We start from the raw sequence: 119,331 nt of genomic DNA on the forward strand, positions 1-119,331 counted from the left end.
AGCCTTCCCCCTTCCAATGCGAGATCGGGACCGGCAGGAGGAGGAGGAGGAGGATGGGGGAGGGTCCCATCCTCCTCCCGCCGGTCCCGATCTCCCATTGGAAGCAGTGGGGTGGGCGGGTCTCCTCGATTGCATCAGAGCTCGAGGAGGGTGCCCCGGTTCTTAAATATCCCGGAGCGAGGCGAGGGAGGGGCAGGGCAGAGGAGGCGTGGCCGGCCCGACGGCCGGGGAGTGGGGAAAAGGCGTGTGACGGTGACAGCTGGGCAGCGATCCCGGCGGCGCTCCTCCTTCCAACCTTCCCGCAGGCTGCCTCAGCCCTCTCAGCCCGCTCTTTTCACCCCCATTCCCGTTCCCGGCTCCCCACCCACCCCCGGACCGGACGGGGTCCCCCCCCACCGGCCCCACCCTCTCCAAGCCCCCCTTGCGAGCGCCCGCCGCTCCCTCTGGGAAAGCGATTCCCGCCCCCGACCCCAGCCCGCTCCTTCCCCAGCCGCCAATCGGTTCTCCCCATGGATTACAGGTTTCCTTCGGGAGAGGGAGGCGCAGCCTTCCTTTGCCCGGCGCCCGAGGAACTGCTCGGCCGGGCTGCGCGGCAGTGAGGCTCGCCGCCTGTCCGTTTTTCGTAGGACGGAGCCTTGCAAGCAGCTCTGGCGGGGAACAAAGCGGGGACTTCCCTCCTGCCCACCTCTCCCGCCGTGCCTTCCTCGGGCTCGACTCTTCCGCCATGGACGGTCTCTTAGAGCCCTTCCCCGGGGGCGCCTCCAGCTTCCTGGACTTGGGCGATTTGAATGAAGCGGATTTTCTGAACAATGTGGTAAGTGGAAGCGGGAGGCGGGAGGGGGGGCAGAGAGAGAGAGAGGGGGGGCAAGGTTTGTAAGGCAGCCCCTCCGAGGGTTTTTTTTGGGGGGAAGGGGTGGATCTGCTCCTGGCCAAGGCAAGAAGAAGGCAAGGGCTCCTTCCCTGCATTGGCAGAAGGAAGCCAGCCAGGTGTGCGCCGAGGATGCGCTTGGATCTCTCGCCAGCTACCTCGTGTTAAAAAAAAATAAAAATAAAAATCAGGCTCTGCCGGTTGCCACTGACTGGTTTTTTAATGGCAGGGCCGGCTCAGTAACACGTGTTGCATATCGGTATCCATCCAGACGGGCGAGCGTTTTTCCGCTGGAAATTCTGCCGCTCGGCCACTGCATTCTTGGCTAGCAGCCAAGGCGGAAAGCTGCGGGCTGATTTATGTAGATCCGCATAATTTGCTCAGCATCGGATACCTAGCAGCCAGATGTGGGAGAGTGTTGTACTGACAAGCACTGGGTTTATTTAACCTGGCATGAAAATCTATCTGTTCTGCAAGGGCTTGAATGATTTATATGGCTCTCCCCTCGATCCCGTCATCTCCAAGAGTGCATTATAGGCACCAAGGTGGACGATGGGCAGGTGGGAACATAGGTTGTGGCTGTGAGCTGGAATTGATGACATATTTGCCTTGCAACCTCAAGGCAAAACCTTAGGGGAAATTGGTGGGATTCACGTGTAGATTAGTATTCATTGAAAAGTAACTCTTTCCTTCCCCATCCCTCCCCCCAATAGTTAAATAAGATATTCCGTGTCTTTGGGGGGGGGGTGGTTGTAAGTATTTGAACAAGCGTTCTTCAAATCTTAAAACTCATACTAGAATTTACCGGTATGGGCTTATCATGTAAATGTCATTTTTTATTGGCCAGCGTAATGCAAAAGATCTATTTAGATCCATTTTTACTAAGGCAGTTTCACAGCAGCAGCATTGATAAAGGGTTAATCTTTCACTCTACATATTTGTCTAGTCCCTTCTTGAGTTATTTGTACAACTCTTAATTTTCAGCATATTTAAGACAACTCTACTGTTAGAAGCATGAGAAAAATTACAACATTAATTACCAATTGATATTTTTGTTCATAATTGCTAATCATTGCTGACTCTAGAATAGTGGATGAAGTCGGATTATAAGGTGATGTTTTCATCTGAAATGAGTTAACCTTTACATATTTTCTAGTTTCATCCTATTGTCTGTAGTTTATACAAGTTCTCTAGAAGTATAGAGCGGTCCTATATGTTTAAGAAGAAGGGAGGAAAGAAAAAAAATTACTTATCCCCCACAATAGGAATACATAAGGACTAGAAAGAGGAGAGACTAGAAATAGATCCATGATTAAACAAAAAGGAATAACTCAGCTGACTCTTTTAGAAGATGCCAATATAATTCAGTCTACTAAACTACTAACGTGCTTTGATGGGTTACTTCACTGCCTGTGTTTTAAATTGTCAAAAGCACTATTTGTGGAGACTCATCTGAATCTACCTCTTTCTTATAAAATATGTCTTTTGGAAATAGGTGAAAGGTGTATTTGAAATTAAAAAGAGTATTTGTTTTAATAACTGGGTTATTTATATAAATGGAAATACTAAAGAAACAACAACCTCAAATGCCACTCGCCATATATATACTCTACACACTCAGTAATTAATAATCATCTATTTTCCTTAATAAATTGTGTGAACCCAGAAACTTGGTTAACTATGCATAAGCTTAATATGAGAATATAGCCGTAGTATAAAGACTTGGGAAATCAATATATTTCTGTGCTTCTTTATTTCTATGCATTGCCAATTTCAGTGAAAAGCTTCAGAATAATTTATAGCACACAAATTAAAAAAACAAAAAACCTGTGGTCTAAAGAGCACCAACCATCTGTTCCTAAGGTGATTTTAGGACAGAATTTCTTGCATTACATACAATTTCTTTAGAATGTTTGTAATTTTGTGGGCTGAGATTTCATTTAGACAGAAAGAATCCATGCCCCCTCCCTAGCATTTCAGACCACATTTGATTATTCTTATGAAGCATGTATTTAAGAGCAAACTCTCTTAAAATATACTGCTTTGCTGCAATTTAATATTGACTGGAACTTTAAACTATTCTGTGCTTTTTATATTCTCCCCCAAAACATTTTTTCCTCCTAGAATGGAGTCTTCGGTACGTCTCATTCTTTTTCAGCTATAGGAATTAAGGCCATTATATCAAGGCTGCAAAATCCATATGACCAATGCATGGCAGTAGAGAGATGCAGAATGCACTACTTCTTTGTTGCCATCTGTGAATGTATGGATTTTTGCAGCACTGGTGTTAGAGTAGAATTCCAAATTTTACTTTAAGGGAAAGCAAAGTACTTTACTCTCATTCTTGTTCTTTTATCAGGTGTCATGAATATGCTACATTCTTAAAAAGTGAAAGAATCAATGGAAACATCATAGTACAATGACTTTAGCTATGACCTATATAAAAAGGTGTTGTATTCAATTTGTAATTGTACTTGCATAACTGTACTGTACATGTTTAACTTTACGGTGGTTTGTTTAATTTTATGAGTTTCCATGATATGCAAAACCAAAAAGCAATGTCATGAGAACATTGTATAAAGTACTAGGCTAAAATATGGGTATCTAGTTTATGGGTGAGTGTGCCATGCAAACACAGCACTTGGCAGCTTCGGTTGGAGAAAGGTCCTGAGCAAAAGTGATGTAATATACTTGTTATTATTGAGAATTATTATTACTCAGAGTAGATAATGATGAGTTGATTGGACAATTTGTTTAACTTTATTACTATGCATTAAAATGCACTACTGCTTTGTTTTCAATTTAAGAGATATACTGTACTTTTTACGGCATTTTTATAGAAGAAAACCTAGTAATTTAATAAAGGTTTTCCTCTCTCTTATGGAGTGTTGTATTGGCAACCATTTAAATTTCTTTACCAGTGACTATATTGGTAATTAATGTAATAAATCATCTTACTTTGGCTAATGTTTGCTAACATATCATAATTACATCAGTATGCAGAACCTTTAGAGAATTGAGGGAAATAACGGTTTTCTAGTCAGCCAATATGTTCACAACAAATGTTATTTATGTTATTTATAAATGCAGTTTTAAACCCTTCTTAGACAACTCATATTGTTGGCTGTTTTGTAAGGAACTTCCGTAGGCATGCCATTCTAATCAAATAATCTGTTCATGTAAACATAGTGAAAGTGTGTTTGTGGAGGGGTGTGTGTGTTTGCTATTTCCTCCTTTCTTTTAGGAATTGCTGAAAGGATAAGATGGAAGCAATCAATTATAGGCAATACTCAGTATTACCTTTACCTATTGTCTGCAATCTGAATGGGAAGCAAGGAAATAACACAATTTGTCAAGAGTGAAGCGTTATGAGCCACAGAAGAGGTCTTGTAAATTACTTTGCAGTGATCGTTCTTGAAGAATTTAGGTCTGTGATGGCGAACCTATGGCACGCATGCCACAGGTAGCATGCAGAACCATTTGTGCGGGCACACAAGCCCCGGGCAAACTTACCTCACTGCGCATGTGTGTGCTGATTTTTGTCTCATTTGAGGACTTTTTCGGCCTCCCAGAGACTTGAGGGAAACCTCTGCAACCTTTGTAGGCCGAAAAACAGGCCCGTTTCATCACTTCCTGTATTTCCGGAAATACCAGAAGTAACAAAACGGGCCCATTTTTCGGCCTACAAAGGCTGCAGAGGCTTCCCTTGAGCCTCTGGGAGGCCAAAAAAGGCCCGAAAATTAGCTGGGAGGCACATGCATGCGCAGTGCAGGTAAGGAGGCAATGGGGGGGTGAGAGATCATGTGCGCATGCGCAGGGGGTATGGGGGGACCGCACGCATTGACTTCTGGGTGCTGGCATGTGAACGTGAGCGCACATGCAATTTTCAGCACAGAACCCCAAAAGGTTAGCCACCACTGTTTTAGGTTATTCAAAATGACTTTAATGCAGCAATAGCCAAAAAAGCTATTCGCTATCACACACAAAAAAAGACATTTAACTTGTATTTTAGGTACCATTCTTTCATCCAGAGACAGCTTTAAAAAAATTCTAAAAACAATTTCTGCTTTCCTTCATTCAAAAGCCAACAGAGTTGATCCCAAGCCTTTACAAGTGATACATCTATGCAATAGTAGAAAATATAGGAGTCTGAAGTTTAATCATATATTTAGAAGCCTATTGGGCATAAATGTCTATATAGGCTACAGTAGCAGCTTGCTAGGGTGTGATAGAATTAGATTCACCAAACTTACAACTGTCAAATCAGTGCTTCCTATATATAGTTGCCCTGAAAATTAAGTGTTACTAGGTCCACTTCATCAATGAAGAATTAAAACTAAACTAAGTTAACCTATTTTACTTGAAAGCATTATTTTAGACTAGAGATTTGGGGCGGTGGTTCCTGGACTAGTGATTTGTTTTCAAAACCTTGGAGTAGCAGGGAAAGTGATTTCCTGCAATTAAATGCTGATCAGATGTAATTTTCCTTGAGGAAAACTGGAGAAATTCTGAAAAGAGTAACACAACAGTTGGAGAATATTTTGATTCATAAGACCAGGATTAAGAATAGATTTGGAATAATTTAAAAGAGGTTTAACTCTTCCCATCACCACTTAAATTGTTTGGATATATATTTTGCATGTGCAAAACAGCATCATCTGTAACCTAGATTAGACAAAATTGCTGGCATTTCAGATATTACTGAACTACGATTTCCATCATCCTTAGGAAACATATCCTGTAGACAGTGCTTAAAAGCTTGTTAACATATGGAATGTCCCAGAATGTTTGCTTTGCCTTAGATCAGTGGTTCTCAACCTGTGGCCTGTGGATTGGGGGGGGGGGGCATGATGTCATCACAGGAGGGTCACAAAGGCATAAATAAATTTTATGATTTAAATCTTGAGTTAAGTCTTGGTAGTCCATGGCTACAAAAAGTATTTAAAGGGTGTCCCTGATGAAGAAAAGGTTGAGAACCACTGCCTTAAAATATTCAGCCAGCAAACCCAGTTTTTATAGAATGCAAATATACTGAAGAAAATCTGTCATTTACCCTGACCTTAACCCTAGCCTGAACTTGCTTAGAGGCAAAGACTGCTAACGGATTTTTAAAAAGTGACAGGTGTATTGAATGGGATATTCTCACAAAAGGCAGGTTGGGTAGGCTATGTGGCTTGAATCCTGAGTATTTTGTGGCAGGGCATGTTTTTTTTTACTATTACACAGTTGCAGGTTTTTAAAAATATCATGTTTCTAATCAATCACATGATCCTGAACTTCGGGGAATCTGCAGTCAGTTTCCATACTTGAAGAGTCCATGGGTAAAATTAGCCTTCCTTGATATTTACTTATAGATTGCAGTGAACTGTTCAAAAATATTTTTGCACTTTTTCTACAGTCAACATTAGATTTTGGCGCCATTGCTTAATTTTGCCAAAAGGGCTCCATTCATACATTGTTTTTCTTAATGTTATAACTTAGATGGTCCCTCTTAGATGTTACCGTCACCTTAAACCGTTTTTGGTTGTTCATCTTCTTGGTTCTCTGCCACTGACAATCAGAGACTCACTCAACTTTTCTGTTTCTGAATGTTGAAACTCCACAATAGTCTTTCTGTGGTCTACCAATACTGTGAATGGCAGGATGTTCCTGTTGACCTGACCGTTCTAAGAAATTTGGGAAAGATTCCGACAATTCCAGATATAGATGAAAAGAAACCCCAACCAATAATAACAGGCAACTTTACACATAAAATATTTTTCTAAATAACAAAAGCAATCTAGGGCTGTTGGGACTGTTAAATCAGGTCACCTTGGAGCTTGGCTTGAGTAACAGGCATTTCAGATTAGATCCAACTACACATTTGACTCTGGCATAACACAACCTAGAGACTGGGAAATCAATTTTACCTCAGTGCCAATCTTTTGATCTGGGAAATATTTTGTACAACAGTGTGATTCTTGCAGACTACTTCATGGTTATATGCTTGAAAATAATTCTGTAATTCCATATTGAAAAGAGGTTCGTCATGGATGGTTGAGGAATTCTGGGAGTTGATCTCTTGGTAACCAAGGCTGGGAAATGATGACTTCGGTAGGCAGTTGGGTAGAGCGCCTGCCCGGGGCAGGAACCCAAATCAAACTTTCTCAAAGAACTGGCTGCCCAGCTTCTGCCTCCGTCCACCACCTTTCTGCATAATTGGAATACTCTTATTGTTAGGAAGGTTTTTCCTAATATTCTATCTGGCTTTGCTTTCCTGTGACTTAAAGCCATTATGTCCTGCAGTCTGGAATATGCTGGAAATTAGTTGTTGACTTTCAATACCGCATCCTTTCAAATATTTGAGAAGTCCTATCATAGTCCCTTTTGGAGGACCAATTTAGGGACAGATTATCATATTGAAAAACCTACCTATAGATAGTCCTTGACTTACAATCATTCATTCAGTGACCTGTTCAGATGCACTGAATGAAGGAATGTATGATCAGTCTCCAAAGTTATGGCTGTTCCAGCACCCATGTGATTATGGGATCAAAATTTGGGCATTTATGACTGCAAAGATGTTTCTACTTCCCCACTCATCTATGCTCTTTTGGCCCTGCTGTGCTCTATGGTCACTGCCATCCCAGCTGGTCTTTGCCATCATCTTGTTTCCACTGCTGACCAAGCATGTCCATATTAGCCCTTCACAATATTACTTTACAAGCAACATTAGTTCCTAGCCGCACAGCACAAGGCATTCTTCCCCAGTTTTCTTCCCCAGTGGTTTTCTCGAGATAATTGGGGAAGATGGCCTCATGTGGCCAGTAGCTGCCTTGCAAAGGACCAGGCTAGGCACACCTTGTTAATGGCAAGAGCAGTAAGATGGCGAAGGTAATATGAGGTGACCGAGTTTAGGATGAGGACAAAAGCAGATGGGACTGAGCTGTGGCTTCCCGGGGCAGCAAGAAGTCACTTTGCATCACACTGCTGAACTGATCTTGGGCTGCACTTCACTCTGTGCTGTGGTTCAGGAGCTTCTTACAGCTCAGAGCTGCAGTATGTTTTCAGCTTTCCTGCACTCACAGTATTCATGCGAACACCTCGTACCCAATTTCCTTGGTCCCTCTAAGCTTGTTCCACACTGCATTATTTTCCCCCCAAATGCTTTGGGTCTCCTTCGTCTTCCTGGAGACCCCTGCTCTCTTTACATGGGACTCCTTCTGTTTCTCGCTTAACGACCCACGTCTGGAGTTACAATAGTGACAAGGACGGCCAGGTTTTCTGTCACTAAGTGATGCGATCACATGATGTTGCACTTTACGGCTGCATTGCTCAGTGACAGAAATTCTGATCCAATTGTGGTCATAAGTTGAGGACTATCTTGGTATTTAACAGTCAACAGATAATCAACCCTCTAGCTGTCATTCTGAAAGCCACAGTCCTTCAAAAGTCATTGCTTCAATTCTTCAATAGTCATTTATGTCCCCATTATCTCCAGATTAGATCACTGTAATGGATTCTACTTGAATATACCGTTAAAAATGACTTGGAAACAGCATTAGATGCCAAATGCAGCAACCCGTGTTCCTATACTTGTAAACCAGCCCTAATTACTCTGATCATGGAAGTGTGCTATCTAGGAATGGACATAATACTGGAGGTGGGATCTGACCCATTAGCAATTCTGTTTTATGGCAGATCAGCATCATGAGTGCATATTGAGGTACAGTAGGGGTTCTGACCCCAATCTTGTTCCAAGGAAACAAACACAAAACAGAGGTAACAGCAAAACCTTTTAATGATTCTTTATGAATTCCGTTCCTTCAGTTAAAAGGCTGTTTCAAACTAATTGTCTCTGATAAGAATGGGCCTTGTCCAGGATGTGCAAGGCTGCCAAAAACACTAGATAAAGTTACTAAGAAATATTTCAAACACAAAGGGTCTCCAAACACCAACCAAGATATTCCGAACGTCCACCAGGCTTCAGGGCAAAAACTTCTTTGCTTCCTGCAAAGAACTCTGGCTTCTCAGCTGGCTTTTATCTCTTAAGGGAGGGGCCATTACCTTGCAGCCTTACTCCCAAGTCACCCATGCTGCTGCAGCTCTTTCCTTCAAGCAGCCCTGCGTGCACGCGCACTGGGCACAGGCTCCTCGGGGACCTCTTCATCACTGCTGCCAGCCTCCACAATCTCCAAAGGCAGCATTCCACTCCCTGATGGTCCTGGCCCCATCCCTGCACCACACACAGGTCCCTCATCTGAGTCCTCGCTCTCCGAGACCTCAGCCATCTGCACCTGCTGTTGACAAACCACAACAGTAGGTGTGATGAAAGGTGAGGCAGCCGACATTAGGAGGATCCAAAGGTCACGATAAATAGCTGAAGATTTAAGTTAAGCTTGACATCCAATGGCTACAAAGACAATCTTGCATCTTTCTTAGCAACCATTGGGATTTGGAAGTGATTTTTCTACTTCTTCTTCCAGGATGTTTTTCGAGTTTCTAATCCAGGCTAGAGGGTGTTCCATCTGGTCTTCCATTCAAACAGATCTGTCCACAAGACCGCAAACTACTATAATATAAAGCATTAGAAATACATGGCATGCAAAGAAAATTAAACATTGTTAGAATGAAAGGACTGTATGCCATTGTGCTCCGTTCATTGCTGTGAGGAAAAGTATGTTACCTTCAGCTTCCGACCATCCAGTTAGACATGTTAAGCTAAGAGTAGACATTTCCCAGACGTCTGTCATGTCTTCGAAATGAAGCAAAACTAGAGTTCAAAGGCTTGTGTCTGACTTGATTGTGTGTTGAAAAACGGAGATGTTGCTTCTAAAATCCATTGCAGCCACTCTTCTCTCTAACAAGGAATTTGGCCCATGGCATTTAGAAACATAGTTTTCCAGGGGAGTGGCATTGAGACAAGTAGACTCATTTTTGCTTTAAAGCAAGAAACCAGCAATAGCCACCTAACAAAATAGATGGCATTGGAGTAATGCACAAAGCAGTTATTTCAGTCACCAAGAATAGGCCAGAGTACCCAGCAAGATTAGCAGGAAAAGGGGGTTGATGCTCAAGCACGCCTTATAGACGGATCCATTCTCTACTTATGTTGGAAGTTGGATACAGAGGAACAATACTTGTACAATTTTATATCATTATGATCCCCTAGTGGTCTCAAAACTTTGCCATCCATTTTTGTAGAACCTGGTATCAACCAGTGAAGCTAAATGAAGGGCAATGTGGGAAGGCCCATGTAAGATTCTACACAGAGCACATTTACATTATGAAATGTACTGGTACCTACCAGCCTAAAGCACCCAGTCATACACTGGTACCTTCTGGATATTTGTTCTACAACTCCTTGTCTGTGCTTTCTGAGACTTATGTTAGCAGAAAAGCACCAGATAGCCTAATCCTAATCTAATGAGGACCCATTGCTGGGGGCAATGTGCTGACTCTGTAAATCGCTTAGAAGGCTGTGAACCACTGTAAAGCAGTATGTAAGTTCAAGCGCTATTGCTAAGTGCTAAAGGGTTTTCTGCAGATTGAAGCAGACTTTAGTTGAACCCAGGGCTTAGCTAAATTATTATTAAATTATTAATTAATATTAAGCTTAACCTGCCTGAAGATTGCATTGGTCTTTCTTATCGAATTCCTGTTTGTATTATACAAATCTGTGCAAGTTCTGATTCAACAGAGAGCTTCAAATAAATACTTCTGGTTCTATTCTATGAACAGTGGTGGCACAGTATTAAAAGGTAACTCTGCATTCCCACTGCCAGTTCGATCCCGAGTGGTTCAAGGTTGACTCAATCTTTCATCCTTCCAAGGTTGGTAAAATGAAGACCCAGATTGTTGGGAGCAATATGCTGACTCTGTAAACCGATCAGAAGGCTGTAAAGCACTATGAAGAAGCATATAAGTCTTAAGTGCTATTGCTGTTGCTCGTCTATGTTAGGATTGAACAAGGCTTCATTCCACTGTAGAAATACCTGTTTCTAAGGCTGTCCATATGCGGGCAAGAAATTACAAACGAAGATCAAATTAATCTGATATACTACTGTAAAACATTATTTATTTGAAGGTGAGTTTTTTTTAAAAAGGCTTCAGATACTGGGAGGAGCTTTTGCAGAGACATACTAAAAGAAGATCAAAGAAAATGGCTTAAAAGTCCTCAGTAATGTCACCTGAAAGATAAAAGCAAGATAAACATGACCCTTCTCTGTAGTCATTAAATGACCATTTAGCATTTAATTTGCACAGCAGAATACACTTGGCTTTGTAAACTTTTGAACATTCCTTCAAAGAGATGGCAAATACCATTTTTTTGCAAAGACGCCAAACTTACTTAATTAAAAAAAGCCTTATGCATTTAATTCCACTTGAACATTCCCTCTCTTCTTCCAGGCTGGAACTAAAAAAAATAGCCAGGCACTCTGAGTAATTTCCATTTTTCCTGGATTCCGTGGCACAGAGGGACTTCAGCTTTCCCATCTGTTCTAAGAGGTAGAGAGATGTCTTCCGTGCTTATGTCAACCCAGCTCTCTAGCCTGCATAGAAAATACCCTAGTTTATCCTTTAATAAAGTCACCTTTTGAGTTATGGCTAGTTACTATACTGCAGCTTGGTTAGTCCAGTCTCAAGTGAAAACACAGAAAATATTTTCAAAGAAGTTAATTAATTAGGGCCTAACTTTGAGGGTTTCCTTTAGAGTGGTGAGATGGGAGGCAAACACGCTTAATAAATAAATAAATAAAGTGCACAATATGAATAGGACTGATCCATGCAATGGCTGGGATTATGGATCACAGTAGGCCAAGTTGTATTTCAAGTTGGGTTTACTGAAGAAGCCATTTCAGGCTAGTTCAGTCATAATGCTTTGTCGTAAAATAAGATTTACAAATCACAGCGGCCAGGCCACACATTATGTCAAGGCAAGTCCAGCCAAATGCTATTATAGCTCAGCATGATGCATGAACCTAGTCATCATGCTGGGTAAAACATGATTTACAATTTAACAAAATCTGCAAACTTAAACATAGCAGTGGAAGTCTTCCTTCTTTTCTCTTGTATCCTCATTTTTTTAAAAAAATAATTATGTTTATTACTCAGAAGAATCTTGAAAGAAATAATTGCATTTCGCATCTTTTTCAACTTTACTAATCTTATAATAAATTAATTATCTTAGATCACTCTTTTCAAGTGTGTTCTTCTGTCCCTCTCAGACACAAAACATCAGGACTGCATTTGAAGTTCCAATTAAACAGAGGAAAATACTCAGCTAATGGTTAGCACTTGCTAAATGTTACGTAAGAGTCAACAGAATTCACAGTGGGTTGAATTTAGTACATTTGTGACTCTGTATGGATTCTAGACTGATCTTCCTTTTGACCTTGCCTCCAGGTTCTGCCACTTCTTCACCTACAGCCCCAGATATATACAGAAATGTTTCAGATGCTTTGATTTCTGTCTGCATAGGTTTAAATTTTCCCACACATAGAGGTCTAAGTACACTCATCAAGTGAAAAGCATCCCTGTTATGTCCACAATATCTACAGCTCACCTGTACTCCAAGAGGTACTCAATTCAATGTATATAATACATTGGGGTGGGATCCGACAGGGTTAACTACCGGTTCGGTGATTTACAATGTGCTTCCCTGCATGTTGCGCGCATGTGTAAATCTTCGTCAGTTTGCTGCCTGGACAGCTGAGCAGCGCTGCATGAAGGGAAGCAGCATTTGAAAAGCACTTTTGTCCTGCTTTTTCAACCGTAGCTGTGCCTCACATGCAGCTGAGGTTGAAAAAGCAGGAAATAAAGATCAGGTAAGAGCCTGGGTGGGTGAGTGGGCCAAAACAGCTGCAGACATAGGACTGGTTCTATGTCTGCTGCTTTTCAGAGCTACCAGTTCTACAGAGCCAGACAGAACCAGTAGAATCCCACCTCTGCCCTTCATACTGCAATTCCCCTCCCCAAAGCAAGCTGTCAGTCTAGGATAACTTGTCCAATGAACATTCATAGCTGAGGATAAAATTGGATATGCCCCCCCCCCCCAGTCAAATATTTTAACTCGATAGGTAGCATTCTCCTTGCATCATTATTAAAACAACAAAATTAACATTGATATTTAAACTTGTATATGGTCCAATAATGAGGAGTAAAATGCTTTTCTGAAATTTTAGCAGGTTAACTCATGGCAGATCAGAAATAGCTTTTGCTACAAAGCCTGGCTTTGGGGTGTATATCTGCCAGATCAATGCTTTGTTTAAAGTTACAGTCTGACCCTAACAGCGGTGTCCAGAGTGGACAAATGGGGGACAATGACAAAACATGCATGATAATATTACTCCACATATGCCAATCTTTATATATTTACATCAGATGAATATATAATAGATATATAATTTTATTTATGCCATAATATTAAAATGCCACAGAGCCATACTTGCATCTTATTTTTTATATATCTATTTTATATATCTATTTATTCTGTGGCATTTTAGCAGTAATATTGTGCCAGTGTTGCCACTAGAGTTTGCTTCAGATGCCAGTCCCTGTGTAAGTGTCTCAGCTCCACCGTTTTGTTAAAATGATTCCCCAAAGGAAGCATAAGCAAGAGGCAAATGAAGCTATGAGGGAGCAACTGGAGAAGAAAGAGTGTCAACAGCTGGACATGCATGTAATACACTCTTGAATCATTTGGGTGTATTGGCATTGTTTCAGCTGGACAGGCTCGTAGGTTTATCCATAATGATGTAATCTCTGTCATCCAACTTGGAATCCTTCTCTTCTTGCTTACTCTTAATGTCTAAGGGAAATGAATGTATGATTTCTTGCTGATACAGTTGATTATTACTTGACTGCTCCACAGTAACTGCGTGTTACATGTTTGCTCAGAGGAAGGATTCTGAGGCTCCAGGAATATTATGGAACAGTTGGGCATGACTCTGGTAGGCCTCAGGCCAGCTCACAGTAGTTCTTAATAAATTGAGTTATGCATCCATATAGTTCCTGATGGAAGATTATATGATCTTGCCATATCCATATGGCAGAGAAGATATATCTTCTCGGTTCTTTGCATTTCATTGGCAAACTGGCTTTTAGTTCTTGTCTTGCTCCTATTACTTCCTAGACTCATCCAAATCCCTGTCAACCTGAAGCAGAAGGGAAAAAAATTCAATCAGCAAACCAGGATGAACATCAAGAAACAAAAACCATACTTGGTATGGAATTACCCTTTTCCATTTTACAAATCAGAAGGGCAACATGTGAGATTAGCCAATTGGATCTTGTTAACCTAGAATTCATGGTTGGATCTAAAGTTTGGAAAGTCGTCTTTGAAAGCTTCTGGCTAAAAAGCACTTGGGCTGAAAATGAGCCAAGGAGGTTGAGTCATTGCTTCAGTTGATATTAATAGAGGTAAATACACATCCTTCCCCCCTCTGTAGCTGAATGGAAGAGAAAAAGAGATAGCAGAATCTTGACATGTCAGAAATAGTAGCAATAATAAAAGTAAATTTCCTTTAAAAATAATCTCTGAGATGTTCAGAATAGAATATGATGGGCGGGGGGTGGGGCAGAGATAGAAGTGATAATAAAATCAAGAACCAACCCCATTAGCTGCTGCTTGAAAAGACTTTCCCATCTGGGTCTAGATCAGGGGTGTCCAACCTTGGCAACTTCAAGACTTGTGGACTTCAACTCCCAGAATTCCTCAGCCAGCTTTGCTTTGCTGGCTGAGGAATTCTGGGAGTTGAAGTCCACAAGTCTTAAAGTTGCCAAGGTTGGACATCCCTGGTCTAGATGAAAGCAACAGCTCTTGCTGTCCAACATTTAGCTTTCCAAAAATGTCATTTAAAATCTCCAGAAACTGATCCCAAGATGTACAATTAATTGGAGGGGAAAAAAAAAGATTTGTGTATATATCTTTGGAAGCAAGAGAAAGAAGGAAAAGCGGACATAAAAAAGAGCATGCTGGATGGCATTGGAAATTATTTATGCTCAAGGGAAGTAAAGCATTAATCTCGGGAGGATAAAAATCCGTCCACAGTTAAGTGCTATACAACAAAGCTTATTTTGAGTTGATTGGAGTCAAAATTAGATGAAGAACATCTCATACCATCTCATTTTTCTATGAGAATTCACTTATTTTAAGATTTAGTCTATTCAGACCAATTTTCTCAATGTAACTAGAAGACACCAAATTGAAGAAGACTGATCTCATATTACAACTACTATATTTCTCTAAGTCCAGTCCACTTTCAATAATGAAAGCCCACAGGAAAAGTCATGGGGAAAAGTAGACAGAAAAAAAACCTGTGTGTCTGCTTGAATTCTGAATGAAATCGTGTCACTATTAAATAAGCTAAAAATGCAAGTTGAAACAAAGTCAACATTTTTCTCACCCCTATTCTAGAGTTACTTCTCTTCAAGCTGAGGATAGATATATTTACCAGAAATGAAATGTGACAAGGATTTTTGCTGCTCCTTCCAATGTAGGAGGAGCCCAGGCCTCTGCTATCTTGTTATATCTTTGCAAATGTGGATATTGAGCAGTTCAATATGCTCTTTAATAAGATGTGTGATAAGGAATGGCTTATAAAGATAAAAAGAATGTTTGTATCACAAAACAGATTTGCATTGCATATGACTGCAGTATTTTTGGAATGCATAAAGTTAGCATTGTTGTCACAGCCATCGCTATTCTTTGAAACAGTTTCTGTGATTGCAGGTCCCTGGGTTTTATGTACATATGTATACATTTAGTATTTCTATTTATTGTTGAAATAAGCTGTTAAGGGAAAGCAGTTTCCCTTCTGCTAGCTAGGTAATTCCGAATCAGTAACTCAAACTAATTCCCAAACTAGTTACATTTTTCAATTTCCTTATTTCATGACATAGACCCTACTGATATAAACCATAACAATTGGACTTCCAAGTGGAAACATGGCAAAACAGGACATCTGCATAAAACAGCAGGGATGACTCAGAGACAGAGAATGACATCAGGGTGATATGCCTGAGCTAACAGAGCTCCTCTGGAACAAGGGAAGTCATGAGGTTGCCCACATGAGCTTCAAGGAAGCAGCTTCTTGCAAGGAAGCCCAGAAGGTCTGGAGTTACCCTGTCAGAGGTGGTATTCAGCAGGTTCTGACCAGTTCTGAAGAACTGGTAGCGGAAATTTTGAGTAGTTTGGAGAACCAGCAAAGACCACCTCTGACTGGAGATTTCAGTCTCCTTCCCCTGCCACACCCACAGAACCAGTAGTAAAAATATTTGAATCCCACAGAACTGATAGTAAAAAAAATGTGTACCCTGTGGGTGACCTATGAATAGAATGCCAGGAGCTATGGAAGAAAACACTATGTCCACAATCTCATGTGAAGCCTATTTAAAAGGCACTGAGTATGCCAAATCCACTTTCTAATGTACAGTTAAATGGAGCAAATTTAGAATATAGAGACTTTCAGAGTAGCAGAGCACTTACTGGCACCTGGATGATTGTACTTTTGATTCAGGAAAGATTAAAGGAAAAAAGGAAGGAACCAGTTAGAAAGATTTCAAAAAAAAAATTAAATGCAAAAGATTATTGGGATTTTGAATAAAGTTAAAACATGAACTAAAGGGACAGTTCAATTTGGAATAGTGCCTTATTTAAAGTATTTTTTTTTCAAATTAAAAGAGATAATATAGCTCCGTGGGAAAGAAAAATGTTTAAATTTGTTTGGGAAGTTGATTGGCTGACTGTGTTAAACAAAGAGATAAGTAGGAAGGAAGGAAAATGTGAAGATCTGGGAAGATCATGTGCTTACAGAAGTATGGAGTACTGAAAGGGGCTATGAAAGTGCTATGGACATGAAAAAGAAACCTCTCTTATTTATTTTTTAATGCCCAATTATGGATTACAAAATTAAAATAAGGACAAATGTTTATTATTAAAGGGACAAAAAGATATAAAAGGGAAGAGAGGACTGTTGGACCATTCTGGAAGAATATATTTGTTTATATTGGATACATTCATAGAAGAAGGTACTGTTTCATTGGTCAGCAAGATTATTATCTGTGTATAAAATGAAGGTAAATTGAAGTACCCACAATAGAAGATAAAATAACAAGTACTTTTGCAGAGCTTTTATGGACTTTTTGCTGAAAATAGAAATAGAGAAAGTGGTGGCTCTTAGATTGGATGATTGAAAAAGGTATTAAATAAGGGAGCCAATATAGTACAGTAGAGTATAACTTGTATTGTGACAGCAAATCACCACATACTATGCATCGTTTTTGTCATCATGTCTGGTTACAAATACCTGTAGGCTGTGTTTGCAACAACCCAACCATCATCTTTCCCAGGCAGCTGTGGCTGCCAGCACATGATACAAAATGACTCAATCAGTGATGTGCTTAAAGTTCTCCCAGATGCAGCAAAAGAGGCTGTCACTTTTCTTTTTTGTGTGGTTTTTCTTCTTCTTCTTCCTGGGGATAGAAAATTCATACTGGCAAGATCACACTTGGTTGCCACCATGGGCAGATTTCTCCCTCCTCTGCTTCTGTTACCTTTTTCTAAACCTTGTGTGGCTGCAGAGAGCAAGAATTGAGACAATGCCTGGAAAAATCCTGTTTTTATGAGCTTTCTGGAAGTTTATCTCTAGTACAGTTGTTGGAAGAAACTGCTAACCATCTGGTAAATATTTATATGGCATGAGACAGTTAAATTCCAAACAAGAATAGGTCTGTTTAGGGCTAAAACTAATCCCTTCTGGTTGACTGACTAGGTCAACAGAATTGTTCTAAATCTACAAAATTAGACAGTGAGGCAACCACTCTTGTTCCTGTTGAATCAAGAACAGCTGTCCTAAGCACTCTTTCCTAAGCACTCTTCCTCCACTGTTGCCATTTCATGTACAAGGTTCTTCTCGTGGTGGAGGCTGGTCTAGGGCTGTCAAGTCTCCCCTTGTCTGCTTTTCCCAGTGTGTATCACAAAGACCACTACTATGATAAACTCATGACTACTGTGAGCAGCTAGAGACGCACGTTATAGGTCTTGAAGGTTTTGTGTGGGTCCATGCATTGTTCCCTTCTGCTAAGAAACATGCAGATGCTACAATAAACAGTGGTGTGCCATGTAGCCTTCCGCATATAGCCAAAATTAACTCAATTTTTGTTAAATTTGTTTTTTTTTAAATAGTTTGATTCCGCTCCAAGCCTAATAGGCTCAGGACATCAAATGTTAAATCTGAAACAAATACAAAGCAAACTCAAACCATAAGTGAATGATACAATCATACAATGGGCAGTTGTATAATACATTAAGCAGGATCTATGGCTGACACCCCAACCATTTTGGATCAAAGACTCACTGAAACAAAACAGATTCTACTTGCTTAGTGAAACCTTCCCTCTTATACTCAGGATTCAGAATGGGGTGGGTGTAGTCTGAGTTTCCTTGCAATGTTCTTCCTTTATTTTTATTTTTTTCTTTTGCACCTGATGTTTCCCTAATGGTCCTTTTCCAAGATCATCCACACCAAGCTTTTAAATCACATCCAAAGGCATCTCACATGCATTATAGTACTCCAGTCATAGAGAGAATAGGATGCGAGTTACTGTCACCATTGCATCCTGGCCCAAGGAGATTTATAACTGGTACACCAGTCAAAATCTAGGCTCCGAACCAGAGCTCCCAGCAGCTGTTTAAGCAGGAGCCAAGAGCCCAGGAAGACTCCCAAAATGTCCGGTCCAGAGCTGTGGAATTTCAATGGCTCATTAAAAGTAATTTAGTATTAGAGGTCTAACTATTCTTTCTCTGTCCAAACTTCTGATTATCAGTGTAAGAACTTGGGGAAGTAGCCAAAGGTCAGAGTACTGTAGCATCGTAATCCTACAATACAGTATTCTCATATTGACTGAATGGTTAGTCAAACCCTTGACTTTATTTTGAGGTAGGTCTAAAAGCAAGATTTTAAATATTACTGAACTACTTAGAAAGCATTATTACCGGGTGAACAGATTCAATATGTGTAAAAATAATTAATTGCATGAAAAGTATGCATTTTTGTTCATCCTGAAAAGTATTTTTCTCCCAAGTTGTTTTATTGCATTATAAAATGCAAATAGTACATTATAGAATACAGATAATAATTGAGTAGGGGCACTTATTTAATAGAAAAGGGAAACTGCTGATTTAAATAAATTAAACCTTTGAAGAAAAAAGTTTATATCAATGTTGAATATGATTTTTTAAAGATGTTAATGAACATAAAGTTGATTAAGTTGTACAGTTAATGCTAGGCATGACATAGATTAAATACCTTTAAAACCCAACTAAGGGGCTATCTCATCAAATGAAGGAATTATTTAAAATTATTTCAAAATTTTATGCTAGCATCATTTAATTTCTTCAGAATGTTTGGATGCTATTTAACAAGCTCAAATGTAAGAGATACAAATGGTACAGTCAAATCCAAAAGTTTTTTTTGCTTCCTACCCTACAAGCTTTTAAGATTAGCATTTATTTTAGCAAGTTTTTCAGAAAGAAAAAAAAATACAAACATTCCCCCAAAACCAGACAAAAAAAAAGTGGGAAAATATCTACATCTGTCACATATTAATCAAATGTCAAATCCATTTCTAATTCTACCTAACGAGGAATTAAAAATAAACCTCTAAAATTATAAGATTGCATAAAAATTATGCCTTTACAGAATGTTCTTATTTTCAGAAACTGGAAAATTGGTAATATTCCTGATGTTAAGGATTGGATCCAAGAGGTGCAATTTATCTGTTTTTGAAGGAGAAACTTTTATATCCTAATCAAAAAATAATTCAATGTGTTCCCACCTCTAAAAGTAAAAAAAATAAGCTGAGACTGGGACAAAGGAAAAATAATCTTGATAAGCAAGTAAATTAAAACATTAAAATAAACAAACTGAAAGATATGCATACATTTATGAAAACAAGAAACTAGCCAGAGATGACTGGGTCTTTAAATGACAAAGTTAATAAAGGAATAGAAAAAAATGAAGAGAAGGCGAGCCATTTTTAAAAATATTTGTTTGAGTGTGTTTATTTGAATATCATATGTTTAGGTGTTTAAACAGAGCATCTTTGAACAGGAAATATATCCTGATTCTTCCTTCAAGAATGTGAAGCTAATAAATTGTTTGCTGCTTGGTTAGCTAAGCTTAGCATTATATATAATCATTCTGACTTCAGGCATCAGAAAAACCCAAAGAATTAAGACAGGATTTGATTTACTCTGTTCATGAATGGCTTCTTCTGGCCAGATGACAGCAATTAGCATATCGAGCTAAGCTTGGACATGCTCAGCTTGTTTGGTATTATGGCTTAAGGCCATCAGTACAGCCTGATCTTTATTTTCTACACAATTCATGTAATATTTTATTATGTCAGATTGAAGCTCTATTGGATGCTGCATTCTTCCCCATAATTTAAGAATATAATGAACTTCTTTGCATTCATTGATTCCTTTTGATCTAACCATCAAGTAGATAATGAAGTCACTACTTCCCGGATAAAATGGCAGAAAATTGGCTATTTAACTTATTGTTCAATATATATCAGGGTGGAAGAGAAGAAGCCACTTATGGACATCAAGCAATCGTGTGTCATAGATCAGCTTTGCTCTCTTCTTCAGTTTTAGACTAGTATCTTTCAAGCTTCATCTGGAGCTGTCAACATAGGGTTTACTCTTCTTTGAGACTCTCAAAGTAAAAATGTGAAGGATTGAACCCAAAGGGTTTTTGTAAAATTACCTTTGCTGTAGTTTTGCTTCTTATTAATGCACAGTATTCTAAGATCCATTTAAAATGTTGTTCCATAATCAAACCTATGATATAAGCTTATATTTTAGGTTTCTGGTCAATAAGCAACCAATTCAAAAGGCAATTAAGCCATGAAAATATAAAAGGCAAGCCAATGCAGAATACTTCCTAACTATATGCACAATTCTAGAGATTTATCTTCTTATGTAATATATAATGACCTCTATTACAGAGCCACTTCTAGGCCAAATTAGTGGTTGGAGCAATCGAGTGATTTAATGAATACATATCCGCCTGCAGAGTTTGTAGCACTCCCTATGAGCAGCTTAGATAATCACAGTGGACATGGGGGCAAAACTCAAAGCCTGAAGAATATCTTGTAGCACTGGGAGTTCTTTCAAAGCCACAGAAATGCTTTGAACCCTCTTTTTCCTTCAAGAGTTATGCTTGGAAACACCCCAGCTGGAGTATGGTATATATATCCAGTCTTGAGTATTCCATATTTATATCTTCAAGGAACGCATGGGGATAACCAAATCAGAACAATGTTTGTGAAACCAACCCTTTTGCCAAGAAGGTAGCAGGGGCAAAAGAGGGAGAAACTTTGGGGAAGGGGGAAAATAGACCCATAAGCCAGAATTCCGCATCCTGGGCCTACCTAATTCATTTGTTCTATGGATTCAATTGCTCTCACAGTGACAATAATGAATCAGAATTATAATGAATCATCGCTCCAGATTCTAAAATGAAGTTACTGCTAGCACCATCTGAGGAAGAATTATGGGAATTGAAGTCCACAAGTCTTAAAGTTGCCAAGTTTGGAGACCTCTGATGTAAGCATTTCTATCTTGAGAAGTCTGACCAGGTTATCCTAGGTAGTTCATTTTATTTGTTAAATTTACTGAGCCACAGAAGCAGCAGGTGAGAGTGCATCCCCGCTTGTGCAAGCAGTACTTGCGTGTGTGCTTAACCGCCACTCATGCAAATGGAGCTGTGCATGCGTGCTTGCCCACCATTCCTTCAAAACCATCCCCTTTACCCCCTTCTCCCCCCCACCCCCACCGACGGCTGGCAAAGCCAGAAAGATTGGGGAACTCTGCTGTAGAGATTGGTCAATTAGGCTGTGGGGGAGTGACTGTCCCTGTATCATCCAATGGGTTATTAGAAACATGTTAATTGAGACAGCGGAGAAGACAATGAAAGATTAGGAGAACAAGAAAGTCTACAGAGTTTACTAGGTGGTTATTGTAGGATAAGAACCTGCTAATTTATGCCAGCAAAAAGTACCATCTTTTCAGACTATAAATTTTTGTTAAAAGGCACAGACTTTCACGAGCCACAGCTGATGAAGTCTGCATCTGAAGTGAGCTTTAGCTGTAACCTGTACCTTCTAATAAAATTTGTCAGTGTTATCACTGTATCCATGTAACAATGATGAATTGCACCAAGGGAAATTGAGTTAAGGCTTGCAAAGAAATGTGTCTGCCACCTTCAGTGATGCCCTTCACTTTTTGGGGGGGGGGGTGGTATTGGTTTTTTTCCCTTCCTTTTGATTGTGACTTGGTTATTATGGCCACAAAATATTTGATATGATCTTTCTTGAGTATTTTTTTTTTATCATGAATTCTGACTTAAGTTTCCCATGTGAATATTCAACGTCTGCCACAGATTAAAGCTGAAAAATCCCAATGAGAGATTTTTCTGACCAAAGTTACATTACATGCAGAAATATGTGTAGATGACCAGGCTGAGCCTGTGGCTTCACTTGTACTCATTTGAGCAGACTTGGTTCCTGTTGTCTTGCACCTGACAATATGGGAAATAAGATCTTGACTAACTTGTCTTTAGCTTGGAAAGGTGCTTTGTTGAGAACCTATTGACAAACAGGGGAAGATAATACTGCCTCAAATGAATGATAGGGGAGGGCTTTTTGAGCAGAAAATGTAGATTATGTTTGTTTCCCTTTCCTTTAGGATTGTATTAACTTGAATGAGTTGACTTTTATGGGCAAGGCCTCTTGCTGAATTACTTTTGAAGGGTGCATTGCCCTCCCAGACTGTTCTTCAAACAAGCCCAGTCAATCCTATATTTAATGTGACTGTGTACAGATAGAATTACTTGGAAGTTTTGAGTGGGTTAGTGTCTGATCGAGTTAGAGATATTGTATAAACAAGGAAAATGCCTCTTGCCGAGCCAAGTCTCAAATCTTTGACTTAGGTCTAGGAGATAGAGCTGTTACTACATACAGACTACATTCACACACGGCACAAAGCCATAATATAATGTTTACTTCTGGTTTATCATGTTGCATGAAACCAATCATTCTGGTTTATAAATCATGTTTATAGCTTGGCAAATGAACTTTAATAAAACAAATGGCTTAGTGATTATGTGACTCCAACCATTTTAGTAAATGCTCACACGTCTCATTAAACTATAGTTTGCTTAAAAATCGTATAGATACAACATAAGTCCTTATGACCCAGTTTCATACAAAGCTTAGAAACAAGTATCCCATGCTTATCACGTTGTCCTCAATGGATAATACTATGATTCTACTTCCAGCAGAAAACAGTCTCCCTGAGACATTTTTGTAATATTTCTATTTACAGATAATCCTCAACTTACAACCACAAATTTATAGTGCTAATCAAGTTAAGTGGCTTATACCCTATTTCACCACCTTTTTTGCCACAGTTGTTAAGTGAATCATTGCAGTTGTTAAGTGAATCAAATGGTCAATACGCTAATCCCGTTTCCCCCATTAACTATGCCTACCAGAAACCAGCTGGGAAAGTTGCGACCACATGTTCCGTAGGATGCTGCAACCATCATAATTACATGCGGGTTGCCAAATGCCTAAATTTTGATCGCATGACTATGAGGATGATGCCTCAATGGCTGTAAATGTGAGTACCAGTCACAACTCACTTTTTTTCAGTGCCATTGTAACTTTGAATAGTTGTTAAACGAATGGGTTGTATGTCAAGGGCTACATTTATATATAGAACACAAGGCAAGCAATATAATTCTCCTACAAGGAAGAGGTAGATCCAGTAGCCCCCATCAGAATCCCAGAGAAAGATCTCAAGACCTCATCTTGTGTCCTTCTGGATCTTCCCAAAATAATCAGTCTCTTTAACACAGAAATTACAGATCAATTTCTTGATCTGCAATTTCTTCGGGCTTCCTCCTTTTCTCTCCCCATGCTTCTTTAGGCAAGGGAGTGGGAAATGTAAAATCTTCCCTTGGGGGCATGGATGATTATGATCTTTTACCTGTAATTTCCCAGAAAGAGCAGTGGGCCTGTCAGTCACAGCTTGTCCACTGAGCATTGGGAATATTAACCAGATTGGAAGAACTCTTCAGCACTCATCTCAAGACTCTTCATGATCTGTATATTGTGGTAGAACAGGAAAGCTAAGCTTTCAAGGGGGTGGGGGGGCAGTCCCTTCTAGGAGCATACAACTCAAAAGCAAAAGCCAGAGCATGGTAAATATTTGATAGAACCCCAAGAGGGAAATTTGAACTACATTCTTTAATGTCTCAATACACATTTATAAATTGCAAAACCTATTAAGAATGGACAAGGGTTTTTTAAAAAAATTTTCTCAAAGGAGCCAGAGGGAAGTAGAACATTATCACCATACACATACATTATCTAATTATAAAACTCCTTCAAAGAGGAAGGGCTTGAAATAAATTTACAGGGAATTCCCTGACAATCTGTACTGCAGATTAATAAATTATATTTAACAAAACCCAGCTGCCTTTTGAATGGAACTGCATTGCAAAAACAAGTTCTTGGTGTTAATCCATGACTAATCCAAGATGATTTGCAATTATTGCAATGGAAGAAAGTTGATAGGATAGCATAGAACCAGATAAATGTACGTACAATCTCTTTGGTGTCCAAAATAAACATTGCACAATACTCCATACCAAGTTCACACATTGTACAAAGCAACTTGAAGATGTGAGGACTTCAATTTCTAGAATTTCCCTGCTGGTTGGGGACAGTGGGAGTTGAAGTCCACCCATCTTAAGTTCCTAAGATTGAAAAACACTAATCTAGCGTATAATATTAAGTATTTAATATTATCTTGACTCATTTTATGAACCCAGTCATTATAACTGGTTAATATCTAAGCATATTGAACAAATCCCAGCCAATTGAGATTTATTCAGTTAGTTATGTTAATCCTCACCTCTCAAGCTGCCCACAGATATTAAATTGAAGTCTAAGCAGACCGTGTTGTTCAACTTGGACTAGTCACCACACTGGGTTTACAGAACACAGAATTTGTAAGCCAGGAGAAAGCCAAAATAACCACACTGGGCTTGGACTATAACAGAATTCAAAAAATGAATTTCATCTAAACTGAACTACACAGAAGAGATGATAGTTTGCGATCTTTCATTAATAGCACTGAACTCCATATTGCCAAATAAGATGTAATATCCAGAGGTTTCAGATCAGATATTCTGCAAAGGATAGCCCCTGAATAATACAAAATAGAAATTCAACACTCCGTAAGATCCTTATGTGCTTTGATGTCCATGTCTCTGGATATTTTACCACTATTAGGATGATCAGGATCCAGTTTTTAAAAGGCTGCTAGCTCCACCTTTTCATCTCTTTGCCTATCCAGATTACCAATGTCAGATTAGACATTTTTGTGACTTTTTGGTTCTTTTTGCTGATGTCACAAGTCATGCATTTATGCACAAAAGAGAAGTTCTTCTACAGTAGGCTGTGCCTTAACCTGGCTTTCTTTTGCACATGACTCAATGCATAAAATACTCCAAAATAGTTTTACTGACAATCAAAATCTTGGGGATTGGGCTAGCATTATTAACACTTAGAGAAAGAAGAGAGATTTATAGACTGTGACCTGGTTGCTTGATTCTATATAGTTTTCCTCCTGCAGTGCCAGCATGTATCATTCACTGGTGCTAACACTAAGCATTTATTTACTGATGGAGCAAGCCAGAAGGATATTTCTAACTTGGGAGTAAAAAAATTGGAATGCCGTTATGACAAGCCAGATTTACTACTATACTTGTTCTTCTAGTAGTGAACTGCTTATCAGCTAACTGATAAAATAGATAACTTTTCAGTTTAAGAAAGCTCGTGACCTTGAGGGGAAGTTTGAAAATATTCAGCAGAAAATTTCAACATCCTGATTAGCAGATTCATATTAATTGCGTGGCTTCATTCCCAGTAACTCTCACCCCCACTACATGACTCAGAGGATAGATTTACGGGCCTCAGGAGGCCAAGGCCCTCAAGTATGAAAATAAGCCGTTTTGGGGGCTGAAATGAAAACAATCACCAATCACACCTTGAGAGCCAGCATAATTTAATACTTAAAGGAGCTGGAAGAAGTGTGGAGAAAATAGGTTCAAGCCCAGTCCTCTGTATGAAATCTGATGGGTTATTTACAGTCCATCACTAACTTTCAATCCAATCATACCTCACAGAGTTGTTGGGAGGAAAGTACTATATGCAGCTTGAAGGAAAGGCAGAATATAAAGCAAGCAGTCAAACATATTTTTTTCAGTTGGTCCTCAAATGGAAATAAGGGCCAAATTTGGTGTGTGGAGAAGCTTGCAAAAAAAAAAAAAAGCCCTAATCAAGTGTGATAATGGGCTACAGGAAAAAAAAATCCAGGGGGGAAGGGAAATTCCTAAATCCTAAGACATTCCTATGGGAAAGGCCTGTTAGGAGCAATCAGCTGTTCTGTTCTTGAGATCCTGCCACATGACCAGAGTGGCACTGCTCAGAATTGGAGAAAAATTCCAGCCACTCCCATGCATCAAAATGGGGGAAGCAATTGGGCAAAGATTTCGAAAAAATTAATGGCTTTTTTGTTTTAAGTTCCTTTTTCTTTTCCTCATGGGTCATGTGGTTTGGAGTGGAACTATTTTTAACTGATTGTAAAGAATTTAAGCAGCTTTCACTACCTTGTTCAATTTATTTCCAATTCTGGGGCAACTTATTTGAAGTAGCTGAAAAATGCAATTCACCTTTGATTTTGCTGTGGTTTTGATAACTTTGTAGGTGGCCCATTGGTGAGAACTCTTGCCTCATTTTAACTTTTAAGGTTCAGTATCCTGTTTCTGCAACTTGTCTTTTCCTATATGCATTATTGTATTTAAAACTTCTCTCCTTCCCACCACTCTGTCCCAGCTACAGTAAATAACTTGCAATCATGATTCCAGCTTTGGGAAAAAGTGGCTGAAAAACAGATCACAGTGCAATGCTACTATATCACCTTTCCAGGGACTTTTAAATGCAAAGAAAAAAGAATTTTGGCCAAGAGACAAGTAAATTTTTGGAGGATTGTAATGCTTTCATTTTATTTCCTCCTCATATTTTTGCTCACCTCAAGATTGGCAACCTCAAGATTTTCTTGCAAAGCAGGAAATGCTAATGAATATATATCCTGCAAGATTTTCTTGCAAAGCACATGAACGTATATCTCCTGAAAAACATGAATGGGAGATGCTAGCAATTCATTTTTGGGTAGTGGAGTAGGGTGACTACCAGAAATCCAGGATATTCAGGTGGTGAAATCTTTCATTTTGCTGCTTTTTTCAGTTAACAGTATTGATGGTGATCCTTGTGTTTTTCTCTGGGTTATGAAGAATTGTAGATCAAGCTAAAGTGTTTTCTGAAGGAGTAGAGGCTGGAAACACCGGAGGTTTGAAAGTGGCTTTTTGTCTGTATTTTTCCAATTGTGATATGTTTTCCCCCTCCGTGCTACATGGAGTCAACTAACAACACTCCCACGCGGCAGGGCCTGTATTCTGTAGCACAAAGAGTGCATTTTCTCTCCAACTTCCAAATCGCACTCTGATTATAAGATTAAATCTAGGCAGCAAGAAGTAACTGCGGTAAAAGCAAACAGACCGAACAGGGAGAAAGCATTACGAAGCCACTTACAACTCTTGTGTCGGGGTTCTGCTTTCAGGAGCAACCACAGAGCGATTCAGATTATTTTTGTTATCTGCAGACCGATCTGCCTTCAAAGCAAACTGGCTGGGGTCCTTACCTCGGCCCCGTGAAACTCTGCATTTGCAAAGAGCCTGCTCCATTCTAACCCTGCACTCCTCTTGATCTGCGCACCAAAAAGCCTTCTCAGCTGGCAGCCCTTCCCATTGGCTCAGGGATTCTAGGAACTGTCCAATAAGCTGATAGATTTCTTATTGTTTCTTTAGAAAGTCTCTTTAGGGACTCGGTTAACCCTTTTCAGGCGTTTGGATTGGCCGGCTGCTAAGGGAGTTCACCTCTTCCTTTCTGTTTTCTCTGGTTCCCTCTGGCCTTTTGTCGCCTGCTTGGTGCTGTCTTTTTTTTACTCCTCTCCGGCCTGTTTCTTTTGGATCCTCAGAGCAATTTTCACCCTATACTGTCTAGACATAAATAAATTCAAAGCAGCTCCTCCGCTCAGTACACACACAAACGAGAATAAAACCTCTCCTAGGCCGCTTTTAAATGCTAACAAAAGTTCTTTTCTCCCACCCCCCTCCATCTTTTGAATGTGAAGTTCATGTTCCCCAATATCCTCCGAGCATAAGAAGTGTCTGTTCTCTATTCTTAGCCAAGATGGGGATTCTCAAATTTGCATTTCTGTTCCAGATTAATTTATGGTAGTCTATGTGCTTCCAGGCATGGCTTTTATTGAGGATTCAAGCAATTTCAGCTTCTACTTTTGTCAGCCAGTTCTGCTCTTTCTCTTACCAGCTTTGGAGACAATGAACTGTAAGCTGCTCAGGACAAGAGCTTGGATTTGCTTCTCTTTCCTTCCAAAAGGCCACAGACTCCAAATAAAAAATGAACATTTTATTAGAAAACAAAAGCTTGACTGAATAGAGTTTGGGATACATTTTAAGAATTATCTTCAGCCAGTAGGATCTGATAACCTATATGGGAATGGACTATTAAGAGCTTTTGATGGTCTGCTGTACAATACTTAACACCCCTGTATAGTCAGCCTTTTTTTTCTAATAAAATGGTCATTTATCACATTTTTTTGTAGATCACACACTCTGTTTTTGAGCTTTTATTATTTATATTTGACATGAGACACCTTAGGAAACATGCATTTGAAAGGCACACTGGGTATGCATTTTAAAAATATTTGTGGTGTATGCCTTTATTCAATAGGATGAACAAATTTTCTCAACAGTCTATCTGAATGACCCTTATGTCTCTGGTTATCAGAGAAACTCTAATAATCAAAGCTATTCGTACTTGTAATTTATCTCTAAGGTCTGTCACTCAATCTTTCAATGAAAAACTGATCACTTGGGCTTCATGGTACAAGCAATTCAGCATGTTTTCCAAGAGTATCTGGTTATTTTGGGATAGGGCTGATAAATCCCAAAATGTTGAAGTAAATCTATACCTCAGGTAGAATGTAGCATGAAGACAAAATTAAGAATGTCGCTACCTCAGATCTTGTGATTGAAATGCTCACTTTCCTAGGTTTTGCCCTCTGGGTTCAGATTGTATGGCCATCAAAGAAGAAGAAAAGGTAACTGAACAGGCAACTTGTGGATATTGACTTGTCATAACAAAAAGGCAAAGCATTTTTGGTGTCTTCCTCAGATAGAGTCCAGGCAAGTACCCAATTGTTCAAACTTCTCCTGGGAATATTGCAGCTCTCAGAATATTTCCTTTTTTGTTTTGTTTTGTTTTGTTTTGTGCCTATGATCCCCTCTGTACAATGGTGGTATTCAAACTTTTTATTGCTGGTTCTGTGGGCATGGCTTGGTGGGCGTGGCAGTGGAAGGATACTGTAAAATTTCTAGTCAGAGGTGGGATTTGCCAGTTGTCTGAACTATTCAAAATTTCCGCTACCGGTTCTCCAGTACTGGTCAGAACCTGCTGAATATCACCTCTGCCTCAGTAGCACATGTGGGATTCAGCATTAGATTTTGCATAACCCAAATCTGGTAAAGATCTTTTGCTGGGACATGATTTACAGTAAAACGAATGGTGAGCCCTCTTTGTGACTTTTGCAAAAGAATGAAGAATGTGACTAATTTACATATCATCTTCCACTGCTGGTTCTCAAAAACTTTTAACACATAGGAAAATAATATTTCTCAGTGCTGTCTGGGAAGTGTATTTCTTTTTCTCTATTGGTTTTGATTATGTAAAAATGCCCCCTTTCCCACTCATTGTTCTTGCTGCTGGCAGAAAAGTTGGAATGTTAGCCCAGAATCTTTAGACACTCAAGTATTCTAGAATTTAAGGAACTGGACAGGATTTTTTAAAATAACTATTCTCTTATACAACTTCCTTGAAAAAGTGATATGAAAGAAGACACTAAACTATTCCTATAGGGTTTCCTCTGGTAGATCTGCAGAGAAAGTATAACCGATATTATTGGATCCGTTTGATAAAACCCATATGCTTTGGGTTAATACTGAATCTAGGGCTTTATTTCTGGATAGCCACTAAAGAGTGAGAATAAGCTGCCTAAAATTCTACCTCTATGTTGCCATCAATTGGTCATCCAGCTTTTTTAAGTCCAGAAATGTGGGTCAGATAAAGTTGGAAGAGGATGTTTAGGCTGCTGAATCCAAATGTTGCTTCAGGTGGAAATCCAAATTAAAATATTCTAGATTGGCAGCTATCTAATCTCTGCTTAAACCAAATGAAGGGGGACTGACATCTGTCTAGGACTAGGTAACTGGTTCCACAGTCAAACAGCTTTGAACGTTTCTCCAGATATTCAGTTGGGATCTGTGTTTCTGTAATGGAAATTTATCAATACTGTATTTTGTAGTCCAAAATGAGAAAGAGCCAGTCTTCTTATATTTTTATGCTTATCTGGGTGTCAACCGCAGTATATAGTGAGAGACATACTCCAAGAGAGTGTGTAGATGACTACCACCAGAGACTTAGGTTTTGCAGAGGAAAGACTTAGCTGCAACAGATTAATTTGGCTAACACTTCCTAGAAAGAAACCTAGTATGTAATAAACTGAATATCCCCCATTTCTAGGCCAAAGTATTCATTTGGCTTATTTATTGCTTGTGAATTTAGCCTGTTACCATTTATTAGTCTGGTGTTTCTCATCCTCAGCAACTTTAAGATCTTTCCCCACCCCAGCATGCTGACTGGGAAATTTTGGGAGTTGAAGTTCACGCAGATTGAGAAACATTATATTAGTTGATCTAATATGTAGTTTATTATTGCTATTACATTTTTATCCAGCCCTTCCTCCAAGCAGCCCATATGCAAAAGTCTTTTCCTCATAACTCAGAGTAGGTTTTATGTTTAGTAAAAATAATTTGTGGGAAATTTGACATTGTTTATCCAGCCATATCTATAAATTACAGCTAAACTTGTGAATTGAATGGGGCTGGAGCTGCTGCCTAGATCTGATCATGGGTGCTCTGCCTTTTGAGTTCCTATATCTCATCACTAATTAAGAATATTAGGTAATCAACCTGCACTATTATTTCAATGGAAATTCAGTTTCATGAAAGTCTATGATGGTGAATTCATAGAGTATTGTGCCTGTCATATTTATCTCCTTGCAGGGAAGAACATAAATGACCATTACCTACATTATCCTTCTGCAGTATTGACCATTACTTTCACTCATACTCCATAGACTTAGCATAATAAGTGTTCGTTTTAGAATGCTTTGTAATGTGATTGCTATGTGGAACTTGAATTTATAAAAAGTATGAAAAAATGACTATGAATGTCTGATTGAGACCGTAAATTAGAAATGATGAGTAATCCACTGGAAAAATGAAGGGGGGAAATTCATCCCAAAGTATGTTAATACAGTTTTTGAAATGCAGTCCTTTTGGAAGTCAGATGTGATTATGTGTGTCCAGACATTTATGCATATAGAGCTTTGGCCCATAAGCCATTTGGCATGTATACCTAGGTGTTCCTTGAGCATATCTTTGTGTCCATCACTATACATATATACTAAAGATATACTGTGACCATCATTTGATGGAAAGCATGGAAAGGCAAATGGTTATTGATATATATATATTGATTAAGAAGAAAGTATGAAACAACTGGAAAAGAAAGAGTGAATACAGTATAGGGAGGAGGTTCTAGTAAGAACCGAGGTACATTAAACCTCATTGTCAGACCAAACTATGCTTAGCCATTCGTACATGATGCCTGTCTCTTATTAGCGTTGTCAGTTTAATGAGCACTAAAATTTACCATTGCATTTTTCTTTTAAAGCATGTAAAGAATGAGTGGAAGTTAGAGCTGTTTCTTTTGTTGTAGAGCAATGGAAACCTCAACTCCGAAGCTGGAGTATGGTGGGGGAAGGTTCATTCCTTACTGAAAGGAGAGAAGGGAAACACAGATGTCACAGCTGGAAATGGAGATTTATCTTGGCAGGCAGAGAAGGAAAATATATATACTGTATTTCCAAAAAAGAAAAGGGAAAACTTATAAGAATTCCCTCCCGATTTGGCACAGTTGGCCAGCATGAGGAGAACTTCTGACTTGTAGAGAGGCTAAATCTTCTGTATGTGGGCTTCCATCCATCCATACTGGTTTTTGCTGCTTTCTTTTTATTTTAATATAGGAATATCAGGACTGTATCTGAAGGCGGTGAGGAAAGCTGTATCTAAAAGATGCAGAGATGGGGCACAACCAGAAGACAGAAAAAGAGAGAATTGTTGCCTGTGACAGGAAACTGATGCTCAAGAATAGCAATAGTATTTAGACTTATATACTGCTTCACAGTATTTTACAGCCCTCTCAGAGTCAGCATATTGCCCTCAGCAATCTGGGTCCTCATTTTACTGACCTCAAAATGATGGATGGAACGCTGAGTATGATATTTCAGCCAGATTTCTGAGATAAGCTTCTCTCTGTCTCTCCCTCCCTCCCTCTCTGCTCTTTCTCTCTGTTGTGAGGGTGCAATAATGAGAACATGTGGTGGAAATATGTTAGGAGGCCTCTTTCGATCTTGTATCCATCCCTGAAGGAAAACGGGTGCCACAGCCAATGGCTTGGCAGTCTTTCATGCTTCCTCCAGGAATGAGATGGCTTAAACAGGAGCAGATTTTCCTAGGGAGTTTAAAGGTAGCTTAGGCTTAGAGAAGATGGTTCCCACCCATCTTATCAAGGGGCACACCCCATATCTCCCAGTGCATGGGAGACAGCCGACTGGAAGGAGCAGTCTGAAATTTTGACTTGGAAAAGCCACAATCCATAGTCCCACAATGGGGCTGGTGAACTTTGGCTGTCCCCACCATAACTATTCCTCAGTAATGCTGCTTTAGGAACCCATATGGGGCTTTTCTTGACTGTGAAGGAAGATGAGGAAGAGATTGAGAAAGATAAACAAAACATTGGTGAAAGTGGGGAGATACAGAAGATGTGGAATCGATGTTTCTAATTTTCCCACCCATCCTTTAAAATTAGCAGCCTTCTCCACAAATAAGAGGGTGATCCATTTGCAACATATATTGTCTCATGGTAATTGATACTTTACCAGCTGGTAAAACCCCAGAAAAGTTCTTGCTCTATGAAGCCTGCAGCAAAAGATTTTTTTACTTGGGACAATTCACATGTTTATGCTAACTCAGCCAGTTTCTCAGTGTGAACTGGAACATGCTTGCATGGTGAAATTCTCTTTTAAAAATTCTGGATAGTTTAGCTCTCCCCAAAATGCATATAAAATGGAGGCATGAAGTAAAAGCATGCATGAAAAGCATTCTATTGGAAGAATTGCTGGCAAAAAGTGTGCGTCTAAAGAAAAATAATAATACAACCCCCTACATATTAGGAGAAACTAGCACAAAATGCATATGGATTCAAACATTTAAAAAAAACAATAAATGTTATCAATTGAAACAAAATTGTGATGAAACGCATTTAAATGGTGAATACTGAGGAATGCTAGAAGTTGTAGCTTGGTCACATCTGAGGCCAGAATTTGCAATTCCTGGTTTAAATTTAGGAAATTTGCCTAACCAGTAATGAAGCAGAACTACTAGATACCATATTTATACAGTAAATTAGTATAATATCTTTGCATAAAATGTATTTTCAAACCACAGAGAAGATCCTGCATAGTATTCTCTTTCCAAAAGGTTTTAGGCTACCAGCTCAATAAACATATTTTCTTTTCCACTAGATCATCCTTTTTCAACTTGAGTCCTTGCAAAATTTTGGGCTGCAACTCCTCTCCCCTCCCATCTTACCATCCTTGGGAGTTGGAAAAATGAGGGTTGCAGTCTGATATATTTGGAAAGTAATACAAGGAATAATAAAGAGGGGAGTGCTATTGAAGCTACTAAATTCCAGACTTCTTTAGATTCACACTTTTTGATTATTTTGAGTCACTGACAGGTCATTATTGGTTTTGTATGGAAATATGAACTCCACCCATTGGAGATAACACACTTGGGGAAAAAAGCCAAGCGGAGGATCTCTGATCTCACTAGGGGGTGCCCCTAATAGCGTTCAACTCTTTTCAACTTGATTCATCCCCTCCATGTTTAAACTATAATTCACCCCTGCATCTGTTGCCTTGCCTGAAATTAAATGGAACATTCAAATTTGAAGTGTGCAAGGAGTGGGTTTTTTTCCCCTTCAAGAGTATACTTCAAGAGTAAAGATGGTATATTCCTTATACCATCTTTAGCAATTACCATAATTATGCCTTATCTCAGAGCATAAACTACAATAAGTGTGCAAACTACTTGTTGAAGTGGGACCCAGGAAGAAACTATTCCAATATGTGGTTTCAGTACTAATCTGGTAAATGGGGACTTGGTCAGAGATAAAAGGAAAAGGCATAGTTGAGGAAGGTGACGCATCATGAGACACAACAACATACAGTAGACTCTTTGAATCATATAGGGTCCTGGATAGTCGCAAGGTTTAGCATTTTTTCATGCAGGAAATCTAAAGGAAGAATATTCCAATATATAGTTGTCCAGCTGCCATTTTCAATATCTCCCCTGAGGGCATTTCATATCTGTTAGGCTCTTGGTTTCATTCTCCTTCCTGTCAAGGATTCCCCCTTAATATTCAGTTAAATTTATTCTTCTGAAACTTAAGCCTGTTTGACCTGGTTCTGTCTGTTAAGAGAAGAGATAACAAATTTCGTCTTGACTTATTCAGGATGTTACAGGTTTAATGTTATTACCTTCCAGCATCAATTAGTATATCATGATTAGTGCCCATATTTGTCTTATGTATATACTGTAGGTTTGTCCTGCCATGAAAAAGCAGTTTCAGGAGGGATCATATTATTTAATTATGGAACTTAATTTTGAATGGCTCAGCAAGTGTTAGTCCTAGCAACAAATTGGTGGTATTTGGGAACTATTTAGATGGTACTTCAATAAACTAATTAATTTGGGGCCTATATTGTTTTGGCTTAAAGACAAAAGATGTGGATTTTACCATATAGCACAGTGGTTGCCAACCAATGTGCCAGGGACCACTGGTGGTCCGCAAGAAAAGTCTGCAGAGAAATGTCCCCCCCAAAGCAATTAATCCAGGCTGCGCAGGAACACAAGACCAAGTGCCGTCCACATGGCCTGCCCACCCACTGGCCCTCACCCTTTGGCCAAGCGCAAACCTTGTCTTGAGTAGAGGCACGTGAGCTGCAACTGGAAAATAAGACCAATGGTGGGGGAGGGAAATCCGCCCTAGGGTCGCTTGCTGATGTTGGTGGGAAGGTTGGTCCCATATTCCACAGCTGCAGTAGTCACAAGACTGGCCTTTTAGTCATCCCAGAGCAGCTTCTCCAGTCCATGGCAGGCTGGTGCACCCAGGCGGAGGAGCAGTTGCTCTGGGTTGACCAAAGGGCCAGTCCTGTGACTACTGCAGCTCTGGAATATGGGATCGACTTTCCCACCAACATCAGCAAGCCACCATCAGTCAAAATTCATATTAGCGGTCCCGGGATTTAAAATTATGAATTTGGTGGTCCCTGAGGTCCAAAAGGTTGGAGACCCCTGATAGAGCATTCCCTCATAGAATATAGTACAATTCACTTAAAATAGTAAATATGCCAGTGTTGGATCTTTTCTTCAGTGAAATACTAGAAAGAGGAATGGTGCATATGAAAAATTGGGACAACTTGGGAAATCTTACCTGATACATACAGTAAAGACTTGAAATATCTGATTGTAAATGTATTAACAGCGGCTAGGATTGTATTTGCTAAAAATTGGAAAAATGAGAAAATACCATTGCAGGAAGAAATTATTAAGAAAATATTGGAATGTGCTGAGATGAGTAGATTGACATTTGAAATTAGAGAGCAAGAAGATAAACAATTCTATAAAATTTGGGACCTTTTCTATCAATGGTTGGATGATAAAAAACAATAATAGAATATTTAGAATTTTAGATAATAAGGAATATATAAAAAGATATATTTTCTTTTTTTTAAATTTGATATCATATCTATAAAATGTTTTTAGGATAGATTTGGTATGACTATATGATTTGTTATAAAATAAATTATGTAAATTATAGTTATCTTGTAAAGTATGAATGAATAAAATTATAGTCAAATGATTGTTTAATAGTGATATTAGGATATATAATTTTTTGATTGATAATATGAGTTATTATGTAACGTAACTGTAATTGAGACTACGAAAGGAATGCACAAAAACTGGTAAACCAACCGACACACTGTTTGTATATATTTATGAAAGAAAGCTGATGTTTTTATGTTTTGTTTGTTTTTAAAAACTAATAAAATTGTTTTCAAAAAAAAAATTGGGACAACTTTCTGGCAACTGCATCTTGTGTCTGGAGTAGTACAGTCCAAAGACATAGGGTTACCTCTTTCATCCTCTATCAATTATAGTGTATAACCTTAATACAATATTGAGTGTTATTTCAAAGTGAATCAGGCTTCAGTTTTCTCTTTGGCAAAACAAATAAATTGACAAAAAAGCTGAGGTATAAAACCAATACATAGCTTTAGGTTTCATGGCGTCATGTCACAGCAATCAAAAATACCAATGAACCTTTCTTTTTATATGTCCTGCCAAATTTTAGGGTAGGTCTCCCCAGGGAAGCATCTTCCATGTGATTGAACTACAGCTCATATCACTTCAGCCAGTCATATATCAACCATGTAGACTAGAGATAACAGAAGGGAGTAATATAAGAGGTTGATGAAGACGTTGCAGAGATTCTCTGCTTATCTTTCCAGGTTTAACCATGCAAAATACACCATGGAAGTAAATATTTTAGATTGCTAAATATAAGAAACATTATTCTCCCACTGTTTTCCTCATTAAATATAGGCAAAGAATGCATACAGCAGCCTTTCCCAAGGTGGTGCTTTAGTATTGTCTTGGACTTCATTTCCTATAATTCTCAGACAACATGTTATATTGGAACTTCCACTAGACCTTTTTCCCATTTCACAAGAGCACCTTTCTCAAGACAGCTATCCAGATTATCTGACCAAATCCATTAATTCATTCCTGAATTATCTTTAAATCTGCAAATCAGGTTTTTGAGCTCCTGATCCAGCTAAATAGATGCTGAAATGTAAATAAAATATTTTGACGATTGTTACCAAATCTAGATGTTCTTATTTTTGTTTTCTTTTTAGATTTTCATTTGATCTCTTCTCCAACTTTCATGACATTGCATTTAGTAAACCAGTGATTAACTAGCAGAGATTAATTTTTAAAAATGCCCAGGTTCAATCCATGGCCTTGTATGAGATGTATAATCTCTAAAACACAGATACTAATGTGAGCAACAATGTCAGTAGAAATGGTGAGTTTTATCTTACAAATTTAGGCATTTGATATTCAGAATCAGAAGCACTAATTGAACATGATTGACCATTAATATTTGATGTTGCCTTTCTTGTAAGCAACCTAGAGATAATTTATTTGAGCAACCTAAAGATTCTATATAGTTTCATTTGAGATCTATAGCTATTCAGTCTGTTTGAATAATTGTGTGTATATCTCTTGTGTGCGTTTTGAAAAATTTCACAATGCCGACCACTGAGATGTAGTTGAAATAATTCCATGTTGAGGTTTCTGTCATAGTCCCATTGACTAAGTATATATTAAATTTGAGTCTTCTTTTAACTGCATTCCCTTTATCCTTTTAAGAACAAAGCTGGAGACTGATGTCTGGTAAATGGCATTGATACCGGTTCCATTCACCAGTACTATTGCATCCTTATTGCCTGGCATTTATTTACACAATGATATTGTCTTTGAATAAAACAAACAGATCTTTGTGTTGGAACAGGAACTTACGCTTGGCTGTATCCGGGGTGTTTAGGTCATCTCCTCCCTCTGTCTTTTTCTTGGCAAGACTGAGAAGAGATTTTGGCACCCTGGGATACAGCAAAGAACCAGTGTTGCCGAAGGAAAGTAAGATCAGAGCAGTAGAAGGATGCAATTTTTTTCCTGTTGGCATTTTATATAAACTACCACTTTAAATATTTATTCATATCCATATTTTCCTTGAAGATGCTACCTTTAAAAAGGCGGGCAATATAATTGTAATACAGGAAACTTTTTTTTTAACCAACCACAATTAGGTTTGAATTTAGGTGTAATATTATTTAATCTCATTAGTGTTCCTGGTTTTGAGCCAGTAACTGGCTGTTGCAATGAATTTTGTTTTGGTTTTAGCTTAATTCAGCTATCCGGTTTCCAAGACAAATTTTTCCTCTAGTTAGTATAATGCATGTATCCCAACCATTACAACTCATTGAGGAAATCTTAGCTTCGGACAATATGTGCATTTAAATATGTATACACTGTTCTTATGTAAATATTTAGTAAGTTAGTCAGATTTACATCCTGCCTTTTCTCCAGGATCCCAAGGCATTGTACACAGCACTCCTTCCCCCACTCCTTCTCACAATAGCTTTGTTGGACAGATTGAGTTGAGAGAGGATGACTGGCTTAAAGTCAGCTAGTTAACCAGCTGAGCTCAAGAATGAGTAAATTAAAACAATTCGGCTTAATCTCAGGAAGGTTGACCTGAAGTTTCTGACTTCTAACATGTTGCAGAGAACAGCTTTCTTGTAACCTGCCAGGAAATTTGGAAAAAGGAGAATTATTTTTTAAAGTTTTATAACTGTTATAACCCAGTGTTACTAGTTTTTTTATGGCCATGAATTAAAAAAAAATTGAGATTGCAGCAGCATGATGAGTTAACCTTCTTTGGCCTTCCATCTGTCACTTATGACCATTTCATGTCATCATCTAAAGCATTTCCTTTTCTAACACCAACTTTCCCTTTCTAAACGCCAACTCAAAATAATTGTATTTTTTTGCACAGTAAATCTGAAATAAATATGCAGTTGTTGAATGACATCTAGAGCATCTGGGGTGTCTTGCTATTTTAGCATACAGCTTGCAAGATTTCATCACAAGTGAATTCCAAGGTTATCCACTGCTATAGAAAATAATGACTTCATTCAGACAATCAGATTACAATTTAAATCATTTTCTGGGTTAGCCCATACTTTGACCTGTAAGTGGAACAGACAGGCTTGGTTTGCATTTCATCCTAAGCCATGAAAAAAGCTAGGCAGGCTGAGTGAACATCTATTTACATGACTTGAATATGTGTGGTATAAGAATACAGTTAGTTTGAGGGATATAACCCAAACTTTTACAGACATTGGATCTGTGATCTGTGATATGAAGTGTAAAGAACTATCGCTTGGTTAATGTAAACCAATGGTTCCTAACCTGTGGTCTGCGGACCCCTGGGGAGGCATGATGTCATCACAGGGGGTCCGCGATTGCTTGAAGAAACATTGTGATTTAAATCTTGAGTTAAGTCATGGGGGTCCATGGCCACAAAAAGTATTTATAGGGGTCTACGATGAAGAAAAGGTTGAAAACTACTGATGTAGACAATATTGTGTTGAATGGACCTAGGCCTTTCCCAATCCCCAAACCCCAAAAACTTTAACCTTAAACTGTCTACTGTTGACTTCACCCCATTCCTAAGAGATCTTTAAGGGGTGTGCATAAGCGCAACAACATGCCTACCGTCGCTGTCCTAATGTTCCCTGTATTCGTATCCATTTCATTTATTAATAATCATGTTTATACTTATATCTGTTATCTAATACTTGCTTGACAAAAGAAATAAATAAATATTAGATTTGATACTGCAGATGATACATAACTAGAGTAATACAGTATCATTGTGGGTGAGGGTAATCCTTTTCTCCCATTATTATTTGATGTGTGAAAATTGCCCCTGAAGATTTCCATTGTCATCCCAAGGGAATCATATGCTGTGCATGTATTTATGTTTTATTAAAAAAATCAGCATAGAGAAAACATTTAATCTTTTCTCTTCTGACACTTTATCATAAATTTGAACAGCCTCTTTCATTTGGCTGCTTAAACATACTTAGAAGATCTTGTTCCTGGATTCCCAAGGCCATATTTAAGACGTTCGTAGTGAACAGCTCCTAACCACGTCATTTAAAAGGCATCCTAAAATGAAAGAATCCCAAATCTTTTCTTCTTATGTTTTATGTTCTTTTCTTCTTATGTTTTATATGTGTGCAAGAGTATGTATGTAAAGGAATGAGAATGGAAAAACAACAATGGAGTTAGAGATGAAAGCCAATGCTATGTAGAGTGCCTTCCTCTCCACCGACATAAGTAATAACATCCAAACCACAAGGAGATCTTCTAGAAGTAAAACTAGCATTTCATAGGAATGTTGATGAAAGTAGAGCTTCAGTGAATATGGAGGAGAAGAGGAAGCATAAAGATGCAAGAAGACAGTTTAGTTCCTTTTGTTTTCCAGACATCAAACTAAAAGGGAATCTTTTCAGTAATCTCACTGAAAAATATGAGAACCAGGTTAGTCTAGTGGTTAAGGTGCTAGTATAGAAAGTGGGAGTCAAGTCTGTAAGTTCTAGTCCTGCCTTAGCATGAAAGCCAGCTGGATGACCTTGAGCCAATCACTTTCTCTTAGCCCAACATCTCACAGGGTTATTGTGGGGGAAATAAGAGGAGGAAGGTACAATATATTGAATATATTTGCCACCTTGAGTTATTTGTAAAAACAATAAAGGTGGGATACATCATCATCATCATCATCATCATCATCATCATCATCATCATCATAACAATGACAACAAGAACAAGAACAACAACAAAATGTAATTTGGAAAACAAGTCTGATTTCTAATTGTATCTTGTTTCACCTGGCTCATGACCAATTTAGCTTTCTGGCCAGATCTACCTATCAAATCTGCATTATGTCCTAGTAAAATGTAGGTGGTGTTTCCATTATCTCTTCAGAATTTTTCCCCCAGTGGATGGGATTTTAATACTATCCATTGTCCTTTGCAAAGCATCAAATATTCTTTAGAATGCAGAGCTTCCAGTCTATCTACCAGATAGGAATCCAGATTTACTTCAAGATGTAAAAAAATCTCGAAGACTAGATGTTCAAAAAAGAAAAGAAAAGAAAAGCAGAACTGGAAGCTGCTACTATATATTAAAGCCACTGTTCTGATTTATTGAATGTAAGTTATTCAATCATTGAGGCATAACCAAATCAAGTTAAACATTGTCAACAAGCCAAATATTTGCAGATATTAGATAACTTTGTGCTCAAACAATTATTAGAAACCTCACAGAGATTAAAAATGGCACGTTTTTATTTGGTTGAATTTATTTACATTCATTTAAATACTGTATATTTGCTGTATTTTAAAAAATGTACATAAATAGTTGGCCTTGGAACTCACCTGCATCCAGAGGTGGCTTCTTGTTATCTCTGTGACCCTAGCCATAACATATAGTACCATTATTTGTTTTTAAGTTCTTCAGGTTTTGCATTATTTAAAGTTTAATGGATGGATTGATTTTGGATATAGTATGAAAGGGTTGCTGTTTCTTACATGAAAGCTGAGTCATGTGACCAAAATAGGAGAGGGTACAATTTTCAGCAGAATGTGAGAAAGAACTTAGTCACTGTGTGAAGAGATTATGGCAACATATTTTAAATCGCAAAAGATTAAGAAATATATCTTGGTGAGATATTCGGGGAAAAAGCTAAGGAAGATGACAAAGCAACTTTTAAAAGATTATCTCCATAACTGCTAAGTGCGGAAAGAAATAACAGTGTGTATAGTAGTGTTTCCTGTAATAAACATCATTCACACAGGATGGTCTGGATGGAATACCATTTTCAGATATAAGGAACGAGATACAAAAAAAATGTGTTTAGATCTGCAGATTGTTCCTCCCTACAAGAAAGATTGGGTTGAGGGGCTTAATTTACACTAATAGTTTTCTTTCCTTGTAGTTTGGTCCAGTGGTAGGATTCAAATTTTTTCACTACCGGTTCTGTGGGCGTGGCTTGGTGGGCATGGCAGGGGAAGGATACTGTAAAATTTCCAGTCAGAGGTGGTATTTGCTGGTTCTCCAAACTACTCAAAATTTCCACTACTGGTTCTCCAGAACTGGTCAGAACCTGCTGAATACCACTTCTGGTTTGGTCCACTCAATATAATCCTCTTCCCATTCAGCTGGTAATATTTTCTCCTTGTATTCTCTTTTAAACTGAAGAAGCTTCTTGGATGAGAAGTAAAAGGTTTTCAAGGAAAAAAACAAGAAAGTTTGGTTGCCTTTTGGAAAAGCAACTTTGGGACAACCATGACCTGGATGATTGTGAATCTCCATAGACAGTCTCTGTTAAAGTTCTATGCCACCTTTTTCAAAGACTCTAGTTTTCTTGTTACAAATTAATACATGTTTCATTCTAATAGTAATGTAAATTTTAGTAGTGAGTGTGTTTAGAATGATTTTAAAAGTATTTTCGCCAAGAGAAAATTGACAGATTTTCCTGGGGCTATTTTCGCTATACATCTATGTAGATGCACAGCTATGAATTATTACAGAATTTATAATTAATTTTTCATATTTTCATACCTGTGAAAATAAACATGCAATCGATTTGTGTGTGTGTGTAAAAAACAAACAGTATCAATGAAAGGAAAATAAATCTGAACTCACTGAGTTTAAATGGAATTGTATTGCTCACATAGCAGTTGTAGTCCTACAGGGCTATAGTGATATGCATGAAATAGATGCATTTTTTTGTAAAGTATGATTTGAAGCAGAGGTATGACTTCCTATGTCTTTTACAGGTATCACTACTTTACTGTGACTTGTGGCACGTGCTTTCGTTGTAAACATATATGATAAGATGCTCATGACTCATTCAGTATGCTTCTAAAGTTACAATGCTCTGCACTGAGGATACATAAAATTGGATTACATTATAAAGCAAACGTTAGTACTGTATTAATACTGAACAGTATTTTGAATAATATCAGTGTCATGGTACATGAATTTCTGTCAAGGTTTCTCCAAAGTATTATATGGCAAAACTTTCCATAAATGGATAGAAGAAATTTCTGTATAGAAAAAAAAAAAGGCAGTGGAAGGATATGTTTCACAGCAGAGGTGGTATTTCAGCAGGTTCTGACCAGTTCTGGAGAACTGGTAGCAGAAATTTTGAATAGTTCAGAGAACTGGCAAATACCAGCTCTGACTAGAGATTTTACAGTATCCTTCCGCTGCCACGCCCACCAAGCCATGCCCACAGAACCGGTTGTGAAAAAATTTGAATCCCACCACTGTTTCACAGTAATCCATAACATATCTTTTCATGATAAATAATGTTCCATCCTCAAATTATGAGATGGTTTATATAACAATTTAATTTCACAGTTATTTATGAGAACAGCAAAATACCTCTACTGCATTTTATAAAAAACAATTTAGGTATGTATGCCATTGATCATTGTCACCAAACAGAAACCTTATAAAGATGCTTTGATAGTTTGGAAAATGAACACCAACAGTGTACACACCAGTGAAGATGATGAGAGTTGTAAGGAAATGTGTTTAGAAGGCTTCAAAGTAAAAAAGAAAAAGAAAGTAATATACTTCAAACCTGTAATTCTGATGTTCCAATTAATGCATTTCAATACAACATTAGCTTGTTTTAGGAAAAGACAGAATATGGAGAGAATAAAATGTATTAAATTAAGGTGCAGAAAATGGGCAGGCATGAACTTCATTGTGGATTTTGGCTGGTTAGTTTCTTCTGAAGCTGTGAAAACAGAAACAATACGAGGGGAATATGGTTGTTTCTGATCCAAATGAATTGGCTTCCAGTGTATCTGGCTTGGGATACATTTCAATAAGAAGGCCCTCTAGTCTCTCCTGGAGATGATGCAGTTCACACTTCTTTTTCCTTTCTCAGCATTTCTCCGAGAGCTTTGACCACTTCTCTGAGAACATGGAGGACTTTTCCAGTGAACTGTTCAACAGCTTCTTTGATGACCCCATGCTGGTGGAAAAGAACCCTTTGCTGGACATGGATCTGGATCCTCCCACTCCTGGCATCCAGGCAGAGCACAGCTATTCCCTGAGTGGAGATTCTGCTCCACAAAGCCCCCTTATGCCTGTCAAGACAGAAGAAAATGCCAGTGGTGAGTAGAAAGCTGGATCCAGAAGCATATGCCTATGTATCCTCCTGTTGAAGTGATAGATACTGTCACAAGCAGGTCCAATCTGTCTCTTACAAAGGGCTGTTTCTCTTGAAAGCAGACAATCTGCTGCTAGCTAACTACAAACTGTTTCCTGTGTCGTTAAAAGCAGTCCAGAGTTAAAATTGGTTCCAGTCAATTAATCTAACCCATTTTTAACTGATTTGAATTATCTAATGATAAGACAGCTGACATTATTCAGTTAGCTCTTGGAAATAGAAAAAAGAGTCAAGCCAAACCGGAAACATATAGATTTTATCTGCCTGCCACATTCTCTCTCTGTGGAATATATAATCAGGAAGCCCCATAAGCTATCTGGGGAAGATGGGTGATTGTGCTTAAACAAAATAAGGGATAGTTCAAAAAATGGGGGAGGGAATCATGGAATAAAACTACATTGTTTAAAAATGCTTCTTAGTAAGTGAGACCAACTGAATAAGTAAGTCATATCCTTGAAGAAACATGCGTAGGACTGTGATACACATGTGAACAAGCTGAAATTAGAAACTAAACTTCACTTTTTTTCTAGTCTCCTTTGTTGAAAACAGCAATAATGAAGAAAATTGAAATAGAGGGTTTTTCAAAATAAAGCAGAGCTCTGATATTAAAAAAAAAAATTAGAGTTGACCTTAAATTTCTCATCAGGGTCTTCAAAAAACAGACAAAACATGGGTTTTGGCCTCATGAGTCACAGCAAAGAGCCAATAATCCACTGTTTTAAGAGAGGAGAATGCTTACTGTCTTACAGTCATTTAACATGATAACTGATTATTTGAGTCCTGGGTATTGTCCAGGAAACTGACCTCTCACTACTTCTTATTATTCATACAACATTACTGTAGATTTTTTAAAAGCAGTGTTCTTTGCCAAATATTTTTTTAACTGAACAATGCTAAATAAACTAGTTCCCTTAGGGAACTAATTTCGATTTGTTTCTGGTACCCTCTATCCACTGTTTCCATTCCTCAATATCTGAAGAGTTTGAAACTGATCTACGATTGTCTCTACAGAGCAACCCTGAGCCACATGAGCTATTACAAGTCCTAGAGCAACAAAAATCCACTTAGCCTCATTCTCTAGTAAAGAGAAATTGCTTTATTCTCTTCCTACATTCACATCTTCAGTGTATGCTGCTGTGTAGATTCACCTGGTCTTTTGCTAAATGAATATATAAGTCGCAATATTTGCCATGACAGAAAAAACCCTGCAGCAAAGCCACCATTCCTTCTGAATTTAAAAACCTCCCATAAGCTCTGGTGGTAAAATTACACCTACCAGCAAAGGTGCAATTAAGCATTTTTATTGATAGTTGTAATCATAGCTGCAAGTTCCTGCAGTGGCAGAAGTTCTCCATATTCATAAAAGGGTGTCATAGTCAGGAAGAGTTCTTCATTGTAGACAGAAACTAGGAACAAAAATAATATATATCATTCACAGCTACCTAAATACTGTTTAAATGCAAGAAATATCTTTATGATAGTAATATTTATATGTCAATGGAGCAGTTTACTTGTGGAGGTTATTATTATGGTTCAATGCACATTCCACCAGAGGGCATTTTTACCCACCTAGGGTGACCTTCCCAAGGACTTAAGAGAGCAGATGTTGTTTGATGGTGTTAAAGGTATCATTGCAGGATGTAAGCTTTTCCAACTAAACTGCCTTTTGCAAATGGTAGTGGTAATTTTGAATGCCAATGGTGTTCAAGTGGTGCCCCAGATGTTTTGGGATTGAACCCAAGAAGCCTATTACCATTGTTACTAACTTTGCTTTCTTTAATACAGTCATTCTATTCTTTTTGCAGGTCTTTGTATTTCTGATTTTCTTCAGTTCTTTCTCTTCAATTCTGTTATTATTCCTACTGCCTATGAATCTGATAATTTATCATTCTTGCTGGCAAAAGAATTACTTTCTTAATCTCTTCTCTTTAAATCAGGGATGGAGAACTTCTAATCTGAATACATTCCTTGAGGAGGTCTCCTGATCTTGTTGTTCCTTTCCCCACATCTGTCCTCTGTTCCCTCTTTCATGTGTCTCCTCTAATTTGTGAACAGAAGAAATTTGGATCATAGGCGTATCATACCATGCAGGTTCAGGCTTAAGGTTTGCAAGTTTAGAATGCATTGACTCTGTCCACTTGGTCTGTACAGCTAAATTCTGATGGGTTTGTCTAACAATCAATCTTGCTCATAGGCTGAAAATTGGTCAAAATTGGTCAAATTTAACTCAATTTACTAGCGCACAAGCACTGAAGACAATTTCATATGTGATAAAAAGGGAGAGATTTTCTTTCCTTCCCTTTTCTCCTCAGCTCACAAGATGAACCTACATAAATCCTTATGCTTTCCAAGTGGTGCTAAAGGTAAAATACTCATTTCTTAAAATGGATTGACTTTAGGGGAAAAAAATGTCATTTCTCTGTCTGACCTTGAAGCACAGGGGAGTAGGTAAATTGGTGGAACTTATCTGATTCCTGAGCTGTGTCCTTCAGGCCAGTCTGCCTCCTTGAATTTTGAGTACTTCCCAACCCTCGACATCAACATCAGGCCTGCTCCATTAGATAAAGCTGAGATCCATGTACTAAGGCTTAAGAGACTATTTTTTGCCCTGAAAAGTTCTGTAATACTCACACTGAAAAGGAAATTAAATAAAATATGTCAACTTACTCTCTTCTCCCCACTGCCAAGCTCTGGGCGGCCTCCGAGAGGGACCCTGAGATTGTTGGGTGTGGATGCAAAGAAATCAGCACCTTCCCTGATACTTCTGTTTTGGGTGTAGGCCGAATGAAAGCTGCTGCTTATAGTTAATGCTTAGAGGCCTAAGTGGGCTTCTCTTTTACCAGCAGATTTATCTGCAGGAGATGGAGAGGCACAGTCATTTCAAAACCTATTTTTAAAACAATTCATTTTAGGATGATTCATGACGAGAGGATATTTTTAGAGCAATCCTAGCAGAGGATCCTGTTATTTGTGGGACCCTGTGGGTGTCCAAGTGGTTGAAGGACAACCGTCAGCCCGAAAAGGAAATGGCACAGATTCAGTATATACAAGAGAAGAAAGGCCTTTCTTTTTTTAAAAAAAGATAGAAAACCATAAAAGCAGGGAATAAGTTTCCCCACAGTGGTCAGGGATTTATCCTGGCTGAGTACTGCCAGACATCAAGAAGAGAAGGGGTGAAAGCACTACAATTTTTTCATAGGCCATTCTTGCTTGGTCCTTCTCCAGAGAAATACCCTGCCTCCTTGTAGAACTGTTACTGAACTATCTCACTCAGACTATAGATGAGGGAGGACAGTTAGTCTCCAAAACCCCCTCAATATCTAGAAGAGATAAATTTTAGTAAGGCTGCTGGAAAAGGAGCATTGGAGCACTAGTGTTCATAGAAAGTTACATGTTGCTCGTTTCTGGATATTCCATTCCATTCCTCTTCATCTTCCTCCTGTTCCTGCTCTTGGTTTTCCTTCACATCTAACATTCTGTAAATATGTTTATTTGCAATGAAAATGGTGCAGTGTACTGTTCATATACACCCAGGTGTTAATTATGAGTATTTCTTCACTCTGTTATAAAGTTTTCTAGAACTTAATATAAATGCTTCTTACTCATTTTTCTCCATGGTCCTGTGCTTAGTACAAAATCTTCCCAAATCCTTCCCTTTCTAAGGCCAAAGAGTTAACTAGGGAGGTAGAAGCTACCAGTAAAACTAGAGATGGAAAGAGCCTTGCATCTTTTAGAAGCATCATGCCAGCTGCTTCAGAGTGGAATGCAATTCTTTAGAGTATGACAAGAATATCATGGCTGTGAGAAGAGCACAGAAGAATGGAGGTTGAGAAATCTGGGAAAGGGCAGAATGGAAGGAGACATGACAAAAGGCAGCTTTCTCTGACAGTTCCTCTCTCTTCAGCGATCTTATGCAGCTTTCTGCAGAGACAATTAAAGGATCTCTAATAGCTATAATAATACCATTTATTACATGCATATATGCACTCACAACCCTCATTCCCTCCCCCAAATATTTGACTATGTAATAGGAGTAACTAAACTGTTTTAAAGTAAAAAAACAACAACATTGAGCTCGATATATTCTGCTTCAAATTCAGTACACTCGGGAAAGGGCTATTCTGACCATCCTGGAAATCTTTTGAACTTTGAAAGAGTTCTGATTCAAATTTGAAATAAACGTTTTGAGTTGAAAATGGGACTGTTTTAAGCTCAAAACAGAATGATAGAAACAATCTGTTTTGAACTTTGGGTAAATCTCTCTCTCTTCTCTCTCTCTTTCTCTCTCTCTTTCTCCCTCCTTCCCCTCCCTCCATGTCTGTCTGTCTGTCTGTGTGTGTGTGTAGAAAATTGCTCAAGAATTCTAAACATCCCTAACAGCATCAGAAAGTCATTTTTTCACCCTTTGGAGCTATAATTCTTTTTGGAAAATCCTTTCTGAGCTTATATAAGGATCACATATCTATTAAAAAGGCTTTCTCAGAGTATTGTCTTGCCTTAACTTTTCAGACTTTATACCTACAACTCAGTGGTGGGATTCAAATTTTTTTACTACCGGTTCTATGGGCATGGCTTGGTGGGCATGGCAGGGGAAAGATACTGCAAAATCTTCATTCCCTCCCCACCCCACTAACCTGATTTCCATCTCCGTTCTCCTGTGCAGGGCAACAAAAGAAGACCCAGCCGATCAGCTGGGACTTGGGAGGCAGAGAATAGATGGGGGCAGGGCCAGTCAGAGGTGGTATTTGCTGGTTCTCTGGACTACTCAAAATTTCCGCTACCGGTTCTTCAGAACTGGTCAGAACCTGCTGAATACCACCTCTGCTACAACTTAACCTCGTTGAAGATTTTCTCTGACTGATAAATCTTGCATTCTCTGATTCTTGGACAAAACTCAAAGTAGGTGAATATAGTTTCTAAAATATACACTAACTATAACCATTTGTTTCTTTTGCTCTTATCATCAAGCACTTGCTCCTTACATTCAGTCAAAATCCAGCTTCCTATAAACTTTCAGATCTAACCTGCTTTGGTAGAACAATATAGTCTTCTAAGTCATGTGGGAAAAAAGTTCTATGAGTTCTATGATTTTGCTCATCAGGACATAGTAAAAATCCCCTGGTCCTTAGCAGTTCTTAAAAGTAGGCAAATACCACCTCAGACGAACAACACATGCCATATTACACCATATCATCATTTATTTTACAACAAGAAAGTCAAAACGGAGAAGCCATTTATGAAAAAGTAAGTACACCCTATGATTCAATAGCTTGTAGAACTATTTTTAGAAGCAATAAAACTTGAAGTAATTATTTTCTTTATCAGTCTCTCCCATCGTTGTGAAGGAATTTTGGCTCACTCTTCTTTACAACACTGTTCAAAGAGGATGTACTTACTTTTTCACATGACTATATGTGACAGCCAGGCATGCATTTCAAGAGGGCTACTATCATTCCTCTTTTCTCCAAATTAACAGATAACAGATAATCAGAGTTGGAAGGGACCTTATAGGTCATCTAGTCCAACTCCCTGCCCAAGGGGGAGACCCTACACCATTTCTGACAAATGGCAGTCCAATCTCTTCTTGAAAGTCTCAACTGATGGCGCTCCCACAACTTCCGAGGGCAAGCTGTTCCATTGGTTGATTGTTCTCACTGTCAGAAAGTTTTTCCTTATTTCCAGGTTAAATCTCTCCTTGTTCAGTTTCCATCCATTATTCCTTGTCTGGCCTACAGTGGCTTTAGAAAATAGCTTGATCCCCTCCTCTCTGTGGCAGTCCCTCAAATATTGGAAGACTGCTATCATGTCTCCCCTGGTCCTTCTCTTCACTAGACTAGCCAAGCCCAGTTCTTGTAACCGTTCCACATATGCCTTAGTCTCTAGTCTCCTAATCATCCTGGTTGCTCTTCTCTGTACTTTAACCTTAATTATTTTACCTTTTCCTATATTGCTCTTGTCCTATGTATTTCTGAGTTAACTTTTATGCTATTCCCCAAACCTGTTTAGTTTTTTTAAAGTATACTTTCCAGAACAGTACATCCAAATAAAGAACTGTCTCAATTGCATAAGAGTTGCTGTATGGATTTCTACTCTTTTGAGGAAAGTATTTCCAGGTTGATAGCAACGTTAAACTTTTTCTCTCTTAATACAGCAGTGAACGCCTCAAACTCATAGGAACCTCTTCATATATTCCATTTGTAGAATACCCTGAGATCATGCTACCTAAGATGATGGCAAAAATAACTGAATTGGAGTAGTGCACATTCAACTTAAATCATGAAAGAGTGATTCCTGCCCTTAAACTCCCAAAGTGCTGAAAACAGACTGAACTGTTAAGGCTGAAACACATTTCTATGGAACTGTTTTGGGGTTTAAAATAGGACAATAAAGATGTGTTGGGAGCAAAATACTTCTCGGAAATCAAATGTTATTTCCACCCTTAATACTTCACTCTGGCTTTCTAGAATCATGCAAAAAAAAAATTATAATAAAAAATTAAGCCTGCTGGATCTAATCCAATATTGTCCATCGTTGTTTTAAAGAAACTTCTTGTGTCAACCTACAAACATACTTGTTTCATAAACCAGTATAGGACAGACTATCCTAACAGAGCAGATTCATATAGGAGATCAACCATTTTGTGCAATATCAGTTTTTTAAAAAAGTTTAAATATTGTCAAAATGCAGTTGGATTGAATCAAGCTCATCTTTGAGGTCTTGTGACAGTTCAGGTGAGGCTGGTGAAGTTTGGTAAGATTTGGTGATCTTGCAGAATTTTTCCATTTCTCTTTTAAAAACCTCTAAAATTGTTTAAAATGGAAGCACTGGAAATCGTAGCATATCCCTTTACTAGAGCTTAATAGAATGTATTTTCTGTTCTGAAATAAAGAAAAGCTTATTGTGCTGCTTCTTAGCTCTAAAATCATTGTTCCTTCAGATTTACATCTACTATCTGTGAAAGAGGATAGACCTCATTACATGGTATAGTGCTTCTCGTACACAGTGCTAGTATGACTTGGCCGTGATGTGTTTCTTTTCTCAGAATTGGAAAATGGTATGTGGGCCCTCCAGCACAAACTATGTTCCATCATGGTGAAGCAGGAGCAGAACATGGTGCCAGAAATACCTGAAACTCAGCTGCCGACTCATGCAGTTCCCATGATGAATCTTAACCCACTGCAAAGGTTGCCGGTCCCCAAAGAGGTGAGTTCATTGCACCAATAATGGCTGGAATGATCTGAGCCTTGGGACCTGAGAATGTGGCATTTAAAAAAATGATTTCTTCATCTTTCATTCTAAATAGAAAGGCTACTACAAGGTGGAAAGTGGGCAATTGAAGGATAATTGGATAGAGTGCTTTTGATCTTGATTCAGAAATGGCAGCCTTTGTGGGAACTATACCTTTATTAGGGATGCTAGTCCAAACAGTGGACAGGATTATTAATGATCAGCATAAGTGGAAAAATACACCCAAAATAGAAACTGTAAAGTGTATCTCCTAGAGGTTAACTCCTACAGGTTAACTTGCCCATTTGTTTCTAGAATAGAATAGAATAGAATAGAATAGAATAGAATAGAATAGAATAGAATAGAATAGAATAGAATAGAATAGAATACTAAGCCAACATCTGAGATACAATTAAAATTTTCTTTCTTCTAAAATTGAATAATTTTAATAATTATAACATGGCCAGTTTCTCAGGAGAGGCAACTTCTAATGTTCTAGTTACAATCTGCTGCAATTATATATTTGATCAATTCCCATTACCATTGGCAGCATGGGAACATTAGGAGTTATTGTTCAATACATGTGGATGACTGAACTAACTTTTTCATCATTTGCTAGTGATTTTGCAAAGGAAGAGATATTTTTTCTGTTGAAATGCTTCTCTTTATTTTTGTCATTTTGTAAAAATACAAATATTTCTGTGGGTGACATTTCAAACATGCTTTTCTTTTCTTATCTTTTTTATTCAAGTTTTACAACACAAATAAAGAACAGAAGCAGTAAAAAAAGAAAGAAAAGAGAAAAACAAAAATATGGAATGAATTGTAAAAAAAATAGGAAGAAACTTCCCATTTCCTTTTCAGCAACTATAAATACAATTACAACATTATCTCTTAATTAATGATTACAAAAACACTCTTTCTTTTTTATATTATCCATTTTTCCCTAGTCATCAAAACCACAAATTGTAAGTGCATTTTCTATTTCATAAAAAAAGTCTACAAATCGTTTCTAGTTGAACATAAATGTCATTTTTTTCTCTGATCAAAGCAGTTAATTTAGCCATTTCTGCAAGTTCTATCATCTTCATCAACATTCCTCTGTTGCGAGCTTTTCTACTTTTGAGCATATAATTTTGCTGCAGTTGTCATATACAAAAACAAAGCTCCATGACTTTTTTTCTAATTGCTTGTCCATTAATATCAAAAGAAAAGTATCTGCTTTCAGTTGCAATTTAACTTTCAAAATCTTCTGAATTAATGTATGTATACAAAATATTTAGGCTTTTTTACATGATAAACCCACCAAACATGATAAAATGTCCCTTCATGTTGTTCACATTTCCAGCAAAGATTCAAAATACATTTATACATTCTAGGCAGTTTCTCTGGTGACAAACACCAATGATGTGTCATTTTATAAAAATTCCCTTTAAGTCTAGAACATAATGAATATATTTCAACCATATATTTTTTCATTGGTCCATTTGTAATCTATAGCAAAAAGTTTTAGCTCATGTTATCATTATACATTCCTTCACTTGTTCGTCTTCTATGTCATTTCAGCAACTGTTTATACCTTCTGGCAATAACATGTTTATGTTTTTATCCACTTTAAAACGTACTGTCAATTATACATAAGGAAACCATTGACAAAGTTATCCTTCTATTATCAGACCTTCTCTTGATTTCATTTTACAATCCCTTTGAAAAAAATTCAAGTACTTCTCAGTAGGCTAGCCATTTATATTTGTTTATTATTTCTCATCTGTATAATGCTTCCTGCACTGACAGTCAAAAAGGTATTTAAAGGTAAAACCTCAGTTTATTCCGTACTCTCAAAATAGCCTGTGTATAACACAACAATTTTTAATCTATATTCACCTTATTTTTTTATCATATCATAGATATGCTTGCCACCCAAATCTCAAATCGTGATTTTCTAAATTCAGGAATCTTTTATTTCTTAAGAAAACCCAATCTATCACCAAGCTCACATATTTTAGATAAATCCCCATTAATGATTTTTTTGCACTATGAAAATTGATTTCAGCCATTTTATAAAATTTTCCCAAAATTCATATCTTTCAGAACTTTATCAAAAAATCTTTCAGCTGAAATCATTGTGAACAACTAATAACCATTATTCAGTAACGATATTGATCTGCAATTTCTTACATCAAATTTTGTTCCACTTTAAGTATTAATTGTCTTCCCAAGTCCATGGTATCCCTCCTCCCTGTAGAATATAATTCTTTTACTTTGTAAAAGTTCATCCTCAAACAACTTTTAAAATAAACTCTATATTTATCTGTTTCAGGCATCTTTTCTGGCTTATTCTTTTTAATTGCCTCTAAGATTTTTGTTATCATTGTAGGTCAGTTGTATTTGTTCATTTGTAAATCAATTGTATTTGTTCATTTGTAGTCCCTGGTAGATTTTGTTCTCCAAGATATCCATCTATTTTCTTCAAGACAATATCACGTCATTTATGTGGATTAAAATAACATTGAAAAAGTGTTTTTTCTGTGAAAACATTGCCCATTAGTATAGTATCCTGCTCTTGTAATTTCATTACCATTTTCTTTTTTCTTTCTCTTTGCTGTTTAAGCCAACTATCTCCCTGGTTTATTTGCAAATTCAAAATATATTTGCTTTGCATCATTAAATTTTATTTCCATTGCTCTTATTGTTAACATAGATAACAATAATCTGGACATCTGGAAACATCACAATCTAAGGCACATCTGAGTCTTTACTGAGTCTTTTTTATGTGGAATTTTAGAGATAATTAGCAAACATTCCATTCTGGATTATTCTCTTTTCACTAACTGTATGAATTGTATAAAGCATTTTCATTGAAAGTAAAAGTAACAAAAATAAAAGTAGCAGGATAAAATATGAAGGCCATCATCCTAACCATTGAAAACTTTTGTAGGTTCTCTTTTAATTGTTTTTTTGCCAATAAATCTTAAAACAAGTTCAATAAACCAAAGTCTCTCTTGTATTTTTGTAGCCTCAAAAGAAGATTTAACTCATTGCAAGGAATCTTATTTTTGTTGCAAAAGGATATCTTCTCTTCAGCTGAAATTGATTCCTTCTTAAAGTGATTAAGAGAAGGGAGAGCAAAGCAGTAAAGTTTGTAATGGTTTCACTTATTAGTGTAGCTGAATGTCCAGAGGTCCTGAGAACTCAGCTTCTGGATCTAGCTGCAAAAAACTTATCTGAATTTTCAATTTAATCAGAAGGACCTACAGTCTGGAACACAGGTGGTTAATCTATTGATATACTTTTGATCCAGAAAAATAAGAGCCAGCCAAAAATCTCCCATCCGCCTTTTAAAAGCTGCAGCAGCTCTCTGCATTTCAGAGGACATCAGGCTGCCATTCCCCACAAGAAGCAATCACTGATATCTCAAATATGCTTTTTAAAGAGCACAATTCCAGGGTAGTTTTCAAGAAGCTGAAGTGGAGATGTCAAAGTTTAAACAAATCAAGTTTGCTTTAGACACATTGGATTGGTCTTCTTATACATCCTCCTATAAGGCAGTGATGGCGAACCTTTTTCTTGTGCTGTGCCGAAAACGTGCCCATGCTGGCACCCACAATGCAATGCACCCAGGAATGGGATCTGATCGGTATAACTACCGGTTCCGTTGCTCTGCATCATGCGCGCATGTTCGAGTTGCATGAGTCGCGCGAGTGCAATTTACGATCTGAGCTGCCTGGACAGCTGAGCAGCGCTGCATGCAGGTACACAGCAGTTGGAAAAGCTCCTTTTTCCTGTTTTTTCAGCTGTGCTGTGCAAAGCAGCTGCAGTTGAAAAAGTAGGAAATAAAGGACAGGTTAAGAGCCCAGGTGGGCGGATGGGCCAAAACAGCAGCAGACACAGAACTGGTTCTGTGTCTGCTGCTCTTCAGAGCTACCAGTTCTGTAGAGCTGGACAGAACCGGTAGAATCCCACCCCTGAATGCGCCCCTCCCCCCTGCACATGTGAACACAACCCCCTGGGGTGCCCCCTTACTTGCAAAGTGCATGCGTGTGCCTCCCAGCTGATTTTTGGTCCATTTGTGGCCTTTTTCAGCCTCCTAGAGGCTCGAGGGAAGCCTCTGCAACCTCGGGAGGCTGAAAAATGGGCCTTCCAGAAATACTGGAAGTGCCCATTTTTAGCCTCCAGAGGGCCTCGGGACCCCACAAGAGGCCATTTTTGCCCTCCTGGGGGCTCAAGCAAAGCCTCTGCAGCCTTTGGAGGCCGAAAAACAGGCCCGTTTTTCGGCTCCCAAGGGCTTCAGAGGCTTCCCTCAAGTCTCTGGGAGGCCGAAAAAGGCCTCAAATGAGCCAAAAATCAGCTGGAAGACATGCGCACACACAGTGCAGATAAGTTTGGCTGGGGCTCGCATGCCCACACAGATAGCTCTGCATGCCACCTGTGGCACGTGTGCCATAGGTTCACCATCACGGCTATAAGGCGTTTCATCTGTTGGTCTGTTAAGGTACACCAGCTTACTGTATAAACTGTAAAGCATAGCAACCTTACAATGCAAAATCCTTTATAGCTCCCAGAATAGCAATCGAAATTTAGAAATGTATAGTCCAGAACATCTGGAAAATACCAATTTTAGGAAAGGGGAAGGATATATTGCAAAATGAGAAATCAGAATGACTGGACCAGATTCATCTCATGATGTCTTTTCTATCCATTTTTTCCCAATTTTTCCCTTCTTTTGTTGCTTTCCCCTCTTCCATCAATTTCACAATGGTGGTCAGAGGTATACTGTGTGCTTCTAATAGGCATACTACAACATTCATTCATTCATTTATATGCCGTCCATCTCGTAGTTCCAGATTACTCTGAGCGGCTTACAATGGGGACTTACAACATCCCCCCTTTTGCTAACCATTCCTACTGAGACAACTAATGGAACAATAAAGGTATGTAGCATGTCAACAAGGGGCACCTGAGAACTTCTCACCCAGAGTGCCAAATACCCTTCCTTGTTGCTTGCTTCCAAATCACACAACGTGTCTCATTGTAACTTCAATTTAAATTGCATGAATTAGAGTGTGATGGTAGTAATTTCTTCCCACTGTACTTCATTGCCAATGAGTTAAATTTCAAAAGGTTTGTCTGATCAGATATGAGTCCAGATTAGAGGCTTCAGAAAATGAACTATGTGTCAATTCAATAAAATCATTTATTCTGCACTTTGAAGGGTGAGAGAAGCTCATATATATATATTACAGCCTTCCTTTTCCCCCGTGAAGAGAACTCCCTTCATTTGGACTCAGTTGTGGGTTATCTTCCTTTCACTTACTGTGGATAAAAGTAGGAGGGAAAAACAAGGACACCATTCAAATCAAACTTGTACACAAAACTTCCTCTGTTGCTTTAAGTTTGAACTCCCTGGATTTTCAAATGTAGATCTATGTGGTGTGTGTTTGAAAACCATATTAACTTCCTTTGCCAAGCTATGTTTACAGTCTGAGACAGCATGAAATATATCTGTTTAATGAGAAAAAAAAATCTGGTGGGAAAAGAAGGCTGGTAACAGAAGATCTCATTGGTGCAGCTGGGAATTAATGGATCTTCATGTTAACTTTTCATCTCCTTTGATCAGAAACAGCTGTTAAATAGCCCTGCAGAAAATCCAGTGAACAGTAGAGGGTATTCTGTATCACCAAAGTTTGTGCAAAAGCATCCTGCACATATTACAACGTATCAAAGATCTGAATTTTGTTTTTTTAGAGACAGGAAGAAGGTAATAGCAAAAAATGACTGTCAACCTTGGAAATACTATCTGTGCAATGCACTTCTTTACCACATATACATGATGTTCACTTTTCTTTACCAAATGCTCTCATTTTTTAATATATTGTCTTTGGAAACAAGCAAACAATTTGGGACATCCATATGAAATCAGCCTTTAATATGCAAGTTGATAAAAAAGGATGACTAGGGAGAAAGTTAGAATGATGGTGGCTGCAATCACTAGGCATGTTGGTATTCACCTCAGTTCTTAATCTCTGCTGGTTTAGCTATAATTAAACTGTAGCTTTTATACATTAGTGGGATTCAATTTTTTTTACTACCAGTTCTGTGGGTGTGGCTTGGTGGGAATGGCAGGGGAAAGATACTGTAAAATCTCCAGTCAGAGGCGGTATTTGCTGGTTCTCCGAACTACTCAAAATTTCCTCTACCGGTTCTCCAGAACTGGTCAGAACCTGCTGAATACCACCTCTGCTTTTATACCATTGTATGTATGCTTGTATCTGGGAACTGCCATGGCTCAATAGTAGAAAACAAACTCTGCACAGACAGTGTACAAAAGCTACCCAGTGTACAAAGCTACCAATGACTGGAGAAATGACAAATGCTTAAGGAGAAGAAACAGAAAGCAGACAAGGTTCCATTGTGAAAGTTCAAATGGATTATTTACTGATTTCCTTCAGTGATGTATTGTCTATACTGACAGGTTATAACCCACTGTGGAAATCCATTTCAAGCAATGGCACAGAATTCAATGCCTCTTTTCTCGATACACCAGAATATTTTAGTGCATTGTATTACCAATTTAGATTGCCTGCCCTTTCTCTTCTGACCGGGGACTAGTTGGTGTATGCTATAATATACAGATGAATAGTAAAAAAATAGTGTGTAGGTGATCTCTAGAAGGATGATGGTGTCACCATTCTTGTATAAGGTAAATTCCCCTTGCACATATGTGCCAGTCATTTCCGACTCTAGGGGGCGGTGCTCATCTCCATTACAAAGCCAAAGAGCCAGCGCTGTCTGAAGACGTCTCCATGGTCATGTGGCCGACATGACTAAACACAGAAGGTGGATAGAACGCCGTTTCCTTCCCCCAAAAGTGGTCCCTATGTTTCTACTTGCATTTTTACATGCTTTCGAACTACTTGGTTGGCAGAAGCTGGGATAAGTAACAGGAGCTCAATCCGTTACATGGTGCTAGGGATTTGAACCGCCAAATTGCCAACCTTTCTGATTGACAAGTCAGCGTCTTAGCCACTGTACTGCTACTTGTATAGAGCCCTATTATCTCAGATTAAATCTGAGAGAAGTATGCAGCCTGACCCTAGAAGCAAATAATAAGATACAGCACAATTTTATTTTTTGTTTGTTTGTTTATATTTATATTTCACTGTCTTATCTCCCTCAAAGGACAATGTTTTGAGTCCTTGCAAATAATGTGATCTCATAGGGAAATCCATAATTCTTCAAAGCAAGAAGTTTTTAAAAACCATTAATATAATACATTTCTCAACTGTTTTACAGGCACCTATAGAAATGACTACCCAACCTGTAATCAAAGCTGAACCTAGAGAAGTGAACCAATTTTTAAATGTGCCAACAGGTGAGAAAAATTGGATAACTCAATGAGCTTTCAATGCTATCCAACTTCATATCTGTTATTATTTTATAACTATCTTGCCTTTATGATATTAGGGTAAACTTCCATAATAATAATAATAATAATAATAATAATAATAATAATAATAATAATAATAATAATAATAATAATATAACTCTCAACATCTCTGGGTGACTTACAACAATCAAACAACATAAAATTAGAATAAAATCAATCAAAGCTTTAAAATGATTAAAATCAATCTTTGGGAGAGAATTGGGCAGCATGCAAATTTACTGCATTATTTTAATCAAATATTGATTTGGATGAAATTGATCAATTTGATCCCTAGATTTGTGATAAAAGATGGCAACTGTTGTAAACCAGGTGATATGATATGAAGCCACACTCTCCCTTGTCAAAAGCCTGAGTGAAGAATCAGATCTTCATGGCACTTCTGAAAAAGGGGAAAGTGGGGGCCATCCATATCTCAGGGGGAACCTAATTGCAGAGGGCAGGAACCACTACTGAGATGAAGCATTTCTGAGGTCCCAATAGACGACTCTATTTGATCAAAGGAAGCCACAGTGCACCAAATGAAAGTGGCCTGGCAGATACTATGGGAGAAAGGCAGTCCCTAAGCCATGCATGGCTTTATAGGTAGCAACCAGTACCAGCACCTATCTTTTTGAAAAAAGGCTACTAGTAGGGTGTGATGGGCATTGTGAGTATGTGGCATTGTGAAGATTTGCCTCTTATAGTAGTTCCCTGTATTTCTAGAAAATAAAATGCAGATCAATACAACAGCATCTATCAAAATTTACAAACATATCTATTAGGCCTTAATGTAATTAAATTAGAATTTCTAATTTAAATAGGAGCATGTATCTGCCCTGTCATTTTAAATAGTTAATTGAGAGAATGCAAGAACAATTCTTAAGAGAATTGACTTTCATAACAATTTGATTGGGGTAATTTCCATTTTCTGGATATAATTTTAAAGTGCAAACTATTTATTTTAACCATATTCTTTCCCTTCAGCAATATTATGTCTGGCCTAAGTCTGTGAAATGCAAACCTTGAGGATCAGCAGTGTTGGAAAGCTGCCTCCTCCTTCTCCTCCTCCTCTTCCTCCTCCTCCTCGTCCTCCTCCTCCTCCTCTTCCTTCTCCTCTTTTACTGCTTTGGGTATTGAGGGACACAAAGTTTTGGCTCGTGTCCTTCCAGAAGCCTTGATCATTGTTAATTAATGTTGCTTAGTGGGTCTTTGATGGTGTCTCTCCATCTTCTTCTGGACCTGCCTCATGTTCTTTGACCTTCTCCTCCTTTTCTATATTCTTTGTATGGAAAGTTGGCTCCAAATTGTCAAATTGCCAGCCTTTCTGGAGTGAGAATTAGTAGATTGTTGTTATTTTTTTTAATAAGTCAATATTTCCTGCAATTTTGAAATGTTAGAGTTTTCCTTGGGTCTACCAGAAGTCCATCCATCATCTCTTTAGAAGGCAAAGGGATGGGGAAATCTGTAGTAATTAGACAATTGAAATGTTTTTCCTTAAATGAGAATCTTCCCATCACTACAATAGCTGAGCACCTTACAAAAACCATAATCACTTCGTTAAGTTTTAAGACCGAGATATAAATGAAGTCAGTAAATGCTTGCCCAGTTTCAGTAGTCTTATTTGAAATCCAGCCCACATTTCTCTGGCTTTTTTGGGTTAGTTATTGGCTGCATGTCATTGGAAGGATAATAACGAACGTTGCCAGTTTTTAATGTGCCTGGTAAAAAGATCTTAGCTTTATTTCCAGAAAGATAACAATATCAAGAATTCTGCTTGGCAGTAACTAACACTGCACAGAGGGACCTGTTTAGCTAAATGAACACATTTATTTATTTACTTTAAAAATGTAATGTCCTTCTCGGGTACTGGAAATTCATATGCAAATAAGCAAACAATAATTTACATAAAATATTAGGCTCTCTGAAATGTTTGGCTCACAATGTATCCCAACAGACCTGGCTTTTTAAATATAATGTAAGCATTAGCAAGAGCACTGTCTTCTATCAGCGGGAAAGTTAGTGGATTCGTGGGAGAACCAGCAGTTAACGAATCCACGTTCTGGCAAATGATATAGTAGAACTTGTTCCAAAAGACTTGTGAGACAACTCCCATGACTGGAATCTAGCAACTGAAGATTGTAACTTATTCAGAATAGAATAGATGCAACAGTGGAAATATTTTGGCTGTACACCTTCAAGAAAGTGCACTAGGTAACTCTGTGGAGACAACGTGGATATGTAGATGACAGAAAAGAAGGAGGGCAGGGCCATACAAGATTGCCATCAATATCTATCACATACTATTGAACCTAGAACAGGGTGTGTTGATCATGCTTTGCAGAAAGAAACTGTAGATATCTCATGAATGCACGAACTGATAACCCCATTGGTGTTGTCTATTGTGAGGTAAATTCTACTTAAACTTTGGATTCTCTAATTCCTGATATGCCTCTGGGACAATTTCCTCTTTTAGAAGATAGAGGAAGAAATAAGGAAATCAGCTTCATTTCACTGATTTTATCTTAGCCACAATCAAAGCTCAATAAATGAAATCAAAGAAGTAAGCACTTGGGAAAGCTGTAACAGTATTGGTTGAGGGCAACTGTGGGGCTGAAGATAAAAAAAAAGTTGAAGATGGTAGGTGTAATCATGTAATTGAAACCCTGTTCTCTTTTTGTGCATATGTGACATACCCAAAACACATGTTCAAAAGGGGTAGGTATGCCAAACGTATGTTTGTGCCTGCCAACTTGATTTATTTTAGCCCTTCCCTATGGATGCCCATTAAGTACTGCCAATGAACAGCCCCAAAAGTCCCTTAGACCCTGTCCCTGAGTATATTTAGTTCCAAGATCTGGATACATCTTAGACCCGGAGGCAAGTTTTTATTTTTATTTGTTTATTTCCTTTTCACATTTCTGTACTGCCCATCTCTCTCAAAGTTTCCACTTGTCCTGGAGTATTAGTTAGGAAGTTGAAGTAGGCCTTTTTTTACATAAAATCAAAACAAGAAAAATAAAGCCCATTGATAAGTAAGGATGGTCAGATGTTAAGAAATGGTGAAGAGAAGAGATTTCTGTCATTTCCAAGAAAGAATATTGCCTCTCACACATGAAAGCTCAGGTTGCAGTTCACACAAGTTGGAACTGGTTAGATTTATAGCCTTCTTTCACCAAATAACCTTTTTCTGCTGTTATCTTTGACCCAACCTTCTGTCTGTTGTTAACCCGTTTTCTATATTTTTCTGACTTAGATGACTTGGTGCAGATGCCACCAACACCTCCCAGCAGCCATGGCAGTGACAGTGATGGATCTCAGAGCCCAAGATCCCTCCCTCCCTCCAGCCCAGTCCGTCCCACTGCTCGGTCTTCTACAGCAATTTCTTCTTCTCCACTCCTCACAGCACCACATGTAAGAAGAGAGTTAAGCTTAACTGCCATGCCAGCTTGCCCCATTATCCAGCTATCATTTTAGGAGGACAGGAATTGAAACTGTTGCTCTATATTCAGCCTCAACCTCTGGATGCATTTTTCTGCTCTGCATTCAAAGTATGGTTTTCCTGTTGCCACAATTCCTGCTATCCGATTGTTTGTTATGCTTTGCTTTTTTCGAGGCCAACACCACACATTGGCTTCACAGAATCAGTACTGACCCTTCAACTGATTCCAACTCCTGTAATTTATTCATAGTTCTGGAATAGTCTAAAAAGCATTACCATTTTTCTTTTTCTTAGCTATCTAATTTTTTAGTTGGCTGACTTTTTTTAACTGTGGTGGACATCCTTTTTCCAAAACAATGAAATGGTGCGCCAGTAGTACTTTTCTTACTTATTAGTAAAAAAAAACACCCAGTGGAAAAGTCAGTAGCTGAGGAAAAGAGAAGGGGTTTTTCCGTGCCATTTTGAGCCAGCAATATTCTACTTGTTAAACATAATAGCTCCAGAAAATATGTGAGAATTACATGACAAAGGGAGGGTTTAAACTTAGTTTTTGGATGGATGGATGCTTTACCATAGAATGTATGAATTTAATACATAACACACATAAACACATATAGTAGTGTCTACTGGGGGTTCAAATCAGCAAGTTGATGACTCTTATGATGCAAGCCCCAGGTTCTTGTGATGTCCCATCCACTATTTGCTATTTTGATCCCCCTGCCCCCAGATTCGTATAAACACGTGATATTCAGTGTGACACACGTACAGGAAAAAAAATGATTGGCAATCACCTTACTGGAACAGAAAGTTAGGACAGAAAAGCCAGAGACATGATGGTCTGGATAGAACACTTGGCAAGATTAAGAATCTCCTTGTTCAAAGCATAAGATTCACAATGGATCGTAGAATCTAGAAGAAGGGTAAAAGGTGAAAACATTTCATATATTCACACATTGGCAGAACCATAATTTGCTACTAATTAAGAGTATTTCAGAAATGAGAAAGATAAAAATAGTGCCATCTTGAGGCATTTATCAGGCTGTGATAAATGCAAAGCTTCTTCAGAGATTTAGAATCGATTGTCATCAAAATGCTAATTATACTTGGCTTTGTCTTTCTTTTTCCAACTCAGCTTAGAGAATTCATGTTTTGGGATGGGTACTTAAGATCAGTAAGATCAGTAGTATAGAAAAAAAAGACACTTGAGCTTAATTCGGATTAAATGAAGGCTGAGAAAACACTGACCATGATACCCTCTTCCGCAGTTCCAATCCTAGTTTTTCACTCATCAATCTCCATGCCTGCTTTCCCCACCTCCTAGTTTTCCCCTTTCTGCTATTTTCCATCTATCCGTCTGGACAGTAACATTGGTGCTAGTCGATTGCAGAACAGGGCTAAAGTTGCACCTATTTCCTTCGTGTTTTCAGAAGGCATCTACAGGAGGGAAGAGAGGGTAAGGGATAGGATGGAACCATACAAATTTGCAGTGCCAAAGGCTGGGCAATATTTCTGGGTTAAAGTCTCTAGCCCTGCTCTAGCAGCTTCACTAGAAGCACTCATGATCTATTGGGCCCCCTGAATCTTTGTTAAGCATTTAATCTATTTTAAATTAGGTTATCCAATTTGGGAGTGTCCTGGAAATGATTGTCCTTATTGTGTGTCAAATAGCTATGACCAGGTATGCTTTTGCCCTTGTTTCATCTGCTCAATCAACTGCATAGTTTTTTTTTTTAAAAAAGGTGAACCTGACCATCTTCCTGCATAACCTTAAGTTTTGTTGAGGCTAGGTGGTTCCAGAATATATTTTGTATAAAAGCTCATAAGAAAACTTCACCTGAAATTGTGACTTAAAATTCTAACTACAACCGGATTTTTGGAAATTGTGCTCATAGACATTTGAATGGTTTTAAATCAGAACTTCAACCCTTGTCTTTAAAGGCTTAGGACTAAAATAACCTTCTTTCACATAACCCCAACATGCAAACAAAATTAATTGAGAAAGCCCTTCCAAGTCAGGATTCATGGAACCACATCATTATGGTGTCTATGCCAAAAAGCTCTCTGGCCCAGAAGACCCACCTGATCTCTCCTTGCAAGCTGTAATATTTCTTAAAATGTCGTTATGTTAATGCTATATTGTTTTAGAAATTCTTTAAATATTGTTGTATTTGAATATACAAGGATTTCCTTCCCCCTTCCCTTTTCTTTCTCATTCCTTGATAGCCCTTGTGCTCAAGCTTACAGTGTAGGACTTTGACAATGCATTATTTGCACAGAAAAATTGGGGTAAGATTATAATGTATATCTTAGAAAAATGGTTTGCTCTTGCTCTTGTTCCCAGAAACTACAAGGGACTTCAGGGCCCCTGCTCCTAACTGAGGAGGAAAAGCGCACCCTGATTGCTGAGGGCTATCCCATCCCAACCAAGCTTCCTTTGACTAAAGCAGAAGAGAAAGCACTGAAGAGAGTAAGGCGAAAGATCAAGAATAAGGTATGTTATTCCAACTGTATAAGACTGGTAAAGAGCAGTGCTAGAGAGGCAGGGGTGAGGTATATATAAATATAGATAGCAATAGCACTTAGACTTATAGACTTCACAGTGCTTTACAGCTAAGCGGTTTACCTAGTCAGCCTATTGTCCCCAACAATCTGGGTCCTCATTTTACCCACCTCGGAAGGATGGAAGGCTGAGTCAACCTTGAGCCTGAGAGTGAGATTCGAACTGCCAACTTGCAGGTTACCGGCAGTCAGCAGAAATAGCCTGCAGTACTGCACTCTAACCACTATGCCACCGAGGCTCATAGATGCAGGTATTACCTGGATTTCTATTCACCCAATAATATTTAATCATGCAATGATAGACCTTTTCAAAGCCATTTTTAGGAAGGAATCAAGAATTCTGAAGGAGTAATTTTTCGAATTCCAGCATAAATTGACTTTTGATCATCTGTCTGCTGGCCTGCCAGTTTGCCACCTTGCCTATCTATTTCTCTGTTCCATGTCATCAATGTGCAAACTGCTTGCAGAAAATATATCCCTGAGGAGATTTCAATCTAAAATTCAACATAGGGGAAGCTAAAATAAATGGAGACCAGAGAAACAATAAAGTAACTAACAGGGACTTAGTAGTCAAAAATCTGAATTTTTTTTGGTAACTTCTTCCATGTTTCATTTTTTAAAAAATAAAATTTTATTTGAGTTTTCACAAAACAAAATAAAACATCTTTTTTAGCAAACAGCGTGGTTCCAGGTTTTCACATCTCCATACAGACACTATTTCAGTTACATATTCATCTTTTATATTTAATTTCATATCTTACCACTACTTTGTGTATTCTCTATTAATTTTTCTCAAATACTTCCCTCAGGTTTATTTTATAGCTTTCCCTTTCATTTCTTAGCCTATTTCATTTCCCTTTAAAAATGTTCATATCTTCATAATAATTATACTTTTATCTGTCCTGTTTACAATTTCATCACATATTTTTATTTCATCATTTCCCAAAAATTCCTCCTCATTTCAAACATTACAAAACAAGGTTTCCCCTATAATTTCCAATTAAGAGTGTGCCACCCTTATAGCTTATAATTAATTCCATTTCGAATCCCATTAAACATTCAACATTTAAATTGTCCCCTTAAACGATTATGGCAATCATCTCCTAATATGTTATCATCTCCTTATATATTATGTAATATATGTTACATAACATATATAACTTTTAGTCAGATTCTGCATGGTAGTAATGAAAAATCTTAACATTACTATAAAGTACGGGTGTCAAACTCATCGCATCACATTGCCATCATGTGACTTTTGTGGCATTTTTCCCATTCGCGGTGCTGGAGTGGGCATGGCCTACACATAAGGCATCCAGCCCGTGGGCCATCAGTTTGGCACCCCTGTTATAAAGTAAGTGTATACATGTCCAGATAAGGCTTGATACCACTGTATCAAGAAGTATTTACATCATATTACTCTCTTATTTCACATCCATAATGTATAACATTTAAATTTAGTTCCATCAGCTGGTTGCCCAATAAGTATTTTTTACCCAAATGAATTTAGAAGCAAATGTCTACAATACTGATTCTGAATCAGGGTGAATCTGCAAAGTTGAATGTTCCATTTCACTACTATGCTGCATAGCAGTATGAACTATGAAAAATATTTTTAAAAATCTAGCTAACATTTATTTTGTTCCTGCAATCTGCAAAAACAAGACACAATTTTGAAAAGAAAATGTATTGCTGAAAATAGTGTACTGATGCAACAAAAAGGTAAAGATTCTTCTGTCCAATAACTGGACCCATACATTTAATTTTCTTTCCAACAATGTGGGAGTAGTTTTCCATTGTCTTCATTTAGAATATTTCAGTTTCCCAACTCTTGAACCATTATTAGTAATATTTAAATTTGGGAAAGGTTGTCTGGAAAACCTGCAAATATTGCAAAAAAGCTTTTATCGAACTGCAATTGTGGTCAGTAACTCAGACAATAAACTGGTTAGGATTTTTACTGATTCACACATCCATAATTGTGGGTTCCTTCCTAAATGTGAGTTTTCATGAACCAACAGCTTGTGTTAGTCACTTTCTATGAAACAAACATAGCCTCCAATATAAGGTACAGTCCATCTGGCAAGAATGATTCAGCTTCTTTTAGCAATTCTGATCCACCGAGAAGTTAAGCCTCAGTCATTTGTCTGCAGGCTGATTTGCATTCTGAATATAACATAGACTTGATTCATCAATATGTGTTTAAAATGAAGTCCTGGCATAACCTCAGAAGACAATGTGCTGTACTAATATTGTGGGAACTTTATGAGATGTCTCTAAGGCAAAATATTGTACGGTATTAGATATCCTAGAGTGGTCTTGCCGAACTACAGATGTGTTGGACTACAACTTATGTCACCCAAGATAGATCTGTGTAGAGATTATGAGAAATCTATATATTGGATCGGGCAATATAGCCTGAGAGCAAATGTTGAGAAGTAAAGAGTCAATCCTTTCATAGAATAATGCATTAGGAAGACGGTTCAAATTTGGAGAAATTTAATGTGAGTTTACAATCCATCTTAATCTATAACATATGCATACACTGAGCAAACTATTGGTCCCTCTGTAACACTATTGTCTATTCAGTCTGGCAGTAACTTTCCAGTTCTTCCTTAGTACCGTTATTTGAAAGAATTTTTAAAATAAAGATGCCAGGAACTTTTATTTTTGCATATAATGTAAAAGTATAAATGTAAAATAAAAACATATGCTCAGCTCAACTATAAGCATACAAGAAGAGTCATGTGAGTTCAGACTTCAAATCGTTTAACCAGAGGCTAATGGTCACCAGTACAAGAATGCAACAGCAAAAATGCTATGGAGAGGCATACCATTTTTATTACAGAAAATAATACTGTGTGTAGCTAAAACAGATACAAGCTGCAGCTAGCGCTTAAAATTTCATGTGTAGGGAAATTTTCCTGACAGTAAGCTCTGTGCAACTGAAGTCCATTAAGGAAATTGTGGGTGGTCCATATCTTAGAAGTATTTAAGAAGAGACCAAACAAACAACTTCATGGATTAATTGATTCTCCTGAACCCTACAGAGGGTTGGACTAGATCAGGGATGTCAAACTCAAAGCCCGAAGCTGCATTTGGCCTAAAGTGTGCTTTGATCTGTCCCTCAGGGCCAGCCTGGAAACAGCAAAGGACTGGCCCACGGTGCCTCTGCTAGCAAACATGGAGCTCAGGGGACCACACTCGCCCCCCCCATGCACCTATTTTGGCCATGAGGACCTCCTGCCAGTGAAAACGGGGCTTGAGGGACGGACCCTCCAAGCTATGTTTTCGCTGGCAGAGGACTAGCAAAATAAACTAAAAACAAAACAAAAGGAGAAATGTTTCCCCTTTTGCATTTGAGCATGCAGGAAAGCAACAGGAAAGGAGAAAGAGAAAGAGGAAAGACAAAGAAAAAGAAGGGAAGATGGGAAGAGAGCAAGGAAGAAAAATAAGGAAAGAGAGGAAGAAAGGAGAATGAAGAGTGAAGGAAAAAGAAGAAAAGGAAGGAAGGAAGGAAGGAAGGAAGGAAGGAAGGAAGGAAGGAAGGAAGGAAGGAAGGAAGGAAGGAAGGAAGGAAGTTATAATGAGAGTGAGGGAGGGTCTTGGGGAAATCCTGCCTTAGCACTTGGCCACCCCAGGTGCCCCCGACATGAGTTCCATGTCACACCCACCATGGCCACACCCCCTGGCCACACCACATGTCCTCCCACCAGCCCTCTGAGGTCAAACACAACCCTGATGTGGCCCTCAATGAAATCATGTTTGACACCCCTGGACTAGGTGATCCTTATAATCCCATCCAACTCTACGATTCTATAATTCTGTTACTCCATTTAGCTCACTTTGTATTGATTGAATGCAAGTCTACAAGATCTTTAAACGTATTTTTTAAAGGCTAAATTAACACTGGGATTGAACCTAGAAGTTTATGCATGCAATTATATATATTGTCTGCCAATTGTGACAATTTATAGGTGATCAGCAAAAGAATATAAAAGTCTGTTCTTACTTCATGGACGGACTTTGTCCTGTCATTAGACAAAGTCAGGCACAGGAGGAGCCAAAGTCTGAGCCTTAGGTATATTACAATCTATTATATATCTCCAAATTGTCATTGGTATTCTCAGAGATGCTAGACTCTAGTGGTTCCTGTTAAGTTTGAGCAATGAGAGGCTGAACCAGAGCATGAGTGCAACAGTACTTTATTTTACAAATAAAGGGCTGACCGTGCTTGCCAAGCCTGGAACTGGCTCGCAGCAATCAGCAACCAGTTGGACCCCGCAGCCTGCTTTTATAGCTGGCTGCTGGGGAGAACCAACCAATGGGAATGGGGAATATCGCCCACACAAAGTGAGTGGACCTGAGTGAGAACTCCTTGAGTCCTCAGGACATAACACCCTTCCCCCAGATGCGAACACGCATAGTCCTTGAGGTAGACGGGGTTTTGTGTTGGCTCCGAGCGGCGCAACTCGGGAACATTGTCTGTCTGTTCAGTATCAGTCTGTGACGGTTGAGCCGGCATAGTGTCGCCAACACTCTCTGGACTGGGCATCCTCGGAAACCACCGGGTTGGTTACTGGGGTCGAGCTCGTGGGTTGGATCAGGTTGGTCAACTCTCTGGGCGCTGTTGTCCGAGTTTGGGCTGACCGAACGACCGCTGGCGCAGACTGGTCGCTGGGTGCGTGTGGCTGGGCGACGGATGAGACGGTTCCCTCTTCGACTGGAGACTCTGGATTCTTGTTTGCGAGGTTGCTGAGGCGCCTCTGAGTTGGTCTATGTGTCTCCTCCATCCTCCAGCCTGACTCTATACGATCTCGGCCCGGTGACGGCGATGACCTCGCCCGAATCCATAGTGGGTCCCCAGCAAATTCCTTGCGAATATCGGCTCCTGTAACATAAAATGTCTAACCCCGAAGTGGAAGCGAGGGAGAGTCAGGGCAGTATTGTGGGTGCAGTCTATCTAATACAGTCCTCAGGCGCCGGCCCATCAGAAGTTCCGCTGGGGACTTATTGGTGACTGCACAGGGGTTGAGTGCTGGCTCATCAGGAACCGTGAGAGTTTGTGGTGCCAGTCATCTCTGCCAAACCTAGCGAGGGCCTCTTTGGTGGTCCTGACGGCCTTTTCAGCCAACCCATTACTCGCAGGGTGAAATGGGGCTGTGAAAATGTGGCGAATGCCTAGGTTGGCTGCAAAACGGCTGAATTCTACTGATGCGAACTGTGGGCCATTATCGGAGACCAAGGAGTCGGGTAGTCCATGTGTAACAAACAGGCGCGTTAACACGTTGGTGATTGCTAGTGTGGTGGTCGTGGATAGCTGTGCCACGTCTATCCATTTGGAATAAGCGTCCACGACCACTAGGAACATCTTTCCATGCACGGGCCGCCAGATCGATATGGATTCTAGACCAAGGGGCGCTGGCGCTCTCCCATCTGGTAGGGGTGGCGATGGGGGAGCAGGACGGGATTCTGGCAAATGCTGCAGGAACTTACCCAATTGACAATGTCCTCGTCTAGACCCGGCCACCACACGTAGCTGAGTGCTAATGCCTTCATTCTCACAATGCCGGGTGTCCTCGTGCAACGCCTCAGGACTCGGTACGCAGCGAGGTCGGAATGACCACTCGAGTGCCCCACAGTAGACAACCCTGCAAACTGGACAGCTCCTGCATGCGAGTCTTAAAGGGTGCGAATTTGTTATCAACGTTGCCTCCCGGCCACCCCCTCCTCACCCAGTCGAGCACTTGGGCGAGCGTTTGGTCTGCCTTGGTTTTGGCGGCGATGTCAAGGGCGGTGATGGGCAGGTCCAACTGGGTGATTTCAAAATGGCATTGACAGGAGCTGGGTCTTCAGCCGGAGCGGGTAAGGGCAGCGACTGAGAGCGTCAGCGTGGGATAGAGTTTTGCCCGGGCGGTGGATAAGTTTGTATGAGTAGGTCGCTAGGAAAAGTGTCCACCTTGTCATCCTAGGGGAGAGGACTTGAGGTGTCTGTTTGTCACCGGCCAGTAGGCCCAGGAGGGGCTTATGGTCGGTGACCAGTTCAAGAAGTGGCCAAAAAGGAATTCGTGAAACTTTTTCACGGCTGCAACAGCTGCTAGGGCTTCCTTGTCTATTTGGCTGTATTTTCGCTCCGTGGCCGAGAGCGTCCTGGAGAAAAAGGCGATGGGGGCCTCGGCGCCATTGGCGAGTCGGTGACTAAGGACCGCCCCAATTCCAAAAGGGGATGCGTCTGCTGCCAGTACTAAAGGAAGGTTGGGGTCGAATTGGATGAGCACTGCCTCTGACGTAAGTAGTGATTTGACGGCGTTAAACGCCTGGTCTTCTTTGTGCCCCCAGTGCCACGGTGACTTTTTGTCTAGTAATCTGTGTAGGGGTTCGGCTACTGAGGCTTTATGGGGCAAGAAGGATGCATAAAGTTTAGGAGCCCCAAGAAAGCTTGTAGCTCTGCTTTGGAGGTCGGTGGGGAGCTTCGTGGATCGCCCTAACCTTGGACTCCAGGGGGTGAATGCCAGAGGCGTCAATTTTATAACCCAGAAAGTCCACCTGTCTAGTGGCAATGGCGCATTTTTCTTTTTTAACTTGAGGCCATGCTGTCTGAACCTCTCTAACACTGCTCGCACTCTCTGGAAGAGTTGGGGTCTGTCCCTGGCCGAGACCAAGATGTCGTCAAGTAGGGTACTACACCAGGAGGCCCTGTAAAATCCGCTCCATGAGGGACTGAAAAATACCCGGGCAACACTTACGCCAAATTGGAGACGCTTGCATCGGAAGGCACCCCTGTGAGTGACGATGGTCTGAAGTTCCGCTTGTTTGGTTATCAACAGGGAACTGTTGATATGCTTGAGACATGTCCAATTTAGCAAAAATACTGCCCGGTTCGAATGTGTGCAATAAGTGCTGAATGACGGGCACAGGGTAGGCGCTAACTTGTAAATATTTATTGATTGTTGTCTTGTAGTCCGAGCAAATTCTCAGGCTACCATTGAGGGTGTGACAATGGGCGTCTCCCACTTGGCGAAATCTGTTGGCTCAATGACCCCTTGTTTTAGTAGTTTATCCAATTCAGCGCCTAGTTTTGGTCGAATAGCAAATGGAACTCTACGTGGTTTTAATCTGATTGGGACTGCCTGGGGTCAACGGTGAACGAGATGGGGTTCCATTATAACACCCCAGCTCCTCGCTGAACACATCTGCGTAGTCAGCTAACAAGGAGTCAGTGTCTGAGGTTGAGACAGCATGGACTCCTGTTAACCCTAGGCCGAGGTGGGAAACCAATCGAGCCCCAATGAGGTGGGTAGATTGTCGTTAACTACCACTAGAGGTAGGTGGCCTTTAAAAGCTCTAAAACTGACAAAGAACTTGCCTCTGCCGATCACGGGAATGGCCTTCCCTGGTAGTCCTTCAGACCGAACTGGCATCTCTGAAGCCGGGTAGTAGATAGGCTGGGGTGGAGTCTCTTGAGGGTGTTCCACGAGATTATTGAGAGCGCTGACCCTGTGTCAACCTCCATGTGGCACGGTTTACCTTCTAGGAAACGGAGAGAGAAATTTTACTAACAGTGTGGCAAGTACGCCTGGCAAGGCGGTGCGTGCGACAGTTTAATACTTGCCTCTGTGGTCCCGAGTGCGAGGACGGGGTCTGTGTGCAGCGCTTTGGGGGCTTGGCAGACTCTCGCAATGTGCCCCCTCTTATGGCAGTTGTTGCAAACGGCTCCTTTAAACTTGCAGGTGGCCCTTGATGTGATCCCCACAGGCTAGGCACAGTGTGATGTGCTTGGGTGGACCGTGTGTATTCTTGTTTGGCCCCTACCTGCGACCGCCTGTCATTGGTGAGGCGGTGGACATCGTTCTCATCGTTGTGGGTTTCCTCCGCTTCCACCTCTTCGGAATGGACTGGGAACGATGCTAGCTTGGCACTTGGGCCCTGAATTTCGGTGGCTGAGTTCGTTGCAGCTCGGCTGCTAGGGCCTCCTCTACCGCTTGCGCGAGGTTGAGGTCTTTTTAGCTAGCAGTCGCCTCTGTAGGTTGAGATCCTTGACCCCACAAACTAATTGATCGAGGAGCATGTCCTCCAGGTATGTTCCAAACCCGCAGTGCAGGGCTGCTGTTCTGAGGGCGGCCATATATTGATTGATGGTCTCTTACTTGATTGCTTCCTCATACGGAACGTGAACCTCCTGGCGATTTGTGAAGGCCTGGGAGCGTGAGTGGTTAGTGAGGATCTCAAGCAACTCGGACCACGGAACGCTTTTCAATTCTCTCGGCGCTACGAGTGCTGCAGCGGTATCGTAAACGGTGGTTCCGCAGTAGATTAGGAATAGGATTTTTTCCGATGCTCTCCCGCATCCGCCAGGCCGACCGCATCGATGTAATGATTGAAACGGTTCTTATACGATTCCCACTTCTCTTCGTCTGGTTTAAACGCCGGGAATACTGGGTTGGAACTCATGGTGCTGGAACGGCTGGGCTACCTGCGGAAAAAATCTCTCTGGGACTATGAGCGCGTGAGTTACTAGTGATATCAGCTCTGGAGAGGTTTTGCTACCCTCTCTTTCTCTCTCTGGGTTACCACGTTGGCTGCTAGCCGTTGGAGGTGTCTTGATTCGCACCAAAAAGTGGGCGTTAGTGACTCTCTACAGCGCTGTGCTGTGATTCCTACTGGCTCGAAATTCAAATGACACCCGTTTGAATTTCACGCCAATGCAGAGCGCGGCTCGCAGCGCTTCACTTTCCCCGTAGCGGGCTAACAAGCAGCTACAGACGCTTCTAACTTTTTGACTCAGACCGCTTTCTCTGGCTGCGGATCTGCGTTTGCTCTTTTTGATCGCTCGTTTTGTTAGCTGACCGCCTCTCTGGCTGCGGATCAGCGTTTCCCTTATCGCCAGCCGATCGCTCTCTCTGGGCTACGGATCGGTGGCTAGTGACTCAGCGGTTGCAAGGTGCATCTGGTAGCCATCCCATCCTCATCGCCAGTGTTAAGTTTGAGCAATGAGAGGCTGAACCAGAGCATGAGTGCAACAGTACTTTATTTTACAAATAAAGGGCTGACCGTGCTTGCCAAGCCTGGAACTGGCTCGCAGCAATCAGCAACCAGTTGGACCCCGCAGCCTGCTTTTATAGCTGGCTGCTGGGAGAGAACCAACCAATGGGAATGGGGGAATATCGCCCACACAAAGTGAGTGGACCTGAGTGAGAACTCCTTGAGTCCTCAGGACATAACAGTTCCCAAACTTTTTCAGTCCACTGCCCCCTTGGTGCTACAAACTCATCCTGGGTGCCCCCCACCCAGGGGTGGGATTCAAATTTCTGTGGGCATGGCCTAATTTGAGGGTGTGGCTTGCTGGTCACGTGATTGGGTGGTTGTGGTTGCTGGTCATGTGACTAGATGGGCATGGCCAGGTGACTGGCAAAGCAAATACAAGTGGTCCTCACTTAATGCCCAGTTGTTTAGCAAGTGTTCTAATTTATGACTGGCCTCCCCACAGCTACGTGACCTGTTTTTGGATTTTTGACAGTTTTAGATCAAGGGTCTAAATCCCACCTCTGCCTGTGTGTGTGAGAGAGAGGGAGAGAGAGAGAGGTTGGATCAGATCTCTCTCTCTCTCTCCCACCAACGCCAGAAAGCCACTGTCAGTCAAAATTCATATTAGTGGTCTCTGGGATTTAAAATTATGAGTTTGGTGGTCCCTGAAGTCCAAAAGTTTGGCGACCCCTGATCTAAAGGGGTGAGCCTGAGAGAGGGAAAGAGAGAGAGAAAAGAAAGAGAGAGAGAGAAAGAGAGGAAGAAAAGAAAGATAAAAGGGAAAGAAAGAAAGAAAAAGGGACAGACAAAGACAGGGACATGGAAAGAAGGGACAGAAAGAAAAAGAAATAAAGAAGGAGGGAGGGAGGAGAAAGATAATGAGATATCTATTCTAGTCCTATCACCTGCTCCAGCAGGGTTTGAAGGGTGTGTATGTGTGTTCTCCTTGTAATTTACCAGTACATTTTGGTTTTGCCTTCTTCAGAATTGGCACTGTAATACATTGGAGAAAATAACTTTTATAGGGTGGAGATCTGGTCCAATGGATCCTGTTTAAAGCCTCAACAAAATGTGAGAGCTTCCTGATAGTCTTGACCATGTTTCGTCCACAAAACCTTTAATAGAAGCCAAACAGGGTTCAGTGTGGAAAAGGGCCTCAGTCTAAACTAGGCCTCATTCAATCTGATGCATCAGGTCTCTCTCTCTTTCTCTCTCTCTCTCCCTCCCTCCTTCCCTCCCTCCCTCCCTCTCAGACTGGCTTTGCTCTGCTTTCCTGATGTGCTTGTGGGGCCTGCGCTTCGAACATGCATGGATGGATGGATGGATGGATGGATGGATAGATAGATAGATAGATAGATAGATAGATAGATAGATAGATAGATAGATAGATAGATAGATAGATAGATAGGCAGATAGGCAGGCAGGCAGGCAGGCAGGCAGGCAGGCAGGCAGGAAAACAGACAGACCTTTTGGATGGATGGATGGATGGACAGATGGACGGATGGATGGACAGACAGACAGATAGAATGCAACAGCGGTAGCACTTTGAGAAAGTAGTGGCGGTGGCTTTTCCCAATGTGCTGCCGCATTGGAGGCACTGGCTCCCGAGCGGTCAATGGATGAACCTGCAGGGCCGGCAGGCGCGTCGAATACCCCTCTGCTGCCTCTTAGTGTCCCCAAGGGGGCTGGCAGAGGGGCGCTAAGAGGCAGCAGTGGGGCATTCGAAGCACCGGCCAGCCCTGCAGGTTCACCCATTAACTAGCACCGCTCCGGAGCTGGCGCCTCCAATGTGGAAGCAGTGGCACGTTACGTGCTGCCGCGGCCACGTTTGATGCACTGCCCCCTGCTGCCTCTTAGCACCCTTCTGCTGCCCCCTTGGGGATGCTAAGAGGCGGCAGGGGGGGGGTTGAGGTGCCAGGCCTGCAGGTTCACCCATTGACTGTAGCACCACTCTGGAGCCAGCGCCTCAATGGGTGAAACTGCAGGGCCAGCTGGCACCTTGAACACCCCCCTGCCGCCTCTTATAGCCCCTCTGCTGGCCCCTTGGGGATGCTAAGAAGTGGCAGGGGGTGGCACGTCGAATGGGGCCACGGCGGCATATAACATGCCACCGCTTTCGCATTGGGGGCGCCGGCTCTGAAGCATTACTACAGTCTATGGGTGAACCTGCAGGTCCGGCGCCTCGAACACTCCCTGCTGCCTCTTAGCATCCCCAAGGGGGCCAGCAGAGGGGCACTAAGAGGTGGCAGGGGGCAGCACGTCAAATGCGGCCATGGTGGCACATAAAGTGCCTCCGCTTCCACATTGGAGGTGCTGGCTCCGGTGCTACAGTCAATGAGTGAACCTGCAGGGCTGGTGCCTCGAAAGCCCCCCTGCCACCTCTTAGCACCCCCCTGCCAGCCCCCTTGCCTCTTAGCGCCCCCCTAAGGCATCCCACTTTGGGAACCACTATGCTAGAACATGCTTATTTCAATCTGAAATAATAGTCAACCATCATTTGGATTTACTTCTGTGTGTGGAATTGGGAATGACACAGTTTTTTGTTTTGACTCAATAGAATAAATATAATATAATAAAGATATAATTCTTTATTGGCCAAGTGTGATTGGACGCACAAGGAATTTGTCTTGGTGCAAATGCTTTCAGTGTTCATAAAAGAAAGATACATTCGTCAAGAATCATCAGGTACAACACTTAATAATAGTCATAGGGTACAATAAGCAATCAAACCATACTAGGAAACAGTCAATATAAATCATGAGGATACAAGCGACAAAGTTACAGTCATACAGTCACAAGTGGGAGCGGATAGATGATAAGGAGTGATGAGAAGATTAATAGTAATAGTAGTGCAGACTTTGTAAATAGTTGGACAGTGTTGAGGGAATTATTTGTTTAGCAGAGTGATGGTGTTTGGGAAAAAACTGTCCTTGTGTCTAGTTGTTCTGGTGTGCAGTGCCCTATAGCATTGTTTTGAGGGTAGGAGTTGAAACAGTTTATGTCTGGGATGTGAGGGGTCTGTAAATATTTTCACAGCCCTCTTTTTGACTCATGCAGTATACAGGTTCTTGATGGAAGGAAGGTGGGTAGTTGTTTTTAATGCAGTCCTAATTATTCTCTGAAGTCTGTGTCTGTCCTATTGGGTTGCAGAACCAAACCAGACAGTTATAGAGGTGCAGATGACAGACCCATTAATTCCTCTATAGAACTGTATCAGCAGTTCCTTGGGTAGTTTGAGCTTTCTGAGTTGGTGCAGAAGGAACATTCTTTGTTGTGCTTTGTTGTGCTTTTTTGATGATGTTTTTGATGTTAGGTGTCCATTTTAGGTCTTGTGACATGATAGAACCTAGAAATTTGAAGGTCTCTACTGTTGATACTGTGTTGTCTAGTATTGTAAGAGCTGATAGTATGGGAGGGTTTATTCTAAAGTCTTTCACCATTTCTACAGTTTTGAGTGTGTTCAGTTTCAGATTGTTCCGGTTACACTATGAGGCAAGTTGTACAATCTCCTGTCAGTATACGGATTCGTCATTGTCTCGAATGAGACCAATCACTGTTGTATCTTCTGCAAACTTCAGTATTTTAATAGATGGATTGTTTGTGATGCAGTCATTGTTATGTAGGGAGAAGTGGAGAAAGCACACAACCTTAGGGGGGACCCTGTGCTAATTGTACAGGTATCAGATGTGATTCTGCCTAGATTCACCTGCTGCTTCCTGTCTGTTAGGAAGCTTATGATCCACTTACAAGTGTGTTCAGGTACCGCTAGCTGGTTTAGTCAGAAGAATGTCTGGAATGATGGTATTGAAAGCTGAACTGAAGTCTACAGAGGGGACCTTTATGTAGGTATTTGGAGATTCAAGGTGTTATAGGATGTAGTGCAGAGCCATATTAACAGCATCATCTGTCAATCTATTTGCTGGGTATGCAAACTGTGTGGGGTGTAACAGCAGATCCGTGATGGTTTTCAGGTGGGACAGCACAAGCCTTTCAAAGATTTTCATAACTACAGATGTTAGAGCAACTGGTCTGTAGTCATTCAGTTCCCTGATGGAGGGCTTCTTTGGCACTGGGATGATAGTAGAGCATTTGAAGCAGGAAGGAACATAGCACATCTCTGGTGATTTATTGAAGATTTGGGTGAAGATGGGGGCCAATTTGCCAGCACAGACTGGTAAACAAGAAGGAGTTATCTTGTCTGGCCCTGGTGCTTTTCCTGGCTTTTGTCTGTGAAATAGATCTTGCACTTCTTTTTCTGTGATCACCAGAGGTTGTAAACCCAATGGGTTGGGGTCAGTTGTAGGAGGCTTGGCTGTTGTTGGTGTGTTTGAGATGGGGATTGTGGAGATAGGTAGCTGTAGTTTCCTTTGGAACCTGCAGTAAAACACATTCAGATCATCTGCTGGTTGTTGATTTCCTTCTGCCTGGGAAGGAGGCTTGCTGTAGCCAGTGATGTCTTTAAGAGTTTTCTACATGTTTGCTGGTTCATTTGTTGAGAACTGATTCCTTAACTTTTCAGAGTAGCTCAAGCAACATGTCCTGAGCCAGCCCCCACCATAGTCATAACATTTCAGTCTATATTCTATGTTTGGATCCAAAAGGGAGATGATTTGCAGCATCTGTGAGTATATATATATTGCACCTGATGACATCTCCTTAAATCACAAACATCTCCTGGCAGCGTCTTTAAAAGAGCCTTCCTCAGATTGCACAAAGAACTGTCCTGTGTCTTAATTTAGAAGAACACCCCCTTTCCCCAAATTAAATTGGAACTTTAATGCTGGGAAAGAACTCATGCCATTTCCTGGTCTAAAACCACAATTAGTCAACCGTACTAATATTCATCAAGTAACTCTTTTGTCCAGCAACATAAATCACAAGAGGAAGGTTCAGCAGTCCTGATTCAAAGGGGACTCCTGTGTAGTTGTGGGTAATCCTTCTCACAGTTTCCTGTGTTGCCTGAAATTTGACCATAGGTTGCTATATTTACCGAATATGGAATTATTCTTGTGAGTGCAGCTAATATTTCTATTTTTCATTCTAGATTTCTGCACAGGAGAGTCGCAGAAAGAAGAAAGAATATGTAGAGTGCTTAGAGAAGAAGTAAGCCATTATTTTCTCTGGGTGACCCCATGAAGTTGATGCTAGTCTTGTGATGTCATTAGATTCTCTTGAACTTGATTAGGATTTCTAGTATGATAATGATCTAATAGACACACTAGCCTTTGTTTTGGTTCAGTTACTGCCCAACAGAATTGGCTCTTCTTGCATTTTGCATCTGTAGCAATCATAAGACTGGGAATGAAGACAATATATGTGTCCCAGGATAATGTTGCAGGATCCAATCTGAGTTGGTCACCGGGACCTGAGGTTTTTTTTTTTTCAAGCTTTCAGACTCATGGCTGGAGCCCATCCTTGGGGAATTTCTCAGTATCCAGATGTGTCCCGGAGATTGAGAAATTCCCTGAGGATGGTCTCCAGCATGAGTCTGAAAGAGTGGAAGAACAAACCTCTAGTCCCGGTGACTGACTCAGATTGGCTCCTGCAACCATAAGACTTGTTAGTGTTCCTTTCTGTCATTTCCTTTTGCCTTTGTCCTCTAGACATTTTCTTTAATATGTTTAAAAACTATATGACCTATAGCAGCTAGCTGTGTAGTAAAAGGGCAATTTGGCAGTCAGGGACAAAATTATATATTGTGATGCCTAATGCTCCTTAAGAAGGGTCAAGGGTTTCTTCTGGTTCAGATATAAAAAGTAATAGGTTTAAACTTCAAGAAAAAAAATAAAATTACATATTAGAAACAACTTTCTAAAAACAGATTAGAGCTTTCTGAGCCAAAATAAATGTGTCATGGCAGATCAACCTTTCTGAGTAAAAATAAAAGGAAGACTAATTTGAAAGCCTAATTAGAGAGTCAGTTTGGTGTGGTAGCTAAGGTATTGGACTAGAAACCAGGAGGCCATTAGTTATAGGCCTCCCTAGGAGCCTTGGCTGGTTGATTTGGGGGCCAGTCACTCTCTCTTAGCCCAACTCACTTCACAGGATTGTTGTGTAGAAAAAAGCAGGCCAGAGCATTAATTGAGTACACCACCTTTACTTGACCAGATATAATAGTAGTATAAAAATCTAACAAACAAATAAAAGTCACGTGGTATTTAAAAACAATGATGAAGTGTTGCTTGGGATTGGCCTGCTATTTCTTGAATGTCATTTTTTTCCCCACTGAAATTCCTCCCCTCCAAGTTGTTAGCACTACCCCTGTTTCAAAGAATTCCATGAACAACAACACAAAACCTATAGGAGATCTTGATTGTAGATCCCATGTCACCTTTAAAAGCAGATAAAGACTTCAGATTAAGGAACATTAAGGTTCAACTAAATAAATGTTGCTAGGATTTAGTTTGTCTAAAACATACACATTTATTTGAAGGAAGGGCTGCAATCAGTCTTGTGTATTCAGAAAGGAGATTGCATCAAAAGACATTGGGTTGATTTAGAACAAATGTCTGTGGTCAGATCTTCTTTCCCCTCCATATTATTCCCTATTAATTACTTTCTTTGTATTCATTTTCTTATCCAAATCAAGCTTGTAATATGATGTTCGTCAGTACATCTCTCCCTTTATTGATTTCCAAAATATTCTATTGGTAAACTGCTCAACAGTAGTAACTGTGAGAGGCATCTAGGTGTCCTAGTGGACTACCACTTAAGTATGAGCCAGCAGTATGCTGCAGCCGACAAAAAAGGCAATGCATTCCTAGGCTGCATCAACACAGACATAGCATCAAGACAACAAGAAGTGATAGTACCACTTTATATCACACTGATGAGACCCCATTTGGAATACTGTGTCCAGTTCTGATCACCATGATATAAAAAAGATGTTGAGGTCCTGAAAAGTATTTAGAGAAGAGCAACATGATAAAGATGATAAAGAGTCTAGAGGCTAAATTCTGTGATGAATGGTTGAGGGAACTAGGTATGCCTAGCCTATCAAAAAGAAAGATCAGGGGGACATGATAAGTCTCCCAGTACTTGAGTCACTGTTACAAAAAAGAAGGGATTGACTTGTTCTCTCAGGCATCAGAAAGTAGGACAAGAAGTAATGAGTGGAAAGCTTGTCAAAGAGACATCCAACTGAAAGATAAGGAGAAATTTTCTGTCAGTGAGAACAATTAAGCAATGGAATAGCTTGCTGCCTGGGGTTGTGGGTGCTCCGTCACTGGAGGTTTTCAAAAATAAACTGGACAACTATTTGATTGGGATAACATAAGGCTACTGCCCTAAGCAAGGGGTTGGGCTGGAAGACTTCTGAAGACTCTTCCAGCCTTATGATTCTATCATTCTTACTATAATAAGCAAAAAGAAGCTGTAGGTTAAAATATGAAAAGATTACTCCAATTTATTAGAAAATATTCACTCTTACTATAATTTCCAGTCTGAGAGATCTCAAGCTCAAACCCTTTCTGAATCTCGTCATAAATTGTATTTTATTTAAAATAAATAATTTGAAATATTCTTATTTTCCCCCAAACATAATTCTTCATTTGTACATCTCCATTTTCTTTTTACTTCCACTGAAGATCGGAAACTATTCTGCCACCAAATGTTTCCAAGTATCACACATTTCAGAGGCTGTATCAAAGCATAATGATGATTTATGCAACTTATCAGCCATGGAATAATCAGAACTTATTGATGGTTAGTCAAATAAACATCTTGAGATTATGTCTAGTCTTTTTGTCCTTTACCTCTTTGCTGATGATACATGTTTGTTTTGTTGTTATATACAATGTCCACCGGTTTTATAAACTAATAAATTTAACAAATTTATTTATTAAAGGCATCTAATAAATAATAGAGCAATGTGATGTGTGTTTCAGAATACAGTTTAAAGCAGTAATTTCAATGTGTAACATTACGCAAATGAATCCATAGGAGAATTGGAAAATAAAGGGCTCTCCCTATCCCTTTCAAAAATCCTTAGTTTCCCAAAAAGCACAAACAGCTGAGTAAAGAGGGAAAAGAAGCCAAGATGTTTACAGTTCACATCCATGGAATCACGCTGCTGGAAAAGACCTTGAACATCATGTCATCCAACTCCTTGCTCAATGCAGGGTCAGCAGTGCAAGATGCTATTGCTGCATCCCCAACAGATGGCTATTCAGACTCCATCTAATTCCGTCCAGCAAAGAAGAGTTCACCACCTCCCAGGCCAGCTACTTCTGCGGCCAAATAGCTCTTTCAGTATGTTTCTTCTAATGCTTAACTGAAATTTGCCTCCTTGGAATTTCTATTCACTGGTTCCAGGCCTGGAGAAAGAAATAATCTCTTCCATCTTTTGCATAACAGACATTCAGATATTTAAGGTCTGCGATTATATTTTGCTTTAATGTTTTCTTCTCCAGGCTAAACCTGTGCAAATCTACTAGCTGTAGCTAATAGAATTTGGTTTTCAGCCTATTCACCATCATAACTGATTTTCTCTGAATTCATTCTAAGATCCATTTTAAAACAGGGTAGCCAGAACTGGACACAGCCTTCCAAATGTAGCTTGATTAACACAGAGAATCCCATGAGTGTTTTGTGACCTAAACATTAATGTAGTCTATAGCAATTACTTTATTATTTTTAAGTTTAATATTTTTCCCTTTCTTCATTTAATAACATGGAACAAAGAAAAGGGGGGGGATACACCAATAACAAAAAAAGGCATGTCTCTGTTTATACTCAAATCTGTTTCTATCTCAGTGAAAGTTTCTGCTGATTTTTTTTTCCTGTTCCTATGAATGAAATTCATTTTTGAGAGATATTTGAGCCTTTGAATTGATTTTATTCTATTATTGGGAGCTTCTCTTGATGAAAGGCATAGGAGTGTTGTTTACTCTTTGGATGGCTTTGGACTAATCATTATTGTCTATTTTCTGATGTATAGTGAAGATAAATATAATAAACATTGTGAGTAATTTTGAAGAACTCAAAAATGCAGTACAGTCAATAATAGCCATTTTGCTTTTCTTGTTACATTTTGTGTACAGTGGGAATCACATAAAAATCCCAAGGAGTCCATGGGGACTTTGTTTTATTTATTGTCATTTTCAATACAATTTTTAACCACCCTGCCTGTTTCCTAATTGTAAGGCAACATATCAGTCCTCAGAACAAACACAGGATTTATGACTAGTGCTTACTCATCCCTGATTTTTGTATTTTTAGTCAGAGTGCTAAGCTGCTTCAACTCATTTATCAGATAGAGCCTGTTTCCTGGCATGGAGCAATGACAGAGATGCTTAGCACCAAACTGTATGTCGTATTATCCACACACAGTTGAAATTAATCCGCACAAATTCTTTATAGAAATGTCAGCAGACTCAAAGAATCCCAAGGAAGCCTGAACAGTTTGGGATTATGAGGGAGGTTAAAACGGAAGTGTAGGTTTTTTTCTATTTGCCAAACTCCCAACAAAATGGCCTCTCCAAAATTGCTGTTTTCATTTCAAATGGTGCAAATGGTGGGTGTTGTCTTGCTGAGAAGTAAGCCACAAGGCCTCCCACGAGCAGGCCAGGGGCAAGGCCTGGAAGAAAATCCTTTATGTTTGCAAGAGGAATTCATATCCATGGCTGTGCTGCATAATTTCTTTAGGGGCCAAAATGGGCCTAGGCCTAGGCAGACTGATAATTTAGGATTAATTTCATTTAAAATGCCTCTTTTTTAAAAAAATTGCATGTTTTCTCTTCATTGCGGAGTCTTTTTGAGACAGTCTGATGTGTGCAACTGTTACCACATGCCTAATAGAGGCTTTCCTTGAATTGTAAATAGAAGCTTCAGAAAGACCAGTTTTGTCAGAATTGTGGCAGAGAAAAGAACAGGTTAAAATCCTCCATTCTCTCCATGCGCACCCACCACAATCCCCAGCCTGCTCAGGCTTTCCCAAAATTTCTATTTACAGAACAAAATGTGTGCATTTTAATTGCTTTCACACAAATAACATTCCATTTGGTTTCAGTCCTTAGGAACTAGAATTTGGCTTAGAGTGGGTGTACATCATATTCATGAGTTTGTTTTGCTTCTCCAGAGTTGAAACGTATACATCTGAGAATAATGAACTGTGGAAAAAGGTGGAGACATTAGAAAACGCAAACAGGTGAGGAGAACCCAAATGTTCCTATCTTTACCGAAAGGCCCTGTTGAGAAAAAGGCTTGGGAGAATGCAGAAAAAAAGAAGGAAGATCACTTAGCTCCACCCCTTACTTTATGATATAAGTAATATAGATTATATTTAATTCACATCAGTAGTGCATACATGCCAGATTTTCTTAAAGTAACTGTTGGTGTTAGTTGCGAATCGTTACAGCAGTCTTAATATCTGCATATTGTCTTTATGAACTTTCCTTAAGTATTCACGCATGTATATGTAATTTTTCCCTGTATGTGCATGTTGATATGCAGTTTTACCAAGTCTATTCATATTTCTATATAACCTCTCTATATTTCCATTTGTGTATGTCACATAATTTGCAAGCCCAAAAATACTTCAAGTTGAATACTACAGGATTCACTATCCACTCCTGCTGCAAGAGATTCCATTTAATGAATTCTTTGATTTGTCTAGCAAATAAACCTGAAATTAATTTCTTTTACCTATCTACTGATACTTTTTGATAGATGTTAGATTACCCTACAGCAGGGGTGTCAAACTCAAGGCCCAGGGGTGGAGGGGAATCTGGTCTGCAGGGTGCTTAGATCTGGCTCACAGGGCCACCCTGGAAACAGCAAAGGACTGGCCCACGGTGCTTCTGAGCTCCGTTCTCACTGGCAGAGGGCTGCAGGAAGCTATGGCAGTTGAAAATGGAGCTCTGGAGCCTGTTTTCACTGGCAGAGTGCTTGGGCCACCACAGGTGCCCCCGACACGAGTGACATTGAGCTGGCCATGCCCACCCCAGCCACGCCCACCCTGGCCCCCCGAGGTCAAGCACAACCCTGGTGCAGCCCTCAATGAAATCGAGTTTGACACCCCTGCCCTACAGGAACAGGTTTTGGTTTTCTTCTGTTCTAGGTTTTTTTTTTCCCCCCAGCAATGAATCAGCTGCATTTGGTTCGTAACTTTTAGGAGGTTTTTTTGGTGAGACAGCCAGGACTGAACTTTTGTGGTTTATTTGCTTTCTAAATAATTGGAGCAGGGGGAGAAAAAAATAGGCACATTTCCTGGGAGTATTCCAACTCTAGTACTGTACTGAAATTCTGCAACAAATGTCTTTCCAGACCAATTCTTAAGCTGACCGTTTCCTCTAAGGGCAATTATATCCTGCAGCCGAAGCTGCTCCTCCAGTCTTTTCTCAAGGCAACTACAGAAATTCTAGTCAGAATTGGAATTGGAATTATGGCAAGACCTGATTTGTTGTCCTTATAGAGAAGGCAAACCTGATATCCGGTTGGTGGGTCCCTGTGTGGACCAATCTACCTATACCTGTCTTTTCCTTTTAGGCAGGGGTTCCCAACCTTTTCTATACCCCACACTCCTAGAAAGCTTCTGATATATTCTCGCACCCCTTACAAAAATATATGGATATAATTATGCATATACACTGTAATTTTGAAACTTCTAAACCCAAGTTTTTGCACCTTCTGGAATATTGTCTTGCACCCCCAGTTGGGAACCCCTGCTTTTAGGGATTACTCCTTCCTCACAAGTTTCATGCCTTTGCTTTGCTTTCCCAGATGATTGCACCCATGGAGGCCTTCATTTCTCTTTCCACATTATTTCCCTTGATACCAAAGCAGACTCTTTTTTAAAGCATCATCATCAGCAATAATCCTTTGTTGGTACTATTATAATTCTGATGCTATAAAAACTAAAGCAAAGGGCAACAGTTGTTCTTTCCTTCCCCTGCTTCTCTGTAGGTCCATGGAAGGCTAGAACTGGTAACCCCCAGTTTCATAGAAACAAAGAAGACCTGTGCCTATGTTGCTATTTAAACAAGTTTTTAAAAAAGAAAAGGAGAGAGAAGTGAAGCAAAGCAAAGCTTTGCTGTATTGAGGGCAGGGGTGGTTTGCCCCGGTTTAGGCGAACCCGTAGCTAGTTTTATGGTTGGTTCGGCAAACTGGCAAATCCCACCCCTGACTGGCCCTGCCCACCCCACCCCGCCCCTCCCAGGAGTCCCCACGCAGCCCGTTTGGATGCTGGGGAAATGCATGGCCCGCGTGGAGGTTCGGGGAGGGCAAAAAAAGGATTCCTGGAGGCTCCGGAAGGGCAGAAACAGGCCTGTTTCTGGCCTCCAGAGGGCCTTTGGAGCCCGGGGAGGCCATTTTTGCCCTCCCAGAGGCTCGGAGGAAAGCCTCCAGAGCCCAGGGAAGTGAAAATGCCCCCCACCCTGGTGCAAGAGGCCGACTTAGCCACGCCCACCCGGCAGAAGAACTGGTTGCTGATATTTTTGAAGCCCACGCCTGACTGAGGACACTGGGCAGCGATCAGAAAGTAAGGGGAACATGCTTCACCCAGCCTGAGCAGAGACTAAAAGAATACTCACTGGGGGGATGTAGGGCCTGAATAGAATTTCTAATGGGGAGGATAGCTCATTGACTTAATAGGTCATCAGTGAAGCAACCCAATATTATAAAAAAAATCAACCACTGCCAACCAGCAGAGATCAGAGCAGACTGACAGCCTAAGATGAGATGGCTGCTTAGGCAGCAACCAGCCAGTGGGGCAGAGAAGGCATTTCTCAGGCACTGCCGCCAACCTGAGCTGGGCTGCTATTGGAGTAGAAAGAAGAGAGGGAGACCATCCATTCTGAATGGCTCAAAATGGCTCAGGTCAGAATATAGCAGTTCTGAACGGAAGCCGTGAGACATAGGTGTGAGGTGCATTTATGATTGGCTGATAGGTGGAGGCCATCAACCATTCCTGTGCTCAGCAAGTGGATGAGTGGCCCTTATTGGTAATGGGCCAAGTAGAAAGTACATCTTTAGGCACTTGTCCTCTGTCAGGCTGACTCAACCCCTTTTTCAACATATAGTGAAGGACAAATGAGCTCCTTCTTTAAGTCTAGGTTCACAAAATAATTAGGAGTTTCAACCATATTTCAGTACTGAGGCAGGAGACTACCTTCCATTGCACCAAAGCCACAATACTGCATTGCACCCGAAGTCAGAAATGTTCTGCTCTCTATAAGCTCTCAAGCTGCCTTTGGTATATGGAGGATACTAGAAGTATTGAAATATAGTTTGGTGGCCAGATACTGCATGTAGCACATGTACACAACACTTGCAAGCTTATGCAGCCTCCTCACTCTTCTGCATGGTAGGTCAACACAGCTGGCTGCTAGTTGATTTAATCAAGGATAAGATTCACTGGCAAGATGTGTGCCGATGTCAAACAGATGTAACCCAGAGTTATGGAAATGCATTTATAGCCAAGGACACAAAACAGATAAGGATAACAAAATTTGAAGGACACGGGGAAAATGTCTGGAAGGCAATGTGCCCTGAATCTCTTGCTAAAGTTCATTTCTTGGAAGCACAGCTATTAGGTGGTTTTAGTTTCCAGACATAACTGTCATATTAGGAGAGGGTGGAGGTTTACTTAAAGGGAAATGTTTCTTTTCTTAGTTTAAACCAGAAGTCTCCAAACTTGGCAGCTTTAAGACTTGTCCACTTAAATTCTTGAAGAATTCTGGGAGTTGTAGTCCACAAATCTTAAAGTTGCCAAGTTTGGAGACCTCTGGTTTAAAATATGGTAAGGCAGCCCTGTTGCACCTTCACTATTCATTTCACTGATTAGAGCCTGAACTTCTGCTGTAATAGTAGCTTGGAAAGGTTGTGGGTAGAGAGATCTAACAACTAATTGAGCCCTGAGTCCACTGGAGACAGAGAAATAAATCCCTGTAGATCTAGAGGTCTATGAGGAAGTGCTATTCCTTCCTAGACCTTTTGAGCTGACTGTTTTGGTTGAGAGCTTGTTTTCTGGGTTATACTACATAGCACAGACAGCCAAGAAAACAGCATAGTCCCATTTGGGGAATTAATTGCTGACAGGTTCTTTGGGAAGATGTATATTAGCAGAAGATAAGCCACTGCAGATGACAGCATCTAGTCAAGCTTGAAAAAGCTAAGTGAGATCAAAATTGATTAGATGAGAGATCACAAAGGTCTCTGGACTTTAGATTGGAAGTTGAAAACCATTTCAGAAGAAGGTAATGGCAAAGAACTTGTGTTGCCACAAAAATAACATTGGTAGGATCATCTAGTTGCCAGGAGTTGAACCTTAATCAAGAGAGACCCTTTATAAATTTGTCGATTTTCTGAACTCAAGGGGGTCTCTCATTGGTCACTGTTTTTGCTCTTCCAATTCATTTTACGAATTATAATGGCTGGAAAGGAGAAATCTATGTACTTTATCTTCCCTAGAATTGGTTTTTGCTTGCATAGGGACAGTCTCCTCCATAACAACTTCTCAACCCAAAGAATTTGCTTGGACTAAAAGACATGCTCAATGTAAAAATGAGGGAAAATAGCAAGATCCCTCAGAATTAGCTTAACTTCCAATGAAAGGTGAAAATTAAACAAAGCAATTGCTTATAAAATACAGAAAAATATCTACACAATCTCCTACTGACAATACGTGACTGTGATATAGTTTCATGTGGGAGTATAATACAATTTGGGAGTCCTCCTAGATTCACAGCTTCTGCTTCAGAGGGAATCTTTGCAGAATTCTTTTTTTTTTTATCATACTAAGTCTTTGGGAATTAATTAACTGTTTTTAGCTAGCATTGTTGAATTTTGATTTTGGTATTTTTGTCATTGCTCAGAGTTTGTATGAATTTATTATTTGAATTCAGTGACCAAATAAATGCTCTCACTAGATAAGCAGGTGAATAATAAAAGGAATCTTGTTTTTGCTTAATGTGCTATGGATACCATTTTAAATGCACTCTGACTTTTATATCCAGAATCTGCCCCCTCAAATAATCTTCATTTGTGCTTGAGCTTTTCCACTCCCTTTGTGCCCTCATTCAGTGGCCCTCATTCAGGGCTTTCTGCCCTCATTCAGTGGCTCTAACAGATGCTTTTCTCTTATGCTCAACAGCAGTTTATACCTACTTTATAGTTAGACAGAGCATCTTAGGATTCTGGAAGCTTGAAGCATATTCTGTTTTTCAAAGGTGCTTTTCAGTAGATTTGATAGCTTTATTGATAGCTGATGACTGCCATCTACTGGACAAGTAATGACCCTTCTCTGATTCTCCCACCAGTTCTGGACTCTGTTCAGAATCCCAAATCTTTGTCTCTTGTACTTTTTCTTCCACTTAAGAGTATTCTTCGCAAGTATTCTTTGTAATGTAGTTCTTCTGAAACTGTATCCAGCTTTTCAGATACAAATGCAGTTCAAATATTCCATGAGATTTATTATTACATGATTTATTATTAGCCCTCGGAAGTTATGGGAGCACTATCACTTGAGACTTTCAAGAAGAGATTGGACTGCCATTTGTCAGAAATGGTGTAGGGTCTCCCGCTTGGGTGGCGGGGTTGGACTAGATGACCTACAAGGTCCCTTCCAACTCTGATTATCTGTTAGATGAATTATCAGATTACAGCTGTTTTAAAATATCATTTGATCATTAAACCTCAAAGAAGACATCTCTGTGCCAAGAGCACCATAACCTTAATAAAATTCAATCTTACTATTGGTAGCTGTGGCAGGAAAAAAATTAACTATTTGGACCAGAAATCACCATTTTGGGAATGCAAAGTCCCTATCTAGTTAAGCCAATTTGAAGTAATGGTTTAAGGCACCAGGCTAAAAACTAGTGGACCTTGAGTTCTAATCCCACTTCAGGTACAAAATCAACTGGCTAACCTTGTCACTCTCTCAGTTGTAGGAATAAAGCAGCAACAACAACAACAAAACCCCTGCAGGAAATAGTCCAGGCAGTTGCCACATATTAACATTGACTCAAAAGGACCAAAAGAGAAAGATTTTTTTGTGTGTGAGATGGACAACCATATAAACCTATTAAAGAAATAAATAATGTAACTTTAATAGAAGGACATAAACCATACTATTTTTAGAGTTTTAAATTTTTTAAAGTGTTTTCTTGTGATGATGAAAAAGTTATTTTTTTAAAATTAATTCCCTAGGACTCTTCTGCAGCAGTTACAAAAGCTACAATCTCTGGTTGCAGGGAAGGTTTCCAGGCCATACAAAATGGTCTCTACACAGACAGGAACATGCCTGATGGTAAGGTTTACCATAGTATTCTTTTTAAACTTTCTTTGTAGACATATCATCTTCCATTCATAGTGATCTTGGCTTTGAAATTTTGCAAAGTTAAGGTTAGATTACCCACTTGCTGTCGATTACCCATTGTAATAAAGAATGCTCATCACTTCCTGAAGGCAGAAAATGATGTTGTCTTCCCTTCCTGGTCTATTACAAATGTTCACCTCACTCATATTTACAGCTTCAAATCAAAACAGTGTTTTTTGATCTGGGAATCTGAAGCTCCTCAGAGTAGATGATCTCTGAAAATTTGTTCCATTCTAGTAACAACCTCCACCTTGGTTGGCTTCAATATCTGATATGCTCCCTCTGTCCCAATAGCTGATTGGTGCCCAGGGTGGCCATTTCTTCCTCAGCTGTCCAAGATTTCAATCTCTGCTGCTTGACAGTGATTTATTTTTACAATCCTGAGGTTATAAATATTGGTATCTTTAGGGAAAAAAAGAATAGAAATGGTTTGAGTTAGTGTCCAAGGACATAATGTGGGAAAGGGATGGTGATGAAGGCATCTGTGTGCACACATCTAGGAAAGCAAAAGAAAGGCCCAGGGAGTCATGAGGAAGGAACATCCCTGAAAGGGAAAGACAAGCCATTCTGCACAGGAGTCAGCCAGCCTTTCAGGCTTTCTTCCCTGTAGGGATGGAAAAAAACAAAACGCAAGGTAGCGGCCAATCAAGTCTTACATAGTATAATGGTATGTGAGAATGACCTTGGAAGACAGGAGGAAAAGTTATAGGCAGGGGAACAATAAACAAAATTTGAGCCTAAAGGAGGAAAGTTAAAAAAAAAAAAACATCTCAGAAGGGACCCTCTCCAGTTTTCAGGAGAGTAGAAGTAAGGAACAGGAGGCGTGCAAGATTCTGCTAATGCAACCTTACAATAAAGATAGAATTAGTACTCAAGGTTGTGCTTCTTTGTGTTTGGATTACCTTGAAGGGGTAACAACACATGGCTGCAATTTGGACTAAGAATCTCCTCAGTCACATTGCTGAGGCTTAAGAAACAGCCAGGACATTATATGAGACGAGCAACATAGGCTGCAGTGTGAAATTGCCCTTAGTATTGTAGAGTCACTGTTGCAGTATAAGAACAGGAGGAACGAATACTTTGAGCTTAACTTGCTTAGATGGTAGTGCCCTGATCAACTTGCTTCTCCTTCCTCTATTCCTCATTTCGAATAAAGTTTTGTTAGCTATTATGTCAGGAGAATTTATATATTTAATTTCTAATCTCCAAATGTAGCTTGAATTATGGTATTTCTGCATATGCTGAATCCACAGCATAAGATCTAGATTGCAAACTTCATAGAATGAGTAATGTTCCTTCCTGTAACCATCGGTGTGGTTCATCCTCCTCGCTTCCCACTCCAAACCAAGGAATTTTTCTAATGAATGCTAATGGGCTCTTACCTCTGGTATAAAAATAGCTAAAGCTGACATGCATTTTATAGCTGTCACAGGAAAATTCATTGTAAAAACATAATGGTACAATTTTTCTATCAATTTTAAATGAAAGTTGAATAAGTTTAAAATGTAATTTACTTTTGTTCCATTCTGGCAAAAATAAAGGCAGCTTCAGATATGCATTCTCTGTGCTGCGGATTCAAAGTGACCAAATAAAAGATTATTATTCGATGAACCAAGCCAAACTTCCCATCCCCCTCTTTTTTTTCTTTCATTACAACTATAAAGTTTTCTCCTTTTTCTGGTAAAGTATTCTGGGTCTGTGAGTAACTTCTTCCTGATAGGCAAAAGTTCAGCACATGATAACTTTCTTCTCCATCCCTATATCACTTGCTGGGGAGAGAATATCAATTCTAGATGAGCAGAAAAAGAGTATTGTTTCAGTAGGTCTATTCTTACCTAAAGATGTGTTTGTAGCGTGGACCAAAGGATGCAATGTTCAGTGGCAGGCTCAGTATGGACTATTCCTGAACTCTGACCTATAGCATATAATTATAGGGCTGGATGAAAAATATACTGAGTGTATATGCTGACCAGGGGTTCTTGGAAGCCTGATATGATCTTGAAAAGCCTATGAATGTCCTTGCCACTAACTCAGAGTTGCTCTGTGAAGGAGATGGGTGGTTTTTAAAGGTGATATATAAATAAATAAAACTTCCCAGTGATAAATAGACTGGAATTATTACAAGTTTAAATCTGTTCTTAGAATTCTTGTAAACCCTCTTGTAAATTTTTAAACCTGTATCCATAAAGTGGAAATCTATTGATTTTCCTAAATGTATTTCATTTATTACATCTATATCCCAACTTTTCCACAGGAAATCACCCGTAAACTTCAGGGCTCAATAGAGAAATGAGATTGGGTTTTCCTTGTTATAGTCACTTCTTCATTACGAAGTTGTTTTGGTGATTTCCAGCTCTTCTCTTTCTTACTATTCATCTCTTCAAATGTCCTTTTTATTCAATCAGAGCACTGAATATTTCTATTATGTGTTTTCTCCCATAGGTCCTGGTGCTGTGCTTTGTTCTGGTTTTGGGCTCCATGATGCCATGTCTCCCAGAATTCTCAACAACATCACAAACAGTAAAAGCAGCTCCGACGCCAGACATTTACACAACAAGTAAAAGTGAGTCCAATGTGAACTTTTCCTTCATTACTAAAAGCTTCTTTAATGCTTAATGATCCTTCTTTTCCAGGGATAACCCCATCATGGTTCGTTTTATCCACAGAGATATATCATGATATTGCAGGGACAGGTAGAGTTTGGAAGTTTGAGCTGTGGGGCCTCTGCTCTTCTAATTTCTAAGGACACTTGGTGTTATTAAAAGTGTAGAGGCTTTTATTTTTTGCATCCTGTTCATTTGCTTAAGGATACAAATGGGATGAGAAGCCTTTGTGAGGCAAAGCACTCCCATTTCAAGCCTAAAAAAAATCTGTAACTTGAATAATCACCTGAAATAATCTTGAATAATCACCTGAAATAATTGGGGAGGGCAATTTAGAGACAATATTGGCCAGAGCAAGGATAAATTTGCTCCACCACCAACCCCAGCCTCCTAGAGCCTTCCACATCTATTTTCCACCCATAAACACCCCAAACCACCCAAAGTATTGGAATTAATGGAATGGCTGATGTCGATATATTCCTATTCCCAACCATATTTAACTTACATGAATTGCAGCCCTCAAACTGGGCCATTGTGCTCCAAATTTCAGCAGTGTGATTTCATGGAGCAATGAAAAGAAGTAAATTCTAGCCATTTCTGGCCAATGGGCAGTAATTTGTCCAGTACTGGGATAATTAAATTTTGAGGTAACTTGTCCTTCAGAGGTTTTGGTTGCAATTTAGTTTTTCATAGTCATTAATTCATGTCCAAAGTGTGTGATAAAGTTCCAAATTTTTGTTTCTTTTTCTCAAATATTAACTTACCTTGTTTTGTTTATTATTAAATTCATATCTATTTTTCTCCTTACAATTAGGTAATAGTACTCGAAGTGCTTTCCACCAAATAATCAAAATGCAGAACGCTAAAAGCAGTAGAGTTAAAGTTATTATCATTAAAACAGATTCACAATTAAAAACAAATAGTTAAATGATGTATTCTTACCATTTTTGTAAATAATGGGAGTAGGAAAGCAACCACTGCCCTAGGGAGAACTTTCTGCGACCTGGAAATCAGACAAGAGAAGGCCTCCTCTCATATAACAGACAGCCATATTCTGGCAGCTAGGATATCTTCAGAAGGACTTCTTCTGCTGATGTAAGCAACTCAGTAGATTTGTAAGACAGAGATGATATGCACAGATACCATATTAAGCTCTTTAGGATTTTAAAGATCAACACCAGTGTTTCAAATTGTGCCTGACAGGCAACTGACATCTTGTACAGATTTTCCAGTGCAGACACCCACGACCTCTATAACCTATACCAACTAGCAGCCACATTTTGCCTCGGTTGTGATTTCTGTTTAAGGGTAGCTACACATTGAGCATATTGGCAGAAGAGCTTTATCACACAGGTTATTTATATTTATTCCTCCAATTTTAAATTTTCTAACCTTCTTCCAATTCAGTTTCCCTTCATGTACAGTATGTTTGGTGTATAGTCTGAATAAATAAAGGGGGAGTATATAGCCTTGTCTTCAGGGGTGGGATTCAATTTTTTTAACAACCGGTTCTGTCGGCATGGCTTAGTTGGTGGCTGTGGCTTGGTAGTAATGTTACTGGCTGGGCATGGCCAACTCAATATCACTCACATTGAGGCATGCATCTCCTCGCCTGGCCTTTCACGACTGTGGGGATGCTGCAATAGTAGTAAGTGTGAAAAATGGTTATAAGTCATTTTTTTCAGTGCCATTGTAACTTTGAATGGTCACTCCACACAAGCAAAGGAGGGGGAAAAAACTCCAGAGAAGTTCCAGAGACAGGAAGTCTAGTCCTGCCAATAATGTAAAAAAGGTTAACGGAGAGGCAGTTTCTGTAAGCAACACCAGAATGTTTCCTTCCTGCTTTCCTTACAGGATTAGGCCAATAATTTCTTCTAACAACCAGTTCTCTGAACTGTTTAGAATGTTAACAACCGGTTCTAGCAAATAGGTGCGAACCTGTAGAATCCCACTCCTGCTTGTCTTACTCCTCTGTCAACTCTGACCTAGTCTGGCCATACTGGGAAGGGTACAGGTTTTGCATAAGATCACAAGATGTTCTGGGATTCACATTTTCCAAAGCACATACCAGATCTTAACATAGTTGACACAGTTGAAGGCCTTTCTATATACAATGAAGCATATATTAATTTCTTCTTAATGTTTTTGTGTTCTCAGTTATTCAATTTGCATTAGCAACAATGCCTTTTATTCCCTGGCCTCTTCTAAAGCCAGCTTGAATTTTTGGCAATTCCATTTCCACGTACAATTCTGATCTGCCCTGAATGATCTTGAAATTAAAGATATTTATGATTGTTTTCACACTCTATTAAGCCTCCTTTCTTTAGTATTGGTCCTTAGACAAACCTTCCCATCTGCTAGCCACAGTTTTGTATTCCAGATTTGCTGGCACAGTTTGGTTAGAACTGAAGACCTTTGTGAGATTTTTGTCTTTCTTGATTTTGGCTTCTTTTCTTGGCAGTTTCCTATGTTCTAACAATCAATTTGCCTTTTTTTTTTTACTTCAGCAGTTTCTTTTTCATCCTTAACTATTACATTGATCTAACTCCACAGTTCCTCTGGTTCCCTATCAATGAGTTTCAGGATTTCAAAGCAATTCCTGATGTTTTTCTTAACAGATTGTTATCATGGACACTGGTTGGCATGCTTCTTCTAGTTCTGCTTTACTTTAGGTTGACTTGGAACTCAAACATGAGCAGTTCATGATCTCTTCCACAGTCACCCCCTGGCCACGTATCTGCTGTTATAACGGAATTCTTCCACCTCATTGTACATTGATTTCTGTGTATTCTGTCCAATGATGTCCGTGCATATGCATGCATATCCTGTTATTGGATTGACAGAAATTGAAAAATCTTCCTTCGTTTCATTTTCTGGGACTACACAGTCCAATTAGATTTTCTTCCTTAATATCTCCAATTAGGGCATTCTAGTTTCTAACCACAAGCAGCAAATTTCTTGCATGTTCTGTGAAGTTCAGATCGGACTTTATCATAAAATTTATCAATCTGAAGCAGAGGCATGCTATTTCCAGAGCTCATTGATGGACAAATTCCATATTTGGGTGGTATAATATAATACAGTAAAATAGTAACATCTTCACTAACTTTCTCTCAAGAATCTGGATCACCATAATAAAAATGAACCAACAATGTACATGACCATTTCTTTTATACCCTTTAAAAACTCATGTTTAAATAAAGGTAAATAAAACTCCTCATTCTAAATTTTACCTACCAGGTAGGTATTTATGCACTGCTATTAAAGTTGATTATATTTCTGAGCTAAATAAATAGCTTTTCCATTCCATAGGCATAATTTTTACCGGACGCTAGAAACCTCTGGTGTTGGTATAGATACTCTTCATACAGTACCAAGCAAATATCCTTATGTACATAGTACTGCAGATTATGACTATAATTTGAAAACCTTATTGTTTACATAAGTATTATATCTACAAAACCTGCAATTAATATATACATATTTTTACTGTACATTAGCACCATTTCTACTGGCACTGAGTCCATCAGTTGTCTGAAAACTGTATTAAATTATCTGTATTGTTTTAAAACAATTACAAAGTATTTTATTACAAAGTGGTGTGGTGGCCTAGTGATGAAGATGCTCACCTCCTATTTAAGTTGAGAGTTCAATGCTAGATAGTGGCAGATGTTTCTCTCTCAAGGCACAAAGGAAAAATATCTGCTACGAACTCCATATATGTGTCAGGAAGGATATCTGGCCAGTAAATGCTCAGCTACATTCTGACAACCTGACTCTATCATGAATTAAGGGAACACAGGGTTGTAAAAAGAGGGGGAGAAACCCCATTTTATTATAAATGGTGGAATTTTGAAGACTTAAGAGTCAACAGGATTAAACTTTGCATTAAAATAAGGGTTTTGAGGAAGAGACTTGCTTTTTGCTGTTTATTTCTTGAAGCCAAATGATGAGACCTCATAGAATAGCCTTATTATTAATATTGTAGAAAGTAGGAATGAGACAAACTGTATTAGATTTTCAGCAGTTATTTGGCAGCTTGATTGTTATGTAATTTTGTGACAGGCAGAAATTACAAGGATGACATTTATTGCTATGAAGACATAGCAAATAAATGGGCAATGCCTTTTTGCTGTTTAACGAGGCTCTTCTTTTTTGCAGTCCAATCACGGAACCTGCTGTTCTATGATGAGCACAGGGGCTCCTTAGAGGAGACTTACAGCTCCTTCATTTCTGTGGAGCATCCTGAAGAGTGGGAAGCTGAAAAAATTGGGGAAGAAGAGAAGCAGCCACAAGCGGACGTGCACAGTACCCTGGCTGCAGCTTATGAAACAGTCAAGTATCTGAACAAAACCCCTCTTACAGATCCAAATCAGAATCAGACCAGCTCAACTCTTATTCATTCCAAGGAAAGCTTCCATGAGAGGTAAGCAGATTTGTGATTGTTTGTATCAAGGCTTCCATTCCTATCCAGACCTTAAAATAAATTTGTCTCATTTTTAACCAATTCCTAGGCCTAGGCATTCAGTGATTGCAGACCCTAGCAGCTAATTGTGCTTGTTTTTATTAGTCTATAATCATCATTGCTGATTTCTGCCAATTAGCAATTAAAGACAAAAAACAGGTTGGACTTTCTCATTCTCAATTTCCGGCAGGGTAACACTATTGATCTGCTGCCGCGGAAACAATTAAGGAGTTGTGTGGTACTTTGTGGACATGCATTATGGCATGCTCTGCACCACAAAAACTCAAACTAGAATAAATTATTTTTGGTTCTGTTTCTCCAATTGTAAATTATCTGATTTGCCCCAAAATCTTAGGAAAAGAAGCTCTATGGACTATGGAAACCTCAATTAACAGAAAACAATTTTCAATGTCTATCCAAAATATATTAAAAATCAGAGTAGACACAAGCTGTAAATGTATTTCAGATTGATTGGATTGGCCTTCTCCAAAGAATCTTAGGAATTACTAGGCTCTATCATTTCTGTCACCTGCTAATTAACCCTTTTTTAACCATTTCTAGGAATTGAGCTAAGGGTTCTTTGCAGGCACATGTGTTTAGCTATAGTACTGAGAGAGAACCTTTTGCTATTCAATTTGTGACAGACTGTGGAACGTATAATATCTGACACTATATGTGAGACTAGGACAACCATTCTGAGGAACTGAAATAATCTGCCAAAGAATCCAATCAAGTGTTGAGTGTCCAATCAAGTGATCCACTCAACTGTATTTGAATGATATAAAGATGGAACTAGAGGTAGTAAAATAGATGGCTAATGTTTTGATTTTATGTTTTCTGCAGAGATGGAACCTCCAGTGACACAGCTGAATATTTGTAGCAGCTGCAAACTCTCTGGGCCTCTTCCATCTGGATGCAGGATCCTTTCCTAGTGATGTGACTGGCGTTGCAATCTTTTGCATGCTTACCTAGAAATAAACATCATTCTTAATTCTAAATAAGCATGACTAGGATTGCAAGATTGAGGGGTTTGATTGCAGGTCTAAACTGACAGACTCATAAATACAACCGGGTGGGGATTATTTCTGAGTAAACTGAACAGGCTTGCACTGTGGAAGGAGATGTACTACCTAGACAGTTCCAAGCTGGCTTTGAGTTTCTCCTCTTATTTGCTCATGCGTAGGCCCTGGTATTAATACTGATCTTTGTGTCAGGTTTCACATTTTCCATCATCAGGGGTAGCACTTCCACCCCCTAATGCATTCTCACTTATGATTGAAGTCTACCACCAAACTCCATCATTCCCAAATAATTTTTGTTTCTATGTCAGCAAAAACATTCCTGTTCATCTACTGATTTTTCAGATTTTTGCATTAGCTTTTTTTACATAGTTGTATACTTTACAATTAAATTTCCGGATAAGAGGATATTTCAAAAAGATACTTTTTGCTGATCAAATATGACATCACCACGTGAATCAGATTCCATATCATGTTTATGTCCTGATAAGGAAAAAAATAGTCTTCTAAAAAGTCTTTCTCATGAGTACAAATCATAATCAATAAAATCAGTCCTTTTTACCTGAGGATTGGAGACACAATCTGAAGATTTAGTTCTGAATAAGGAGCTTTTCAAAAAAATTATTGCAATCTTTGATATTTGTTAGGTGTTTTTTAAACTTTGGCTTTTCTTTCAAATAGTCCAACAGCAGCCCATTCTAAGGAGGTCCTTCTTTATCTTATACTGTTGCCTTTAAAAGATGAGATTGCCATCTGGGCCAGTCTCCCTATGGACTAAGAAATTTTGTTTGACCATTTCTATAAATGTTCCTCCTCAACATGCAGAGGAGCAAAGATAGTGGGCATCTTGATGTCTCCCACCCCCACCCCCCCCAATATACACATGTGCAAACTTACATATATGCATTTGGGACAGGTAGATCAGCATTGTTCTCCAATGATTGCCATTTCAGTAGTCAACATACAGAAATTTTCCCCAGCAATTCTTCATTAAAGTCCACTAGGACAAACCCCACAACTTTCTATGTATCCGCCTCTCAAAAATCTGAAACCAGCATAAAGAACCACTTCTCAACAAGTGGGCATCCTTGATATCCTTGCCATTTAGTCATAACTTCTGAGAATTGTCCACATGTGCCTCAAATTCATATTGTTGTACAGAGACCAAAAGCAGAAATTGTTTGTACATAATGAATTTTATTTTGTATTATTGCCAACTCTTTAAGATAATGTATTTTGGAGATCCTTAAGTCCTATTTTCTGTATTGTATTTTATTAAGAGTTATTGCGGGCTTTGCATCTATGAATTTCCTCCCTTTGCAACATACTGTTTCCACTCAGTCTAGCAACTGCTGTTTGCCCTGTTTGTTTCTAATATATCGCTCTTTCCTTCTTCTCTTGGCTCTGCAGTCGCTTTCAAGCAGCAAAATAAAAAAAAAAGATGCAGCATCATCTCTGTTGTTCAGATTGTTCATTATTTAACTGAGAGGTTATTAGTTTAGTAAACGTATGTGTAGCCCCACTATCCATCCCTGAATCGTGACAGCTTCACCCTCCCTTCATGAGCAGAGGTCTTCTATCAGAGCCAAAAGGGCTTCTCTGAAGGCTTGTGCAGAACTTGCATTACAGAGAAATTATGAGAGCAGCTCCCCTCTTCAATCTATCTTTCCAATCCTGCAGTCACTGCCTGGTAATAATCAACTGCCATTTTATATATAATTGATGGGTAAAGTCATATTGCAGGAGACCTAATTTCACTCTTGTGAGAAAAGGATATTTGCTTTCTAAAACAAATGAAAACATGTTTTCTAGTCACTGGGAAAGCAACACCAACAGCAAATGTTTTGGAGCTAGCTCTGCTTTGCAATGGAAGATTTAACTCTGACCTACAGATATTTTCATCTATTGGAGCTAGTAATATGTATGAACGTCAGAGCAGCTTGCTTTTTACAAAAAACAAAATTAAAAAAAAACATTTTTTATGTCTAGAAAAAATCACAAGAGGTCAAGAGTCATCAGCAGATGCTCTCCCAAGGTCCACAGAAAAAAAACAGATCCAGGAAACTATAGCCTGACTTCAATACTAGGAAAGATTCTGGAAAAGATAAGCAACGAATCAGCAAACACCTAGAAGCAAACCAAGTAATAACCAAAAGCCAACATGGGTTTGTCAAAAACATACCATGCCAGACATCATTCTTCGACAAAGTGACAACATTAGTGGACCACAGAATGCTGTCAATATAATCTACTTGGACTTCAGTAAGGCATTTGATAAAATAGACCATAACCTTGCACTTGATAAAATAGAAAAATGTGGATTGGACAGCATTACCACCAGATGGACTCATATAGGAATGGGCTTCAAAAAATTTAGCAACTAGTTCTCTGCCTGGCTGCTGGGTGGGCATGGCCATGGTGGGCGTGGCCTAGTTGGCCTCCTGCACTACCAGTGAGGGGACATTTTCACTCTCCCTGGATTTTCACTCTCATTTGGATGTGGGGATAGATGGGAACTTATCAAATTTGCAGATGATATCAAGCTAGCCAATACTCAAGAAGATAGACTTAAGATACAAAAGGACCTTGACAGATTTGAACATTGGGCGCTTTTTGCCTCTGGGAAGGCAAAAATGGCTTTCCCGGGCTGTGGAGGTGGTCTGGAGGCCAGAAACGAGCCCATTTCTGGCCTTCTGGAGCCTCCAGGAGGCCCATTTCTCACCCTCCCTGAGCCTCTGCGTGGGCCCTGAACTTACCTGGGATCCAAAATGGGCCACGTAGAGACTTCTGGGAGGGGTGGGGCAGGGTGGGCCAGGCCAGCCAGTTGTTGCAACTACCGGTTCGGCAAACCAGATGTAAAATTAACATCCGGTTCACCCAAACTGGTGCAAACTGGTAGCAGCTCTGGATACCTGGATTCGTAACTGGCTGACCAACCACCTTTAACATGTAGTCCTCAATGGAACTGCATCTACAGGGAGGGAAGTATGCAGCGGGCTATCCCAAGGCTCTGTTTTAGACCCAGTACTCTTCAACATCTTCATCAATGATTTGGATGAGGGGATAGATGGGAACTCATCAAATTTGCAGATGACAGCAAGCTAGCCAATACTCAAGAAGATAGACTTAAGATACAAAAGGACCTTGACAGATTTGAACATTGGGCGGTATCTAACAAAATGAAATTCAGTTATGAAAAAGTAAAGTTCTACATTTAGACAAGAAAAACAAAAGGCACAGGTACAGTATATGTGGTACCTCGCTCAATAGTAATAACTGTGAGAGGGATCTTGGAGTCCTAGTGGACAACCATTTAAATATGAGACAGCAGTGTGCTGCAGCTGCTAAAAAAGCCAACACAGTTCTAGGCTGCATAAACAGAGGGATAGAATCAAAATTACGTGAAGTGTTAATACTACTTTAGAATGCTTTGGTAAGGCCACTTCTCCATCCAGTTTTGGTCACCACAATGTAAAAAATATGTTGAAACTCTAGAAAAAGTGCAGAGAAGGGCAACCAAGATGATTAGGGGACTGGAGGCTAAAACATATAAAGATCGTTTGCTGGAATTGGGTATGTTTAGTTTGATGAAAAGAAGGACTAGGGGGTGACATGATAACAATGTTCCAATATCTCAGGGGCTGCCACAAAGAAGAGGGAATCGAGCTATTTTCCAAAGCACCAGGAGAAGAAGTAATGGGTGGAAACTAATCAAGGAGAGAAGCAACCGAGAACTAAAGAGAAATTTCCTGACAGTTACAACCATTAATCAGTGGAACAAGTTGCCTCCAGAAGTTGTAAATGCTCCAACACTGGACATTTTTAAGAAGAGATTAGATAACCATTTGTCTGAAATGGTGTAGGGTTTCCTGCCTAAGCAGGGGGTTAGACTCGAAGACCTCCAAGGTCCCTTCCAACTCTGTTATTCTAAGATGAATAGGATTTCACCCCATTGCCCCAGCAATTCCAACTAATACTGACTTTCCATTGGTGATAGCAGCATGATCTGGGAGGAAGAAGTGGGTGTACAGCTAATAATAGATTATCTCTCAAGAAATCAAATGTGTCTAAGAGCTCTAAAAAGCTCAGGGTGGAAAAGTAGACCACAAACTCTTTTGAGCTGTTCTCTGAAGGTACAACACCACAGCAATCTTGGGAATATTACATTAAGAAGCTTGGCCTGCAAATAAAGATTTGCAGATCCTGCTTCAAAATATTCAAATAATCTTTTAGCACGAAACACCCACTAATCTAAAAATATCACAGCCTGGAGGATGCTGCCAGCTTTTTCCATCATAAAATGTGAGCAAATCCTAGCAATCAAAGTACACATGAAGACTGTTTTCGCAAGTTGCATGATAACTGGGTGTTCATATTTTTAATTTCCTACATTTCAAGCTCAAGTGAAAAAGGAAGCTATGGTAATGATAATGAATACTCTTTTTTTAAAATAGCACTCTTCCTCTTTATAAATTTAAACATGAACAATGTTCACAGAATTGCACACAGCCTTACAAGTCAGAGCCCTTTGTCTGCACGGATATGAAAACCCGTAGGATTAAGAACCACAATTAATTAGAAACATTAATTGGAAAGCCCACTGAATTCCAGATCTAGTCCAAGATGCTGGGCTACATGGGCCCTCAGTCTGGTCCAGCAGAAATATTTTGAATTTTTTCTCTCTAAAAATAGAAAATGTCCTTCATATTTCAAAAAGCAAGTGTAAACTGGGGAGAGAACTTAGCATGTTGGCTTCAGGAGTACGGTATTCCCATGGCCAATGTAATCTTTTTCTTATATTTTTAGATCAACTTTGCTCATGCCAAGGAAACTGTGGAGACACTTTCTTTTTGAAACAATATATTTCCATATGATAACAGCTGTTCTGCATTTTTCATTTAGCTTCATAAATGCTTAATTATCAGGAGCCTTCATCTAACCAGCAGAAGAGTTACCACAATAGGTATAAATCTGGAAGAATTGTCCTTTTGATGAGTCCCTTTTCTTTTTTAGTGCTGTACCACTGACAGCTCTGCAGGCAAAATCTTTGTGGTGGACATATATAATATTCCTCCCTCCTATTGCCCCCACAACAAGAACAACAACTTCAAGAGATGAGTTGGGCTGAGAGACAATAAATGGGCCAAGATCACCCAGCTGGCTTTCATGGCTAAGACAATGTTAGTCTTCTAGTTTCTAGCATCTTGCCTTAACAACTATCATATTAATTTAGATTTACATTGTTTAAAGTTTCCTCTAATTCAGGTAATACAGAGGGAAATGTGAACACTAAACCACATTATAATTCCCTCACTACCTGCACCCAACTATTAGATACGAACAGTTTTCATTCTTATAATTCACATCCAAATGCTCCAATTCACTATTCAAGTGCTATTTGTTAATAGCACTCACCCAGAGTTTCTTTTTGTTTGAGCCATTACAGTTTCCATGTGCTGCTGCACGTAGAGTGGCTGTGGTTGAATGATGTACCTACAGTAGCTGGTTTAACAAACTCAATTCTTCAAATTTATGTGACACACTGAACATTGTTTACATGTTGTATTTTCATAATGCAAATTGTGACTGGCCAATTTATGCCATGCAAACATAGACAATGAGTTTTAGAGCTGCACAATATTCTCACATTTATTTATGGGTGCTGCTAGGGGAAAATTCCACACCAGGCCAAGTTGGGTTGTTTCTACAGACAACTAAAAGTTTACTAGAGGAAGCTGGTTTATGTATCAGGTTCATTTATGAAGTTCACCAGAAAACAAACAAGGCTTGATACTAGGAACATGCTGTATCCAGGTTGAAAAGCCTGGTGTATTGCCAATTGTTTATTGAACATAATTTATGGCTTTAAACTGTAGCCTGTGAAATGTCAGAATAGCTAAAGGACCATCTGTTGATAATGAACTTTATACTGGAGTTTAAAAGTTTACATATTACTATATTGTTCATCCCCCGAGTACAGGTAGTCCTCAACTTACGACCACAATTGAGCCCAAAATTTATGTTAAGTGAGATTTTTTTTACCCCATTTTACAACTTTTCTTGTCACATTTGTTAAGTGAACAATTGCAGTTGTTAAATTGGGAACAGGGTTGTTAAGTGAATCTGGTTTCTCCATTGACTTTGCTTGTCAGAAGGTGGCAAAAGGGGGTCATATGATTCCGGAATCCTGCAACCATCGTAAATATGAGTCAGTTGTCAAGCATCCTTATGTAAACTATGGGGATGCTGCACCAGTCGTAAGTGTGGAAAATGCTCATAAGTCACTATTTTTAGTGCTATTGTAACTGAATGGTCACTAAATGAGGTAAGTCAAAGATCTATCTCTACTCTGTAGGTAAAAAGATGAAAAATAGATCACAAAAATATAAATAAAAAATGTCAAGGAGAAAAATAGCAGAAAAGGGACCTAAACATTAATTCTCTGAACAGAACTGTGTTTGGGGTTTCAACAGGGGTAGGATTCTACCAGTTCGTACCTATTCACTAGAACCAGTTGTGAACATTCTAAGCAGTTCGAAGAACTGGTTGTTAGAAGAAATTACTGGCCTAATCCTGTAAGGAAGGTAGGAAGGAAACATTCTGGTGTTGCTTACAGAAACTGCCTCTCCGTTAACCCTTATTATATTCTTGGAAGGACTAGACTTCCTGTCTCAGGAACGTCTCTGGAGTTTTTTTTTCCTCCTTAGTTGGTACTTTGCTTGTGTGGAGTGACCATTCAAAGTTACAGTGGCACTGAAAAAAGTGACTTATGACCATTTTTCACACTTATGACTGTTGCAGCATCCCCACAGTCATGAGAGGCCAGGGGAGGAGATGCGTGCCTTGATGTGAGTGATATTGAGTTGGCCACACCCAGCCTGCATGACCACCAAGTCACATCCACCCAGTCACATGACCACCAAGCCGTGCCCACCAACTAAGCCACACCCACAGAACCAGTTGTTAAAAAAAAAAAATGAATCCCATCCCTGGGTTTCAACCTCCACCTAATATACTAGAGAGGAACAAAATTAGCTGACACCTGATTCACAAATCGAAACCTGGCTAAAAAAAGCCACAACAGCCTAGCATCAGCTGCTGCCCAGAAATACAAGGCCAGTTTCTAGCACCACCTAAATAAGTACGAAGTACATGCCTCATACTTGCCATATTTAACGTGGTCAAAAAGAGAACCCATCTTATTTTACGGATATGGTTTCTGGTGGAGAAGTCATGGGGCAAACATTAGCTGGCCTTTTGGGGAACCATTTTCAGCAGTCATGGGATTTTAAGTACCATGTGGAAGATCTTTTTGCCAGCTGCCAGCTTCTCGTTCAAAGTCGAACTCCCACACCTGTGAATGATGTGCACTCACATCTGGTGGTTATTTCCCCAGTTAGGATTTCAAATGTCATGAAGGCAGGGCTCAAACGGTTGTCCTGTAACTGTCCTGCCAGCTGGGAGTTTTACATTCTGAGCCGAGCTTCTCATTGCGCCAACGATTTGTGTTTACATTGTCTGGTGGAACCAGGGGGAAGGCAGTTTTTATTTCACTTCCCTCTCAGCACTGAACTTCTTTGCTCACAATGGGATGTCATGACACCCCCTTGTCTTCCTCATTCCTGAGAAATATAAAAAGGTTGCTGGATGAAAACACACAATAACCAAACTTACTTTTTTGCTGCTCCTCCTACTCCAGCTAGATCCTGCAGAAGAATTATCAACTGACTGGAAAAGAATTTAGCTCCAATATCTTCCACAGCAGTTTAATGTTCAAGGATCAGCGCAGATAAATTGTCACATCCTAGAAAGAAATGATATTGCTCTGAAAGACATAGAAGCAAGCCAGGTGATTTTCTTCTGATCAGTTGGCAATTTTAAAAAAAATAGTAATGAATATCGTTTAGCTGCAGTAATTTTCTGTGTGCTTACTTAGCTCCACAATAACTCTGCTTGTCGCCTTCACTTTGCACTGTTCTTTTGATGTATTAAGACATTTTTATTCTTAGTTTCCGAAGTCTTTTGGAAAGGTGCTTGACAGTCTTGTTCATCTGATTTCCTATATGCTGCAGAATTCTGAAAGCTGGAAACAGATAATCATATTCTTTACCTCCCAGCTCTTAGATGTTGAATACAGTTCAAATGTTATTGCCCATTGTATGCACAGTCAACCCACTTTGCCCCTGATGAATTGGTTGTGCAATTTAGCGTCCATTTCAAAACTTAGCAAAAGGTTGTGTTTGACCATAAAAGTGGGTGGGAGAACTAAGATTATTTGGCACCATCATTCTACCTCATTGAATGTTTTTAAATGTGTGCTTAATGTTTGAGGGGGCCTGTTTGGAACAGGTGGACTTCCAAATGCTATTTAATGTTTTGGAATAATATGATACAATAAGTAAAAGAGGGACAGAGAAGAAAAGGGTTATGCTGGTACCCAACCAGCAGAATGGAGGATAGATTAGAAGAGAGAGGTGCCTTTTAGTGTTTCTCCCAGCTGATGAACATTGTAGGCCAGAGGCAGGCTACATAATTTGTGATATTGCTGAGTTCCTGACACCCAGCAAACTCCCCATCCCGATTTCATGTATTTTATTCTTCTAATTAAAAAAAAGCAAACGGGAAGCCAAATAAGTAAATTTTCCACTCTTCAAGCAATTGTTTTCCTTAGCTTTTAACTCAGAATGTATTTATAAACCTAGAGTATAAATCTTTGTTGCTGTTGAAGAGAACTGGTCCTCCTAACAATCCCATTTTAGATCTTTTTTGGACTAATCCTCTAATTTTTAACTCATTTTCCTCTTTAAAAAGCAATGTAACTGTGATAGAGCACTAGAGCAATTTCCCTCCCACTTACATGCCAGCTGAAATGGTGATGGAGTCCTGGTTGCCAGGCAGTATAACTGTGCTTTCTCCTTCCACATAGTTTAGATCTAGAAGTTAGAGGGCGGATTGGAGCGAAGTGAACTTGACTTCTCAGCAAAGAGGGATTGTTCCAAAAGAGCACTGAAAATGGCATATCCAATCCAAACCACAAATGGTAACATTAAATCTTCAAGCTGATCACTGTCCCCGAAGTTCAGGAAATTCCTCCCCATTTGCTGTTATTTCATTGGCTAAATCTAGTAATATTTTGATTCTGTAATCAACAGCCACTCCCAAAATATTCTAAGAAACCAGGCCTTGTGCTTATCAATGTGGAATAGGCTTATGTATATAAATTTATGTTTAACAGTACTTAGAATTCATCTGAACCCCAAATGTTCCTCAATATAAAGCGAAAAGAAAACAAACTACAATAAATAGCTAAATGGAGAAAAGCATTAAACGATGACCACAAAAACTAAGATGAGACCCAAATAAAACCTAAGATTGGTAATTCTGATCAGTCAACTAAATCTAAAAGAACATTGAAATAAAACAACTTTAACCTATTTATGAAACTTCAGCAAGTTGCATTTTGTCTATGGTTTGTTTAATAAGTGCCAACGGCCGGGCTTGTATTTTAAGATATGATTAATAATGGATTATTATTATTATAAGCAAGGACTCAGACAACATTGTAAGGTAAAACTGAATAAAGCCCAATATGACTAAGATGGTACAGGATAATAAAAACAAGGACAAATAGTCTGAAAAACAGTTTCTCTCCCAGGGCAGTAACTCTATTCAATTCTACTGTATAGTGCAGTGTTGGTGCAGTGTTGGGGGTTTTCGGTTCATTGTGTAGGATGTGAAGGATGTGTGTTTGTGTTTGTTTTCATGGTCATAGTGTGCACTGAGGATGGTGTTTGATTTCATTGTACGAGGTGCAATGACAATAATGTAAACTAAACTAAACTAAAAAGGCATGAATCCAGCTGCATTATTTTTCTTAATGCACAAAATATTACTGCAATTTTCAGCATTCAAATCACCAAATACCCAAATCACAACTTCCACCCCTGGCTGGGAAATCTGAAAATTATAGTGATAACACAGGAATGTCAAACTCATCACAGCACCGTCACGTGATGTATCGTGACTTCCCCCCCCTTCGCTAAACTGGGTGTGGGCATGGCTAGCACATGATGCATCCAGCCCGCAAGCCGCAAGTTTGACTGCCCTGTCATAACACATCCAAGTCAAGGAAGGTTGATCTAACACATTCTACTTTAAGCTTCAACAGTTTCTGTGTAATTCCCACATGGTCATCCATCCATACTGTACAGATAGTCCTTGACTTACCACAGTTGAGACTGGAACTTCTGTTGCTAAGCAAGGCATTGTTGAGTGAGGTGTGCCCAATTTTACTACCTGTTTTGCCACCATTGTTAGGTGAATTCACATGGTTAAGTGAATCCAGCTTCCTCCATTGAGTTTGTCAAAAATCCATGGAAAGATTGCAAAGGGCAATCACATAACCCTGGGACATTGCATCAATCACAAGCCAAGCGTAAAAATTTGGATCACATAGCTCTGGGGATGCTATGATTGTAAGTGCAAGGACCAGTTTTTTAGCCCTGTCATAAGTAAGAAAGTTTGCTAAATGAATGGTCATAATTTATCTGCATTTCATTTCATTTGCTATCTTCAAGTCCAGGTTTTGAAGGGACCCTGAAAACGGCCAACTCTTTTCTAAGCAGATCTCACACTCATTTGCCAAGGATGGCTAACAATCCAATCCAATGCTGAGTGATGAGATTTCTCCGTTCCCAGGTACCCTCATTTTCCATCTGAAACATTTGCTTCTCTGACCTGAACGAAGGCATATTTGTCTGCTAAGGTCTTTTGTGCTACCCCAAAAGCTCTTGTTCTAAGATCAACACTGCTGCCCTTTATCAACTGCAGCAAGAACATCAAGGGTAGACAATGTCACCTCCAAGTGACTGTAAATCATGCCTTGGTCTCTCTGTTGATTGCTTTGCTAATTAGCTCTTGGGTGTGCTGTCCAGGTGTTAGAGGAAATGTCAAAGGATCAAAGACATTAATGAAATAATGGATTAGCCCAGAGAAACTCTTGGACTTCACATACAGGCTCTCTTCCTGAGGAAAAAAACAAGAGATTATTCTGAGCTCCTATAGAGCCTTCCTCCTCCAGCATGGATAAATCGGAGCTTTGAATCAGAGATATAACTTGGATCTCTTTATCCATGAAATATTTACATTGTGGGATAACCATCCCAAGTTAAAAATAACATATCAGTTTGCTTTGCAACAAACTAAAAAAGACCTCTTACACAATGACTTTGGGTTAACTTAATTACGAGAAGACTATTTCTAAAAGGTTTGCAAAACAATTTTTAATGGGAAATTGATGGAATCAATGTCAATTATTTGTGTGATTCTAGAATAATGGATCTGAGTGTCCTCATATGATAAATCAATGGCTATTTGCTTTACACAATTTACTATTTAGTAGCTATGATTTCATATGAACTCAGTACAAATAAAATTGTTGCATATATTTCAGACAAGAATGTATTAATAATTTGCAGCTATCTTGCTCTTGGAGATGCACCTCAGAAGCTGGAACATTAATTCATATAATTTGTTTTTGTCCTATTGTCACATTTTGGGTAAACCTCCACCAGATTAATATAACTACATCAATCACATTGTGATAAGATGCACATGTTCCTCTTGGCTGAAAATTAAGAATTAAGAATCCAAGAAGATTCATTTGGCATTTGTTGCTATGAAGCCAATTGTATTATCCAACAATCTTAGAAGGAAAAATGTACACCTGGTTTGTTTTTTTTAAAATAAATATTTAATTAGATTCTTTTTAAAACAAAAGGGCAAAGAGTTTCAACCAATATGGTTATTATTATTTTTTTGAAGTTGTTTGTAATATAAGTGTCCATAATTCATTTTTCCTGTTACAATTATTAATTCTGAATGTAATATTTTGTTAATATTATATATATCCATACTTTTATTCTGTTGAAACATTTTGCATGACAGTAGTTTCTTAAAGATTCACTTAAACAATAAAGTGGATTTATTTAGGAGATAATGAAATAAAATTAGCCTAGAGGATGACTGGAGTTTCTGGAATGTTCTTCTCACATCCCATACAGGTAATCCTCGACATACAACCACAACTGAGCCCAAAATTTCTATGGTTGAGACATTAAATGAGTTTTGCCCCATTTCACAACCTTTCTTGCCACAGTTGTTAAGTGAATCATTGCCATTGTTTAAGCTAGTAATATGGTTGTAAAGTGAATCTGGCTTCCCTATTGACTTTGCTTGTCAAAAGGTCGCAAAAATTGATCATATGACCTTGGGACACAGCAGCAATCTGAAGTATAGCATGCAAGATAAAGCAGGAATGGTTAAATTGAATACTTTATTTAGAAAGGAAAATAGGTTTTATTTGGATATCACTTCTGGAATTTGTGCTTGTGAAGGAAAAAAAATGAAACTTTGATTTTGGTTTTGTCGATTAGAAAGATTGGTGCTATAGAAATGGCTAGTTATATATTAATATGTAAAAGCACAAAGTTGAGGTTGTATTTATCTTGTACTGTGCTAGGAAGAGTTGGAAGTCAATGCCCCCTTTTCTTTCTTTTTCTCTTCCCCTTTGTATTTCATACCCCCTTTCCCCGTTCCCTTCTTAATTTCCTATTTTCTTTTCCTTTTTTTGTATTTTATACAATTAAAAATAAAAAATGGAATTGGAAAAAAAAAAAGAAATATGAAAAAGTTTCCAACCAACTGAATTTTTAGCACAGGATCATGGAGATGTTGCAAAAGGGTCCTAAGCAGAGGTGGTATTTCAGCAGGTTCTGACCAGTTCTGGAGAACCGGTAGCGGAAAATTTGAGTAGTTCAGAGAACCAGCAAATACCACCTCTGACTGGCCCCTCCCCCGATTATTCTCTGCCTCCCGAGTCCCAGTTGATAGGCTGGGTCTTCTTTTGTTGCCCTGCACAGGAGAATGGAGCTGGAAATCAGGTTAAAGGGTTGGTTAACCTTCCCCTGGAGTGGGGAGAGAATGGGGATTTTGCAGTAACCTTCCCCTGCCATGCCCACCAAGCTATGCCCACAGAACTGGTAGTAAAAATTTTTTGAATCCCACCACTGGTCCTAAGTCACTTTTTTTCAGTGCTGTTGTAACTTTAAACTGATACTAAATGAACTGTTGTAAGTCAAGGACTACCTGTATTGATGGGTCTTCAATACAGGTAGTCCTTGACTTACAACAGTTCATTTAGTATCAGTTTAAAGTTACAACAGCACTGAAAAAAAGTCCAAATCTTCTTAAAACCTCCTATTAGGCTTGAGAGCAAATGCAAATAGCTCAGCATCAAAGGAGGCAGACAGCACTGCTGCTGTCATTTTTTTTTAATTGGCTCTCTTCCTGGGCTTATGAAGAGCAGCCTGACAAGCAGACATTAAGAAAGTGAAATTTAAGCCAAATAAATTACTGCTAAAATGAGAGCTAGAAACAAAGCCACAGCTGCAAGATTCAGACTGAAATCTGATTTCAAGCTTGCCATGAACAAATTCCCCTTTAATTCATTAAGACTTACTTATAAGCCAATATGGATAAGGTTGCATTATTGGTTGTCTTGACTGTCAACTAGTCAAGCAATCTTAGGCAGCTTTATGCTGAAGTACTGTATATATGTAAGGGATTGTTTTCAGAACATGTTTGAGCATATTTAATTGTATTCTGATTTTATTACATCCCTAATTAAGTTCTGAAAAGAAAGAAACATTTACACATCAACTTCCCTTCAACAACAGTTTGATTCTTATGTGTTGAACTTTGTTCAAGCTCAAATATTTAAATGTCCATTTTTAAACAAGACAACGTGCCAATTGAATTAAAAATAAGCATTTGAAATGTATAGTTCACCCTAACCTGTATGATGCTATCAGCAGATAAAATCAAAAGAACAGTGGCTTAAATGCCCATAGAAATTAAATATTCAGTATGATTTTAAATGAATATGAAAACAGTATAAACATTGCCAATATATAACAATGGGGCATAAACAATCACAGCCCTAACAACCAGATAAGCCAAATCATATTGCTTCGGGTAATTAAATAAAAGGCAGGTGAATAATGAATCACAATGTTAATGGTGTTAGCAAACTCATAACTGCAATAAAAGGAAATAAGGAACCAAGCTTCATGGATGTTGTTATTGAATCTACATATTTATAACTGAAATAAGTATTTCTCTTTTGTTTAAAGCTCATCTATTGTAATCTCTTAAGACAAGAAGGGTATATTCTATATATAAGAAGTGAAAAATTGATCACTTTCATTTAGAATAAGCACCAAAATTTTATTAAAACAATTCAAAGAAATAAAAGACAGAACTCCCAAAGACAGCTTTTAGGAAAGAATTAAGTAATTATTTACTGTTCCTCTACAGCTTTTTCTCAGAGTTGCCTTAATATCCTATTATCCAGTTCGTGTGCTAGCAGAAAAATATATACCAGCATAATATTTGCTGCCTCTCGGGTACAAGGTGAGTAAATGGTTCTGCCTTTATGGTGCCATTCAAGGCAACGACTGATCGGTTCTCTTGGCTTTGTTTTGTTCCGTGATCAGCTTTGGGGAAAATATCCATCAACCGCTCTCCTTGGTACTATGGGAAGGGTTGGGGCTTGTGAGGAGGTCACAAGTTTTGACAAAAAGTTGATGAAGCCAGTAAGATCATAACATAGTATAAGTACTGTTGTTTGGTGTATGTTTAAAATGTGGAATCCTATTTAACCTGGAACAGCTAAAGGCAAATTTTAAAAGGCTTAGATAGGGATGGAGGATGACATGAAGTTATGAAGACAGTTTTCTAGAGCTGAAAGAGAATGATTGGGCTAAAATCACTCACTTTGTATATAAAATAGGGCTAGAATTCATGGTATCCTGGTTTTCTAGCCTCCTGCTTTGACAAGTATGCCAAACTGTCTCTCAGGGGATACTAAATTAGTACTTGGGAAATCCAACATCAAGCTCCTTCAGTTGCTTTGGGCCAGTCTCTATTTTTTCACCCAAACTTATGGGATTGTTACATAAAGACAACTTTGAGGAAATAATTATTTATCTACCTTGAACACGGTGGAATAGAAATCTAATAAACAAGCAGTTAATTCGAACCAGTGAAACTCACAGTAGAAAAATAGTAAATCTGTTGTTGTTTTTTCTTGACCTGCTGCTGCTGTAACATATCACAAGGCATGCACTGGTGGGCAGAGGGCCATTTGGAGACAAAAGGCACCAGAAGAAATCATCATTATGAAGTTTATAGGGAACAAGCTATGCTTGACAAATTCAATCACCTTCCTTAATAGATTCTTCAGCTTCTCATTGGGAAGACATTGTGACTAAGGAGGCTTTCAGATACATATATCCCCATAGACATATTAGTTTAGACAGGAATCTTTTTCCTGGAAATAAATTTCTGAGCAACGAATGGCTCTCTCAGCCAAGAGGAACTGTGCCATCAATAGCAGAGAAGTCTGTTCTGGTAGAAATTGAATAACTGCTTTCCAGAGTATAGGAGTTTTTAATGGATGATTCTAATTGTGGCAGGTGTCCACCAAATGAGATTGTCCTTCTGGGCAACAGCAAAAATAATAAGGACACTGGCTTTTTAAGCTGCCTCTCTTCTTCTCCAAGCAAAAAATAAATAAAGTTTTTAGATAGATGTTTTCACCACCCAGCAATTCTTCCTTGATTAATTTTGCAGGCCTCTATTGATTATAGTCAGCAGATTATAATAATGGAAGCTATTTGTAGTATGACATTTAATGCAATCTTTCCATCAAGAACTTAAAAGTAACATGCAAGATTATTCATCCCCATCTCCCAGGTAAATTGAGCATGATGAACACCTGAAGGTCACCCTTACATTTCATGGCTAAGAAAGGGCTGAAGACCATTCTCCTCTCCCTTTTCTAGCTACTACAGTTTAGTCTATTAAGAATCCCATTGGCTTGGCCTCATCCAAATTGCAAATTTGCAGGCTGTTTGCTCCACTGTCCCACTTTCTGTGCTCCCATCAATGCTCCTTCTAGAGGACCATTGGGAAAAAGCACAAAAATGGCAGCCAGCCAGCCAGCGTCTCAACCCAATTCTCCATCTCCCCTGAGCCGTGTGCTTTTCATGGAAAGGAAAATATTTTCTTAGGGAAGCAACCAACCCCTGGCTCAGAACAGCCAGAAACAAGAAGGAGGGTGGCAAAGCAATTCAGGATTTTGTTTCAGGCAGGAGGGGAAACCCTGTAGAGACAATAGACGGGATGGGATGGGAATTTCCACCCAAGGGAAATAGCTTACCCTGCTGCTTCAGAACTACGTTTCCAGCTTTTCCACTGAGTGGCAGATTTAGTAAAAATCAGTCAATGCAACTGCAGAAGACATTTGCAACCCTGCTGTTTGCAAAGCAGGAGAGTAAAACCCAAATTTTTGTACCAAGTTTGCACTGGAAATATGGAAACCTTGATTAACAACTTCTGACATGCAGGTAGACATACAATCCCAATGGAGCCCAACATTTCATTTAAGTGAGACATTTGTTAAGTGAATTTTGCCCCATTTCACAGCCTTTCTTGCCTCAGTTATTAGATTAGATTAGATTAGATTAGAATTCTTTATTGGCCAAGTGTGATTGGACACACAAGGAATTTGTCTTGGTGCAAATGTTCTCAGTATACATAAAAGAAAAGATACATTCGTCAAGAGTCAAGAATCATCAGGTACAACACTTAATGATAGTCATAGGGTACAATAAGCAATCAAATCATACTAGGAAACAGTCAATATAAATTGTAAGGATATTTTAAAAAAAGAAGAAAGGGCTGATATGCTGAGAGTGCCTGGGTTTTATAACATTTGTTGGGATTTGAATTGGAGCTTGTATTCTGATTGGTTGTCAGACTCCCATGGGGCCATGCAGGGGCAACTCTGTAGGCTATCCTGAGTTCCAAGCTTGGTTGAGCCTTGCTGGATGATGATGCACTGAAACGGCTTTTGGGCAATTGCTATAGCTTTACCTGGAGATCTTTGTTATGTAAAGTATTCTAGCCCAGGCCTTAATGGCCACCCATTAACAAAGGTGGGGGTGAGCTTCTGAGATGTTTTTGCTCTTTCTACTCTTTTTAGGGGAAATATTCTGCCTTTTTAATATTTCCTAGGATATTTCAATTTTCTAGGAGAGGGTTGGGTGCTAACTTCCTACAGGACCGTATTGAAACTGCAAATATCTGGACGGTCCCTAGCAAGAAATTAAGAACACAACAGCTCAGGCAGTTACAGGAAAGAGTTTGTTTATTTGCTTAATATCACTGCTTCAAAAGTAGCTCTGGTTACTAGTATACATCTGGACGCACATCAAGTTGTTGGTTGTAAACCCTTCATAACTTGGGATCTAAATATTGTTGGGTCCATCTTCTCCCAGGACTTTCTCACTATCCATTAATATCTGGAAAAGAAGGTTTCTTGCTGGGAGTATCCCTACCTTGGAGAGTATTATTTGCATGGCCATGGAGCAGGATCTTAGTATGGTCTTCTCTGGAATCGTCAGTTTGGTCTAGTGCAGGGTCTGCCATCTGTGGCTCTGGAGCCACATGTAGCTCTTTCGGCCCTCTGCTGTGGCTCCCTGTCGGCTGATCCCATCACTGGCTGGCCTCCCCCGCCCTCCCCATCAATCCTCGCCTGGCCTGAGAAGGTAAGGGGGATGGAGGAGGATGGAGATTCACTCCATATTCCAGAGCAGGAGGTGACTGAGTGGGAGTGAGTAACGTTGAGTTGGCCATGCCCACCCAATCACACTGGTTGTTAAATTATTGGCTCTCAGTATTTTCTTTTCTGTGGGAAACAGGTCCAAATAGCTCTTTGAGTGTTTAAGGCTGCAGACTCCTGGTCTAGAGGTTAAGGTATCAAGCTAGAAAGCAGAAGACCATGAATTCAAGGCCTGCTTTTGGCATGTAAGCAAGCTGAGTGACCTTGGGCCAGTTGCTCTCTCTCTCAGCCCAACCCATCTCACAGACCTTTTGTTGTGGAGAAAATAGGAAGAGGAAGGTGTGTGGGATATATTTGCTACCTTGATTTATTTGTAAAAAATACTAAAGTTGAGATTCAAATAAATCAACACATTCTCCCAGATAGCAGATCAGCCCGTGTTTTCTGAGTTCTTGAACTGAGACAGTGTTTTTGGTTCTTCCTGTGGTTTTTCTTGTTAAATGGGCCTAGTGCATTCAATTACATTTTTCTAAAGTATTTTTGTTTTTAATCTGATAACAGGGCAAATGAACAAACCAACGGAATTTTCTGTTTCATTTTGCTGCCACCTAGTTGTTGTATGGACTTTTGCAGCCCAGACCTGGCAGTCTATTAATGTTTTCTGGGGGTTGGTGGGACTGAGTCATGGGAGGAATTGAAAGTTTAGAGTTTGGCTGAATGACAAGTCATGACAAGACAGGAGGGAGACGTGGGAAGGTTGTGTGTGGGGTTAGAAATAGCAGGTGAATGATGGGCAAAACCCTGGAGAAAATCAGAAAAAGCAATTAACTATCACAAGACAAAGTAAGTTCCTTATAGAGATGGGCAACTGAACTTCATGAGAAGAATAAAGAAAGTGAAAGCTGGCAAAAGACAATTTGCTGCATTTCCCTAGTAGAGGGAAGCTTACAAGCAGAAGTGAAATTAATTTAGATGAGAAGGCATGCTAGGAACAAAAATCACAGTACTACTAAGTCATAGGAGAGCTTAGTGGTCAAGAATTCTCTACACCAGGGTGTCAAACTCAAGGCCCATGGGCCAAATCCAGCCTGTGTTTAGATCTGGCCCATGAGGCTACCCTGGAAACTGCAAAGGACCAGCCCATGGTGCCTCTGCCAGGAAAATTGGGCTCTCAACTTTGGTTTTCTGCTGGGCTGGCCTCCTGCAACCCTCTGCCACTGAAAACAGAGTTTGGGAGGCCCTCCTGAGCTCCATTTTCACTGGCAGAGAGTTGCAGAAGGCCATCCCAGAGGTTGGGAGTCCATTTTCGCTGGCAGAGCACATGGTCTCCCACAGGTGCCCCTGACATGAGTGACGTCAAGCTGGCCATGCCCACTCTGGCCACACCCACCCCAGCCCCTTGAGGTCAAATGCAATTCAAATAATTTAACACCCAGTTATCTGCCCTAATGAATTCCTTCAACAACTATTTTGCCAAACTGCTCAGAAAGTTAACAATCAGTTATCCCGAAGTGGTAGGAACCCACCACTGAACACAACCCTGATGCGGCCCTCAATGAAATTGAGTTTGACACCCCTGCTCTAATTAAGTGACACCTAATGAATTACATCGTGTATTATTAACTGCAGGACTGCCAGGAGCCCCACTCCCCCAAATGCAAAGAAGGGACAATCATACCATGGTAGAGCTCATTTGTAATCTTGATTTGCCATTATCTTCTCCTGTTTTGTTTTCTTTAGACTTTCCAGTCTGGCCTTTAACACTGGTATGAGTGTATTTCCTGCTGTTTTTTTTTTCACCCAAGTATTAGAATGGAATGGAATGGAATGGAATGGAGTGGAGTGGAGTGGAGTGGAGTGGAGTGGAGTGGAGTAGAGTAGAACAGAACAGAACAGAACAGAACAGAACAGAACAGAACAGAACAGAACAGAATAGAATAGAATAGAATAGAATAGAATTCTTTATTGGCCAAGTGTGATTGGACACACAAGGAATTTGTCTTGGTGCAAATGCTCTCAGTGTACATAAAAAATGGTAAATTCATCAAGAGTCAAGAATTATAAGGTACAACACTTAATAATAGTCATAGGGTACAATAAGCAATCAAATCATACTCGGAAACAGTCAATATAAATCTTAAGGATACAAGTGACAAAGTTACAGTCATACAATCACAAGTGGGAGGGGATGGGTGATAAGGAGTGATGAGAAGATTAACAGTAATAATAGTGCAGACTTTGTAAATAGTTGGACAATGTTGAGGGAATTATTTGTTTTGCAGAGTGATGGTGTTTTTTGTGTCTAGTTATTCTGGTGTGCAGTGCTCTATAGTGTTGTTTTGAGGGTAGGAGTTGAAACAGTTTATATCCAGTATGTGAGGAGTCTGTAAATATTTTCACAGCCCTCTTTTTGACTTGTACATTATACAGGTCCTCGATTGAAGGCAGGTTGGTAGTAATTGTTTTTTCTGCAGTCCTAATTACTCTCTGAAGTCTGTGTCTGTCTTGTTGGGTTGCAGATCATGCTGAGCACCTCACTGTGCTTTATAAATTATAGTTTAGAGCTTAATGCAGCATGTGAACCCAATCAAGTGTAGTTTGTTCAGCTATGGCTCAGTTCAGCGCAAAATGAGAATTTGATTAGTTGCTGAATTCAGATAAATATAACCTGATACAGTTTGGTTAATTCCATAAGATAATTAAGATGGAGAAAAAAACCCTGGGTTGCATAAACATGAATCTGTGCTAAAAAAGAAAAAAAAAGCACTATGATCACATTGGTTATATTGACAGTAAAGACTATGTTTCCCTTGTGGAAAATATTTTACCTGAGCCAAAGAGTTAATGCTGTATGGATGGCAAGACAGACATCATTATGAAACTATTTCCCCTTTCTTCTGACTGTCTAAGGCAGCCTTGAGGTGTATAAATCCGTTAGGTTTGGTCATTTGAAGGAAGTGAGGTGATGACAGTAACTGGGAAGAGAGGCCGTAGTTGATTGGTAGGATTTGGCAATGTCATGAGGGTACTATTTTCTGTGAATTCAAAAATGGGTGGGGAAGATTTCATCTCACCAGTGTGGAAAGACACCATGAGAAAGGAAACAGTAATGATAGAGAAGGTTATGCAGCAAACCTCTACTGGCTTTAAGATAAATTATATAGTACTCCATAATTCCTTTGATCCAAAATCAGAGGGTTTATATGAAAGATTTTTGAGCAATTACACTTAAGATAATCCCTGTCCTATAACAGAGTAATTGCAGCTTTGTAAAAGGAATGGAGGTAAATAGCTTTCTTATAGGACACATTAAATTGTGGTAAGTTATTTAAAAGAAAATCTGTCTGCTCCTTCAAATAATCAAGCAA

The 119,331-nt window shown here is 39.4% G+C and overlaps 1 protein-coding gene and 1 long non-coding RNA gene across 4 annotated transcripts; one reads left to right on the forward strand and one right to left on the reverse strand.

Annotated features, from left to right (window-relative positions):
• The first annotated feature begins 227 nt into the window (after positions 1 to 227).
• Positions 228 to 99,729, forward strand: CREB3L1 (cAMP responsive element binding protein 3 like 1). Of its 3 annotated transcripts, XM_087921427.1 has the most exons (14): positions 235 to 814; positions 21,369 to 21,464; positions 23,413 to 23,540; positions 43,916 to 44,144; positions 51,243 to 51,403; positions 58,721 to 58,799; positions 62,107 to 62,264; positions 64,634 to 64,783; positions 78,920 to 78,978; positions 83,954 to 84,022; positions 90,022 to 90,121; positions 92,633 to 92,753; positions 96,955 to 97,219; positions 98,102 to 99,729. In XM_087921427.1, exons 3-14 carry the CDS (start codon positions 23,529 to 23,531, stop codon positions 98,136 to 98,138), a joined length of 1,440 nt encoding a protein of 479 aa, XP_087777553.1. In that variant the 5' UTR covers positions 235 to 814; positions 21,369 to 21,464; positions 23,413 to 23,528; the 3' UTR covers positions 98,139 to 99,729. The 3 variants fall into 3 exon arrangements, with proteins under 3 accessions (XP_026563418.1, XP_087777553.1, XP_087777554.1); XM_087921428.1 differs by lacking the exon at positions 21,369 to 21,464 and having other exon boundaries at positions 236 to 814; XM_026707633.2 differs by lacking the exons at positions 21,369 to 21,464; positions 23,413 to 23,540 and having other exon boundaries at positions 228 to 814.
• On the reverse strand, positions 13,383 to 27,792 carry LOC148128176 (uncharacterized). The gene is made up of 3 exons (XR_015740956.1): positions 27,690 to 27,792; positions 23,910 to 24,025; positions 13,383 to 14,004 (listed from the first exon to the last, which is right to left on the reverse strand). It is a non-coding gene; the product is annotated as an uncharacterized LOC148128176 (long non-coding RNA).
• Positions 99,730 to 119,331: the final 19,602 nt, after the last annotated feature.

The sequence above is a fragment of the Pseudonaja textilis genome, chromosome 1 (assembly GCF_049901715.1).
Source record: "Pseudonaja textilis isolate UNSWEBS1 chromosome 1, rPseTex1.2, whole genome shotgun sequence".
Taxonomy (NCBI): domain Eukaryota; kingdom Metazoa; phylum Chordata; class Lepidosauria; order Squamata; family Elapidae; genus Pseudonaja; species Pseudonaja textilis.

Bases quoted from the DNA above. Each gene is read 5' to 3' on its own strand.
- CREB3L1 (XM_026707633.2), top strand. From the start codon at position 725: ATGGACGGTCTCTTAGAGCCCTTCCCCGGGGGCGCCTCCAGCTTCCTG. The intron at 64,784-78,919 runs GTATGTTATTCC...TTTTCATTCTAG, and splicing joins GGCGAAAGATCAAGAATAAG to ATTTCTGCACAGGAGAGTCG. The intron at 78,979-83,953 runs GTAAGCCATTAT...TTGCTTCTCCAG, and splicing joins GTAGAGTGCTTAGAGAAGAA to AGTTGAAACGTATACATCTG.